The sequence below is a fragment of the Emys orbicularis genome, chromosome 4 (genome assembly GCF_028017835.1).
Source record: "Emys orbicularis isolate rEmyOrb1 chromosome 4, rEmyOrb1.hap1, whole genome shotgun sequence".
Lineage (NCBI taxonomy): Eukaryota > Metazoa > Chordata > Testudines > Emydidae > Emys > Emys orbicularis.
The window spans coordinates 78,203,434-78,335,693 of NC_088686.1; the positions used below are offsets into that span (position 1 = coordinate 78,203,434).

A 132,260-nucleotide genomic window follows, 5' to 3' on the forward strand; every position below is an offset into this window, starting at 1 on the left:
GGTCCCTTCCGGCCCTACATTTCTATGGGCTTGTCTCCACGTATCGTGAATCGACATTGTGGCGACCGATCCACCGGGGGTCAATTTAGCAGGTCTAGTGAAGACTGCTAAATCGACCACCGATCGCTCTCCCATCAACTATGATACTCCATCAGAATGAGAAGCGTAAGGTAAGTCAATGGGAGCGTTTCTCCTATCAACCCAGCGCGGTGTAGACACCGCAATAAGTTGACCTAAGGTTCGTTGACTCCAGCTATGTTATTCAAGTAGCTGGAGTTGCGTAATTTAGGTCAATTTAACCCCATAGTGTAGACCTGCCCTATGATTTTGCAGGGGCTCTTTCTGAAAGTTTTACCCTAAAAGCAAATTTTCTGGTTTAAGAGCCTGTAATGGGATGGATTCCCCACACTAGCCCTTCAAGAGCTGTATTAGGCCAGGTGGGCCCAATCAGCTAATTAGGCTGCAAGCAGGGGAGCTTTAGGCTGGGGGAAGCTAATTAAAGACAGGCTCAGCTGTGCAGGAACAGGCAGAGTCTGTATAAAGCCAGGTAGCCAGCTACAGAGGGATGGTTACTGCTGCTGGGAAAGGCTGTAAGGAAGTAGGCTGCAGTCATTCCCTGAGTATAGGGCATTGGAGGCTGACAAACCTTGAGCCGGGGGCAGCCAGATATGTAGGAAGAAGCCCAGGGAAACAGCAACAAATAGTTGGATTGTAGGGGGACTGTGGCTGCTGTTATAGGGTCCCTGGGCTTGAACCCAGTGGAGAAGACAGGCCTGGGTTCCTCTACCAGCCACTGGGGCGTGGCAATGGTGTTGGAGGTGCCAGACAGACAGAAGTCTGGAAATTCTGTGAATTCCCTGGAAAAGGACTTTAGTGACCTAGCTGGAGGGCCAAGCCACAGAGAGGAAGCTGTAGACCTGGGAATGAGCAGGGCAGCAGAGTGAGACAAGATGGGAGAAGACAACACTAGAGAAAGAGAGCAAGCTGGGAGAGCTAATCCCCAGGATGGCCAGCAGGAGGTGCCACTGCGGTGAGTGGACTCCTTGACAGAGCCAATATTGCAAAATGTTCCAAAGTCCATATGCATATTCAGATTTTACTCTAAAAGTATTGTCAAGGGAAAATGTGTGGTATCAATAGACAAAAGATGAAAGACTCTAATAAGCATTTGCTATAGGGTAATGCAATCATGCTACATGCACCTTACTCATTTCAAGCACAATGGGAGTATATGTGATCAAACAAAAGCAAGTAGCTGCAATTCTCATCAATGTCAGTATGATCAAAGGATTTGTCAAGCATTAGGACACGTACCCATAATAGAGGGCTCCATTCTAAGGCCTGGTGTAAGGTCAATATTGACAAATGCGGTGCTGTCCATCAGTCAAGACAGTAATTTGTTTATTATGGAAAAATAAACACAGCTTTTTCTGATGATGTATCCGGTCTACATAAATCAAAGATTTATACCTATCAATATTTCCCCCCCCACCCCACCCCCCCCAACATGCTATCATTTTGGACAGAAAAAAGGTCCAAGCAAAATGTCAGACACTAGGAAAATTTGTCATGTGGCCCTTTTGAAAACTGTGATACTAAACGTCAAATGATACTTTTCTTCCACAAACTGCTATAGAGAAATCAAGCTGTGCATAAACTATAATAACCATTTTAAAATGATAACCCAAGAGACAGAATTTCTTACAAGTTTTTCACCCGTTTAAAAGGAGATATTGGGGTAACCTTGCCTGTAATGGTGCTACTGCCCTACCATCAAATTGGTGTGACATATTAAAGCTAGGGTTTTCCTGGTTTTCAGAGGTTTAAATATAGGTACATTCAACATTCTGGAAAGGTACAAAATATTGCTGATCAACCTTAACTCGGCACTAACAAAGTTTACAGCAGCAAATTAAAATCTGGGGCCTTATTCTGTGTTGCATGGGGTGAAAGTCAAAGTAGAAGTTAGTTCTATATATATGTAAATGTCCTTAACAATCTTATTAATGACACATTTAGTTATAATAATGGAAAGAATATTTAAAAAGTGGTTAAATGTTTGTGTGTGTGGGGGTGCATTATTTTCCATCTTCCTTTAGTTTGGACAGACAAACCAGACAGGACAATTTCACTTTCTGGACTTAATTCAAATTGAGATTAAGGGCATTTTATTCAATCTATTTCAACCTAGAGTGAAGCTAAATTGGTGCAGTTTACACTTTCTTCTGGCATCCTGAACTCTTCTATCACATAACTGACTCTCCCTCTATGTCGGTATAACTACACTGCTCAGGGGTGTGAAAAATCCACACCTCTGAGGGACATAGTTTATACCAATCTCACCCCACTCCACCCCAGTGTAGACTGCACTATGTCAATGGAAGAGCTTCTCCCACTGACCTAGCTACTGCCTCTCAGAGAAGGGATTAACTAGGCTGATTGGAGATGTGAAGACGCATCCCTGAGAGACATAGCTAAACGGATGTAAGTTTGTAGTATAGACCAGCCCTAAGACTGACTGATCTAGACTTCTTTAGAACCACCCCGACTCACCATTTGTAGCTGGCATGCCCCTTTGCACATTGTAGTAGAGAGTGAGAGAGAGCTTGGAGCACTGGGCCTGGTGTATGACCTGAAGCCTGCATCACAGTCAGCAAAACCAGGCCATGCTATGAGCAAATCAGGCCCTGTCATGGGGCAAATGCTTGTTTACAAGTTCACTGTCTGGTACATGAACTTGGCAAAGATACTGCTAGCATTGCTCATACACAGGCACACCTAAGTACTAGGTACTGGATATTCATGTGAACACATTCCTGGGAACACACCAATCTCGAGTAAGACAAGGATGGGAGGACAGAATAATATTGAATGGGGAAGTTTTGTTCAAACCAGCAGGTACAAGGTGTAGGGTTGGTAACTAACCACATCAGAAGGGTAATACAAACAAGTTGCATATCAATGTATAAAAGAGAAATCATAGGAGGGGTATCTCTGTCTGGCCTAGTAGGCAGTGGAAAGTCCTTCTGCTGACTGAGCTGCTCCATTGTAACAGGCATACATGTGTTAATGTACCTGTAACGATTGAGCCAGGGCACTAGGACCGTGTTTGGTTAATAATAAACCTGGATGAGCATGAGTCTATGCTCTTTCTGAGTAGTACTATCAAGGTGTGCCAAGCCAGCTACCTACGCAGAGCTGGGACAGCACTCGAAGAGACACACACTTTATATGTAAAATGAGTCCGTTTTTTGGCGTGTATCTCAGAGGATCATCTCCCTGATCTCCCCCACCACTCCCAAACCTCAAGCAGACCCTGTGCATGATGAGGGGATTAATGTGAACAAAAAATCAGTGAATTACATTTGGGAGGGGATAACAGAAAACACTTTCACAAGCCCACCCAGAATTCTGTGGCCAATTGTACTTGTTAATTTCTGCCTTTTCTGAGGCTGGGGCTGAGCTGTCCTGGTGGCTGCCATGCCATAAGGGCATCCCTATTGCCATGGCAGCTGCTTCAATCAGAACTTTTTTATTTCCCCCATCATGCTTTTAGAACTTTATGAGGGATGCACCATATAGTCACCTTCTCCTACCCCCCCCCTGAGATTTTCCAACAGGGCCCAAGGAGGAGAGAAGAAAGGCTCCTTCAGTACCTGCTGCCGCCTACTATGCCCATATCCTCAAAGAACTTTAGGCATCTAACTTTGATTTTAAAATCAATGGGAGTTAGGTGCCTAAATACTTTTGGGGATCTAGGCACTAGTGTCTGCCTTCCCACTCTGCCCCAGCATGGAGTTTGAAGGGCCAGTACTGAGATGCAACCTGGAGCACTGTTGCACCACCACCACTAAAGCTCTCTGTGCCCGCTAGGAGAAGTCTCCTCTCACATCGGCCAGGGCAAACTCTCTCTCGTCCATTTTGCTCGTACCTTCTCTAGAATTCCCCCCACAGTCTCAGTTTCTCCTTTTCTTTGTGTCCTAAACCTTTGTGTAGCATTGCTGGCCACAGATATATAGCTGACATGTTCCGTCCCAGAAATAGCTGCATCTCAGGGGTATGTGAAGTGTATTCTCTATGATGGCACCGATGTTTTATATTGCATCCATTGCTATACTATCTGAGCACCTTATGGAATAGAAGAATTCAAACAAGTATAGTGTCTAAATTACTCTAGGAATCTTCGTGTGCATCTCCAGCATTGGCACACCGGCAAAGGCACTAAAGAAGCAGAAGGTATCACTATTATCATTTGCTAGCTGCTTCTTATGCAGTGGCATGTAATGCAGCACGTAGCATTTAAAAAGAAAGGCACTTTATGTCTTTATGGGGAGGTGTATTTTGCTCATAGCTGATTTGTAGATGGAGAAAGAGAAGCGGGTTACGTGCAAACTAGTTCCTGGCTATTGTTGTCCTCCTTGAGCAAGGATAATTGGGCACATGGCTGACTGCTGATGCCCTGGAAACATAAAGCAAAGTAGGTATCCAGAAATAGTATCATGGCAAAATTCATACGGATACAATGAAGTGAAACAATAAACGTCTTCTCAGGGTCTTCTTTGCCCTGACATAGGATTGAACCTTGAACCACTAAATTGGGTGAGTTGGTCCAGGGCTAAAGGTGAAGCTAGACCACTTGAGGCCCACATGGTTTGAGAAATTAACTAATTAGGACCTTTCAGCTGTGACGTCAAAGGGAGTTCCTGGTTCCACAGCTGGTTTGACACTGGCAAGGTTTTTGGAGGCTCAGGAGGTCTGAAAGGTCAGCCATTCCCTGAAAGCTGGTCTGTTCTGCTCCCTGTCTTCTTCCCCCCTCTCAGGCAAGCAGCAACTAAAACAAACCACAAAAATAGTTTATTTATCTTTTTTCTTTTCCAGTGCATTGCTAGGAAGAGACACTTCCAGTCTGTGTAATTATCAATTATGAGAGAGGAAGTTCAAAAATAATCAAAACACCGGAGCACCCTCAGTTCCCCAAACCCTGTCTCTGCTCCTATATTCAATGAATGTGGTCATTAACTGGCTGCATGTGACCACCAAAGGAAATTGAACTGGAGTCTGTTTTAATCTTGGACCTGGCTGGTGACTTTATGGCAATGGGCCAGGATTCAGTTAACCGTGATAACGAGCGATCTCCCCAGTACCAGTGTGCCAGTGCTGAAGATGCACAGTTGCAGAGCACAGGCTGAGCATTCTTCGGTTTGAAGGAATGAATATGGAGGGTGGAAAGCTCCCACATCCAGGTAAGTGCCAGAGGGTACTTTCCAATCCTATTTGTGCTCTCAGCCCTAGACAAGATGGAGGCCTCCTTGGCACTACTACCATCCATCCATCCCTGCTGGGCAGATCCAGACCCCTGCATGATAAAGGCTCTTCCATGCTGCTCCCGTGTCTCCGTTAGAGTAAAAAAAATATTTAATGGTCAAAATCAAAACAAAATGGTTCACTTGACGCCAACCAATTTTTTCCCCTATTTTCAATCCATGAAAATATTCAAGATTTTGACTTTTCATCTTGATTCAAGATGGGAACGTTTTTTGATACCTCAACAGTTTTTCCATTGTGCAAAAATGTTTTTCCACGCAGCTCTACTCGTGTCCGCTATGTTGAAGAATTTGCCAAAGCCTCACTTTGCTTAGCCAATAAATGGGTTGGTAAAGGGATGGCGAAAGGAAGGAATGTGGCAAGCCCCAGCTGGAGCCAGCTGCAAATTGGAAAGACTGTACAAGTTACTCTTTCTGCCTTTGACTGGATCTGGGGACCGTCTCCATCTTACAAGGAGGGAACACTAGCTACAGGAGGCCTTTTACTTAGGAAGTTTGAACAAGCTCTCTGAACCCAAAATGTTGCCATTGTTTTCTTTAAACATGGCTTCCACTCTCCTGTTTCCTCATGCATCTCCAGGATTTTATCTATTCTCCATAAGTCTGTTTTTCCCCCTTTGCAGCACTATTTAGAGGAGAATTTTGAGTAACTGTTTCTTTTTGTCCTCTGCAGAGAAGGGCTGCTTTGTTCTTTCTCTGTCTTAACAGGCACAGGGATCTCTGGGTAGCAGGCAGCCTGCTCTCCATGACTAACAGGGTTTGGATGGAATAACAAGCCATCTCAAATGACTTTTTCCTCAGTGGAAATGGCTGGGTCTGTAATCCTGGAGTGCTCAAACACGGTAGTGCTCACTGAAGCAGAATTTCATTCAGGGTGACTGCTCAGTAAAGCAGAATTTAATTAAGGGCACCAGTTTCTCTCTGAGATTCAGCGGGCCAAGAGCAGAGCTGTCTACATGATCTTGTCTTGTTGCCTGGGGACTATTCATGTTCTGGGGAAAATTCTTCTATTGCCACCAGTGACCATTAATTTTGGGATTAAAAATAAAATAACCCCCACAATTCTCTTGCTTCTCCCAGAACACCCCCGCAATTCAGAAGGCATCTTCATTTAGCTATCAAATAACCACATTGGGAGAAATCCTGGTCATTGACTTCAATGGAGCCAGGATTTCACCCTTTATTTCTAGTCATTTTAATTTTTCTTCTCAAGAATGTTTTCCTGGAGTTCATTCCTTCTGTTTTCTCCTGCTTGTTAACAAGTACCTCCCAGTGTTGGGGTGGGACGCCTCCAAGCAAAAATGTGGTACAAGAGCCTTTCATCTTTTGGTTTTCAGCTCAAATGGAGATAGTGACTGAAAGACATTGCTATTGGTGATTCAACACCCTATATGAAATGAGTTGGCGGGCCTCAGTTTAGTTTTTATTGGATAGGTCTCCACATCATAGAAATCAACATCATAACTGGCAGCTGACTGGCAGCCTCAGCTCACAACGTTTGAAGAGGCCAGTGAGAATTAAGCCCTCATAGAAGTGATGTCCATCCAGAATCCAGGCTGAGACACATTGGGGGAATCTTATAGGGTTGTACTTGCTCTGTTGATGGGATTTTGGTTTCCAGGGCCATCAGTCGGGCACCTTTGCCCAATCCTTAATTAAAGAACCAACCAACCAAAAATGCATAACTCAAACTCTGCAAGATAAGGACTTAAAAGTTCTGGAAAAGTAAAAACATAGAAAAATAGAGGAAAACTGAAGTTGAAGGAAACATTTACTTGAAAGGGATTTTTAAGGTTAAGTAGCAAAAGTAGTCAGCAGAACCAAGTGTTACTGAGTCTTTCGAAGCCTGTATCCCCATTATAATTGGTCTTTGCTCTGTTTGGTAACCATCACCAAAGGCAGTACAAAGAAACTCTTGAAAGATACTGGATCTTGTTATATGGCAACACACAGAACTACCAAAATCTTCATAACTATTCACTTGACATGTTATCTTCCAAAGTATGTTGTTTTTTCCCAAAAATCTACACAAATTTAAAAGTTTTGTTTTTCTTTGTTTTAATTTCTCAAGGTCAACCAGGTTTTCTTCTGTTGCCTTTCAAAACATACAATCACATTTTTTGCCCAAGCTCTTAAATACAAACATTTGCCAGCTCCCCCCTGCCCCAAGCAAAATCTCTGGGAGCTGATGACATAGAGAGAGAGAAAAAAAATCAGCTTTGGGGTATATAAATCCTATAAGACCTTGTGATAAATTCCTGGAATAACAGGGCTGTGTGCATCTGAGCAGCTGAGTGAGAGACTTTTTTGTGTCAATTTTTTATTTTTCAGAACGCCCTTTTCTTATATCCCCATAGAACCTCTGACTGACACTACCTGCATGATATAGCCAGCTCACCTGGGGAGGACCTCATCTGTGAGAGCAGCTGAATATTAAATCCAGAACAGTGGCAGTATCCATGTACCATGGCAGGATCCAGGTTAAATCTGTACTTTCAATGAAGGCCTCATTTCCCCCCTTATCTGACCTCTACCATGTTGTTCTGACTCTCAGCGTAGTAGACTGACACAGCTTCACTTAGAACTCTGCTAGGGCTTGATTGTGCAAGGATCTGACCGTCTTCAGATGAGAGCAGGGACCATCTTGCAAGATTTGGCCCATAATATTTCAGCTAATGAACTCAGCTAATGCAGCTCCTGATCAGCCAGCAGCGGTCACTGTTTACGTACTACCCTGTGCAGTACTCTACTGCCTGGTGAACTTCAGAGTTAGATATTAGGGCTTGATCTACACTGCCACTTACGTTGGTATAAATTTACATCGCTCGGGGGGGTGGGGGTGAATAAGCCACCCCCAGAGCGATGTAAGTTACACCGACCTAAGTGTCGGTGTGGACAGCACTAGGTCAGTGGGAGAGCTTCTCCTGCTGACATAGCTACCACCTCTCGTGGAGGTAGATTTATTATGCTGACAAGAGAGCTCTCTCTCATCGACATAGAGTATCTTCACCAGATGCATTAATGCAGCTGCGCCGCTGTAGTGCTTCTAGTGTAGACTAGCCTCTACTCAGAAGCATGAACAGTGATTCAGGGAAGAGGGTGAGAGATGGAGGGAGGATCTGAGTGTCATCTCTGCCTTGTTGCTTACAGACTTATTAAAAAACACCAAGAACAGAAGTCTCCCCTAGGGACATTTGGGTGCAAAATGACACATTTTGAAAGTAAATTCCCAACAGCTTTGCATAGCCATATCAAGGAGTTTGAGAGAATGTGGAATAATAAGCTCCTTCTCAGGGAAAGAAAACTTTATTAAAAAGAGGATCTGGAAAGCTGCATGTGATATATGAGAAAGTGTGTAATAATGATATGCTATAACTTTCAATTCTCAGGGGTTTTCTGGTCCTCCTTGAAGACTAGTTGGCTCTGCAGAGGAGCATCTCTTCCGCATAGCTAAAGGAGCACTCAAGGAAGGCAAAGCCGTTGCATAGAAGTTAAATGAATTATTTGCATCAGTCTTCACTGCAGAGGATTTGAGGGAGATTCACACACCGAAGCCAGTCTGTCTGGGTGACAAATCTGAGGAACTGTCCCAGATTAAGGTGTCAATAGAGGAAGTTTTGGAACAAACTGATAAATTAAATAGTAACAAGTCACCAGGACCAGATGGTATTCACCCAAGAGTTTTGAAGGAACTCAAATATGAATTTGCAGAACTACTAATTGTGGTATGTAGCCTACCACTTATACCAGCCTCTGAACCAGATGACTGGAGGATAGCTGATGTAACGCTGATTTTTTTTAAAGGATCCAGAGTCAATTGAGGCAATTACAGGCTAGTAAACCTAACTTCAGTACCAAGTAAACTGGTTGAAACTATAGTAAAGAACAGAATTATCAGACACATAGATGAACACAATATGTTGGGAAAGAGTCAACACAGCTTTTGTAAAGGGAAATCATGCTCATCAATCTATTAGAATTCTTTGAGGGGATCAACAGACATGAACAAGGGTGATCCAATGGATATATTGTACTTGGACTTTCAGAAAACCTTTGACAAGGTCTCTCACCAAAGGCTCTTAAGCAAAGTAGGCAGTCATGGGATAAGAGGGAAGGTCCTTTCATGGATCAGTAACTGGCTAAAAGACAGGAAACAAAGGGTAGGAAAAAATGGTCAATTTTCACAGTGTAGAGAGGCAAATAGTGGTATGCCCCAAGAATCTGTACTAGGACCAGTACTGTTCAACATATTCACAAATGATCTGGAAAAAGGGGTAAACAGTGAGGTGGCAAAGTTTGCAAATGATACAAAATTATTCAAGATAGTTAAGTCCAAAGCAGAGTGCAAAGAATTACAAAGGGATCTCACAAAACTGGGTTAGTGAGTAAGAAAATGGTTGATGAAATTCAGTGTTGATAAATTCAAAGTAATGCACATAACATAATCCCAACTATACTTACAAAATGATGGGATCTAAATTGACTGTTACCACACAAGAAAGAGATCTTGGAGTCATTGTGGATAGTTCTCTAAAAACATCAGCTTAATGTGCAACAGCAGTCAAAAAATTTTACAGAATGTTAGGAAACATTAGGAAAGGGATAAGAAAATAAGACAGAATATTGCATAATGCCACTATATAAACCCATGGTACACCCACACCTTGAATACTGTGTGCAGTTCTGGTCGCCCCTTCTCAAAAAATATATAGTGGAATTGGAAAAAGTACAGAGAAATTGAAAAATTATTAGGGGTGAGGAACAGTTTCCATGTGAGAAGAGATTAAAAAGATTGGGACTGTTCAGTTTGGAAAGAAGATGTCTAAGGGAGATATGATAGAGGTCTATAAAATCATGAATGGTGTGTAGAAAGTGAATAAGAAAGTGTTATTTACCCCTTCACTAACACAAGAACCAGGGGTCACCCAATGAAATTAATAGGCAGCATGTTTAAAACAAACATAAGGAAGTACTTCTGGTTGCCAGGGGCATATTGTGAAGGCCAAAAGTATAACTGGGTCCAAAAAAAATTAGATAAATTCATGGAGGATTGATCCATCGATGGCTATTAGCTAAGATTGTCATGGATGCAACCCCATGCTCTGGGTGTCCCTAAATCTGTGACTGCCAGAAGCTGGGCCTGGCCAACAAGGGAATGGATCACATGATAAATTGCCCTGTTCTGTTCACTCCCTCTGAAGCATTTGGCACTAGCCACTATCAGAAGACATGATACTGAGCTAGATGGACCATTGGTCTGAACCAGTATGGCCGCTCTTATGTTCTTATCTGATCTGGATCTTTCAGCAGTCAGTTTGCAGAGGGCAAGCTTAGAGTAAGGTAGGTTGAGTTGTGACTCTCTGTTTTAGGGAGCAACCTGTTTTGTGTCTCTCTGGTTTGGGGTTCTTGTGTGTTGTTCTTAATTCTAAGAAATAAAGTAGAGTTCCACTGCAACTTTCCAACAAGAGTATTTTGTTTTTATCCAAGTACTCTGTGTGTTTGCTATGAACACAACACTGCATTCAGCCTTTCTTGGGTGTGTGAATTGGGTGGAAGAAGGGTCTTTGAGGAACTGAGAATAAGGAAGAAAAAGATGTGATTCCAAAGAATGTCGTCCCTCTTTTAAAAAAACAGCAACAGCATCTTTTGTAATGAGACCAGGATCTTTCTGGAGGTATAGCATTAACATCCCTTGTATCAACAGACTTCTGAGGTGGCTTTTCTCCACTCAAGAGCCGACCATACTCCCAATTTACAAATAATCTGTACAGATACTGCTTGTTTATCCACACTCGCAGAGATCTTGCTTCCCGACATCTTGTAATAACCAATGTTAGTGACAGTCTCCAGTTCATTGGCCCAAACCCTGCAGTGGTTAGGTTTGCTAAAAGAGATACTGTTGATTAGTATTAGGCCCAAACTGCATATGTAACTAAGGTGGAGGAGGATCTTAATTAAATTAAAAACAATGTTTCTTTTTTTCCGTGAATCCCCACCACAGCTTCACTAGGGCAGCATATGAGAACTGGAAAGATGCTTGCTAGGAAAAAGAAGCCTCATTCTCACCACACTTACACCAGTGAAACTCCATTGACCTTGGTGGAGTTATACCCAGTTCACACAAGTGTGAACAAATTCAGAAGCCATCCCTGGATGTGAAACTGATCAAGCCAAGTACTATATAGTGCAAAAAGTAAAGAAAAATACCAATGATGGGCAGCAAATTTTATTTTGAAAATCTCTGCAGTTCTTTCATTCTATCATGTTATAAGTAGCAAAGATAAGGAACTTACTGCTGCTTTTTTTTTTTTTTTTATAAAGAATATGGTCCAGATTCTCTTACAGTTGGTGTAAATCCAGTGTAACTCCATGGAAGTCAGTAGAGTTATTTTCTGTTTATATGGATGTACATGGGGTCAGAATTTCTCTCTATAAATTTTACATATGTAGCATCCCTTACAGCCCACCACCCCAAGTTAGGTTAGCTTAGATCTGTGACAGTTTATATGGCATAGTTGAAGAGAGAGATATATACACACTCCAGGCTGATCACGTGTCACACCTGGTAATCAATTCCTGGCCAAAAAATCTAATAAAAATGGAGGACGTAGTGAAAGGCAAGGGCTTCACTCAGAGCAGCGTTGCTCTGACAGGATTCAAGTCTGAAGATCATGTCACAGTTTACCCCAGGCAGCATAACCCCATTTGTTTTCCTGCATGCTGTACTACCATTACCTGGAATGTCCCGTCTGGAACGCTCTTCATCAAAAAACAGAAAAGGGGCACAGTGTATTTCCCAGCTCCAAAGCCTAATCACGCCTGAGTTCCTCCTACCGAGAAGGAATGAAGACTGGAGAGAAGAGAACTGGTCTGTGTCTCCTTTTCATTCCCCTCCCCATTCCTCCCTCCCCCCTCCCCCCAAGCAATCAAGCTGAAGCAAGGTAGCAGGGTGCAGAGAGTGATTTGAGTCAAACCCTTTTATATCAATTTCAGTTTCTGCTGGGCATTCTTCTGACAGATTTCAAAAGGCTGTGTTGCTAATGAAAAACACACAAGCTCTTGAAATTAAGTTAACTCCTTTTATAAAAAAGAAAAAAAGGAAAGGAAAAATCCTTTTTTGGCTCCATTGTTGCATATTAGAACCATATTGTACATCGCGCCACTTTCTGCCTTATGAGCAGAAATACAGTAGTTAGTGCAAACTAGAAGAGCCAAGGTTTCCCCCTCATCCCTTTTCTATTTTGGGAAGCAGGAGTAAAATAATTCAGACAGGCCCTGTGTAGACAAACCTATCCTGGTTCTGTTCCACTCCTTGTTGTTTTCACTAATTCCCCTTAATTATTTTTTTTTTACCATGCACTATAATTGCTTTGAATTAATAGGCCAAATGCTTCTGAATGCTGGGCTTTTCGACCCAGATCCAGTTTAGGCTAGGAGCTGGAGTTTAGGTTCACGGTGGAACCAGAGCTAAGGTTTGGGTTTGGCACTGAAGTCTCATGAGATCAGCTGCTCATGCAAGATTTCTGCAACGGTGGCCATTTATTGGGGTGAAATTTCCACTATCTAGAGTGGTGTCCACACTTTGGATCCTCTTACAGTTTTGACTGCAAACTGGAACCAAAGGAACATGGGTGAGTTTGAGTCAGACAATTTAAAAGTTCAATGGAGTTGGATTTTATTTATTTAGATTTACCTTTTGCGGGGATTTAAGGTTCTCATTCCATTCCATCTCTAATTTTCATATAAAGAATGTCACTCTCATGCTGGATTTCCCCTGGAATTTATTACTGATTACAGGGACCATCGTTTTAAAACCTCTCTCCTTTTCTGATGGAGGAGGATGCATTTTATTAATTAGTGGAAAGTTCTTGGGGAGGTTTAACAAATGCTACCAGCTTAGACTGTGAATTCTTCAGGGTAAGGCTCATGTCTTCCTATGTGTTTGTACAGCACCTTACACAGAAAGGCCTCAGTCCTGACTGGTGCCTCTGGGTGCTACCTCAAGAGCAATGCAAAATAATAAGAAATGCAGGTTGGAATAAAATGAGTTTACTGGATCCAAACCTAAAAGGAACCATTTCTGAAGTCCAGCAAGGTCCAGCTAATTTGTGTTAGTTTTTGTGTGTCTCTGGGCTTCCTAGTTCTTGCTGGAAGCAGAATTGCTGCAAAAATGCTATACGAAAGGCCATTTGTCTGGAATTACCAGCCTATCCAGAAATGGAAGGAGCAAGTCTGTCACCAGAGAAGAGGCTGTTTTTGTGGCATTTCCAATCGGATTTCTAAACCAAAGGGGTTTCAAAAGCTGTACAGCTCTTGGAAGGTCTTGTGAACTGAAGCTCCAAACCAGGGAAGACTGTCCATCCATTTGTAGCTGACAATGATTTGTGCCACTATTGTATCTCCTGGTGAGTTTGATGAAGGCACTTGGAACCAGATTCTGAGCTCAGTAACACTGATATGAATGAACAGTAGTTCCACATAATTCATTGGATTTGCTCTGGGTGTACATTAGCGAAAGTGAGATCAGAATCTGGTACTCAGTGTGTCAGTTACATTCAGTTTGCACACTTGTCAAAGTTTAAATTGGTAGAGCTTATACTACCTTACCACTTCTGTTTCCTAAGCAACTCTCACACTACGTGTAACCTATCCTATCATTTATGATACAGCTTAATGAGACACAGAGACTTTCCTGAGAGTTTCACCTACGTCCCTGAGTTTCTGCAGGCTGCATGTGTCTGAATTTGTCCTCCTCTTTCTAGGATTCTGAAGACTTGAGGTGCTTCACTGTCAGATGCTGTTAAAAAAGTATGCAAAGTACAACAACTTAGAGATCTCTATTGCTGAGGTTTTTTGGAGCTGAACCATAATGTCAATGAGGCTGAAACTTGGAATTATCCCCTTACTGTATGGGAGTTGTTACATCCATTTACTTTTCTTATAAGCAACATCACCAACTGCAGAGCCAAGAAACACAGGGAAACCAAATTTATAAAAGGGCTTGAAAGGTAAACCAAGCTGGAGGAATTCTCCTCAGAAGCAGCTTCAAACTTTGGCACAGACCCAGAGCTCTGAACCATGCAGGGTTTGAGAAGAATTGTTTTCAATGGACAAGATGTCTTAAAAACAAATAAAAGAGAGAGAACTTGTCACCTTAAGGAAGGAAATCTTTTAACAGGCGTGTTGTGTCTCTTCCCCACTATCCTCAGGCAGCTGGAAGATGCACCAGGGTGACCTCAGTGGTAAACAACGTCCAACATGTTTCTTCCCACTTTAGATAATGAGCTGTTTTCAGCAAAGGTTGGCCCACTCAGCGAGACTCGTGGTAAGTTCAGACCCACAAGGCTTCCTCCTTGGCAATGTGCTTTCAAAAGTTTCCAGGACAATGACATCATGAGAAAAGTGCCCATGTGGTGTTGCCAGGCCTTGTTTTTGAGAGATGTGTGCTGTTTCCCTCTGCTCTGCTTCCGGAAGGTGAGTTGGACACATTGGGCTAGATTTTCAAAAGAGCTCAGCTTTCAACAGCTTAAAGTAGGGCCCCGGTATATGTGACCAGATTTCAAAAGTGCTCAGCACTCAGCAACACTCATTGTTCTCAAATTATGCAGATCTTTTGACAGTCTGATGACTTATTTAGGTGCTTCAGCTGTTGGTTGCCGAACTTATTAGGAAATCTGACCCTTGGTCACTGAGTCTTACCCACTCCAGGCTGAGTCTACGCTAGAGAGCTTACAGCAGCACAGTTGTACCGATGCAGCTGCGCCGCTGTAAGAGCTCTTGTGTAGCCGCTCTATGCCAGTGGGAGAGAGCTCTCCTGTCAGCATAATTAAACCATCCCCAACGAGCGGCGATAGCTATGTCGATGGGAGACGCTCTCCTAGCAATATAGCACGGTGCACACTACCACTTATGCTGGCAAAACTTATGTCACTTGGGGGAGGGGGTGTTTTTTTCACACTCCTGAGCAATGTAAGTTTTGCAGACATAAGTGGTAGTGTAGACATGGCCCTAGTGTTACTCAGATGAGTCTCTAGTTGGGTTTTATTAGAGCTGAAAGACCATCCCAGAATGCATATTTTCAGACCAAATTCAGATTTGTCAAAAGCTGATGCAATTGCAATGGAAATATGTGAAATAAATAAATGCACTGGTCCAAATGCTTGCCCCTCTGCTCTGTGGACACAGAGCTCAGACACAGCTCCAGGGCCTGGCTAAGAGCGTAGAACAAAGGGCAGAGAACAAATCTATGGCCACACATCCCTCAGGTTCCAGGACTGCAAATCAGTTTTCAGGTATGGAGATCACTAACGACACTAGAGACACTTCAAGCTACTGTCTGAAGCTGAGCTAGCTCCACTGCTGAGCAGCCACTGTGACCTCTGGCCACAAGAATCAGCAGCTAAATAGCACAAGAAGTAATGTAGTTTAGTGGGCTAAGGACAGCGCGGGGAGATAGATATTCCTGCATTATAATCCTGGCTCAGACACTGACTCCCTCTGTAGCCTTGATCAAATCATTTCACTTTTCGGCCTTAATTTCTCCATCTGAGAAATTGAGCTAATAATGTTTACTCACCTCAAAAAGGGGTAAGGATGGCAATTAATGAAGATTTATAAAGCATTGTGTAAGTGCTAAAATGCACCAGAGTATGCACAACGCCCAGCAGTGGCTGGAAGCCCAGTGAACAATTGCCCCTTTCTTATTGGGCAATTGCATCCTTGCAAAAAGAAAATGAAAAAGTTGCCAGTTATGCATAGACCCACCCCAGGATGCTGGACTCTATTTCTCCTGCAGTAACAGATTGGAGGAGCCTGGAGATCCACTAACACAAATACTCTAGCTCTACACAATGAAGTGGATGCAAATTACAATGCCGGGCCAGTACCAAGAAGTCTTAGGATAGATGAGAATCAGACCTTAATATTTTGCTTTTCTATTGCACTGCTCTTTCTATTGATCCCAGGATCTCCAAATCCATGTCAAACATTATCTAATCTTTATGACACCCCCAGAAGATAAATAAATGTTGCTATCCCCATTTTACAGATGAGTACTCTGAGGCTCAGAGAGGAGAAGGTACCCAGACTCGCAGCCTAGATAGTAAGATCTTCAGGACAGGCTGCACCTTTATTCTATGTGTAAAAATGCCATGCACAACAATAGGCTCAAGATCTCTGTGTGTGCTTGGCGATTTAATTTTGAAAATGAACCATACCATTCAAAGTTTAACTCATCTTAAGGCTTCGGGTTGTGCTGGGTTAAATCAGCCCCACTTCCCCAAAAAGGTTCATGAAGCTTAGGGAGCCTTTTGGTGAACCTTGGCTGAAATTGAGTTTGAAAGAAAACATCAAAGCAAGTGTATTTGACTTTGTTTCTGATTTTGTAACTAACGTTTTAGTGATTTTCATGGTCAGCAAAGATGCTCTTGAGTCAAAATGGTGGCTCCAAATACCCTGGTACTTGGGGATGGTTCTGATCCAGATTTGAATTCTGGGGCTCAGGCTCACATCTAGTTTCAAGGAAACAGAAAGATGAGATGTCACATCTGCTTCCCCTGACAAAGTGCTACATTCTGAATAACTCTCTTCAGGTCATTTTGAAAGATTCTCCCTTGTTTAGCCATGGCAAAGGAATAGTGTGGCTGGATCACTTTTAAGTGACTCCTTTATCTTTCACAATTTTTTTTCTAACGTCTTTTTCCCTTCGGATAACTCTGCTTATTGAAAGTCAAAGCTTCTACCATGTTGTATTAGTTATCAGCAAAATTCAACATAGTTAAACTATGCCGGAAGCTTCTTTTCTGCCCCCTTCTCCTCTGTGAGGAGTGAACAAAGGTTTGGAACCACAAAGTGGGGAATGACCTGTGCAGCTAACTGCAAAGCCACAGTTCTGCTTTTTTCCTGTGGATGCATGAGAAGATTTGTCAAAGTCTTGCAAGAAAGATGGAGAGGAAGGCAGGCAAAAGCCTTAAAAAAAGGAAAGCAGAAAGGAAGATGTGTGGAAAATTTCTGTCCAAACCCCTCAACGTCACTGGAATAAAAAGACAAAGAGGAAAAACAATTTAGACATAAGGGGGCACTGTCCTTAAGTAAACTATTTCCTCTGGGATTAATTGCTGTCATTCAAAGGCATTTATCTCATTCTGAGATGTCAACGGCCCCTGGGGGCTGGGGGCCCACCATATAGTGACTGGATGTGTTCCCATGGCGTTTGGGGGAAATGATGTTACAGTTTGTGGATTCTGCTTGAGGATGGGGTAAGCAGGAGAAGGGAGACAGATATCTCATAAGAGAGAAAAATAATCCCCTGTGTCAGGAGTCCTTTCTGCTGAACACAGAAGCATTGATCGTTGTCTGGCTTTCTAAGCTATTGGGTTAGGAGGGGCTGAGGGCTTGTGGGAGCAGCTGGTGGTTAAGTGGCAGAACAAACATGTCGATTCATAGTTCATGCTACGGTGTGTTAACCAGCTCTAAGTAGCTTGAGGACTGCCTGAAACATAGCTCAGGGCTGTCTGTTTTGTAACAGTTCATCTTTCATGGCCAATTGACTCCTATGAAACAGAACATTTGTGGCACAACAGAAATAAAGAGGTGAGTGATTCATCCGTTTCCAAGGTTTGAAAGATTGGCTTGAGGAGCTGGGTAGGTTTGAAATGAAAAGATAAAACTTGAAAAGATTTGAAGTTGGGTTTAGATTGACACCGTAGGCCACGTTCCAGGGCAAAAGAAACTGGATTCACAAACAATACACCAGTGCTTTCCTTGTCCTTTGCTTTCCTAGTTCCCACAATAGGAGGGAAATAATAACACTCACCATGCAAACAGTGCCTTCTCCACGAGGATCTCAAAGCACATCACAAACAGTACTTTAGCCTTCACAACACCCCTGAAAAGCAGATAATATCATTGTCTCCATTTGACATATGCAGAAACTGATGCACAGATAGGTCAAGTGACTTGACCAAGGTCGTACAGAAAGAAATTCACCTCAATATAGAAAGTAATCACTCACCAAATACACTGCTTAATTTTCAATTAACCCCTCAAAAAAGCTTAGGTGCAACTTACATGGTGCATAAGCCTTGTGTGCTGGCCCACAGCATGGAGTGAATTTCAGCCATAGTGATTAATGTGGGAAATGCCCTGGTTCCCAGTTGTGACAAAGTGGGACTGTTCTTAATGTTTCCTCTGAATACTGTAGGCGTACCTCAGTTTCCCCTATGCATTTCTTAAGTCTCTAGGTGGTGGGATAAGGGGGTGTAATTGTTGCAGAGCAAAGGGCCGGTGTACATAAATGGCTGACACTCTGACTCCTGGCAACTGATGGCCTGGGCCCTTCCCCCCTGCAAGGTGATAGCTAAAGGTGTTGGAGAACAAAGGAATCATGTGACCTCCTGGCCCGGGAAAGGGACAAAGCCCAGAGGAGGAGGGGCTGGAGAGTGAGTCAGTCTGGAGCTGGCTGGGGACGTGGAGTGAAGTGCAGACGTGGTTGTCTGGCGCACTGCCCCCCAAAATGGACCCGACTGAAGGGTCCTGTTCTCTGTACCTATAAGCTCTGTTTTAGACCGTGTTCCTGTCATCTAATAAACCTCTGTTTTACTGGCTGGCTAAGAGTCATGTCTGACTGCGAAGTTGGGGTGCAGGACCCTCTGGCTTCCCCAGGACCCCGCCTGGGCGGACTCACTGTGGGAAGCGCATGGAGGGGCAGAGGATGCTGAATGCTCCAAGGTCAGACCCAGGAAGGTGGAAGCCGTGTGAGCTTCTTGTCCTGAAGACAGTCTGCTCACAGAGAGGAGACTTCACCAGAGTCCTGACTGGCTTCGTAGGGAGCAGTTCCAGAGCATCGCCCGGGGACTCCGTGACACCAGTCCACTGCTCTAACCACAAGCAAGTGCTGCTTCTCCTAGCATAGTGCAACTATGTTTATTCTAAAAGCAAAGTGGCAACAAAGCATCAATGAACACATTGAAAACTGTGTTCTTCTACTTCTGTACCCGCTCCTCAAACCAGAGTTACACAGCTTCGCTTTGCCCCTGCAGATCCCCCTCATCTGACTGCTCCTTCCCCATCACACACCTGCCTCTTCTGAACAGCTGATGTTCTGTGATCCAGGGCATATTGTTTCACGAAAGAAAGGCCATACTGGGTTGAACCAATGGTCCATCGAGCCCAGTATCTTGTCTTCTGACAGTGGCCAGTACCAAATGCGTCAGAGGGAATGAACAGAACAGGGCAATTACGGAGTGATCCATCCCCTGTCATCCAGTCCCAGCATTTGGCAGTCAGAGGCTTAGGGACACCCAGAGCATAGGGTTGTGTCCCTGACCATCTTGGCTAATAACCATTGATGGACCTCTCCTAGGAGCTACTAGGGGGCGGAAGAGCTGTCACAGAGAAGGTATGACAGAACTGGTCAGAACTAGGGAACCCTGATGGATAGCAGGCTCATGTGGAGGTCCCTAGGTAAAGGAGGAGAACAGGCTTACCCAGGGGCAGGTCAAAACCAAGAGCAGGATGGTGATCCTGGAGGAGTTTGGCAGAGGTAGGGCTCCCAGGTGGAGGGACCTGAGGAGTGGAATGATGTAGGGAGCCCACTTACAGGTGCCCTGGTCTCAGAGTGTGGTGAAAGAGCTGTAAAAAGTGTGGTGAGTGGCCAGTGGTGTGGAGAACTTGGAATAGGGATGCAGGAATTCCAAAATGGTGTTTATTCACTCACAAGTAGATGGACTGGAGAATGGGCCCTGGAATAAGGACAAGAGAACTGCTGACTTTTACTTTAGTGTCCAGGAATGTTCTCATTTTAGAACTGTATAAACAAATAATGCCTAGAGGCAGGCCTTAAATTGGACTTGGAGAAAGACATCATTCCTTTTCTGGGTAGTTGTGATGGTTACTGGTTGGGTCTGTAGGCAAATGGATGGGCAACTCAGTTGGCCCTAGGGACAGCAAAGGGGTAACTGAGGTAGGACTTATCCTATCCCACTGTGGTTGGATGCTTGAGGGTGCCCTGGTGGGATGGGCGCTGTGATATAATGTAATGAAGCTTCTCAAAAATCCACTATAATTGGAAGTGTCAGATAACCTAAATATAGGGGTTGCTACCAGCTCCCCCTTTCTTAATAACAATAAACTGTGGTAAGGCTGTTGGGTTAGATTTGATCTCTGGAGAAAATTATCCTAACTCTTTTTCCCTCACAATTTTGCTATAAAAATGCTTCAGTTAGCTTCTGCTGAAGCTATTGTGTGTGACCACACAGCGGTAGGCGACCCTCTCAGCCAACAGCAGGGAGGGTTCCAGAAGCAACAAGCCTCTTGGGTAAATGCAAATAGAAAACATTCCTCTGTTTTAATATATTTCCTTTTACCTCGAAAACTGTTGTCCCTGCAAATGCACAAAGTGTTTGTTTCATTTAATTTTGTGTCATTTTTCTTACATTCCCCCTCCCATCCCAGAGTCTTGTTTGTTACAATGTAGCTGAAGTCAGCAGATGACAGACTGTATAGGGAAGATACCACACGAAGGCCCACATAGAGCTCATTGCATGATCAGGAGCTAAAAGTGGGGAGGAAGGGGAGGGGAAAATAAATGTCTCAAATACTAGGGTCTTGTGCTACAGCTAAAATGGCAGCAGTTAGGCTACTGAAGCTGCCCTAGTAGAGGTTATCCTGTCTATACCATTTATCAGTCAGAAAACAATTACAAAATATCGACTAAACAGATCAGGAGGTAATAGTTTCAAAACCTCTTTTGGCCAAGTAGCATTCTGCCAGCCAATTGAAATGCTGGACAATTCAACTGTATAATAAATATATTTCCAAGGTATATAGGCCAGAGGAGAGTGAGGGGAGGATGGGCTTACAACAGGAGATTTTGCTGTAGATCAGGAGTGAGGGGAATTGACAGGGCTGTATGGGAAGAGCCCAGGACTGAGGTGCATTGGCAGAGCTCTGTGGGTGGGGAGCCCAAAACTGAAATATCTGGAGTTGCTGCGAGCCAGAAGTCTGGACTGAGGAACACTGGCAGAGCTATGGGTGGGAGGTTGTGTGTGGTCTAAGTTTACTTATTATAAAGAAGATGGCTTCTATTTGAACAAACATCTTTGCCCAGATCCTCAGTGGTATTTAGGATCCTCACTTCCAGTGAAATCAATGGAAGTGAGAAACCTAAATACCTTTTGAGGATGTGGGCCTTTGTAATTACCAGTGATGAAGAAGCAGATAAGAAGAAAGTGCATGGGAAACATATTTGGAGATAGGAAGGTGTTTGAGAACAAAATATTAAAATGCGGCTGTGCTGTGGTCCTTTGTGCCAAAGACTGACTTCTTGATATAGTGACAGGGAAATGGAAAGGAATTTGATTGGTAGAACCAATTAGACACGGACTAAGAAATAACACCAAAGGGTGGGGAGAGGGCCTTAGAGGCTTTCTTGAGCCAATTGAACCTTCCTTTGAAGACTTCAGCTTATGCACATGTTCTCCAGCCAACAGGCAAAGAAATAAGTTCTTCAATCCAGTGCAAGGGACTTCATAAAATGCAGGTTAAGAGAGGCCTTATGACTGGAAATGTACCAGTATTGAACTTCAAATAGTCTGGAGATGTTCTGTTCTAAAGGAGAGCAAATCAGTTCTAATCTAGGACTATTACTGTCAACCTATTTTAACCCGTCCATGAGAACAAGTATGAATTCTTTTCCCCTTGTGTTGGAGGTCAAGAATGTTCCCATCTGGCCCCCTAAATGCTCACAGTGAGAAATGCAGCATGAAAGAGGAGCACAGATGTTTGGTTTTTCTAATTCAGGTAACATTTTTCTAAGATTCCATTTTATTTAGCAGTCCTGGAGAATAGAACCCTCAGTTTACCCCCAATGGAGTAGACAGAGCATGGGCAGTGGCAGTGCAAGCATCCTCATGCTTTCTGCTAATGTACCCCCTGGCTGACATGGAGGCACAACCTATAAGAGTGATCAGGCAGTTCAGGATTCTTTCGGTCTTTAGTTTCTCTTCTGAGAAGCCTATTAGTAATTAATACCAGCTATAATGGTGGGAGGTGTTGTGATTGCCTTTCTGTGGTCTGTGATGAAGACATCCATCCTCTGGGAACTGGAAAGAGCCCTACGAACTCACTTCATCTGGGTCACCAAAAAGCCATCAGGTGGTAACACATTTCAGTTACTGCTGACTTGTGCTGGATTTGAATGTGTGAGCTAGCTATGGAAAGTTCTATAGTCCACTAGCAACAGCTTGAGTTATCTAGCCCATCAAAAGAATTAGAAATTACACTGGTCTACAATTTTTGAGAAGTCTTCTGCTTCAGAGATAAAATGTGCTATTTATTATGTATTTTGATGTGCTGAATTCAAATATGACAATTAAAACAACTGATTGGCTACTGTTTCTAAGATATTTAAGTTTTTACATTTTATGTCTATGTATATTGTGTAGATAGTAGAGTTTTAATCATAAATTGTAAACCTAGGTCTTTTCATGTGTTTATGGTTGCTTTACATGATAATATTTCACCTGTCCTGTTTATGTAACACTTTAAAAATCAGCAAAAGGGTTATATAAATAAAATTTATTATGAAACAAAAGGCAAAAAACTATTATGCACATAGTTTAGTCCTATTCAGTGTCTACTCGGCGCTTCTTGGCTTGTCTCTTGTATTTATTAAATGGAGCATCTCTTGTCACTGTCCAGCAATAGTCTGCAAGCATTGATGGGCTCCATTTGCCCTGATAGCATTTCTCCATTGTTGCAATGTCCTGGTGAAATCGCTCGCCGTACTCGTCGCTCAATGCTCTGCAGTTCGGTGGAAAAAAATCTAGATGAGAGTGCAAAAAATGTATCTTTAGTGACATGTTACAACCAAGGCTTTTGTATGCCTTGAGGAGGTTTTCCACCAAGAACCTGTAGTTGTCTGCCTTGTTGTTTCCGAGAAAATTTATTGCCACTAACTGGAAGGCTTTCCATGCCGTCTTTTCCTTGCCACGCAGTGCATGGTCAAATGCATCATCTCAAAGAAGTTCATGAATCTGAGGACCAACAAAGACACCTTCCTTTATCTTAGCTTCACTTAACCTTGGAAATTTTCCACGGAGGTACTTGAAAGCTGCTTGTGTTTTGTCAATGGCCTTGACAAAGTTCTTCATCAGACCCAGCTTGATGTGTAAGGGTGGTAACAAAATCTTCCTTGATTCAACAAGTGGTGGATGCTGAACACTTTTCCTCCCAGGCTCCAATGACTGTCGGAGTGGCCAATCTTTCTTGATGTAGTGGGAATCTCTTGCACGACTATCCCATTTGCAGAGAAAACAGCAGTACTTTGTGTATCCAGTCTGCAGACCAAGCAAGAGAGCAACAACCTTCAAATCGCCACAAAGCTGCCACTGATGTTGGTCATAGTTTATGCACCTCAAAAGTTGTTTCATGTTGTCATAGGTTTCCTTCATATGGACTGCATGACCAACTGGAATTGATGGCAAAACATTGCCATTATGCAGTAAAACAGCTTTAAGACTCGTCTTCGATGAATCAATGAACAGTCTCCACTCATCTGGATCGTGAACGATGTTGAGGGCTGCCATCAGTCTACATTAAGTAAAGCAGGAAGTGCCAACATCCTCATGGGTGGTGATTTCAAAGATATATAACTTCATTTCATTTGGATTTTTCATAGCCCACATAAAAACAATACCTATTGCTTTTCCTCAGTAGGTCTGAGGTCAGTATCCGTCTCATTATCGCCAGTTTGCGGAGGTGCACACACGGGAAGTGGCTTGCCCAAGCTTAACCAGCGTGCTACTGGCAAAGCTGGAAATAGACCCAGATGTCCTGAGTCCAGTCCAGTGCTCTGTCTGCTAGGCCACATTGGCGAAGGTAATTAATATCATTTGAATATATCCCTACACAGCCATGTTTTTAATAACAGTTTAAATTACTAATATAATTAACAATTTAATTACTACAAGTTACGATTTTGTCTAAACAACACAGTAAAAGAAGCAGAGGCAAAAAGGCATCCTTTAAAAAATGGAAGTTAAATCCTATTGAGGAAAATAGAAAGGAGCATAAACTCTGGCAAGTGAAGTGTAAAAATATAATTAGGAAGGCCAAAAAAGAATTGGAAGAACAGCTAGCCAAAAACTCAAAAAGTAACAGCAAACATTTTTTTAAGTACATCAGAAGCAGGAAGCCTGCTAAATAACCAGTGAGGCCACTGGACGATTGAGATGCTAAAGGAGCACTCAAGTAAGATGAGGCCATTGCGGAGAAACGAAATGAATTTTTTGCATCAGTCTTCATGGTTGAGGATGTGAGGGAGATTCCCACACCTGAGCCATTCTTTTTAGGTGACAAATCTGAGGAGCTGTCCCAGATTGAGGTGACATTAGAGGAGGTTTTAGAACAAATTGATAAGTTTAACAGCAATAAGTCACCAGGACCAGATGGTATTCATCCAAGAGTTCTGAAGGAACTCAAATGTGAAATTGCAGAACTACTAACTGTGGTATGGAACCTATCACTGAAATCAGCTTCTGTACCAGATGACTGGCAGATAGCTAATGTGACATCAGTTTTTTAAAAAGGCTCTAGAGGCAATCCTGGCAATTACAGGCCTGTAAACCTAACTTCAGTACCGGGCAAACTGGTTGAAACTATGGGAAAGACCAGAATTGTCAGACACATAGATGAACATGATTTGTTGGGGAAGAGTCAACATGTTTTTTGTAAAGGGAAATCGTGCCTCACCAATCTACTAGAATTCTTTGAGGGGGTCAACAAGCATGGGGACAAGGGTGATACAGTGGATATAGTGTACTTAGATTTTCAGAAAGCATTTGACAAAGTCGCTCACCAAAGGCTCTTAAGCAAAGTAAGCTGTCATGGGATAAGCAGGAAGGTCCCTTCATGGATCAGTAACTGGTTAAAAGATAGGAATCAAAGGGTAGGATTAAATTATCAGTTTTCAGAATGGAGAGAAGGAAACAATTTGTCCACCAGGGGGTCTGTAGTGGGACTAGTGCTGTTCAACATATCATTCATAAGTGATCTGGAACATGGGGTAAACAGTGAGGTGGCAAAATTTACAGATGATACAAAGCTACTCAAAATAGTCCCAGGCAGACTGCGAAGAGCTACAAAAGGATCTCACAAAACTGGGTGACTGGGCAACAAAATGGCAGATGAAATTCAATGTTGATAAATGCAAGGTAATGCACATTGGAAAACATAATCCCAACTATATATGTAAAATGATGGGGTCTAAATTAGCTGTTACCACTCAAGAAAGACATCTTGGAGTCATTGTGGATAGTTCTCTGAAAACATCCACTCAATGTGCAGCAGCAGTCAAAAAAGCTAACAGAATGTAGGGAATCATTAGGAAAGGGATAGATAATAAGACAGAAAATATATTGCCTCTATATAAATCCATGGTACACCCACATCTTGAATACTGTGTGCAGATCAAGTTGCCCCATCTCAAAGAAGATATATTGGGATTGGAAAAGGTGCAGAAAAGGGCAACAAAAATGATTAGGGGTATGGAACAGCTTCCATATGAGGAAAGATTAATAAGAGTGGAACTCTTCAGCTTGGAAAAGAGACAACTAAGGGGGAACATGATAGAGGTCTATGAAATTATGACTGGTGTGGAGAAAGTAAATAAGGAAGTGTTATTTACTCCTCATAACACAAGAACTCGGGTCACCAAATGAAATTAATAGGCACAGTCAACCTGCAGAACTCCTGGCCAGGGGATGTTGTGAAGGCCAAGACTATAACAGGGTTCAAAAAAGAACTAGATAACTTCATGGAGGATAGGTCCATCAATGGCTATTAGCCAGGATAGCAGGAATGCAAAGCCATGCTCTGAAGTGTCCCTAACCTCCGTTGCCAGAAGCTGGGAATGGGCAACAGGGAATGGATCACTTGATGGATCACTTGATGATCACTTGATGACCTAGTATGACTTGCTTCTAAGATACATATAAGAACAATCAATGAGCTCTCATCCTAGGAGATACTTGACATCAGCTGTTTGGGGTTTTCGAAGTCATGATTTTTGCCACACTGTGTTCATTGAAAAATGCTCATAAACTGAGGGACAAAAGTGAGAAGCCCCACCATGAGGAGGCATGATTCACACCTGCATTGCAGTTAAATCTTCCTCTCCTGATACTCTGACCACACCTCTCCCAGCTTTATGTTCTTCAGGGGCTGCCATTCATCTACATTACATCTCATCTTCACTTTCAAATCTCTGTGTAATACTCCTCTATCTGTAGATCTGCTCTCTCCTCTTCGGATTACTCATGCTGCCTGGTCTGTCCCTAAGCCACACATCTCAATGCCCCACTTTCCCCTGCATGTCTCTTGCCATGCCATCTTTTACATCTGGAACTTGGACTTGTGCTCCACTTGATCACCCTCTCTGTTTTTAAATCCCTCCTAAAACTCTATCAGTGTTAATCAAATTTACATAGCACTGTGGGTAATGATATTGCTGTGACATGCATGCATTTAAGGTTAGACCATCCATTGAGTTTCTGAACTGCACGTGGGATTTAGAAAGTCAACACCTTTGGGCCCAGGCTTGACTTTTCTATGTTTCATAAAAGTAGTGCACAATCCTCAGTAAATAAAAGTAACAAATATTTGCTCATGCACACTGCACCTACAGCATAGCTGAGCCTGTCCTGAAAGGGCAGATGAAAAGGCTGGTGAGAGAAGAAATCCTTCTTATTGGTGATGGGTTCACCACAATCCTAGAAGTGCTGCTAGGACTACTCCATCAATACCACCAGGAAAGGACACAACAGGAGATAAGAAGACACATTTTTCCAAACAAAGTCAAATGATCTGCTTTTTCCTAGTTGCTGAGCACTGTAACTCTCACAAATGAGAGCAAAATACTTCCCAAACAGTCCCCATGAATATAAGAACATAAGAACGGCCATACTGGGTCAGACCAAAGCTCCATCTAGCCCAGTATCCTGTCTTCCGACAGTGGCCAATGCCAGGTGCCCCAGAGGGAATGATCAGAACAGGTAATCATCAAGGGATTCATCCCCTGTCGGCCCTTCCCAGCTTCTGGCAAACGGAGACTAGGGACACCATCCCTGCCCATCCTGGCTAATAGCTATTGATAGACCTATCCTCCATGAACTTATCTAGTTCATTTTTTAATCCTGTTATAGTCTTGGCCTTCACAATATCCTCTGGCAAAAAGTTCCACAGGTTGACCATGTGTCAAAGCAACAGAAAGAACTGCCCTTGATCTGTAGCAGTACTCTAATGTAAAAGATACTAGAGTGGGGTCTCCAGGGGAAAATGCACCGATTTCAGGCAGATTCCGGTGAAAAGAAAAATTTCACAGGAGACTGGAAGAAGCTAGAGGCCTTCCCAGCAGGTGTGAAAGTGTTGGTAGTCATGAGAGAGGGATGGCTCTGCCAGGGCTCCATTGGGGGTGTAACCAGGAGTGTAGGTTTGATCAGGTTAAGAATGACAACTGAGTTCTATATCATAAGGATCACAACCTTTTCAGGCCACTGTATCAGCTTAGCAGCCTAATAACTCGGCCCCAATTCAGCAGTCTAACCCTGTGGTGAACAGCTGGCTAGAGCAACATCTCTGAATAGGAAGTGTAGGGCTCTGACCAATGCAGTTTGAGGCCCCAGTTCTGGAAAGCATTTAAGCACATGATCAGTTTGTTCACCACAGAAGGATCCCCCTGGCACTGAGCTGATCCTCACACGGCTGGATGCACTGGCTCTACAGCCAGAATCCACTAGCAAGCCAACATAAAGAGGGCACGCGGCAAAGCACAATCTGGCCCTATTGCCCACTTCTGCCAGATCATGTACAGGGGCAAGGGAAATATTTAGAGCTGTAATATTGTGGACTTGTCAGATTTTACAAATGAAAAAATGTTCACTATTTTCATCTTTGCTTGGGAAACTATCCCTGTTTTCTTCATAGTGTGGGACTTCAGTTTAAGCTACATGCAGCAATTTCACCTGGTAGAAAGAGGGGTCCCTGCCCTACTTTGCCCAGGTGGGCCATGGTCATACAGGGTGCTGAGCAGCCCTCAACTCCCATTAGTGATTCTATGGCTGAGGTTATGATACCAGGTTCTCATTTAGATACTAGGGGCCAAGAGGTAATCTAGTGCCTCTTCCACCTTCCAGTCTCTGATGTATAAATTATGCTAATTTAGATTAATTCAGACTCAGTTACACCCAGTGTGGGCCTGATTCAGAGGTGATGAGTACAGGGGTGCATATTACATATTAGTATCACTTACATAAGAATATATTGTACCCTAGTATTTTAGTAGATCTCTATTGATGTCAAAGAGCACCGTTTTATGACTATTTATCATAATGAGGTTAGATAGCAGCAGTGTGCAGAACAAAGAGGAATATGGGCCTGATACTAGGGATGCAAATGGTTAGGAGGGAGAGATGAGACATAGTTTTCATTCATCAGCATGAGCTCCAAATCAAATTCTGGCAAGACATCAAGAAGAGAGATGCCCACATGGCAGACTCCTGGATCTGACCAGGGCAGGAAGAGTGGAAAGATGATGTGACTCAGTACAGTACAAGGACACACTGAGTGCTGCCTTTCCCAGACCTGAAGAAGAGCCCTGTGTAAGCTCAAGAGCTTGTCTCTTTCACCAACAGAAACTGGTCCAATAAAAGATATTAACTCACCCACTTTGTCTCTCTAATATTGTGGGAGCAGCATGGATACAGCAACACTGCAATCGATACATTACAACGGGCCATAATCTGATCTCATGCCTGTGTGAATCCAGAGTATCTCTACTGAAATCCATTTACACCCATAGAACTGAGACCAGAATCTGGCCCTCTAATCTCAGAAAGGCCCCTTCAATGTCACAGATGGTCTAAAATGCATATGTCTAGCTTGACATTCCTCAGAGCCTTTTATGCCAGGAGATCCTCCTCCATTAATTCATAGGGGCACTAGACAATCACGACTTGTGCTACAACTTTGCAGTCAAGGCCACTATTAGAAATGCATAGACAGTGCTAATGAGCCAGCTTGTTTGTGTCAGTTTCATTCATGTCTCCCTGCGAGGATTCAGGTGAGAAAGGAAGAAGGAGGAAAAGTGAAGAAAGGACTAAAGGATTGTACCCAGGACCTGTTGGAATAAATCAGCCCATTTCTCTCCAATGGATTGCATCATGATGTACCTGCCTCTGTCTGACATGGTGCTTTCTTGAGCCCAAGTCAAAGGATCCCACCCCCACCCCATGTCAAGGAGCATGTTATAAAGGAAGTGTTTATTTTAAGGGGTTTCATTAACATTGAGTCAGGATGAAGTGCCAGGAGACTCGTACAGGCTCAGCAGAGGCCTCTGACTGGAGCAAAAAAGCCCTTGTGCTCTCACATCATTGGTCTGAACAGCTATCAGGCTGAAATCTAAAGCTAGCCGCCTGCCTGAGGGGCGGGGGGGGGGGGAGGGGGGAGATAAGGCTAAAATAAACAAGCCCCATGTTCAGTTTTCCTGATCCTAGATGGGAATGGCTTGCAATTATACAGCAAAACTTTGAACTGATCCTGACCATGGTGACAGCTCTCCTCCTTTGCTAGGGCTAGTACTATGTGAGTAATTCCGAGTCCTACATTTGGAAAGACTCAGGCTGCTCTGTTTGCTTTTATGCCCTGATTCAGGAAAACAGTTAAGCACATGCTAAAATCTATCCTTATTTAGGACAGCACTTAAGCATATGCTTAACTTTAAGCACATGCTCATCACATCACTATCTCCTCCTCATTTATGCCAGCCTCTTCCCTTTGATTCTCCTGGAAGCATGGCCACACCACCCACCCTCTGCATAGAACACTCTCCCCTGCCTCTGCTTTGCCAAGCCACCCCCTCCACCTCCTTCACATCCTTCTGTAGGACTAACATTGTGATGCCGAAGAGAAGTGAGGAAATAATAATAACTTATTTACATTAGAAATTACACTAAAACCCTCAGCTGAGCTACTAAGATGATCTCATGCCTGTTGGGACTTGTATGGCTATATCTCTCATCCGTCCTCACCCTAAACCCTCCCTACTGTCTGTTAACTCCACTCACTATGGCCTCTACAATTGGATAGTAAACTCTCTAGGGCTGGATCTGTGTTTTTGTTTGTTCTGTCAAGTGCCCAGCACATGCTCGGGTGCTCTAAAAGTAATAATAATAATAACAAAAGATCTACTATGTGCTCTCCAGTGCAATGCTTTAATGAATGCTAATATCCATTTGCATCATGCCTCATATCACAAAGGATTTTGCAAACTTACACTGATATACAAACTCTACACAAAGGTCACTTTGCCTCCCCATCACTGCAATACAGGAATGATCATGCAGGAATGATTCACAGAGAGAAATCGCTAAGAATTTCAACTTGCAGAGTTTCCTATTCATTCCTCCATAGGGAGGCAGGGTTTGCCCCATGCACTCCCAATGGGAATTCCATGCCTTAATTCGCCAATCCCCCAAGAGCTTCTTTGGATCTCTCTGGATCTTCAGGAGGCAAAGGCATCCACACCCACACCCTGCACTTGGCCTCAGCCTCACAGATCTCCCCCAGCTCCTGAGTAGCACAGTTCATCCAAAAGGAGTGTTCCTAGAGACCTTCCTAGCTATCTGACGGTTTTCTATAGCCCATCACTGTCGTATCTATGTCCTTACCATGGCTTCCCCCAGAAATTCCTATGGCATGGAGGAGGAAACACCATAAGTCAATACTGACTTCCCCTGGAGTCCCTCATGGGGTCAGGGAGGAGAATACACAAAGTTCCAGCTGGCTTCCCTTCCCCATGCACAACCATCCCTCCAGCTCTCCAGGCTTGGAACCCTTCCAAGGATGCAGAGGGGAGTTGAGGACTCTAAAACCTTCTCCATGATAAAGAAGCCTATTTCCCAGCCCTCAATGTATAAGCTCTTGGGAAAGGATGGTAAATTCCCACCGGCCTCTGTTTTTTAAACTTCTGCTGCTTTCTTTCCCCTGCCACAACTTAGCGTTTCTCATTGAGTCAAATGAAAACTTCCCATAGGCAAAATCTCCTGTCATCTTCTCCAAGGTCTTTGACATTAGTTTATACACCTAGAGACAACCCCATTTGGACACATTCTTGCAGGTTATTGTGTCCTCCTGCCTTCTTTTGATGGAATTGAAATTTTAACTTTCACTTAGGTGCAATAATAACTCACCATTAACCCCTGCAGTCAAGCAAACTCATGTGCCTTTTCTTTTTCTACTGTAGACACAATTCATAATGATGCACTTAATTCATGGTAAATGTCCATAGAATTCTTCTGGGCAACCAAATGACAACCACATTAGCACCAGATGAACTCAGCATGTTTATTGTTATTACAATAAATACCAAAGTGAATTAAGAATGACTGATCAGCCACTTATTGTGACTTGACCCATTTTTTTTTTTTTTTTGTGAGGCCTGGGGGAATGCCAGAGGAAAAGAAATAAAAATCTGCTTTGCTCTTTTAAAACAATTTCTTTAAAAAATTGATTAACCTCATGATGTCCCTTGAATGTTAAAGAAACAAAGACATTAGCTATTTTCACTATCATTGTATTAACCCAAAGGGACAGCTATGGAAATAACTTGGAAGTGTCACAGGGCAATCAATCAGTTCCTTATGGTTAAGAACTCTTTAAACTATAGTACCAAAGATATTAATAAAACTAATAGGGCATTTAAAATCGTGCTGAAAGATAGGATCACATTTAGTCAGGAGAAAGTCAAGAATAAAGTGCTATGCCCAAAGTTCCTTATGCCTTGCCCGGAGCAAAAGGTTAGGAGATTCAAATGTCTGAATTTTCCTTGGTGTGGAATGCCCCTGCTGTCCCTGGAAAAAAGCAGGAACTCTTATTGAAAAGATTATCTTCCCTATCAATAATCCCCCTCTAAGATTTTTTTATTAGCAAACCCCATGGCAAAACCTGACATATTTACAGCTTGTAGTAAACTTTATGTATCTGAAACAATATTAATAATAGAGAGCCAGTGACCACAGCAAATCATTCAAGCTTTCAAAAAGTGAAAGCTTAGCTGTATTGAAAAAAGAGAACCCTGACAAGTTTGAAATCCTTCCCAAACACCCCCTCTGAAAAGAGAACTTTACCAAGATGAAAAAAGTGTGTTGGAGGATTGGAAACATAAGAATACATATCTTTTTTTAAAAAAACCAAGCCTGATATCACAGGCTGAGGCTGAGCTGAGACAGAAACCTGATCTTTTACATGGAATGGGTAACATTTGGGTCTGTTTTATGTGAATTGCTCCAAGCTGTTTTGGTTAGAAATGTATAGATTTTAAGGTAAGGCATACCATATAGGCAGTGCAAGTCATACCCACTTTTGGAACAAGTTTCCCCATTACTTTTCAGCTGAAAAAGGTAGGGTCCGAACTTTTCTTTCCTTGCTGGGAAACTTCATTTCTTTTAACACGGAGATGAATCAGGCAAAGGGACACTTGCATTTCCAGTGCCTGATTGCACTTTTCATCACTCTGTTAGTTCGCTGTCTTTCTTCCTCTCCCCTCTTTTGAACTATCTAATTTTAGTCACAACCCTGCAAGAATTCTTGGTTGTGGTTATTTCTTCCTTTTAAAAAAAAAATGCTTCTTTTTTTTCCCCCCCGGTAATTCTTCAAACCCTTGTGTGGTGGGAAGAAAATGTGCAACATAAAAAGCTCAGAATAATATTTTGGAAGAGATAAAATGTAAATACTCCAATTATTTTTATTTGCTTTTCACTCTAAGCAATTCAATGGTCCAGTATCATTTATTTGTAATTAAATATCATCCATATTTATTCAATCATTTCCTGGTTTCTTAACTGAGAAATGGAATATCTTAATGCCCATCCAGTTTTAAAAAATTGATTTTTATTATATTTGGGTTCATTGTTTGTGTCTATATTTATATTGCTTGGAAAAGGAAATAGTCATGGTTATAAAAATTTAAATAATATTTTGAAACTAGAAATACCAAATATACAGTAATAATGTAAATAGGAATTATAACAGCTTTCTTCAAAGGTTTTTTGTTTGTTTGTTTTTAATAAGAGGCAGTTTCTGGGATATCACTACAAAAAGCAATAACTAGTTTAATGTTGTTTTTATTATTATATCATGGTAGTTCCATGGTATTCTTAAACTGAACATTCAAAAATAGTCAAGACAAACATTTCCATTTATTGTTGAATAATTAAAAATTTGTCCCATTCAGCATTACCTCTGAAAACTGTAGCGGCAAAAATTCTAAGAATCCAATCAATATTTTAAGCATTTAACTCAGGATTACTTAGTTTATTTCTCTTAGTAATTATGTAGGTGGGTTTTTTAATATTTAATTAAAATAAAATGTCTTAAAGCATAAAATTCTAACTAGCATTCAGATTATTCGTGTTCAGTGTAGAATCAATCATGGCTTTATTATATGCAAACAATAATACTGTGAAATTTCTTTGCTGCACACTAATTTTTGTTTTAGGTCTGTCTATTTTATTTGATATGAGTACATATTTGAATTTGTATACAGATAGAGAGAGAAAAATATACATACACATATGTATGTATGCCTAGACACACGATGTGGCTTGATTCTAAAGTGAGAACAAGGAAAATATTCAAGAACATGTTATATAAATCTCACCTTTTAAAACCATAGGGTTTTACAATTAACATTTGTGAGCTTTGCACATAAAGACGTCCCAAAGATTGTGCCTTCAGATTTTTATCTGTATCAGCCATTGTTTTATCTCCCAATATGAGAACAAATCACTTTTGTTTTTTGTTTTATTTTATTTCACCAGTTCTCTCCTTCAGTATTTTCAGCAAGTCATTTCTACTGCTCTGCAGTGTTCGGGTTTTTTGCTTACTTGCTTGTTTGAGGGGGAGGGGCAGGGAATTGTTTGCTTTTTTGTTTTTGTTTTGTTCTGTTGTTTGTTTGTATTTTCCTCCTTATCTGGATGATATTTAATCCTGCTATCTGCAGAAAAATCTTTAGATTGCTGAAAAGAGGGGGGAAATAATTCCCATCTTTAAAATAAAAATCATATAGACAACAAAGGTTTGGTGTCTAAAACCTAGTCAAAATTTTAAATATCTAGAGATTTGAGAAAAAAATCAGCTACTTTCTTCTTACTTGGCTTTCTCTTAAATATCACATTTATTTTTATTACTTATTATTATTATTATTATGCTCTGATACCTCTCCATAATTAGGTTGCATTGATTGTTCCCTAACATTGCATACTAATTAGCTAAACCTCAAAAAAGAAATTTTTCTTTCAAAGTTTTCACTTTAATAATTGTGCCAGATTTGGAAATGAAGATGTTTACACTTTAGAATCTACAATACTTAAATTTTAAAATTTAAATAGCCTTCTTTAAAGCAAGCATCATTATTCTTAAGGATATTAAGATTTAGAATACTTTTGAATATTTGACAATTTTTAAAAACCGCATCCTTACAGACTTAATATATATAAAATATTATGGGAGTAATGTGTATACATGCATACATACTTACACACAGACCCCTACCCTAAAGACAGGTTATAAACTGCACAATGTTGACAGCTAGCAAGAAAATTATATGTAGGGAAAGCACTTTACATCCTAGCCTAGGGACAGAGGTATTCTTAATAATAAGCAAGAAAAACATTTTAAAATGTTTTCTTTAAATTAAGAATCAAACAGAATTGTTTTAATGAATATTTCGAGTTGGAGAGTAACTTACAAGCTTCAGTTTGTTCCTACTATAACAAAATTTCCTTTGTGGCTTCCCATGTAAGATCAAAAGGAGTCAATTAACTTTTGTATAAGGTAAACAAACTTGAAATATCCTTTTGAATTATCTGGGCTGTGGAGTCAGGGCTTTTCTGTGTTGTGTCTCTTGTTTTTATATTACAGACATTTTCCACAGTGCTGGGGAAGGGACACTAGTGTGCCTGTCTGGTGTGGGATGCTGGGGGTCATTGCTGTTTTACAGCAAACTAAATATTTAAATCCAAATGCTGTAATCCTGCCAAACTGAGAGCATTTGGAAGATTAATAGAATATTGTTCTGATAATATGAATTCATTCTCCAAAATCCTCTTTAAGTGGAGCCTTAATCACAAAGAAACATACTGCAGGGACTGTAGGAAATCTGGATGTTCAGATAGAACAGAAAGAGATGAGATAAGGGTACTGAGTTTATTTTCAGTAAACCCCAGGTATGAGTATTCTCTTTGCTGAAAGGGATGGGGTAGAGAGGCCTTTATATACCTTTTCTAGCCAGCCAGAACTGGCTGAAAGAAGAGACTGAGCTCGAATCCTTCTGAGCATCCAGGGAAAGCTACCACTGGCAAGGCATCTTGCTTCCCAATGGGTTTTATTATTATTATTTATATTACAGAAGCGCTTTGAGGTCCCAAGAGCCTTATTGTGCTAGATGCTGTAGACATGCAGTAGTAAGAGACCATTCCTGTCCCCAAAAGAGCCTGCAACAGGCAAGACAAAGGAGGGATGGGAGAAGGGAAGTACTGCTATACGCTTTTGCGGATGGGGAATTGAGGAATGGGGAGATCAAGAGACTTGCCCATGGTCACCCAGGAAATCTGTGGCAAAGCATAAAACTGAACCCAGCTCTCCTGAGTCCCACAACAGTGCTTTAAACCCAAGGCTATCCTTCCTCACTTAACACTTCAGCTGGGTCTTACAGGATAATATAGTCTGAAACTGTTTCTTAAAGGTGACCTGGAAAGGATTTTTTCAAACAGGTATTTAAAATGTTTTGGGGGCCTGGAAACTCTCTGTCTGTCTCTCCCAGTACTTCTCTGGCTCACATCACCATAGTACCTGAGGCAAATGAGGCTCCATCAGCTTGGAGAAGTGGGGCCTTTATTAATGTTTCCACACCTCTGGCCCGTAAGTTACGGACTGAAAAAACAGCTTAGACACTTCAGTGGTGGGTACTAGAGAAAACCCTAAACCAGGTAGAAAACTCCCAGGATGTATGGCTGAGACATCCAAGTAGTCCTTCAGCAAAATCATTGATTGCAAGACTTGGCATTCCTGGTATTTCTAACAGTGGGCAGAGAAGGAAGGGAAAACAGAAGAAAACCTTTGAACAAAAAACGTCTCAAGCGTTCTTCATACATCATAATACAGAAGCAAATTAAAGGGGGGGGCACAAAACCAGTCCCTCCTCCTCTTTGCTGGTTACTATGAACCTTGCTCTCTTTCACCTCTGTCTGAATATTTACTCCAAAATGTCTTTTGCCATGTTATACATGAAACCGTTGCATTGCATCCCTAATTAGAACAATACAGATCCTAAGGAAGCTTGTTACGGTGAAAAACCTAATGCAGCTTTGCTATGTTATCAAACATATCTACTGGGCCAGGCATAACCATTCGCTTGCCTAGGATGATGATGGGGAGAAAAATGGAATGCCATATGCCATTTGCCCAGGCAGGGTAACATAATGCAAGTTTGTTTGATGGTGATTACAATCTTGCAGTGTGGTTTCTTGTGTAATTGGACCTGGGTTTGAGTCTTACCTTCTTTATCCTTAACAGATGTAAAGTTACTGTGGTTTGAGGTCATTGGCTGTATTGGTAGATATGAATTGTAGAAAGCAATCATCCCAAAGGGAAAAGGAATGGGGTTTTTTGGAGCTTAACAGTTATGTTTAAGCTTATGTTTACCCATTTTAGCTTTGAAAGTGCCACTGAGATTAATTCTCCCTTAGGTACAGCAGAAAGCTGTTAATTTTTCTTTTTTAATCAAACCCTAGCCAGTGCTTTCTGTTTCTTTAACTGCAAATTGAAATTAAATTGTCCATTAGTGAGAAAAGCAGCAGCCCTTCCCAGTTTGCTAGCTCAAGCTAACAGGAGAGTTTTTCGGAGTTGCCCTCTCCCTTTACTCTTGGTTTAGTAGTAGTATTCAGGTAGTGTGTGTCCACAATGTGCTGGAGAAAGACACAATCCCTGCCTTAAATAGCTTCCAATCTAAGTAAATGTGATAACTTCTTGAGTGAAGTTCTGGGGGGTACCTCTCCCCTGCTGTTGCCAGTTTTCTTTACTTGTACTGCTAGTCTAGAACAAAGAGACCAATCCTACAAACCCTTTACTAATACCAAGTAACCTACGCTCATATCATTTGTCTCAATGACTTATGGGACTGCTCATGCATGTGTAAGAACTACTCCCATCCAAATCAGGAGCCTAGATGTTATGGTGCTGGAAGCATTTAAAATGTTTAAACAGAGCGCCAGTTGCTAGCGTATAGCACCCAGTCCTTCAGTATATTGAGTCTCCTGAACTCCCCAGTGACTTGAGTGGAAGTTGAGGGCATTCAGTACCTCCCATGAGGCGCTCAGCTGCATGTTTCAAGGTCAGATTTAGGAGTGAGTTCATTTTTATTCACAATAGCTTTCTTAGTTTTCATCTGATGGGCACTAAAGAAATACCTTAGACTGGTAGATTGTCTGATAGATTCCAGGATGAGGATTTGAGCCACAAATTTCAATCCTGTATTCATTTTAATATAAGGATCTCAAAGCACTTCATAAAAACTATATTGATCACTGAAATGCAGCCATCTCTGGGGTGGAGAGCAGTAGTTAGGGGGGCAACATGTTGTACAATAGTGGGAGAAGGGAAGATTTGGTCAACGACATTGTGCAAGCTCCTGCTCTTACAAAAAATGTCCCCTGGGATCTCCAGTGTCTGCACAGAACAGGGAGGACCTCACTTGTTAAAGTCCCATCAGAAAACGAAATAATGCTCCATTACTGTGTGAAACCTTGTAGTGATCCCATCCCTGTCTCCCCTTCCCACCAACCCTGTTGTCCTGGAAACCATGAAGCCCTGCAGGTTTGGCCTTGCTGTGTGTTAGTGGGCCCTTATTGTCATTAATATCTTATGCTAGAGCTTGCTGAACAAATGCAGTCTGGGATGTGGTCTTCTAGGGCATCTTGTTGGGTTTTTAAAAAGCCCTTTGCTGGGCCTGCAAAATATCTATCTTTGTGATGTGAGTACAGAAAGAGCTGGCAACTAAATGCTAAGGTGGTAAATCTGCAAATGAGGTTAGTGATACCTATTGCTTTCCCCACAAAAGTTGCATTTCCTGAAGAAAGTCTCCCTAAAATTCCCTTGGCAATTCCTTGAAGCTCCTGCATCTCCAAGATTAGGACATTTGAACCTGGAGTCCATGCTTATATCGAGGAAGGAAAAGGAACAAATGACTAGTATTGCTAAATAAATAATTATTATACCAGTCATTCAAATGAATGCCTAGCACTGAGAGTCTGAGTCTCCTCTCACATTCATTTTTACACCAGTGTCATTTCACTGGCTGTAGTAAAGTTATTCCTGATTTACACTAGGTGTAAGTGAGATAATCATGAGGCCCAACATGATTTGTGTAGGTTTAATCCATCAGGTTAATAAAAACCCAGGTATTTCAAGGTTTCTGTTGGGCAAACCAGCCCGTAAGCCCTTCTTTGAGGATTTGAGGGTGCAGATAGAATGGGATGATGGTTGTATATATATGACTGGGTTTTTATTTTAACCCTCAAGTGGGTTTAACTGCTAGAGTTTTTTTGGGGGGTTGTTTTTTTGGGGGGTCTGTTCCAAGGGGGACCTAATGGTTTCTTGGGGTCTTTAGAATAAACTTTTCTGATCACGTCACCAGTGACAGAAATTAAGACACCCTGTCCCCTCCCTCCCCACCTCTTCATGCCAGGTCCCTTTGGTGGGGGAAATGAGTTAGTAATATTCACAGATCTCAGTCATTAGCCTTTCCTGCATGATTTCTGAAATGCACCAAGTGAAAGAGGTGTGGGGAGAAATAAAGAAAACCCGCTTTATTGTGCTGATGCTCATAAATTCACCGCGGGGTGATTTACAGCAGCGGAGCGGAGCACCTAACTCAAGTCAATGCAAGAGGTTAATATGAAAGGTTAAGGAACTCGGATCTGGCTGATTTATGGTCGGTCTGTCGGCTTTTATCCTGACCACAGCTCTGCAACTGTAGCTTGGGACTCTACAAAGCACAAGAGAGGGTGATGGTGTTTGAAAAAAAAAAAAGGTGAATATAGACATTATCCCTGCCTATAAAATAAAGGCCCCAAAGTGTTTAAATGACCAGGAAGCTTTAGTATCACCACATGCTACTGCAGGGGGAAGGCCACTCCTCTCTGGCCTTTGTTTGGTTTAGGACAACTGACTATTCCCCATAATCTTTTGTACACTGCATTGCAGTTTAAGCCAGCTGCTGTATAGCCATGCCTCGGCCAGTGTGAGTGTATTGCTAGTCATCTCAATAGTTAATTATTTATTTGCACCAAGGGCCTTAGGCAAACCCTAGTGATGTCCAAGACAGCCTTTGTCAGTGATCTTTGGATTAAGCTCCAAACCACCGTGGCATCCTATGTCATCAAAAACAAATGCTGTTAAGAAGCTGTTGCAAAATATCCAGTCTGCTGCATCAGAGTCCTGCAGAATCCAGAGACTAGTAAATATCCTTTTCCTTCTCAGATTGGCTGCCTTGACGTAAGATAATCAGGTTATTATTTGCTCGGTATTGCCTGGTTGACAGAATATGATAAGCTAAAAACTCAGGATCTGGCTTAAGCACTTGCCTTGTGGATTGACTTCGTTTCCACAGGCCTCTTACCAGCCTTTCAGTTAAGGGGTATACTCCCTTTCCAAGCTCTGGGAAGGATGTATGTGGCCGTTGCTAAGTAGTGCCCTGTGGTATACTAAGGAGATAAAGTAATAGGAAGAGAAAATGAGCAGGGTAGAAACAGAGGGCTGGATTTGTGGAGTTACTCTAGATTTACACCACTGTAACTGAGAGCAGAATCTGGCTTAGTGTGATTGCCACTGTGTGTTTGCAGGGGGCTGGGCAGGAGGCCTAGAAACACATCTCTACACTAATATTCCTCAGCAATCATCCAAACCCACAAGCAATACCCTGGCCTATAAATCTTTTACTAGATTACAGAGGGTTGGCTTTACCTTCCCCACAACCCTTCCATTCGGTTCTCAACATTTGGCCATACACCGCTAGGGAACTAAGATTTATTTAAGACCGCGCCTGTAACCATAAGTGTTGATTTCCCATTAAAGAGAGACAGAGATTGAGAAATTAGGAGATTGTTTGATGGTTCTTGTCTTCTTCTTTTCCCAGCAATGCTGTAGTAATTCAATTGCCATGAGGAGAGCATGGTGTTCTCCAGAATGATTTATTGAACCCATGTCAGTATTAGTCTTTGCCCATACAATTCAAAAACACCGTTCACATGACTTCCATTAGAGAGCTGCTTTCGCAACCGCTCCATTCCAATATGGCTTAGAAAGGATGTTCATTTACCAACTGGGCAGCAGCACAGAGGAGACAGTGTAACTGTCTGTTTACAAATGCTTTTCCCTTTACTTGCCAAGAATACACTCTGGTTCAAAAATAGCCTTTGGGTTTATATGGGTTGGTTAAACAAATCATAAAGCTTTTAACCCAATTTGAAACCCAAGTCTCCTGGGGATTTCTGATCAGAGAGCTTTGGGAAAGGCATTGTTTGTTTCTTAGCCATATAACTTTTATTTTTAGTCAATTACTGTAGAATTAGTCAGGAGGAATTTTAATATCTGTATATTTAACTGCTAGCAGCTGCTGCTGCTTCTAGAGAAGAGGGAATATTAGGCTTATGATCAATATGAAAGAGACAATGAAATTAGTGAAAGTGAGAGATCCATTTTTTCCTGCCCTTGTCCCCAGCTCCTCTGCAGTCCATTAGGCAGGGAGCTTGGGAGACTGGAAGGCTAGGTGGAAGAGATGAGGTTTGCATTTAGCTCTGAATGTGCGGAGGTTAATGATCATTCTTATTTTATCTAACAGAAAGTTGTGTAGTCTTGGTCCAGCTCTGTTGAAAGTTCTGTCTCCCACAGACACAGATCTCTCTCTTTTGGTCAGCAGCTTCATAGAATGAGTGAAATGTAGCTGTCATGGGAAGTCATTGTTATAGAGAGAGTGTGTGTGTCTTGGAGAACTATCACCTGTCCCTGAAAGGGCTTTGGAAATCAAAACAGAGACCTTGAACTAGCCTCTTTGTTCAATAGGGAGTCAGTGCAGAGAGCAGAACACTGGGGTGATGTGTTCGCAGTGACCTGAGCTGTCAAAGCGGTAGACTGATGTGTTTTATACTACTTGGAGCTTTTTCAGTGAGAGTGGCTTCATTCGTAGATATGAGCTGCTATAAACCAGCCTGGGAGTCACAAATGTGTGGATCACTGTGGCCAGATCTGTGTCTGAAAGGATGAGGTGTGATCTTCCAGTCTCAGATGAAAGTGAGCATTTTTTGCTGCCACAGCAATTTAGGAACTGAAAATAAGAGAGAATTTAAGAGGACCCTTTCTTTGGACCACTTGAACAATCTCAGGGCAGAACTTATTGATGGAGGCATATGTAGCTATGATATATTGAGTTATATCATGTCCTTTGAGAGACTTAAAGCAAACTGCATCACCTGTAGGGTTCTCCTCACTTACTTCTGGAATGCAGAAGCCATGATAACAGCACCAGCAATGCTACCCAACCGTTTAGAGCTCATCAGTGAGGAATAAAGTATCAATATAATGTACAGAAGCATTTAGATAGACAGAATGTAAATACCCATGTCAGATACCTGAGTTCTGTTCCCAGCTCTCTCAGGAACCTGCTGTGTGACCTTGGGCAGGACACTTCCCCTCCCTGTGCAAGCGTTTTTCATTTTATAGAATGGGAATAACTGTATTTGCATTCCTTTGGAAAGTGGTTTGACATCTGCAGCCGAAAAGTGCTAGATAAGAGCTAAGTATCATCATCACACTGGATTCCCTGATTCTTGCAAAAAGTGCCCTGGGATCTTTAAGGACTTTTACATCTGATCTAAAAGACAGCACCTCCAGCAGCACAGCACCCTGTCAAAATGGAGCTCAGTATCAATCATAAGAAAGACTGTCACTGAATCATCCACTCCCCTTCCTGCAGTGCATGGATGTCTCCCATGGTATCTCCCATGCCCAAGCAGTAACTCAGCCTCACAGCTTGTAGCCCAGGGGGATAGGGCTAGAAGCAAAATAGGTTTCACTAGAAGGTTTCGTTGGGTTTTTGAACCTTGGATGTAATTTCACTTCAACCCCAGCCAGCACGGTAATCAAGTTCTTGTGAATGTGGTATCTGTGAGTCTCTGCCTGGTTGTGTGGTTCAGTGAGCTCTTGCTTGCTGTTTATCCAAAAGCAAAACAAATGTATGGATTCAGGGAGACTGCAGCATTTAAAATAAATCTCTTCCCATCTCCTCAAAAACTTTTTAAAAGTCTCATTTCACATGTTTACATTGTTTAAATGATATCACACACACACACCCTCCCCCAGTGAACCTCATCCTCAGGAGCTGCCTGGACTGTGAGGTGGATGGGTGCAGATGGAACTGAAGTACACCACTCCAGCTGTCCAGAATGACATGTTATTCCCATTCTCCATGTAACAATAATATTAACACAGTAAAAAAAAGTGCTAATACCAAATGAAATGCTGAGCATCTTGGAACTGTATTAGTCCACTGGGTCAACTTAAGGGTCTTAGAGAATATGTTTCCTTCGTGCTGCTCAATACCTTGAGGAGGAACTTCCTCTCTTCTCCCAAGATTTTGTAGTTTCTCATAAAATAAAAAAAAGCAGATGAAGGCCTCCCTTGAGGAGGAAGATGGGAATAAATATAACAGGTAAGTGTTAGGATCCTGTGTCTTGAACTCTGTCTGCAACAGGGGTGTCAAACTCCTGACCCATGAGCTGGATCCAGCCTGGTGGTTGTATTGATTAGAATAGGTCAAATGTTCCAAATAACATGAATTGAAAAAAATGATTGTGCAAATGCTCCTGCTATTCACTGCAGAACACGTTTGATAAATAGTATTTTCCCAGCTCTAATACTTATGAGTCCTGCTTAACAGATTCAGGGTTTGCAGCATTTAAGCTTCTATTTTTAAAAATATAGTAAATAATTTAAAAAGAGGGACCAGATCCTTAGCTAGTGCAAATCCGTCTCATTTCACTAATTTTCTAGCCCTCCTGGTTGTGAAGATTGCAAATGTGACCGTGGCCCAGAACTGTCTTCGACAGCCTCAAAAACAGCTACAAGAGAGCTATGAACTATTCTCATTCATCTCAATGGGGTGTTCACTAAAGGGAGCCTGACAATGATAGCAGAGGGGGTATATTTTCAAATTATGTAGGCATGCAACAGCCTGCACATAAAGTTACCTAATTTTGATGCACAATTACTCATGTGTGAATGGGGTAAATGCACATGCAAATGGCCAAATTAACCAAAGGCAGGAATCAGAAAGCATTTACTAGCCTTATAGCAGGAATACCCTACTGACACACCCACAGCACCTCCCCTTCTCCATGGCAATGTACCTGGCATCACATCTTGACACTTTGTTCCACACTGCCAAAGAGGGGGTCATTCTACCATAGTGTGGGTTTGACTAGTGTCTACTTGGCAATCAAAACTCTCTTTGTGGTTTGGATGCATTAAGACTAGTGCCTGTTTCCCAGGGTCCTGACATATGCTACTCAGGTGGCACTGAGACAGCACAAAGTTCTCCCCAGTGGTAACAAGATGTGCTCCTGATATCTGGTTTGTTCCACTAAAGTACTTTCACCTATGGTGCAATTTGTAAATATGTCAGAGGAGCTGAGCTCAACAACTCCTTTAGATATCAATAGGTGCTCACAGAGCCCAGCACTGCTGAAAATCAGGACCACAATCCATAATTTACCAGGTCCCACTGGACTAAGGAACCAAACATTGTCATGTCATACCGTGTAACATGGATTGAATCTACAGTGCCTCCATATATATCAGAGACTTAAGTATCTTTAACCTCACAATTCAGGATGTTGATGACTAACTCGGAGCTGGCCTTACCATAGGTGAGATCGTCTCCAAAAATGAATCCCCAAGCCACTTGAACTGAATTGGATGATGACTCTTCGGTCCCTTAGCCCCAGGGTGGGAAATCGTTCCTCCCCGTCTGATCTCATTGCCAGATAGTGAGCAGATCAGATGATGAGTTGCCCCATGTCCTTTGGTCTCAGTGCCAGAGAGGAAGATACCACAGTAATTAATGTTCAGATACCATAGCAATCCACACAGTATAAAAACCTATAGATGAGATAGGATTGACCTGGTCCCTAAATTACTGAGTCTTCATGGGGCCAGTGAACAGCTGCAAATGGGGGAACGGGGGGGGGGAGGTAAATGTTTGTAGTTATGAGATGTCATGGAGAAAAAATATTTTCTGCTTATGTTGTATCCATTTGGGGTCTGGAATGATTTGGGGGATTATAAGATTATTTTTCTCTAAAAGGAGGAAGCAATCTGAAAAATCCAGGTCTCAGTTGAGCTGGGTAGAACAAAGACAGGGACATGTACGCCCTTGTGTGATCCTCCTTATATTACTGTCCATACTGCCCTTTAGTTAAGACAGGGTGAAATTCACCACTGTGCAGATCACAAGCACAAGGCCTATGCAGCACTTAAATCCCACTTAACCCTAACCCCATAAGCTTTTTCTGGTTTCTGCATAGTGCTGATTTCATCCACAGTGAGTGTAAAGTGACCCAAGATCTACCACGTGTACAGTTTACACATTAGCTATAAGGCCCATTATTAGCATGGGGCCCATCATTTGTCAGTCATCAGCCTGATTCTGTGTTCTGTTACAGTTCTCATCAGCCACAGGTCAATTTTTGCCTCCCTTGAATCAGGTAGAGTACAAGGATTTCTGCTCCTGGGTAAGTGATCAGAAGCTAATTCCCACCTGGGTAAATATTCAATGGGATTTTTATTACTCCTACTTGGGTCAATAATCGTTGCTTGGAGCTTGCGTACTAGTTAAGCATTGTTATGGCTCATTTGTGTGAGTCATTGGTGGGTTTGTCTGGTTGATTTTCCTGTTTAATGGTGAATGTGAGTTAGTGCTGGCGAAAGGGAGCAATTGATGGCTTAATATATGCAGGTCAAGCTTTATGCTGCTCCTCCAAGAACCTCAGAAGTGACCTGCAGCACGCACTACTATTCCATCACCTGGTCCTATGTAACTCTACCAATATCCCTCTATCCTAACCTCCAGCCCTCTGCTATTCCAGCCCTGTGCCTCCAAACAGTTCTGCCAATGCACTTCACTCATGACCTGCAGCACCCATATTGTTCCAGCTCTGAGCCTTTTCTGAGCACAGCCACCAACTGTGCCAGATTGGTTGGGATGTTCAGATATGGTGAAATAGTGGAATAGAATGGGAAGCTGCTCAACTCATTCCACTTGTGACTTAAGTCAAGATTTGAACCCAGGCCTCAATAAGTCACTGCATAAGGGTCCGTGACTTTAATAGGAGTTTTGCCCGAAAGTTTCTCTAATCAGCTGCTCCAACTGATAAGCTCTCTTGTTTGCCTCCCTTCTTTTTCTAAGTGTTTGTTTCCCAGTTTGCACTGACGTTTATTGAAAACATCAGGCTAATAGCAACAGGGGGGGAAGTCGATTTTGCCTCTTTTCCCTTTTCTTTCTGGAATGCAGCCATCAAAATAAACATTAAATACAAAATGCTGGGGTTTGAGTTATTACTTGTGAGGGTGCTGGGAGTGAAATTTATGGCAGCATTACTGTGTTTTGCTAGAAATCTCTTAATGCACCAAAGTGGGGAGGTGTGTGTGTTTTTTATTAAAATGTTACACTCTATAAATCTGAGCAGCAGGGAGGACACAGGTGGCCCTGGGACTCAGCTGATTGGACTGTCATTTCTAACTGTCTTCCCACTCCATCCAACCACCAAATAAATGCAACCCATAGTCCATCTCAATCCCAAACTGGAATCATTCTGGAGTGACTGATGTTAGCTTCAGTATTGTTGTTGTTGTGTTGTTTTGTTTTAATTCCCTGCATTTTGTTCTCCTGACCTTTAACGCCCCCCCAAAGATAACACTTTAAAATCAATCATTCCTTTGTCTTGTTAGTTTTGTTGCATTACTGAGTGTTTGAATTCTCTGTGTCTCTTCCTTGTGTTACTCCAGGTTTGTCCTATAGCTATTGACAGGGTTCCATTTCTGGGTGACTGAGGTTTTACAATCTGAGGATGACTATTGAGCATATTTGTTCTCGATTACAAGGGGAAATTACTCAGTCCACAATTTTCAAACCCGAATGCCTAAAGTTAGGGACCTAAATATCAGTGGACTGATTTTCAGAGGAGCTGAGCTCCTGCAACTTTAATTGACTTCCTAGGATTTGTGGGTGCTCAGTGTTTTTGAAAATCAGCCACTTTTATTTAGATGCCTAAATATGGATTTAGCAACCTAGCTGTAGGCACCCAGGTTTGGAACTCTGGGACACAGTTAATAGATTGTATGTATTGATTTGTAAATCACGTGTGATGGGAGATTTAGTGATTAGAGCCCGGGACAGAGAATCAGGAGAGAATCAGAGAATCAGCTGTGTGCTCTTGGAAAAGTCACTTCACCTGTGTGCCTCAGTTTCCCAATCTGAAAAAAGGAGATAATCATGCTTTCCTGGTTGTAGGCTTAATGCGTTAATAAGCCCGATCCTCTTCTGGTGTGTAAATGGGTAGCTTCTCTGGCTTATAATGCTAGAGGATCTGCCCTAGGGTCTGCACAATTCTTTAAGATCAACAATTTGAAAGGGTTTTTTTAAAACAAAAAATCTGATCATTTCTGCATAGTTTTATGCTCTGTGAATCTGGGTTTTTTAAAAAAAAATGCAGTTCTCATTGTAAGATATAATTAATCTTCAGGGGTTTGTGGGCACTTGTAAATAAAAAGAAGGAAAATGTTTTTGGAGGAAAAATTGAATGAGGAAAAGAAAAGAAAATATAATTGAAGTGACCCCAGGACCAGAGCAAGAAGATTCACAGAGGGATATTAAACACCTGCTAGACTCACATCTTCTTGGAGGTCTTATCACAACGGCAGGGAAACGCTTGTAATGGTAACAGGTTCGACCCTTTCGAATTATATCGCAGTTTAATCAAAATACGACCTCCGATTATGTCTATATCATGTGGTCTGTTTATGGCAAAGGGAAACTGTTAATATTTATTCTCCTATGCAGGGGCTGAACCTAGCAACAGATGTGATACCGTTAAGGTTTCCATTCTCCTGTAATAAACTGAGAATTTGGGGCAACCGTCGATATTATCTAATAACTGGAAGGGTGGGTGGATGCTGCCCGACTATACCATTGTCTGATTTAAACAGTGAAAATGAGCCAAGCAAATTATTTTAAAGTGAGTCACTATTAAATGAATAAGAAGCTCAGAGGAGAAGGATGTTATAAATGCAGCGGCGGGGATGGGTTTGATTCCTCTCCTAAATTCAAGCAACTAAAATGTCTTGTCTCATCCTCTCGTGTTGCTTCCTCCTTCATTTGCCTTCTTTACTCTCTGGGGCATTTCGTTGTACTTTTGCAAGAGAGGTTTGGGTTTGTTTGCTTGTGTAACCCAAAAGACTGTTTCTTCTCCTTTTCATGTCAGCCTGACAGCGATCCTATGCGAGAGAGGATTTGCTTTGCGGGGAAAAAGGGATGTCTGCTACTGGCCAGAGCAGAGATCACTGTTCCACCGCAATGGAAATCAGGGCATGTGCTCCAGATTAGCTCCGATCGTTTGGCTAGTTAAAGTGTCTTTTGGCGTGGCATATTTATTTTAACTGTGCAATTATGAATGTAATTTCCCTTTACATAAATGGGAAGGAGTTTGATCTCCTGTACTTGTGAGCCGCATGCGAGAGATTCTGTACATCTGAATATTAGTAATACATATTCTAGTGAATAATATAATAACCGCACTGTAAATCATTTTACTATCCATAATCGTGCGCATTCTGTTGTTGTTCTTACAATTAGTAATAAATACACAATTGAATTAGGATGTAGTGACCACATTGTACACTACTGTATTGTTCATAGCCCTGTGCTATTTATTACTCTTTTTTTGTTTCAAATGATCATGGGATTTAGGCCCCATCAGAAATAAGTGACAACAAGAACAACAAACGAAAAAGAACTGCAGTGTGATACAAAATTCCGTTATCTTTCTTTATTATATTGGCACAATCGGCTTTAAAAGCCAGTCAGCGCCCGGGGAAGTTCATATAAACTGCACAGATCTCCTTTAAAAGGCGAACGCAAAGGGTTTAGTCATTTTCAAATGTGAGATTAGCCTCGTACGGGGAATAAGGGATTCAGTGGCTGGAGAATATTGCGGTGTCGCTAAATCCTGGGGTTTTCTTTCACTGAACACACCATCATTACAAATGTCCCCGCTTCTCCGCCGCTTCCTCCCGTCAGTTCTCTGCAGTAGGCACCAGCTGCTCCCCAGTGAAGGGAAAGTGAGAGGCTGCAAGCCAGGGGGTGCTTTCGTTAGGAGCTGGGTTACGGGGTGAGCGGGCATGCGAGTGTGGGAGAAAACCCTGTGCCGTGCGGGACTGTTCAAACCTGTGGGGATGTAGTGCCGCGCTCGAGGCGTGCATTGTCGTCCCCCCCCCTCCCCCAATGCTGGCTGTTAGCTGCAGAAATATTAGCCCTCGAGAGCAATCAAATACTGATACGCCCTTAAAATCCCAGCCCTGCCTCTCCCATGCAACCCTTTACACACATCCCTCCACTCTGCAGCTGTCTTCTTCCCCTGTAGTCCTTCATGGCCCCCTTCTCGCTCTCTCTCTCTCATGGTCACAACGTCTCTCTTTCTTCCCGCCGCCCGCCCCCATCTCTTTCTTCCCCTTCACCGTCTCCGCCCCCCGTGCGTCGGCGGCCGCATTGGCTCTAGCTTGTCCCGTGCTTGTAAAGGTCATGGTGATCCGCTCAAGCTGCGCATTGACAGGTGCACGAAATGCCAGTAGATGCCCCCTCCCTCCCCTGCCCTCTTTGTATTGTGTCCCCGGGTAGAGGGCAAAGAGGAAATTCCCAGGGTTGGGACGCATCCCACGAGGGCGGTAAATGCCACAACTGCTGGAGGAGCTGATGCCAAGAGGCCGCAGCCGGAGCGCTTCCCACTGACCTCCAGGAAGGTCACGGGCACCCTGGAGAGAAGTCCTGGCTGGGGCTGAAATACCCCATTCAGAGCGATCAGCCCTGGCACCCGCTGACCCCTCTCCTTGCCTGCACCATAAGGAAGCACGGAGCGACCTCCCCTTCTACTGCCCTCTCTAACGGGAAACTCCCCTCCGCCTTGTAGACTGTAGGTCCAGAATTCACTTGAAGGAAAATTAATTTCGATCCCACAGATGAAGGGCTTGATTAAAACCCATTGAAGTCAATAGAAAGACTGCATTTGACTTCTATGGGCTTTGGACCAGGCTGAATTACTCAACACAAACTGTTCCCCAGTGTGTCACACAAAAAAATTGTCCTGGTTTCTGATTCGAATACAACAGTGGGAAAGCGTCTCGGCTCGCCCAGTCTCCTTTATATGGCTGGTGCTTGTACACCAGGAAGGTTTTTAAAAGCAATCTAGAGCTAGCAAGAAGGACTATAAGAAAAATAGCCACAGCAGAGCACTGGCTAAGCATCACTCTCTGGCTTTGGCCAAGGCAGCCTGTAGAGAAGTGAAGTGATCCTTAGCTTTGGACAAATGCCTCGCTTATTGGTGTCTCTTTCTGTGTTAATTGTTGTTCTTAAGCTAAAGAGTAAAATGTACTACAACGGCAACACTGGTCTGTAGAATAAACTAAATAGTATATTCAGTAATTTGCTTTCTCAAAAGTGACTTAGTCTTTGGGTCCCCCATTAGTGACAATTAACAGGGGGCTGATTTTCAGAAAGTGATGAGCACCTACCCTCTGAAATCCAGACACCTTGAAATGTCTCAAGTTGGGCATAGACAAAACCGGAAGCATCCAAAGTCACCAGTCACTTTTGGAAATAGCAGGCCACTGAATCCAAGCTGGTAATGTAAATGTGGGATGGGATCCTGGCCCTATTGAAATCAATGGAAGTTTTGGCAGTGTTTTTTTTTTCCAGTGGGACTAGGATTCTGCTCCATAGACACAATCCATTTTCTAAATCCATAGACACCATTTTTTGTCATCGACCTTTCCCCATTTTAGGGGATTACTTTTTTATTCGGCTCCCTGGCATGTTGCTGTGTGGTTCACTGTAAAGAATGAGCAGGGAAAGCCAAGCAGAAGCAATAATAAGGATATGGGGTTGTTGTGGAAAAAAAGGTATAAACTAAAGTCTCACTCACTCATCCTAAGCAAGCCCTTCTGGAAGGAAATATCTATAAGAATGTAAAAAATTAATGTGTAAAAATATTGTCAAACCCGACAGCTGTCCCTGCATAAAGTCATTCCTGAAGAGGCCATAACATCATTCGGAACTGCTTCCAGGCCTCCTCCTTGAATTTTTAATCAGCTTTATTTTCTTATTATATGGCCTTTACTAAAATGTCCACTGACTTCAACGGGACTCTGGTCTCTGTAGGCTCCGGATGAAGATGGAAGTTTAGTTTTAAAACCCTGCGGCAGATCGGACTAGCTTGTAATAGCCAGAGGAAAGAAGCTCCTACAGGCACAGCTGAAGGATGGCTCAACCATGAATTCGTGAGCAATCCAAACCATCCAGGAGTCAGACGAAATCGAGTGGCCAGCTCTGCTTTAGGAGCTGATCACCCAATGCTAAAAAGATTATTTCCTGGTTCTTTGAAATGACGAAGGGATTGAGACAGTGAAGTAATGGGAAGGGAGACATAAGAAGGAAGGGCAGAGGGAATAAGTTCAAGGCTTTAACTTGATTTGGTCTGTGGTGCTCCCTTCTGTTTCCCCACACTGCTTTGCTCCCCAGCTCAGTGTGTCAGGTCTCAGAGACTCTCCCCAGCTCCGTCCTCTGGCTGCAGCATTGCAGAAGCTCCCTGGCCTTTCTCATTTCTTCTTGTGCCCAGGCTCTACAGAACATAAGGAGATGCCCCCAACCTGCCTGTTTGCCAGGTCTTTTGTTTTTGTTGTTGCCATTCTGAGTTCTGCAAATGACCTGCTATTTCAAGATCTGGAATCTAATTCTGAAAACTGAAGACTTAGTTGCCTCTGAAGTTTTAATTGACATGCACTTTTGCAGCATTTCTTCATTTAATTTAATTGAGGAGGGTTATTTATGTGGTCATTTACTATACAACATATGTAATGGGTGTATATTCGCATATATACGTGTGTAGACTTGAATCTCATCTATTCAGCCTTTCAATTGTCCCTTATTTTTCTAAGTCGTTGGATGATATGGAGTCTTATACAAAATTTAATATTTTTCAGTTCTATATTTTTCTTGTGTTGAGGGAATAGTAACTGAAAGGACTTCTTGAGGCCTCTTCTTCTGGACACCAGCATCGCAGTTAATCACAAATAAAATGCAAGTTTCCGGAGGGATTCCCTCCTGCCCAGGAATCCTTGGATAAAGTCAATCTCAGTATTTTTCCTCACACAGCAAATCTTGGAAGATTTGAAAATGAAATATCACATTGTTACTATATCTCAAAATGAGAAGGTTCAGGTCCATGTAACATTCCAAATATTTATATAGATTTGCAATACATTGTTAAAGGAGACTAAACCAGTGTGCATCACTCAGTTTGACCCATGGGATTGGAATCAGGACTCCTAGGTTTGTTTGTTTGTTCTGGATCTGTCACTAAAATAGTGGCAACAAATCCTTCCTTGAAACTTCTACCCCCAATCTGTCCTTTGATACTTTCATCATTCATGGTTAAGGCCGCGGGTAAAAGAGTAGGGGGAAGTATATTCACTTGTTTCCCTGATAATTCTCAAATCGATTCAAATATTAATTCCGGATTTAAGAGCAAGATCCAATCTGTTCTATTACATACATTCTTGTTGTTATATATACCTGCGTCTAAACAAGTAACAAGTGGAATGAATATACACAGCTTCATATCACATGCCTGAAGACTCTACGGCTATTTTGCAGCTGGGTTTTGTTTGGCACAAACTAATGATTCAAAAAGAAGGATCTCATCACCCCGCCGCAAATCAATGAGATTGATACAGAATTCATAAAAGTTACAGTGGGCTCTTGGACAGAGAAGAAGATGGGACCACATGGCTTGTCATGGCCAGTCCCAATCGACAGTAAAATCTGAGGGGAGTGACACAGACACCGTGAAATCTGTAAAGCCTTTGCCTCCTGCAACAGAAAATAGCTGTGGGGAAAAATTAAAAGACAGAATTAGGGGATCCTTTATGTACAGTTTTTAGAATTCTCCCTGCTAACGGTGCTTGCAAATGAGACTGAAGGGTCCCACAATAGTTTCTCTTCCGAAGCCCATTGACATTTTTATTTTATTTTATTTTATTTTGCACGAAATTATTTTGTCGTTTGTTCCTGATTTTTCTCATAACATCGGTGTAGAATGCAATCTTTAAAGCAGTGCGTCTGAAGCCGGGACTCTCTTCTCCACAAGCTTTCTAGAGACTGCCCAGCCACTGAACAGGTGTTGAGTTTATCTGGAAATATTTGACCAGCATGAGCAAACTGTGTCCAAAGCAAAAAGAGAGACCCACAATGAAACAATGGACACAAGAAATTCTCTTCTGGGATCAAACTACTGATGGAAGCTGCGCTTTGATCAGACAAAAGAAAATCGGTGTGCAAAGCAAACACGAAATAGCGTCAGTTCTCCCAAGAAGCCAGAGCATGTGGGAAAAGAGGGAGACCTCAGTGCAAAATCCCAGCAATTCTTCAACAAGCCAACCTCTCTGCTCCACACTGGCCGCTCTCCGAAGTTTCTGTTTGATTGAATTGGCGCTAAAAGGAAGCCTCAGAATAACAGAAACGTGTGGAGCAGATGCGGGTACAACAGCTACCGATTTTTAACTCGTTTGTATCAGGACGAAAAGAAGGGGAGTGATTATTAGTGCGGCATTTCACCAAGGGTGAGATTTCCCCGCTGAGAAAAGAAAGTCTCTGAACCCCGCAGGGACAGCCCTTGAATTCTGAGGGTGGGGAAGTGGAGAGTGAGGGTGGGGTACAGCGGCGCTATATCCAGAGTGTGTGTGTGCGGGCGGGGGGGACCGCTCCGATTTTCTGATTTTTCTCTGAGTCCTAACGTGAAAGATTAAAAACAACTATTCTATAACCTGTGCTTAAGTGGAAGCCCATGCTCTGTGGGAATTTGGCAAGCAGTTCAGAATGTTCCCTCTAAATTAGATATAATCGATGGACAATTAAGAAGTCAGAATAGCAAGAGCGGAGCTGGACATATCACTGTATCCACATGGGACTTTGCAGGCGCGTGATGACTTGATGCAAGAAAAAAATGAGCCAAATTCAGCCTTGGTGCCAACTATTTGGGTTGATGTTGAATAATACCGGGAAAGGATTTGGCCAATATTGAACCAGGAGCCTGATCCAAAGTCAATTGAAGATTCCTACTGACTTCAGTAAGGGGGTTGGATCAGGTCCCATTTCCTCAGAGTGGCCTTTCATCACCCAAGAAATGTGCTTTCAAAAAAAAAAAAAAAAAAAAAAAAAGATCTCCGAGGAAGGCAATGAAAGCAGCTTCTCCCACCAGTACCCAGCATGGACTGTGTTAGTTTAGTTTAGTGGGAGACAAAAATAAAAGGTAAAAAACATAACACACGGAAGGGCCAAGAGCGCTGTTGCTATGCAAACTAAGCCGGGAGCTCCTGAAATAAAGATGCAACAGTAATTCCGCTGCAAAAAGTTTTGGAGATTAGCACAAAATGTATCCCACCACCTCCCGCATCACCAGCAATAGCGTTAGAAATAAGTTCGCTCAGATCAGGTACAAAAAGGCGCTCGCAGTTTGGTAGTCTGGGGCAAAGCCTATGAGAAAACAAACTCGTGATAGTTTCCAAGAGCAGGTCTCTGCCAAAAAACGGAGGGGAAGAAGATGTGAAAAACTACCCCTCCCCCACGCTTTGAAAGGAGCCCACTCGCGGAATGGGGGTATTTAGTCACAACTTGGAAACATCGCCTCCTCTCACAGAATAATAGGAGAAAGACAGCCAAGGGATTGCAGGAGAGTGCTGGAGTCGTCCCACAGCCTTCCAAGCTATTCCCCTGCACAGCTCAGGACTGGAGCCAGTCACAATAAAAAGGGTCCTTTAGCAAAGCGGGGGTACAAAAAGTGAAGCAACCAGAGCCTGAAAAAAAAATGATGATGGTTTTGGATGGGAAAGAGTGGCGGATTTAGCCTTACAATGAATATTTTAACCAGGAATCCCATTCCCCTTGATTCCGCTCCTCTAAGGTTTTTAAAAGAGAAATTGAATCCAGCCACTTGTTCAAAGCTGTATTGGTGAGCAGTTTGCCCAGAGAAATATGTTCTCTGTCTGACAGATTAAATCATTAAGAATAATTAATCCGAGAGATTAATACAAATGCCCAGTAGGTCATCAATCATATATGTGTTATCTACACAGAATTCTAGCATATTCTTTCATATATATATGCTAGAATTCTGTGTAGATAACATCATATAAGTGTGTATGAATAATATACTATGTCTCTGTATATACACGTATGCATATGTTTACAGATTAATTGCTGACCACTGTATTTTTCATTAGATACCACACGAGCCTGGGTTTTCCATTAGACCGAAATAGACGTTTATTTTGGAGCCTGAACTGCCTGAATAATCCTCTATCAAAAAACGACATCGCTACCATTTAAATGCACTCGTCTGTTTCTATTCCAACAAAGACTATCTGCTTGAAATTAAAACTTTGCAAGGATGCCACGCGCTATTTATTTCCCCAGCGAGAGGCTGCGGTGCAGCTGTGATAGTGTGGAGCTGATTTCCCAAAGTAGCCCGGACTCTGGTGGTTTGGGAAACACGATTGATTTCGCAAATAGGTCTGGTGCTTTCAGAACTGTCTCGGTCAAACTCAACTGTTCATAGGCACGTGGAGTTTCAATATATCTAATCTTTATTCAGCAAGGACTTATTTTCAAAACAACATTAAACTGATGTGATCATGATGTGAACTGAAAAGCTATCCAGGATTTTTTATATGTATTTATTATAAAAGCAGACTGGGGCTGATCAGAGAAAGGTGAGCTTTGGTTTTCGCATCGATTTTATACTGATCAACAGACAGTGGGGTCGCTTCAGTCCGATAATGGCCTGTTCAACAGTTTCCTGCAAATATTAAATGCATTTGATAACATATTCATGATTCTGGCTTTCTAGGACTGCAGGAAAGTCGAAAAAGATTTTACTTTTTTCTTCCTTTTAAATATAGGAACGAAAATCTGTTCCCATTCAGTAAACCTGATAGTCTGGGGAAATCAGCTGTGTGCTTATATTAATTTGGAGCAGAGACGGTGTATAATTATAGACTCGGTGTTTGCTTTTATTTGTTTACACAGCTTCGTTTACAACCAAAAATAATCATCGTTCGGATTTGTGAAGGGACTTTGGACAACAACAAAATAACATAGATATGAAAAGCAATTCTCCAATTATTTTTAATCGCTAGATTTCAATGAATTTTCCAAACACCCTTTAACTCGGTAACGGTTCCTGCGTTAACCTCTCACTTCCAGTGACACAAATTGGTCATTAGAGAGAGAGTTTTATAGCAAACCTTTCCACAGTGCTGCAGATTATCCTTGATTGGAAGCTAATTAAATTTTCGTTACAATTTAATGCAACTAGGGGCTGGGTTAGCGAATGGTGAATAGATCCACTGGACAGAACCTTTGTTTCAACCATCGAGAGATGCCGTTTTGATCATTACCGGTGTATATTTATTGTTGTAGTTCAGGATCTTCGGAATCTCATTCCTTTTTAATGGTAGCTTTGTTGAAGAGAAATCCAAACGCCAAGTACCATACCACACATTTTTATTCCAAGAGTTTTGAAATACCCTAGCATTTCTTGATTAGAGTGGTTGAGGCTGAGTGCTGATTCTTTGCCAATAGAATTGCCCTCGAAACCACTGGCTAGAAACCCCTTTATTCAACACTCACAAATAGGTATTCTCCTTCATTTCTGTGTCTAAAAGTTCAATGAACTCGAGCTACTGGCTATAAAACTGGAGCCAGACCTGGAAAAGACGCGGTTATCTTCGAGGCGAGATACTCACCCTGCAGAAAGAGACCCAGAGGAGAATCCCAGGCTCTCATGGCTGAGTTTTCTCTGAGGATTTCCCACTGGCCGTCCAGAAGTGGGTGGTGGTGGTTGTGTTGTGTTTTTTTTTTTTTTGTTTTTTTTTTTTAGAAAGACGTGAATGTATCGAGTTGATTTGGTTTTTATTAAGTCATAAGAGAGAGGGGGAGGGAGGAGGAACGAAAAAATGAGGAAAGAATTAAGCAGGTAATAAAGAGAATAGAGAAGGGAAATCCGCTGAAAGCTTTCTTGGACCAGAAACTTGAGCAAGCCCAGCGCTGCTGCTCTGCTCCGAGGGAGACTCGAAAATGTTTTGAAATCTAATAAATGAATCCATCTTTGGCTATTTAACGAGGACCTCACTAGAAACCCCGGTGTGTCGTTGGGATAAAGGGCAGCCCGCCCCCCTTGCTGCATCATAATGTATTTATTACTAATGTGCGATATAGAGTTTTGTCAGACGACGATATTTACAATGCTGGTTATTAGTGTAAAATCTCCCTGCCTACTGTAACAATCCACTTGCAAGCGTCTAAACCGCTTCACTCCCCAATCCCCTCCCCTCAGGACGGTTATTCCTTTGCAATCAGGGTTATTATTCCCTAGGCCCGTTCTGTTAAATTCCAGTTTTGCAAATTTGCTTTTCCGACTATGTAACTAAATCTAAAAACGTGAGTCTGTTCCCCCCCTAGTCCGAAGTAGGGGGTGGAGAAGGGAAAGGGGGGGAGAAGAACACATCTGCAAAAGCCCCGAGTGTATATTTACAGACAAACGTCAATTCTCGTCTCCCCTCCCCCCCGCGCACCACCCGTTGCACGGACCTTGGGCCCACTGACTTCCTTAGGGGCAGGAGCCGGGCCTTCTGTCTTTAGCGATATTTGGGCTCATCTCCCTCGCGGCGTTAGGCAGAAATGATCGTCCGGCTACAGGCGGCGAGGAAAGGGTTAAGGGCCTTTTTGACTGAAGAGCTGTGGATGCAGTTTGCGTAATATCTTTATTACTGAAAACTTCAAGGTAAGAGCGCGATAGAAACCAGATGTGAGGGATGGAAGAAAGGCAGGATTAAAAAAAATAAGTGTAAGGGGCAGCAGGAGTTAACTGGGGAAGCAGGAGTGGAGTCCGGTTCAGCTGATGGGACCGGGGCTGATACTGGTTTGCTTTTAAGCCCCTTTGGGGTTGCAATTGACCTTTCAGTCCAGAAAAGGCTTCTTCCAGTCCCAGTCCCTCTACAAGTTCCAGTCTCACCGCCTCGGAAGCAGGTTATCTAGTAAAACACTGCTCTGCTACCAGAGGGATTTTAATAAAAAATCACGAGCAACAAAGAATTGTTTACATCTGATAGAGAAAAAATGTGAAAATTTTCCCTGGGTTGTAATAATAATAATTAATTAATAATACCTCTAGAAGCAAGGACGAACTTGCCCTGGGTATGGGGTGGCTGTCTTCAGCCCTTAACAAGGGGCAGAAAAATACCCCACAGCAACACTGAAAAGGTCTAAAAAAGTCATTGCCAGTCCTGGAGATGCCAGAGGGAGCGGGGCTGCTGCCAAGGGGTTAATTGGGGGGAAGGGTGAGGGTCTTAAAGGGATATGGCTGGGGGGGAGAATCCATATTGCTTTTAATAAAGGACCTAATGGGGAGGGAGGGGGTTACAAAGTCTAAGGTCCCTGCAGCTGCGTTGCAAAGTCAATAGTGAAGAGGGCCAGAACGAATCGAGTGTGTCATACCCATTAAATTGTTCCCTGCTCTTCCGCCCTGCACAGATCCCTATATTCATCCCCTAATTGCATTAATGTCATGTGTTTGATTTTCTATTTTTTAATCATAAAAAAGTTTTTTTATGCAAAAGATCTGATCCCCCCACACACACACACACGCTGCTCCCCTCCTTCCTTGGCCCCCTCCCCTCCACTGTCATCATCTACATATTAATTGTGGGAGAGGTCTCGGTTTTTGTATGTGTGTGGGGGGGAAAGTGTTGAGAAGAGTCTCTTTGGACTTTAGATAGCTTGGAGGGTGAGACAGAGAGTGAGTGTGAGCGAGAGAGGGAGGAAAGGGGGGGCAGATCCCTTTCGCTCTGCAAGATCTTGAGAAGGCTTTGGAGATCTGGTAAGCTTTCAGGAACATCTGAATCCTCTTAGAGTTCCCTGGCCCAGCTGTGAGTGTGCATGTGAGACACAGAGCGAGAGAGGGAGAGGGAGAGAGGCAGGCTCCTGGTGCCCCTCCAAGCGCATTAAGGACACTCGGGCCTTTTAATTTTAGGAATGAATGCTGATACTTGTGTTTCTTATTGTGATCCGGCTGCCATGGATTCCTACTACAACGCAGCCTCCCAGAGCACAGAGGGCTCCTCGCCTTTTAGGGCATTTCAAGCAAGTGACAAGTTCAGCCCTACTTTCCTGGCCAGCAAAGGACAAGGCTTTGGTGACAGCAGCAGTAAGTGCCGGAGCCGCTATAGCCAGCAGGAATGCCAGTCCCTGGATGGCAGCGGCCAGGCTCCCAGCTCTGCTGGGGCACAAGGCTCCTTTAACAAATACCAGCAGCAGCAGCAGCAGCATCTCTACATGCAACGAGGCCCCTGCAAAACTCCCCCGGAGAGCAACCTCAAGCTGCAGGAGACCAGCAGCCACAACGGAACCCTGCAGGTCTCCTGCTACGGTGAGTCCCGTGCACACGGCTCTGGTAGGGGCATGTTTGCTGCTGAAAGTGGCTGGGGCGGGGGGAAGGGAGATGAGAAGAGGGGCGCGCAGATAAACTGAAGTGCCAGGAAAGGGGAGAAACGAGCGCGCCTTTGGTGGACAGGGGCCACATGCTTGGGACCCGCTTCTCCTTCAGTGTGTGCTCTGTCCCTATTCTGACTAAAGCCCTGCTGGAGATAAGGGGGATCCGTGCCGGGATCGGGCCTGTATCTGTCGGAGAGAGGTAAATAGATTCGGTGTGGTACCGGTGTCTTTCCAGCATGCACTTTGAGCAGTAACCCAACGCGGGCCGTTCCCCTGATACTGTGCACCCTTTGCCGGCTTCGGGATCCCGTCTTCCAGTGCAGAAGAGACCATATAACGGGAGAGGATGGAAGAAAACAACCACATCCCCTCCCCTACAGATCATAGAATCTACCCATCTACCCTACCCATTTTCCTGAGGTTGCTCTGAAATTGTCCCAGTAATGTCTGGGGGGGGGGGGGGGGGATGCGCGTTTTGAAACAAAGCAACAACATGCCCTTGGGAGAAACAATGGGTTTTATTCTGTTTTTTTATTTCGCATAGAAATGACTTAAGTCATGTACAGACTCGCATCCCTCGATTGTAATTTTATTGTTGTTGCTATTATTATTATAAAGCCAATGCGTCTTTGTGTTTCCAAGCACAGCCGTGTTCCAAAAAACCCCTGTATTTTCTATGACAGCAGCTTATTTCCTTTCGGCCCGCTGCAATGAAGTATTATAATTTCTCTAGATCTGATTGCACACCTAGAGATTGCTGTTCTGCCACTACAAATTAAAGAAAATCCGTAATTGTGTTCTTAAAAAAAGCCAACAAGTTTTAGTTAATCCCTACTCAAAATATTCCCCAATGTGGCCTTCTGTTTAAATGTGAATGCTGAGAGAAATCTGCTGTCCCCATTACTGGGTTATCTTTAGTATTCGCCTTTCCTCCGCGTGCCACTCTGTTGATTTCTGCCCTGCGTTTGAATCATCAAAGGTAACACACTGGCATCCTCTTCATTTCATTAATGGCAATTAAGACATCTCCTCGCATTGGCGCTAAACTGAATAGAATTAAACCGGATTTATTCTCATTATCTTTCAGGGGATGTACTTAAAATGACAGACTAACGTTTGTTTAGGCGTTTCCGTTATACTTGGAGGTTAAAAAAAATCCTCTTCTTCTGGTTAAGGGAAAGTGAAAATAAAAATCTATCTATCTCACTATCTATCTTCCCTGTTTCTACAGAAATGCTAGTTAATTAACTCCTACAGTCTGAAGTCACTGCAGTCTGAATTTACTGCTCTTTCAAAACCAGGTCTCAGTGAAAGTTCATTTTTTCCCACTGTTCCATCAATCAAAAGTTACCCAAAGCACCCCTAGACCGGGAACAATCTAGAGGAATAAAGAGAAAGCAAAACACTAGCGATGCCAGTCAAAGTGAGCAATGGAGAAGTATTACAAAGGGGAGATCAGAAGTGCAAGGGAAAGTTAAGTCTTCTGCAGCTCCTGCTTTTCCACAGTGCAGCAGCGGTGTGCTGGGGTTACTTCCTATCCGTCCTTCTTTAGTTCCATTTTCTTTGAACCCTGGTTTGGATTATGTCTGAGCTTCTCCAATTGCTTTTATTTTATTGTTTACTTTCTCTCCATGCACCTCCCTTCCCCCTTTCCAGACTTGAAACAAGTCAAAGGCACCTTCCTTCCCCCCACCCCCACCCCCTAAGCATCTCCTGAAGGCTTGGAGTGTTTGCTGACTATAGGAAAAGCTGGAAGGGACGGGGCCCGGGGTTACATTAACAAGCCATCCATCACTCGTGCTGCAAGGAGCCAGCCTGGGCAGCCCCTCTCAAAGGGGTGCAGCGGAGAAAGATGCTTTGAAATATGTGTACGCCAATCTTCAGCTGTACTGTACCCAGCCCCGTTAACTTCATTTATTTCCCCGAATGACAGCTGATTCCAGAGACATAGATCGAACCAGAGGCTCCTAAAGTCCAATGAGGAAAGGGGAAAGGTCTCCCTTGTCCCAGCAACTTGAAAGCTCCTCGCCTTCTGCAAAGGAGTCCCCCACCTTTGGTGAAGTGCAGGGAAAATCTGTGCGCTGTGCACCCGCAAATGGCGCAGGCACCGCGCGCAGTACAGGGAGAAAGGCTGCTAGGCAAGGGAATTGTGATCCACAGGCTGCTACCCCCATCTATAATGAAAAAGGCAGACAGCGCAACATGTAATAGCTGTAAAAAAAAAAAAGAAAAGAAAAGAAAACAGCCCCTTATAATGCTCCGAAGAAGCCCCACTCCCCACCTGCCAAGGGTCCGGGCTTTTGCGAGCTCCAGTCCCTAACTTTCCCACAGACACCATTCTGGATGGGAGGAATGTGGGACCTTCCTTCCCAGAAACGACTCTGCGCAGAAGAAACCAGAGCGATTTAGATTCATTTCCCCGAGAACTGAAATTAAACTACCAGCGCCCAAGACTTCACACCCAAACATTTTTCTTCGGGGGCCTTTGATGACACAGAAAATACAGATATCAGAGTCTTGAAAGAGAAGAATTCCCCCAGAAATGCTGCAGGGAAATGGGCAGTGGAGTTGCATGGATTTTGTTTGCTATGGGGCTTGTAGCACGAGTTCTCTCCCCCTCCAACCCCATAACGCCAGGTCTGGAAACTCATCGTGGCTGAATTGTCAGAAAGAAACAGTGCCGGGCAAATCCCTTGTGTCCATGTGGAATGGGGACTATGTCTATTCTTCTTTACACTGGTCAGTGGAGCTACTCCAAACCTACAGCGGTGTAACTGAGATCAGCGTCTGGCCCTGGGTCACTTCATGGGCAGAAAGAAAGATTTAGTGCATAAGGGGGGTTGCAAGAGTCTGAAAAAGAAATACAGATACAGCCTCCCACATTCGATGTGCTGTTTCCAAATTCCCCACACCCCAACGCTTTGAAATTTCATTGCGCCGTTCTGTAACTCCACGCACCACTAATGGAATCCCAGGAGGGAATGCGCGGTGTCAGAGACCGATACAGTGAGTTACAGCGCGTATGAATTTTAATGCGCACGATGCAGAGCACTCCGAGTTACCTGATACAGAGTTGTAATAACCACATGCTCACCTGGAACATTATATGTCATTACCCTGAACCTTTCAGCCACTTATTTCCCAATACACCTCCCTGCGAATTTCAAGATGATAAATCAGAAGGCGCTGGGGCAGGAGAGGGGGAGGGAGGGAAGCGTCTCTCTTTATACTCCCCAAACATGTGCCATCGATATGTTTTAAATAACGACTTTCATTATATTGGACTCCACTAAATAATTCGCTGGGCCTTTAACATAGATTGTAAACTTTTTGGGACAGAGAGGATCTTTCTGCGTGTGTTCTGGGGCAATAGACGGGGATGGCGCTGCATAAGTCATTACTAATTAATTAGTGAATAAATAGTATTTGAGGCCATTCCTCAGAGGTGCCTGATTTCTCTGAAAACTCTCTGCTAACTGGATTTGTTTTTTTTAGGTTGAAAAATCCAGGGCAACATCTTAACATCTGATGACACATTACAAGGCTGTATAGAACCAAATGAATGTATCACCCACATTAATGCCACCGGGATTCTGTATTCCTATCGATTGCATATTTAGGCGTTTGTTTGTTTGTTTTGTTTTATTTATTATTAAGCAGAATTCCCAATTCACTAGTGGTACCATAGAACCCCTAACAGTTTTAAAAGTCTGGTGTGATGTGGCTTAGAATACATGGCAATGTAATAAAAGCCACACGGATCTGTGAGGAGAATTAATAATAATAATGGCTAAGGATTAAAATAGTTTCTGGTTAATAGTAAGTGTCCACTGTAAGATTTGGACGGATTGCTGCATAGAGGGAAGAGAGGCATGCAGACAGATGGAATTTCTTCTTTTCTAAAATTAAATGAAAATTTCAGAGCCGTGTGAGTTTATGTGGTTCTGTATCTGGAATGTAAAAGGGGGTTAACCCCTCCTTTGCGGGTTACACCATCCCAGAGATAGAATTCCTGCTTCACAAGCAGCGAAGAGGAGGGGGTGGGAGAGAAGCGAAAATCAGCTGGGCCTCCTGCTCAGGAGCCGGGGCCAGGGCGAGCTTCCCAGAGAGCGCGCGCTGTGTTGTTTTAAATAATTCTCCCACCACTATATTGAGTTGACACTCGCACGCATGCCGCTGTACCCTGGGATGATTTGTATACATTGGAAATTAGCATAATTGCAATAATGAATAATCGCTCTCGTGTATTTCTGGTTAACCAGGGCTTGCAGTTTTGCCAAACCCCAGTTAGGGTTGTCTTTTACTAATCTCGGGCTTTGGGAGTCCAGTCACTCTAGGCTGAGTTTAGATCCCTGTTAATACGGGCATATATCTTCGGCGGGTAGAAATATACAAATGAGCATAGCAGGCGACTGCCAATCCCCTCCTTTGGGGCAGCTGTTTCTGTGTTAGCTAGTTAGGTGGCTAACCTAATCCCAAACCGTGACACTATCTATGCTGCCTGGCCCTGACTCGCCCCTCCAGGGCATCAGTATTGGACTGCCGTTGCCCCATTGGCCTCCCTGGAGTTATTCCTAATTTACCCTGGTCTGAAGGGAGACGCGGACACTGGCGCCAGTGAGGGGTCACGTTCGGATGAGGATGAAAAACACTTGTGGAAAGAGACTTATGCCAAAGGGGGGAAAGGTGCTGATTCTTGCGGGACCCAGAATCTACGGGAACCATAGGGGGGACCCCTTCTCAAGCATCGTAACAACCACCATCCTGGATCCGTCAGTGTTGATCGTGCAGTGCCGAGGCTCTGGGCGCCGCTGCCACAGAAGGATCCGTGTGCCGGGAGCTGGGCCAGAGCGGCTCAGAACTGTGTGGGCCATAGATGCTGGAGCTAGGGGCTGCTGAACCCCCTGGCTAGAAGTGGTTTCCGCTGTATGCAGGGTTTACAGTTTGGTTCAATGGCTCTCAACAGCCCCACTCTACAAATTGTTCCAGCCCCCCTGGTGTGGGCTGCATCCGATCCCAGGTCTGGCTGAGGGCTTCAATTTAGAGATGGGGCTGCGAGAAGCCTTCATTTGGGCTGTCAACTCGCTGTAATAAGGCACTCCGGCTCACTAAATCGCCCGCTTCATGTTGGCCCCACGCAGCTTTTCTTCGCTGGGCTGGGCGTGACCAACAAGTGTGGAGAGTTGAAGGTTTGGCGCTAATGGCCTCTGCAAACCAAGAAAAATGCAGTTTTATTTGCTTGTTATTTTTCTCTCCGTTTACTGCCCTGCTGAGTGATCCGGACTGTATCTCACTGGTAAGCTGGAGGGAGATCAGTTTAGGAGTGCCGAGCAAGTCCCTCTGGCAGTGCCTACGCGAGTTTGTTGCACTGCTTTATTCCCTCTATAAAATTCCCAGCTGAGCCTTTTCCTTGGCCCCTTTATCTCGTGGCGCTGTCCTTTCTAACCTCTCCACTTTGCCCCTGCTAAGGACCCTCGCTCAGCCGATCCTTTTGGGCTTCCGCTGTCGCGTAGTGTATCCCGAATCTGAACAATAAGGTCCGATCCTTCTCCCAGCCCCCAGATTCCCAATGAAGCCATGGAGTTTTGGATGCGCAAAGAATGCACATAGGAGGGGACCCGATCCGGAGCGCAGTAGTCTTCCTTCCCCCAGGCCTTGTCTTCACTAGAAAACTAGGGCGAGATAAAAACCTGATTCTACCCCCGCTGGATGGCAGGACTTGTACTAGTAAGGGAGGGCCACTGGTGCGAATCTTGCCGACAGGATCGGCCCATACCTCCTCCTCTTTCTGAGTAGCTGTTTCCCTTTGTTAATTTCAACCGGCTTAGCCCTGTTGATTTCCGTTGGGTTTGGCCAGCTTCTGATGACTTCTAAAAATGCTGTCCCCCGCCACTCTCCTCCACCTGCATCCAAAACACACCAAGCCCCGTAACTCGGCCCTCTGCGTTTTTCTGATCACCAGCATCTAAAGAATTGGAATAAAAGCGACTGTGAGACTCTGTGCTGGTGTCCCACTTTAGACACCGTTAGGTCCTTGGCTGGAATGTAATGTACAAACCTAGAGCTACGAAACAAACAGCAAAGATCCCCTGATGGAGAGGGGTTTTAGGGATATATGTTTTTTAATAAACAAGTTGTTTCGAAGCTATAAAAAGCTTGTGGCTGCCCTACGCTACTATTCAGACTATCTACTGGATAGTAGCTATAAATATAGCATAAGGGGAGTTATAGTCAAGTGTAATAACGAAGCGACAACAGAAATGCTTCCAATTCATTTATGGCGCATTTCGATTGTGGGGTCACCGAGGCGAATGAAAGGTTTTAGTTTGCTTAGTGATGCTCACGAGTCTTTCCATTTTGCATTGCGGGCACAACATCTTCACTATTCCGATCTGCAATTTTCGCAAAAGCAAAGGAAATGGTCGAATCACTTATAACGTTTAATTTCCAAATTGTATTTGTTTTCGCTGAAATCAAAGGAGAGTGATTTGGACCGGGCATGCACCAAGACAGGTCGTGGAAACAGATTTCGGAGTCTAGAGTCAAAGAACTTCGGTCTGATGTTTGTACAATAGACTTGGTATATTACTAATAGAATTTGCATGCTGTACGCACACTGAAGGCGTCTCTATCTCCTGAATGCAGCAACATTGCTTTCCTTTTTTCACTGAAGTCAAACTACCAGTTATGGATTATCCCCTAAACTGGAACCAGGAAAAAAACACAAGTTATATCTTGGTTTAGAGGTGGGGGAAAAAACATCAAGTGGTTTATGTATTAAAGTAAACTGAATTGCCATTTCTTTTACGTAGGGGTGATGTAAATTACATTTCCTGGGAAAAATACTGCTGTCTTGAAATACAGTTTTTTTTGGGGGGGGGGAACCCTTTAGGGGAATGAAAGAGAAATATGCATTAGGATGTTTGCTCAGCGGGTTAGATGAATGCAAACTGTTTTTCCTGGCATAGGAGAATCTTTAAGTACAAGGTTATGCAAATAATAACGATCTATTTTATTTCTGTGCAAATATCAAATGCAATCTATAACGCTTTATCAATAAGAGTAGAAAGGAATTGCCACAGGAATTAAAGGATCTCTCCACACTGTTATATTTCTGATATATTTCTAATGCACTTTCTTTATTTTTATTTTTACATGTTTGCAATATAGCGTATAAGAATTTTCAAGCGTTTTAAAATGTACGAATACGAGAAATAACCTTGTTCCAGAATGAGCCATTAGCTGACATTAAAGACTTAAAACATATTTGGGGCCTGCTCCAAAGCCCACTGAAGTCAATGGAAAGGCTCCCATTGACTTTAAGGGACTTTGGATCAGGCTCATAGTTCCCTGTCTTGAAGGTATTCACTGAGAAGCGCTAATCGGTTGTGATCTGGGCAGCCAATCTCCTCTTCTCTGCGCGCTCCAAGCTCGTAGAGGTGACATGTTATAGTGGAATTCTCCTGCCATTTGCTCTCTACGTGTGAAGCAGTTTTATTGAGGGAAATATCAGCTCTTCCACATCTGCCTGCGTCAATATGTGGAGGAGAGGAGATGGGTTAGGGGTCTGTGGGTCACACTTAAAGGGGAAGGGGTCGTCACAGTTTCGAAGTGGACATTTTAATGTAGGGGTGGAAATATAAGGACCCCACTAGAGAATATACCCAAGGCGTGTCCTGCGTATTGCGTGTGGCTGGAGGCGCCGCCACAGTGCTTGCTAAGGAGAGGAGGTGGGGGAGAAGGCTCCTGTTGGTGTATCTCAAGATGTCTAATGATTTCCCGTCAATAAGGCTGCCTTTCTTTTCGGGTTCTCTCTGCCCGGCAGATCCCCCGGTGCCAGGAAGTTGAGGAAAGGGCATTCTGAGAAGCTTTCCCTTCTCTCTGCAATGCCCCTTCCCCTCCTTTGCGTTCAGAGGGGCTGGGAGGCTGCTGGCAGCATCTTTGCTGCGTGCGGCCACCAAGAGACATTTTTGTTTATTTGTTGCTTGCTATCCCCATCCAGGTGCGGGAGAGTCCCCTACGCTGAATTCCCTGAAGTCTCCATTCGCAAAGTGTTCAAATGCCCCCCCTCTTTGTGTGTGTGTGTGTGTGAGAGAGAGAGAGAGAGAGAGAGAGAGCTTCTGGTGCCTTAAAGCGACTCCAGGGCGGGTCCCAATTCAGTGAAAGTAAAAGATCCTCCGGATTCAGCAAGGTACAAGGGAGATGCGGGTTGCTCTGAGCGATCTGGAGGCGAGGGACCGAAGCAACACGCTGGGCCTGGGGGGTAGAGAGAATGGGGCATGACTAAGTACTGGGTGTTCTTGCCTCTCCCCTGGGGGACCTGTGGTCACCCTTCGCTGGGGAATGTATCATTTATACTTCCCTATCCCTGAACATAAACTCCCTCCCCTCCTCCTCTTTCACCCCACTCCCTTCTCTTCATGAAGCATTTTAGACAGCAGTGGGACTACGAGTCGGTTAGACTCACTGCTACCTGGGAAGGGGGATGGACAGGGATCAGAGTTGAGAGAGTTTGAAGAGGGGCCAGTGGGGAGAAAGCAGTGCAGCCCCCTCCGTAGTTAATATCCCCCCTGCTTCAGGTGATTCTGACCGCCTGTTGCGTCGGCCAAAGGCAGCCGGAGATGCAGAGAGAAGTTTGTTTCAGACCCAATTTTTCTTCCTTTAATCTGCATCCCGCCCCAAGCAATAAAAGATTGAAAGTCGTAGAGGGGAACACACAAAGGGAGGGACCCACTACGGCTGTGTCACCAGGGCAGCGTCTGGCACTGTCTGAAGAGGGGATTACACACACATATCCTGCCTCCATCTCCCCTCATCTAAAGCCCCTTCCTGCACCGCCGTACTGCCCTGAAGCCAGATGTGATGGATAGGGATCAGAGGGGAGCCCAGGTTCCAGATGTGACTGATAGGGATCAGAGCCGAAGTGGATCTCAGGAGGGAGTCAGACTTTCTCTAGGCCGGGGCTGAATGGGGCCGGTTTTACAGGTCCTGAACTTGCTTTGAACTGGGCTCTGCTCCTGACAAAAGTCCTCACATCCAGATAAAGGGGTTGAGAGAGACTCCGGGTATCTACAGACTCTCTTCAGTGGTAAAGAGCAAGGGGAGATGGGTGGGTTGGAGGAGTAAATATGTTTTGGAGATACATAACTGGAGTGACAAAGACTACATCAGAGAGCTAGCTGAAGGAAGGAAAGGCGAGAAGAAAAGCAAGGGGGGATGCGGGAAAAGCAAGCCTAGCACGGAGAAAACGGACAGAAAGAAACCCGGCATGAAACACAAGCAACGCCTGAAGAGGGGGGGAAATGAGACGCCCCCCCCCCCGAAAAGCCAGGAAGGGAATAGGAGCGACGGGCCCGAAGAACAGGAAGGAAGAAGAGAAAGAGGCGAACACTGAAATGAGACAACCCCAGAGGAAGGGAAACAGGCTGGGGAAAGGAGGTAGAAATCAAGGGAGCGCAGCAGGCAGATGTTCAGCGCGAGCGAGCAGCCGGCCCGTGGGCTCGCCTCTGAGCGTAGCTGGCTCCTTTGAGAAGCGGCCTCTTCCCATGTTTTATAACGCCGGCTTCCTGTGCCAGGTTCGCGTCTTAGGGCTCCCCGAGGTGCAGCTGACGCTGCTTTGGCAATTGCCTTCTCTTTTTTACAATAGGGCCACCAGATCTGCCATTCAAAGGCTCCAGCAGCACCCTCCCAGGGAGGGGAGGGAGCGTGCGCCAAGAAGTTTGGCTAAACTTAGGTTTAAGCGGACACTGGAGGTAGCGGAGTCTCCCTGCGCACACAAACCTGTAGGATTTCCTCAGTGAGCTAATCGAGCAGCGGAGGAGTCGAAGGTATGGCTCGTGCGTGTTCCTGGGTCTTCGCAAGATGATTTATTTGAGTCTGTTTCCAACCCGTTTTGCTTCTCTTGGCTTGGCCGGTAGATCTGGCTTGAGAGTTTTATAGGATTCCTGAACCAAGCAGTTTATAACACTGATGTGTCAACCTCCACTTTATTTGTATCTTTCTTTTCTAGGCAGGAAGGTTTCCTTTCTCACTAGGGCTGTTTATTTTCAAGTTGTCCTGTGCTGATTGGCATGAACTCTGCTTTATCCACCTCTTTCTGCAAAGGTTTTACCAGCAGCAGAAGGAGGAGGAAAACAGAGTCTTAAACGTTTATTAGTCTGAATTGTTTTGAAAGCAACACGCTGCAAAACAGATGAAGAAGCTGATGGGGAGAGAGACTTGGAGATGCTTAACAAATGTGTCTTTTACTATGGGTTTGATGTAGGAGTCCCATTAACAATATATATTGATGCCAGATAGCACAAATGAGCTCTCTGTGTGTGTTATCTGGGCTGCAGGCTGTTTATTTTGTACTCCTTTTGGAGTGTACGTTCACTGTGGTTGCATGACTAACTGGCGGGAATGATTCACTGGCTGCTTTATGGCTGACTGCTCAAAACAAGTTGTGAATCAAAAGAGATTTTTTGGCTTTGGTTTCTAACCTCCCAAGTTAATGCACTCAGAGTTTAAGGGGAGCTAATGTGCAGACTTCAGTCCCTCAGATCTAAAAGATTTATTCCCTTTCCAAGTCCCGCATGCAAAGCCTTGATGAGTTTCCCTTGTAAGAGGGAGGAGGTGTCTTGGTGGCTCTCAGCCAACGTCTAGTGCTTAAGGAGATCTCCAGCCACATCCCTAGCCACTTAGTTGTCCAAGTGTCTGGCTCTATTGTCAATTACATATTGAAATCTTTAAAGCCATTTATTATTTTGTCAATAACATTGCACTTCTATAGTGGCTTTCATCCATTGAGCTCTAAGTGCATTGCAAAAATGGGAAAGTATTATTATCCCCATTTTACAATTGTAGAAATTGAGGCACAGAGAAGGAAAGTGATTTGCCCAGGGCTGAACTGTGAGTTGGTGGCAGAATCAGGGATAGAAACTAGGTCTCTTGATTAGCAGACCCTTATTCAAAGTATTAAATTGTAGCTGATTGGATGTTTTCGTGTGCCCTGACCTGTCTATATCTTAAACCAGTTAACTTTGCAAAAGACATTAATGGCCTAAATTTTCAAAAGTGAGTAGTAAATATGGATGACTCCGTTTTTGGGTGTCCAACTTGAGACACCTGAAAGGGCCCAGACTTTCAGAAAATGCTGAACATCAGGTCTCTAAGATGTCCCATGTTGGGCATTCAAAAAATGAATGCACCCAAAATCACAAGTCATTTTTGAAAATGTAAGGCCAATATCTTTGTAGAGAAGTATTTTCAAAAAGGAAAGAACATTAGTTCAAAATTAGGAACAACCTGAGGCGTTCCCCAGCAAGACTAGTACCTTTGCAATTTAAGAATATTTACATAAAGATGAACAGAAATATTTCATATAAATAAGGAGAATGTTATGGTGATTTATACCAGTCACTGGCTTTTCAGGTGCTCCAGACTTTTAAATGGCAGTATACATATTGAAGGAAGAAAACTATCTATCTTTAAACAAATGATGTTTAGCTATACTTGAATATTATATTTTCTTCAAAAATATTGTTTATTGCACTTCACAATTTTTGCCTCTGCTGTAGTGAATGGAGATCCATATTTCAACTGTTAATTAAGAAGAGATGCTATAATAGGAATGGTTCTAATGCCCTTGATCTTTCTAAGATCTTCTTTCCATCATAGAGAGATTTGGGGAAGGAGAGGAGAACTATGAGGTGGAAAGGGAGTGGAGGGAGAGAGATGCAAAGAAAGAGAGAAATGGAGAGAGCTGGGAACAGAGTGGTGAGAAGGGGCAAGCAGAACTTTCTGTGATGTGGGCAGAGGGGCTTCATTGGGGTCTGAATGCAGAGGGCTGGGTATTGTTTTGGTGCAGCTGTGGAGCTGTGTGGACAGATGCAGCCAGAAACACCTCAAAAGCAAACAGAAAAGGCAATGAGGAAGACAACAAGAGCCAGAGAAGCATCTGCAGTGTGACCCTGAGAGAAAAGCTGAGAGAGTTTTTTGGGTAGAGTGCTGGCTAGAAAAAGAGGCTTGGAATATTGACCAAGGAAACTGTCTTCTGTTTGACTCCCATTTAGTTCAGGGAAACAGGATTTTATATGTACTTCTTTGTAAATAAACAGGATTGAGTCAAAAAACCACCTAGTTCTATCATCAATTGCTCTTCCCCACAATCCACAAGACCCCAAATATTGGCTAACTGCTCATGTCAAAAGGGTTAAGCTGGTGTTAAGGCTGGGATCCAGTTTCCAAGGAGAAAAATTGTGAGCCAGTTATTCCTAATGTCCTGAGATGGCACACATGATGAGTGTGCTCACAGAAATCATAGATGGACAAAAGGAAGTAAAACAAAACCGGAAGGAATTAAATCAAGATCTAAATCTAAAGCTGGAAGCTTCACAAAAGGAAATAAAGTCATATCTGGAGGTTTCCCAGGAAGGGAATGAAAATTGACCTGCAAGCAGAGATGAAATCATTCTTGGGGTAGCAACTACACAATGTCTAGGGACAATGGGAGGCCCAGGTGCAATATTCCCAGTCTGGAATGGCAAGATGGATCAATGAGGTGACCAGTTACCTGACTTCCATGTCCCAGAAGGTTTTCCATTAAATAGGGAAGACTAGGTCTGCTTTGGCCAAATTGGAACTTGCAAACATTGATGAGCTGCAGCAAGGACATAGGGAACTGAAAAATCACCTTCAGAAGGAAATCAAAGGGTCATAGACCACAATGGAAGGCAGCCACCTGGATGAGGAATTGGGCCAGCCAGAGGATTTGGATAAGGTAGGACATTTACAACACTTCTCTCTCCCATTTGTAGCCCAGAGGGGATAGGTCAGATTGTCCCAGCTCAAGTAGTGCAAAACCCCACTGTCTTTGAAGGGAAAACTCCCTGGGAGGCTTATTTGGCTCAGTTTAATGCCATAAATCAAATAAATGGCTGTGAAGATGAACAAAAAGTGAGGTTTCTAGCGGCCAGCTAGCGTGATCCAGCTCCGACGGTGCTGAAGAACTTAGCCCCAGAAAAGACACTGAGTTATCCAGACCTGGTACAAGCCCTTGATATTTGATTTGGAGACAGTGGTCAATCTGAGCTGGCCAGGGCACAGCTAAGAGCTAGAAGGAGAGGGAAGAAGACCACATCTGAAATAGCAGCGGGCCTAAGGAGACTTGTGTTCCTGGCATATCCACTTACCAGTGAGGACAGGCTTTCCAGGATAAATTTGCAATGGACCAGTTTATAGATGCTCAGTGGGACCTGGATTTGCAGATCGACCAAAGGAGGCCAAAGACACTCTGAAAGCCTTCGGAATTTGTCACAGAACTTGAATCTTTTCTTGCAGCTGTTCACCAAAGGAAGAAACAGCTGCTAGTGAGGAAGATAGAAGCTGACTGCCATGAGCCCTGTAAGTACAGCTCTGTGTCTAGTATGTATGATGGAAAAGGGTATTCTAATCTGGTTTTTTACATTTTTGAATTATTAGAAAAATGATTCATTTGGTTTGTAAAACAAGGGAAATTGACAATAATGAAAAAATGAAGGGAAGCAGTTCAGCTAAATGCTGGTAGTGTGAAAAAACTGGCCACATAAAGGATTGTTATAAATATAAAGCAGGCCAGGACAGAGCATCACAAATGTCTAGTGAAACCCCTCTCCCAGCTCAGGAAATGGGGAGGCACCCAAACTGAGTGGACAAAGCTTGGAGATACAAGGATTAGCCCCATAGTTTTGGTTTAGATCTGGGCTGTTACACAACAACAATGGGAGTTTGCCTATTGAATGTGTGATAGGATCCGTGAATTGAATAGTAATAGTGGACACTGGCTCAAACATAATAGTTATTAGACCAGTCACAGAGGATAGGGAATAGGGGATCCAAAACTTAGCCACGTAATTAGTCTCAAATGGAGACAGTGACTGGAGCAAAGACATTGGTCCAAAACCGGGCAAAATTGTATTTTGAACCTCTGGAATTCAGGCAAGAAGTCTGGATAGCCAAGACAGTGGATGAGCTAATGTTGGTTTGGGTTTCATTATGGCTAATAACGGTGTAATAAATGCCAGAAAAGACGTCCTACTAATTAAGTCTGTGGAAATTCCCTTTAAAGATGCAGCCCAGGTGAAGCACATGGCTTATAGACAATTGGTTTTCAGTAAACAAGTTGTCCTGCCTCCAGGGGCAGAAACGATAACATCAGCTACATAAACCTGCTTTGAGATCCAGGATCTCAGGAGGGGAATCTAGGTTATATCTGCTAAAGTTCTTGTGGATCTGAATCAGAAACAGATTCCTGATCATTTGCTGAATGTTTCTGATAAGCAGCAAATAGTTTAAAAACAAAAAAAGGGAACCACTATTGCAAAATGTAAACTAGTGGATCTAATACATGCAAAAGAAAACTACAAGAGGAAGGGGGTAAGGTGAGCTCCCAGAGTTTCTACTGGACTTGTTCCAGTGCAGTGTTTGTATATTTAAATGAGGAGCAGTTGAACAGTCTAAAAGAGTTCTGGTTGGGATCAGGAGTTGTTCTATCTGAACTAACAAAGATGAAGGTTGCACTGCACTGGTCCAGCACCCGATTGATGTTGGGGAAAACTAACCCATTAAACAGCCACCTCACCATTTACCAGTAGCAAAGAGGGAAGTGGCTTTACAGGCCATTGTGGAAACAAATCTGTAAAACATAATTAAGCCTTCAACCAGCCCTTGGCTTAACCCATAGTTCTGGTTAAGAAGAAAAGATGGCAGCATCAGATTCGACATGTACTATAGAAAACGAAATGAAGTCACGTATCCATTACCATGAATAGATGGTATGCTGGATGCTGTATCAGGTTCAATCTGGCTTTCCATACTGGATCTTAGAAGTGGGTATTGGCAAGTGGAAGAAGATCCAAAGGACAGAGAAAAGAATGCTTTCACAGCAGGGCAAGGCCTGTGGCAATTTAAAGGGATGGCTTTTGGCCTGTGTATCAGACACATTTGAGAGGCTAATGGAAAGGGCATGGAATGACACACCACTCTAAGCGTATTTGCTATACTGATATGATATCCTGGTGCATGCTAATACCTGATGAACATGAACTGATACATTTACAAATGGTCTGCCATAAGCTTAAGGCTCCCAAGATGAAACTCAAATGTGAGCTGTGTCAAAAAGAGGTAACTTATCAACTTGGGCACACAGTCAATGAGGGGAGAATTTCCAGTGCCAAAAAGAAAATCAAGGCTGTACAGAATTGGCTTGGCCCCCAGACACTGGCAGACATACGCAGTTGTGTAGGTTTCTATTCCTGTTATGGAAGGTTTATTTGTGGCTTTGCAAATACTACAAAACCACTGCAAGTTGAATCAGAAAGGCGAACCATTTCAGTGGTCAGCAGTGTGCGATTTAGCATTTTCAGAGTTGAAAAGGCTTTTGTGTCTGCTCCTGTCTTAGCCTACCCATGTTTCAAAACCCCGTTCATATTGGACACAGGTGTTAGTGCTTACGGTTTGGGGGCAGTATTGACCCAAGAGCACAAGGGACTTGAGAGGGTGGTGGTTTATTGCAGCAATAGTCTAAATTCTCCAGAGAAATTTTTTCCCCATCAGAAAAGAACTCCTGGCACTGGTTAAATTTATAGAATATTTTCACTACTATTTGTATGGCAGAAAGTTTGTGGTCAGGACAGACCATGCATCCCTGCAACAGCTCTTTAGTTTCAGGAATCCTGAGAGGCTACTTGCCAAGTGGTTGGAAAAACTGCAGCTCTGTGATTTCCATAGTCACAGTCAGGTCTGGGCACCAGCATGGAAATGCTGATGACTTGTCCAGATGGCCTTACTAGGAGGCTCATTACAAACACTGCCCGAAGTAGAAGAGCACGGCGTTGGCTGCCCAAAGGAATGAGTGTGCTCCGGAACTGATGGCTGTCACCTCTCTTCCCATAATTTGCAGAAGTGCAAATGTTCCTGGTTCAGCCACTGAAACAAAGGATGTGAGTTTGCAGGAATGGACTCCAGAGCAGCTAAAAGCTTCCCAAAGAGAAGATCCTAATATCAGGATAGTGTGTGATTGAAAATCATTTGGCAAATGCAGTCACTTTGGAATATAGTATCCCCTCAGAATACCACAATACAAGCTTTCTGCTCCGAGTGGGAAAACTTGGAATTTAAAGATGAAATATTGTATAGGAGATGGGAAAACCCTGGAGATGATAAATACTGTTGAGAGGTATCTCCTTGTTGTACCATATTGGAAAAAGGAGGTTTTGAGGTTATGTCATGATTTGAAAACTGCTGGGCATTTTAGGGTTGCAAAACCTTTGCCAACTAAGGAAGAATTTCTACCGGATGAAATGCAGGCAGGATGTAGAAAATTGGCACAGGAAATGTGATGCATGCCTTGCAAAGAATGGTCCCCTTAAGACAGGGAGAGTCTCTAGGCAGCAGTATCTCATGGGGACACCGAGGGAGTGCATTACTGTTGATGTACTTGGGCCTCTGCCTGAGAGAGTCTGGCAATCCATATTAGTTTGTAGCCATGGACTATTTTACAAAATGGCCTGAAGCTTATCTAATAAGGAATCAAGAGGCTGTGACAGTAGGAGGGGTCCTAGTGAATGAATTCTTCACCAGATTTGGGGTCCCAGGTGAGTTACACACAGATCCAGGGAGAAACTTTGAATTCAAAGTGTTTCAGAGAGTCTAGGGATCCACAAAACTTGCAACACCCCAGCATACCTGCGATCTGATTGGATGGAGCAAAGGTTCAATAGGACTCTGGGACTACCTTTGTAGAACAGCATCAAAGGGAATGGAACCAGCATATCCCATTCCTTTTGATGGCTTATAGAACAGCAGTCAATGAGAGTACAAAATGTACCCCAGCACTCTTCATGTTTGGGCATGAGCTCAGGATCCCAGCAAACTTTTTGTATGGAGTTCCTGAGGTGGAACAAAGATTTGAACCATGTGGACTATGTAGAAACCCTACAATCCGGAACTGAAAAAGCCCACACCTTAGCTGGAAAAAATTTGATAGCCTCTGAAAAAATGAAAAAAAACCCTCTATGATGGAAGGTCATATAAGGAAAGAAGGGATTTGGTTTGGTTTCACAGCCCGAGGTGAAAGAAGGGTAGCAGCCCTAAGCTAGATAAACCTTGAGAGAGACCCTCTACAGTACTGACCTAAATAAATGACATTATTTATAGGATAAAGTTGAGTCCCAGGCCTAAACCCAACATTATTCATAAGGACCATCTGAGGAGGTACCAGGGGGACAGAATTTCAGTGTGACTACCCCTCCAAAACTGAGACTGTAGCTGTGGAAGCTGAGGCTGGGAGAGTCGTGACAGTAATGAGTTCCCCATTAGAACAGAATAGGCAGTTTCTGTCTGTCAGCCAGCATTACAACAGACAATTTTTGATGAGCTCTACTTGGGTGGTAGAAAGGAAATTGGGCAGGGAGAGAAGAACTTCAAGGAGACTTGGACTAGAGTAAAATCAGTTTGGATTGGTGATGTGAACGTGTTCAGACAGAAAAACATTATGTAATTATATGAACTATGAAACATGGCCCTTCACTGTCAAGATAGAAAAGAAGCTGGACACCATTCAGATGAAACATCTCTGAACAACTGAAAACATCAAATGGTATAAACTGAAGTTGAACAAAGAGATCCATTTGCTGTTCTCTCAGTCACCCAAAGCTCTTTTAAGGTGGTTTGATCATCTGGGCTAAATCCCTACCAATTTCCCTGTGAGAATCATCTTTGAGTTCAACCTAATGAAAGCAGGATGGAAACGGCCAACCAGAAGACCTAAAACATGATGGCTGGATGGCGTCAACAGATATCTGTCCTTCACAGGCATCCTACCTCATAATGCACCAGATTTGGCTCAGGACAGAATATCATGGAGGCACATAATGTGTTGGCTGACCTCTGCACTGTCCAAGAAACAGCATGAGAACTAACCAATTAAATGAATAGCTAAGCTTGGATCATTCGTAACTGGTAAATAATTTTTTTCTTTCTGTTTGGGAGGGGTCATAAAGGGCATCACCGTTTTGGACTCACTGGGCACAATGGGTCAGTTAAGATAGGGCATGGTTATGCTGGGAGTTAGGTGAAATCTCATTGAAGCTGGTGGGTGTGACAGCTGCCCATCGTTCAGGATCAATGTAAGAAGAGTTAAACTCATTCTGGAGTAAAATAGCTTAGACAATACACAGGCCATATGCAAGGTGGGTCAGGAGCTGGGCTATGAGAGTGGAGGGGTTTTGCTGGGGACTGAATGCAAATGCAGAGGGTTGGGTATTGTTTTGGTGGAGCTGTGTGTGTATGAATGGATGCAGTCAGAAACATCTCAGAAGCAGATAGAGAAGGCAACAAGGAAGCCCAGGACAGACAGAGAAGCACCTGTAGTGTGACCCTAAGAGAGAGCTTTTTGGGTAAAGTGCTGGCTGGAAAAAGAGGTTTGGAATACGGAGCAAAAAATGGCCTTCTGTTGTTTGATTCCTACTGTGCTCAGGAAAACAGAACATTATGCTCATTCCTTGTAAACAAAGAGGGTTGTATCAACTAAATACCTGACTCCGTCATCAACTTCTCCTGCAAGACCCTGAATACTGTCTAACCATTCAGGTGAACAAGGGTAACAGCTGCATCCTTCCTCTATCTTGTCATTCAGTATAATTTTTTCTTGTATCAAAACAAATCCCAGCAAACAGGTCATTCAGCCTCAACCCCCGTAAATCAATCTCTTTGCGTAAACTAGGAAATCCATAGGAAGGGGAATTTTGGGCCCCAAGGCTTGTATAGTGTACATTACTATGGTCCTATAAAAAGCACGTGTGTGTGTATACATATCAGTTTGGTGCTTGTGAAAAGTACTGACCTATTTAACAGCCCGACAAAATGAAGTCTTTTATCCACAGAACAGGTCAAGCAAAGACTATAAAATATCCCCTGCCTATGTGCTTCAGACCTGACGTAACGGTTAGAGGGGAGTTTAAACTCTGCGTCCCATTCAGTGTTCGGGTCTGTGCAGGGAAGGAGACAATTAGTGGCAGTTGTGCTGGTGTTTTTGTGATGTAAATGGTTGTCCACTAGAAACTAACCAAAGATCCACCAAATGCACTTCACGTTGGCTGCTGAACAGTCATCAGTTGATACACCTCTACCCCGATATAACACTGTCCTCGGGAGCCAAAAAATCTTACCGCATTATAGGTGAAACCGCGTTATATTGAACTTGCTTTGATCTGCCGGAGCGCGCAGCCCCACCCCTCCGGAGCGCTGCTTTACCGCGTTATATCCGAATTCATGTTATATCGGGTCGCGTTATATCGGGGTAGAGGTGTAGTAACTTTGGTCACCAGACCCTCTCTGGATTCACACAAGCAGACTAGAGATGAAAGACACCATGGCCCAGATCCTCAAAGGTCCATTGTCTTCACTGGAAGTTAGGAGCCTAAATACCTATGAGGCTCTGGGCCCATTCCCATCCCCTTGAAGCTTGCTATCTGCCTGCATTATTTTCTAATACTTTGAACATTTCTCTTGTCCTTCATTGGAGGCTATCAAAGTGAACAGTTACTATTTAATCCTATTATCTGTCTCACTTCTTATTGTAGCATCTGAGCCCCACAACTTCCCTGCACCTAATGAGGAAGGCAAGTATTATCATCCCCATTTTACAGAGGGGAAACTGAGGCCCAGAGTCACTTAGCAAAGAATCTAGCCCTTCAAACTCCCATTCTCCTGTTGGAAACGTTAGACCATCCTCCTAGAATGTCACAGAGACCTAGGTTTCCACATGCAGGATTTTCCCATTGCTGTCACTTAACTGTTTAGCTCAGACCATGTGCTTTGCAAAGACACAAAGATGATGCTTCCTCCATTCCAGCTTTACCCGTTGCACCTGGGGCAGTGCTTCCACAGTGTCCCCCTGGACTGAAGCTGTAGTTCTGAAGTCCCAGCTTTCTGAAATATACAGGCTCAGTGGGAGATGGCCTAACTGTTTCCACTGAAGGAGTTGTTCAGTCAGGAAAATCATTATTCACTTCTGACTAGATCTATTCTCCTGAGATGCCTGTGGTGGCACAAACAAAATGGGCTGCCTCAAAAAAACTTGATGAGGAAAATCTCTTACACTTTTCTGCCTTTTTAGGGAGCCTGCATAATTCTGACCCAAATGCAAAGTGAGCTAGAAAACTGAGGAGACAGTGAAGCAGGAATCCTATTTGAAAAAAAACAAAACAAAACCCCAGACACAACAACTTTCCTTTCAATCATTCCACTGATCCTGGAGTCTGGGACAGTTTGGGAGTCAGAGTCTCTGGCAATACTAAGCAAATTTCTTCCCTCCCTTGTATTCCCTGTGGTGAATTCCATGATTCTCCAGGCACTGGAACCTGAATTGTTTATCCGTTCTTCTTCCTTAATTTCATTCTTTCCAGGCCCCTGCAGATAGGCCCATCACTAAAGAACTGAGTGGAAGGAAATTGGCGGGGGCTGGGAGAGCTTGGTTACTTGTTTCAGAATTTCATATCTGACAGAAGTACCTTTTGGATATATGTCTTTAACAAATGTTGGTGCAATTTAATTTTTTATGACCACTGATTTTTACCCTTCCCACGCAGACACTATTTACATATACCTGCTCTGACTCACATGTTCCATTAAATTCTCCCGGCTATTTTTCCCTCACTTGCACTCTGACTAGAAGAGGCATAATTTAAGAACTATAATCCTGGTCATGAAATCTGCTCCATATGGACAGACACTTTTGCCCACGCAAAGCTTTACTGAATTCAATAGAACTCTGTGCATGCAAACAAAGTTCTTCCCACATAGATCAGATTGTAAGATCCAGGGACTAAATTCACTATCCAGGACTAGAGCTGAGTGAATTTATCCTTTTTTCTGTTTGTGAATTGTCTATGAGAAACTTATGATTTTTGCAGATTTGTTGATCTCAGATTATTTGCTGAGCAGTTTTTGTGAGTAATCCTTGGGCCAGGGCCGTCCCTGGGGGGGTGCAGAGCCCAGAGCGGAAGTGACGAATCCGTCACTTCTGGGACTGACCCATCACTTCTGGGACCATTGGTCCGGCCCTCAGGGCCCCCCAAAGCGTGGGGCCCAGAGCGGTCGCCCCGGTTTGCTGTACTCAAGGGACGGCTCTGCCTTGGGCTGTAGAGTGTATATGAGGCATTTATTTGATATTTGAAATCTGATCTGTGTAGGTTAGCTTCAATTAGATGCATTAGCCTGTTTCTTGTTCCCTGACTGAAGAAGCATAACTGGGCAATGAGACTGGGACTGAGATGAGAAGCCTGAGGTATGGAGACTGGGACTGGCTAAGTGAGGAGAGTGAGATGAGGTGTCAGGGGTGAGGAAGAGATAGGACCAGGACAGGGACAGTTTGGAGGGAATGGGGCAGAAAGGCCCATGCTTGGGGGAAACAGGCAGAAGAATCTGTTCCCACTAGAACAGGGGTTCCCAAACTTGGTCCGCGGCTTGTTCAGGGTAAGCCCCTGACGGGCCACGAGACACTTTGATTACCTGAGCATCTGCAGGTACGGTTGCTCGCAGCTCCCAGTGGTCACGGTTCGCCGTTCCTGGCCAATGGGAGCTGCGGGAAGTGGTGGCCCGGCCCGCGCCACTTCCCAAGTTTTGGAACCCTTGCACTAGAGCACGCTTTCCTCCAGAGCCTGAAATGGCACCCAAGATTCCTGAGTGTCAGCATTCTTCTGCTGTCAGCAAATATCTGTGAAGCCCCAAGCAAAGTCTGCCATCCCCCTCTAGTGCTGGTCCACATAGAGGATGACAACTTACTACTGCTATCAGCTACTCTGTTAGCTCAAGTGGCAGAAGTCTGTGTGGTTGATCTAACATTTCCAACCCTGCTGATGACCTAGGTGGGTGTGAATATGATGCCACATGATGGAATATTTGGGGCGGGGGGTTCCATTTGCTTTTTTAAAATTTAGGTGTTTATGTGTAATTTCCTATGTTAAAAGAATTTTATTAAGGTTGCAAAGACGAGAACTCGAAAGTTAGGAAATTGTCTGCGGAACCTTCATTCAGCATGTGCATGTGCATTATGATCCAGTTTTTAATTGCATGATCACATACTATTTTTTTCCACTGTATATTTACTGTATAAAAATCTTGACCCAGATCCAGTTCCCATTAAAGTCAATGACCATACTCCCATTGAAGTCACTAGTGCAGAATCAAGCCTTTAGGAAGTTAGAATAGTAAGGGATGAAATACTGAAAAACCTGACAGAAACAGATGATTGTGACAACAAAGCCAAAACAGAGATGTAGAAAAAACAAAGAGAAAAATTCTGTTGGACTCATGTAATCTTAGTTTTATTGTTTGTTTGTGACAATTAAAATTATTGCAGGAACTATTGACATTTTAAGTGAAACAAAATTCACCATTTCATGTGCTGCAGTGGAAAGAACTAGTGAATGATTTCAGATGAGCAATTTATCCATTGAATAATTCATCATCTCCTTTACAGTTCCACAAACAGAGTGCAATTGTCTCAATGTTTTGGTAGCTCAAAATTATCCAATGGCGTTTTTAAATTAATTTCATTTTCTCTGTGCCTCACTATATACAATTAAAACAGATCAACCCTGAGCCAGGTTGGTTAGTTGTGATGGGATTTGGCTAAGCGATAGATTTAGAATCTTCTTTATGAATTTAGCTCCCTTTCTAGCTAAGAAGTCGTTTGCAAACTGATCCCAGTTTCTGTGAATGGCTTTGTTATTTGTAAGCATTTGCCATATCATTTCTGTGGATCATGTTCAGCCTTTGGATTGTTTGTGAACAATGTGTGTTGACTCTTGGGCAATTGTGGTGTGTCATTGGTTGCCCAAATCATGTGGTAGTGTTTCCACTCCCTGATTGGATAGCAAGAGCCTGTTAAAGGGGAGAATAATGAGCTTTGCATGTATGTGTTCAAATGAATAAAACAGCTGTGTTAAAACTGGTGAAACCTTCAGTATTTTCAAACATCTTCATAAGCTCATGGTGGTTGTGTCAGTAGATGGAGGCCTTCTGTCATCCAAGTTCAAGACCCAGCTTGGTCCCAAATTCTCTGGGCTGCTGGGATGAGTTCCGACCTTTGGGGGTGAACACCTCCTCTTTGCCCATTGAGGAGCCGCTGTGGTGACAGAGAGTTGCATCTAACCTTCTTCAGTCAAAAGGACAATCCAACTTTGGGGACTCACATAGAGTCATAGAGATTAAGGCCAGAAGGGGCCACTCGATCACCTCCCCCACTGAAAAAATAAGAGGTGTGAGATTGTAGCAGCCGTTTAGAGCTGTGATTGATTGAACACTGTTAGGTGCTTTACCAGTCAGATCAGAAGCAAGAGCAGCACTAATGAGTCCCCCATATTGGCAGCTGCTGTTCATACTGAATGCCAATGTAATAACTCATGGAGGAAAGACAGAGGGGGAAGGGGTCTGTGGAGGGAGCCAACAGAGGCCAAGAGTTTATTAAACTTCAATTTAGCTGCAGTTGAAATATGCTCCTCTAACTCAGGGCAGCAGAGGTTAATGGAGTCCTGTTTGTAGATGTTTTATGGCGCTCTTCTGGGATACATATAAAAGACTGGGGCATTTTGAGTAATTTAAATAAATATTTGTTTAGACTGTGTAAGGGGCACCGGGAGTTTCCAGGCAGGTCAGACTCAGACCATTTCTTTCTTTCTTTCTTTCTTTCTCATTGAGGGGACATCTATTCAGTGATTTACATTAAGAAGAACATATCACATTGACATCAGTTCAGTAAGATGTTATGTTCTAGGTCAGGGGTCGGCAACGTTCGGCACGCGGCTCGCCAGGGTAAGCACCCTAGCGGGCCGGGCCAGTTTATTTACCTGCTGACGTGGCAGGTTTGGCCAATCGCGGCCCCCACTCGCCGCGGTTTGCCGTCCCGGGCCAATGGGGGCGGCGGGAGGCGGCGCAGGCCGAGGGATGTGCTGGCCGCGGCTTCCCGCCGCCCCCATTGGCCCGGGACGGTGAACCGCGGCCAGTGGGGGCCGTGATCGGCCGAACCTGCCGCGTCAGCAGGTAAATAAACTGGCCCAGCCCGCTAGGGTGCTTACCCTGGCGAGCCGCATGCCGAACATTGCCGACCCCTGTTCTAGGTACAGGAATATATTTCATGAGGAGTTCAAGACCACACTAAGGCCTGGTCTGTGCTACAAACTTGTGTTGGTACAACTACCAGTCCCCTAAGCAATGCAGTTATACCGAACTAACTCCTAGCATAGACAGCAGTGTAGGGCTTCTCCAATCAACATAGCTACTGCCTCTCAGGGAGGTGGGGTATCTACACCGACAGGAGAAGCCCTCCCATCGGCATAGGTAGCGTCTTCACTAAGCACTACAGCGGCACATCTGCAAAGGTTGCAGCTGCAGCACTGTTAGTGTAGACAAGCCCTAAGATAAAAGCTTCCTTTGTCACACAGACCTCTGTGTCTGTGTATGTCACATTTAATGCAGCAGGGTACCAGTGGACTGAAGGGGTTGACAACATCCTCTAGACAATAGATGCCTCAATACCATATAATATTCTTTTGGGCCAGAGAATCCTGTCTTGTTGATGTTGGTTTCTTTTTCAACCCCTACCCCATTGCGTCCATGAACCTTTGCAGGATTTGGCTCCCAGAATCCAAATTTCTCTCCAGTATATTTACAAATGTTTTATGCCTGTAGGGACATTAGTAATTCCCAGTCCTGTAATGGGCAGTCAGAATGGACGTAAGTTTTAGCCTTATTTCTAAGAGCAGGCCTGTTTGGTAAAGGAACTAGGTGGGAAGAGAAAATAATTTTTTTGCATCTGAACATTTTTTTATTTTTTTTTACTGATCACTTGTTTAAAACTGGCAAAACAGTTTGGGTAAAGTACCTGGCCCAAACATCAGCCCAAAATTCAAAAGTAAGCTGTTTTGTGCTTCAAAGTCCAGCCAACTTTTTTTTTCTTTTTTTTTTCTTTTTTTTTTTCTTTCATTTTCAGATGACTCTCGATTTCCAATTTCCAGCTGATAACGAAAGTGCCAAATTCCCCAAAGAAGTGCTGTTCTTGGCTAGAAATGGATCTGAACTAGTACCCCAGATCATGATTGGAGAGGGGATATTGCCTCCTCAAACTGCAAGACGCAGGCAGGTGTGGAATTTGCACACACACCCCCCCCCCCACGCATGACCTTATTGACCTGACTGGAGCTGCCCCCACCAAAAATAGAAGTCAAACTACATCTGTGCCCCAGATCCAAACACCTCTAGACCCTTGGGTTTGTTTGAGATCTGGATCCAAGTGATTCTGAGTCTCCAAATCATCTCTATTGTGTTGTTTCTGGGAAGCACCAGAAACCTCATGGAAACCTAGCTTGGGAGATTGTTAGATCAGTTTTGCAGCCCCAAGATGCTCACCAGGGCGGTGATCCAGCAAAGCACTTAAACACATGCATAACTTTAAACACGAGTAATCACACTGAAATCAACAGAGCTACGCACCTGCTTAAGTGCTTTGCTGGGTCCGGGCCATAGGTTAGGTAAGTTTCATATAAGCATCCACCATATTGGATGCCCCTTTGGATTGTATCTCCAAGCCTTCTGAAGTTTGCTTGTCACTAGTTTGAAACAGGATCCCGTAATGCTAAGGTGGCTGAGCTCTTGCTCCGCTCATGACAAAATAACTCTAAGCTGCTTCCTCCCTCCATTCAGTCCACTTGTTATCTTACCTTGAGCTCTTGTATGAGAGGCACAAAGCAGGTGTCTTGAGTCACCTCTGGGAGGCAGCTGAGCTTCAATGATGTATTTTTGATGTGACTGTTTAATCTGTTCCTTTTGCAAAGGAGACTGACAGACAGGTGGAGACAGACAGACAAATCACATAACCCCTGTCCATCTTGGCACTTTTTCAGTGTGATGAGCTGAATCATGCTATTACTATAAGGTGGGTGCACAACTGGTTGAAAGACCATACTCAAAGAGTAGTTATCAATGGTTCACTGTCAAATTAGAAAGGTTTATCTATAGAGCCCTGCACAGATACAAATTTATATCCACGGATATAAATTGGTATCCGCAGAACCGCAGAGCTCTCCCGGGAACCACAGCGGCAAAAGGAGCAGAACGTGGGGCCGCCTGGCCAGGAGTCAGCACCCAATGCCGGTAGCTCCTCCGGCGCAGCTGTACCGCCCATAGCCCCACCCACTGGGGCGGGCACCAGGCTCACTGGCAGCTGTCCCTGGTCGCGCTCTTGTGTTCAAGCAGCGCACGCGCCCCCAGACAAGAGATGCAGACAGCTGCGTGTAAGGGCTGAGGGCAGGGCTGGGGGTAGGGCTGCAGGCAGTACAGCCGCGCTGGAGGAGCTTCCGGCACGGGGCACTGGATCCTGGGAGCAGTGGCCCCACATTCTGCTCCTTTTGCTGCTGTAGTTCCCAGGAGAGCCCTGCGGTTCTGCGGATATCAATTTATATCCACAGATATAAATTTGTATCTGCGCAGGGCTCTATTTATCTAGTGGGGTTCTCCAGTGGTTAGTCCTGGGTCCAGCAGTAGTCAATATTTTCATTAATGACTTGGATAATGGAGTGGCAAGTATACTTATAAAATTTAAAGACAACACCAAGCTGGAAGGGGTTGCAAGCACTTTGGAGGACAGGATTAGTATACAAAATGCCCTTGTCAAATTGGAGAATTAGTCTGAAATCAACAGGATGAAATTCAATAAAGACACATGCAAAATACTTCACATAAGAAGGAAATATCAAATGCACAGCTACAAAATGGGGAATAACTGGCTAGGTGGTGGTACTGCTGAAAAGGATCTGGAGGTTATAGTAGATCACAAATTGAATATGAGTCATCAAGGAGATGTAGTTGCAAAAAAAGCTAATATTATTGTGGGGTATATTAATAGGAATGTCATATGAAAGACATGGGAGATAATTGTCCTGCTCTACTCAGAACTGGTGAGGCCTCAGATGAAGTACTGTGTCCAGTTCTGGGAATATGGGGACAAATTGGAGAGAGTGCAGAGAACAGCCACAAAAATTATAAAAGGTTTAGAAAAGCTAACCTATGAGGAAAGATTAAAAACACTGAGCATGTTTAGCGATGAGAAAAGAAGACTCAGGTGGGACCTGATAACAGTCTTCAAATATGTTAAGGACTGTTGTAAAGAGGACGGTGATCAGTTGTTCTCCATGATCACTGAAAGTAGGACAAGAAGTAATGGGCTTAATCTGCAGCAAGGGAGATTTAGGTTACATATTCGGAAAACACTCTAACTATAAGGGTAGTTAGGCTCAGGACTAGGCTCCCAAGGGAGGTTGTGGAATCCCTATCATTGCAGGTTTTAAGAACACGTTGGACAAACACCTGTCAGGAATGGTTTAGGTTTACTTGGTCCTGCCTCAGCGCAGAGGGCTGGACTAGATGACCTCTCAAGGTCCCTTGCAGCCCTACATTTCTACGATTCTGTGATCAAAGTATGCAGTACAGAGCTGAAACCATACCACTGCCAGGCTCTGGAGCTACATTCAAATTCCTCTAGTGGAGTAAGCTTTGAAGTGGGGTTTTCCTTTTGTAACAAGTTGGCTGATTTCTATGTGGGGCCTGGAGTTGCCTCACTCTGCCAGTGGTTAGATTGAATATTGGGTGAAACCCATCTGAGTAATTTGGATGATTACACTGATAACTTTCACCTCCATTTGACCCTGATAGTCCAGATTCTCAGGTTACTCAGTGTCTAGCCAAGCCTGGGCCTTTAAAGGGTAAATAGCTGAGGCTCATTGCAGAGAAGATGGAGGCAATGCCAATTTGCTGGGGAAACGTCTGAAGGAGATGACCAATTGGGTATCTGCCCCCCTCAATAAAGGGGGATGCCCACCTTTTGTTACTAAGATGCTCAATCCAAGGAACTTTTAGGCCCCTGGCTGCTTAGCAGTAGTGGCATTGGCCAGGACTGTTATTTTTAACACCTGCTTCTGATTGGGAGACTGAAACATTTTCTTTCAGATCCAGAACTCATCTAGGTGACCCAGACCTTCCTCATCATGAAGGCTATCAAATCCCAAATCTAAAGGAAGCCGCAAGTTTGTTTAAGGTGCCCTGGAAATACTCTTTTGCCTCATTCTGCACCATACAGGCTCCCACTGAAAATACACTGCAAGGAAATTGGGGGGGGGGTTAGCACCTTTCTTGTTAAAAGCAATGAGTTATGCCTGGTCTACACTTAAAAATTAGATGAACCAAGCTACATCGCTCAGGGCTGTGGAAAAAGTTTGCACCCTGAGTGGCATAATAAGGTCAACCTAGCCCCCAGGGTAGATGCAGATAGGTCAATGGAAGAATTCTTCCATTGAGCTACCTACTGCTCTTACCTACAGCAATGGAAAAAACCCTTGTGTTGCTGTAGGAAGCATTTACACTACAGCAGCACAAGAGTGTAAACATGCCCTCAGATACCAACAGTTCAATGTCAGTGCAGGAAAAGGCAGAGACTTTATACACTTGGAATAGCTCACACACATGTTTATGGAGACAGGGAAGTGAGCCCAGAAGCTAGGTTAGGATTTACTCCCCAGCTCTTTCAGGGCACATATACGCTAGGGGGAAAAAGTGGTGTGTAAAAATGCAGTAGCTAACCCACTTTAACTAACGTGACTTTATACAGGACTTTACTTCTAACCCAGACAGGGCAAATCATGTTTAAAAACTCATTAGCTGATCTTGGTCAACCCGAGGGAGGAATCCTGCTTAAGTGGGACTTCAGTAATGCATAGGCCGTGGGCTGACCTTGTACACACCAGTGAATTTCACTTTTAATGATCATGTTAATTTCATTTAAAGTGCCACCTAGTAGCTGATCTTGATTAAGGCTGCAGGAGGTTTCTAACATATTGTATAACTCATCTGTGGCCAATGAAGAATTTCACATGTTACAATGCTGAAAACCATGGCCTCTCAGAAATTCACAGAGCCAGCAAAGAGAGAACTAAGATCTTTCTACTTCAAATGGACAAGCTCTTAACTCAAGGAGAATACTGCTTCATTTGTCAACAGTATAGCACCTAGGACATACAGTTGAGGAACTTTATGCTTGTCCAGCAGAGGGCAGTGGCAAGCACACGTGCACACACACCAGTTTATTACAATATTTTGCATTCTGAAAGTTGTGAAGTGAGCAGTGGCATAAGTTGCATGTTAAAGCAGCTGTAAAAGCTTTACTGTCCACCTCTGTCTTTCCTTCTAGTTCAGCTAAGTGCTACAGTAAGAAGAACTCAGGGCATTAACCATGCCCTGTTTGAATTCCAGCCAGAGCCTTGGTTCAGGGCCTTCAGAATACATTATCTTATACAAAAGTGGGTTTAGTTAGTGTCCTGTAACTAGCATGAGAGAGAAATAGACAATACCAGCTGCATTTAAACAGATAATGTGCTCCCCAAGTAGCCACAGGGTGTATGAATTCAACTAATCAGTAAACAAGGCAACATGTGCCTCTAAAGCAGATGTTTTATGGGATAAAAGAGACATGGTTTTAAGAAACCCAACAAAAACAACAATAACCATAGAGAATAAAATTACTCATGCATAAAAACACACACAGGCTCTGTTGCTGGAACTGACATGATGTGGGCTTGTTAGATGCGCTGAAGTTAAGGTTTACAAATCAGATCATTTATTCTAAAAACCCACATCGGGATTATCAAAACAAAACATAGCCAGCCAGTCACTAGGAGTCGTGTGCAGCCTGATATAAGCGGGGGATGACTCTCATGCAAGTCTCTGGGCCAACCACACTGGGGACAGAACTGGCGTTGTAGGTTACACATCGGGTGTCAGATCACCAGAAAGCCAATGGAACAACTTACAATGTGTAGCTTGCAGCACCCTTTACATCACTTCTGTGCTAGGCTCTCAAAGCCAGGGCTTTGGAGCGGAGCCCGGAGCTGGAGCACGGGCCAGTAGGTTTTATGCCCGTAGCTGGAGTGGAGTCAGAGCACAGCAATTCAAAAATTTGATTGCTCCAAATCCCTGCAGCCCAGGCTCTTTTCAAGCCAGTGTGTTGGGAAGGGTGTCTGTGACTACCCAATACATCATTCTCTGCTCCAGGGCTGACGTACTGTTCTCCTCGCAGTCTGCTCAGCTTAGAAAAACAAGTCTTTCTTGAAGAGACAGGGCTTAGCTACTGTTACGATGAGTGCATTAGATAGAAAGAAATTGGCCCTCTTACCTTCCCCCCCAGGAGGAGGCGTGTTCTGGGCAGACCGCTGCATCTGTAGCCATTTCATGCTCTAACATAAAAGTGGCCAGCACCAACCAGGAACTTCATAGTTGTCTTTATGCTGCAAATTTGACCCATTTGGAACATCACGGCAGCAGAGGAACGGGAACTCAGATCCTACTGCTCCAAAAACACAGCTTCCACCATTTGAGTTAAAGAATCTCCATTACCAGCTAGCAGGACAGGGCCTATGACACAGACTTGGGCCGTTGTGGTTCCATTCAGCAGAGGGCAGTGATACATGCCCACATACTAGCTAGTTCCATGCAATATTCTCCTCTAGACAAGTGCAAAGCAGTGTGTATCTTACCATGAGCAGGGCAGCTACCCAGAATTCTGAGGCAAGTCAGCAGCTTTCTTCAGTTTCTGCAAAAGCAGCCAGACTTTTTCTTTGGTGTGGGTAAACAAAGGATCCCAAAACCAAACAGTCATGCAGGACTCCACCCCGTCATAGAATCATAGAAGATCAGGGTTGGAAGGGACCTCAGGAGGTCATCTAGTCCAACCCCCTGCTCAAAGCAGGACCAATTCCCAACTAAATCATCCCAGCCAGGGCTTTGTCAAGCCGGGCCTTAAAAACCTCCAAGGAAGGAGATTCCACCACCTCCCTAGGTAACGCATTCCAGTGCTTCACCACCCTCCTAGTGAAATAGTGTTTCCTAATATCCAACCTAGACCTCCCCCACTGCAACTTGAGACCATTGCTCCTTGTTCTGTCATCTGCCACCACTGAGAACAGCTGAGCTCCATCCTCTTTGGAACCCCCCTTCAGGTAGTCACACACACACACCTGCATAACGATGGTGGCAGACACCAAAAGATGTGACCCAGGAATTTGTATTCATCCTTATCCAGAGCTAAGGCAGCCTAATGCAGAGATGACCTATGGAGGGCACAGCATAAACATGCTCCAAATGGGCACAGCAGCTGAAGTGGGCTTTCAGTCAGCAGAGTCTGCAGCGTCCAAAGGGAGGCATCTAGCGGCTCATTTTATTTAGACTTTTAGCCCCTGGAGAAGAAACACACTGGGGAATTGGAAATGAGCTGCATTTTATATGTGGCCTAAGGAAAAAATAAGTAGATCCCTTAGTCAGCACTTGGGGCCTGATTCACCATGGCCTGGCGCCTTGTGCAAAGTGGGTATAAAATGTTCCCACATCAGAATGATGGTGTTCACACCCACTTTGCAGTAGGATAAGGACCGCACAAGGTGCGGGGCAATGGAGAATCAGGGCCTTTGAATCTCCTTCTAATTCCAGTCACTTAGCAAGGTAACCGGTGCAGGAGTGTGGTTAGACTCTGTACTCTGCTGCAGATCATGGGCTGGCCCAGGCTATCGGTGGGTTAGGAGCCTCTCGATTGCATCAGGGCTTCTGCTGAGATAGTGCTGGGAACACAGAGCTCCAGTGTTGTGGGGATTGGCTCCCAGACTGTCAGGCCCTTCGCCCAGCGCTCCTGCTCTATCTGAGGAGTAGCCCTGGTAATGGGCTCCTGCCTTTAACCCTTAGCTGCTACACTTGACTGTTAAACTCCTCAAAAGAGCTGATCTCCGATAGGAACATCAACGCTTCAGGTAGCAACACGGCTGCTGTGAGAAGGGAGGAGAACTGGAAGTGCTTTTTGCCCCACGTTATCTGGTATTTTCTCCAGCACTGAAGAGGTTAATTGATCTGCCAAAGCGAGCATGGACTGTAGGCAACTTCCTCTATTAACTGTCTGAAAATGAGTGCAGGAAACTACGAAGAGGCCTGGTGCTTCCTTCACAGGGTGCAAAGCAGGAGCAACACCTTTGCAACAAGAGGAGTTACCCCAAAGTGAGAGCAGAACTAAGCCCTGTATTATGTTTATGGATCCAGCTTACATTCCTTGTGCTAACCACTTGTGATCATTAAGGATCCCTGGGTACTTTTCATGTTAGTGAGCCAGCCATGCAATAACAGCCACGAGAGTCAGTGCCAGATGCTTATGGTGTTGAGGCCAAATTCCAGTTGTGTTAATTACATTCTGCCTATTGTGCCTAAATTCCACCTACAATTTCAACTGATCAGTGTAATCTTTGCTTCTTCTAGAAAGTCGAACAGCTGCTACATCCCACCCCAGAGATGGCTGCATTTTTAGGGGGGAGCAAGTGTTCCCTATCTGTTTGGGATCCCTCAGGAGGAAAGGCTTTATGAAACACCCAGTAATCATTAATAAAGTGATAAAAGCCAAGACATTCAGATCTTAGGGTTGTGTCTCCCTCTGTGCTTGGGCAGCACCAGGGTCTTTGCTTACTGAATGTGAATAACTGTTGGTTTGGGGCTTTTGTGAAACTAAATCCAGAAGCTCCATTTTATCTTTTAAACCAATACTTGGTTTGGTTTTTAAATGACAGCCATGTGTCAACTTTTCAACTGAAGTAGACAAGAGACATAAATAAAGGGCTGTAACAGACAACTTGGGGGGGGAAATATAATCGCTTCAGCATGTGTAAGTTAGGGCAAGATCACAAAGACTGGATATATTTACTACAGATGGCCAAGTCTATGGAGTGGATTGGTAATGTAAATCTTCCTCACCAGCTAATCTGCTCCCATGTCCATATCTGGGGGAAAGTTTAGCAGTGATGTTAACACAGGGGTTCAAAAATGGCATGAAGAGCCCAGATTAGGTTAAAGAATCTCCCAAAAATCTGGGCCTGAGAAATTAAGACCAAAATAAACTTAATTGCTCAAAGAACTAAGGGCTACATCATGACCTGATTTTCCATGCCGGAGAGAAAGGGGTATAGCACTTCTCCATCAGCAGCTAGTCCAGCAGGCTTGGGCAGTTCTGGGTCCATTCAGTGGAGGACCGTGGTACATACACACATGCTAGCCAGTTCCATACAATATTCTGCTCTATAGAAGTGGAAAGCTGTGTGTATCTTACCATGAGCAGGGCACTTGCCCAGAATTCTTCTCACCCTAAACCTTCAAAGGTTTTTGGGGCCAAACTCTCATTGATTTCACGGGGAGTTAAGAGCCTAAATTCCTCTGAGGAGCTGAGCGCTCCTTACTCCCCTGCACAGGTTACCCACCTCACAAGTGGCCGTGCAGGGCAGGACATAGCCTTCTCAGAGCAGCTGTGATCTATCCCATGCAGGGAGAGGGCAGGATAGGGTGCCCCTTGTTCAGTGCTCACGGCAAAGCCACGATTTAGACTTAAGGCAGCCCTTTAACACTAGACTGGTCACCACTCGCCAGGAGGAATGGGCTAGATAGGGCGAACAGGGCTTTTCTTTCACTAATAGCTATGGTTCAATGATGGAGCTGGAATATCATGATGTATAAAGATACATGGTAAAGTCATAACATCAACCTGGTAACAACTACATAGACACTATCTACATTAGCAGTGGCAGGTTCCTGCAGGCCTCTTTGGTTCACTAGTGATTACTAGGGGATCTGCAGTACTAAAAGACAGTGATAACCATAGATTTTCAGTGTAAGTGCATCTCCCTGATCATGTAATTGTCTTGCAGTTAGTATCTATATGAGGCCTGACACTGCAGTGGGCTCCATGCAGACACAAGGCTTTAGCCACATGCAACAATTTGCAGGATCAGGGCCTTAAATATAATGTGTGTGGAAATTAGAGGCAGGGCCAAATTTCATGTCAAAACATTTGTCATTTCAACTTGGGCCTAGTGGTGTTGTCTTTGTTCAAAATCGTCACATATCGCTCCAGTGTGAACATTTAACGGCAAACGTTGAACTCAGTCTGAATGAAAGGACAGAATTCCAGGAAGGCGTGGCCCTATTACCCTCCACAAATACAGTGATGTAGGTTCGAGCTGCTAATCCACGCAGCCTTAGTGATTGCATGATAAAAGTCTGTTACTCTGCTACAGGGACAATACCGGTAGGATTCACCTTAAAGGGATTCAATAACAGGGTCCAACGGGGTGGATAAAACAGGTGTCTCAGTGTAAACGGGCTACAATGCTTGATTACGATCGTTTGGGTTCACACTGAAAAACTGATTGGCCAGATCTGAGGTCAGGAAAAAATGTTCCCTCTGAGTTTATTGGTAAGGACCTTCCTGGGGGGTTGCCTTCCTGGACATCATCTGCTAAAATCTGGTGGGTGGGTTCCAAATGCTTAGTCCCCTGCAATAGGAGCAATATCTTCCTCAGAGTAGCTGACGTCAGCTGTCCTCAGAGTTATCCAGTGTGAGGAATGATACATTTTGTCAACAATGATCCTTCCTTTCACCAGACTTGGTGGGTGGAGGGGGGGTGAGGAACAGAATCTGGATATGGGAGAACCTCCCCAGTCTTGGATCTCCTGCATAGCAATGGAACAATAATGCTGTTCAGGAGCTCGGCGCCAAACTATACTAGTTTGCCATTGCACACTGACAAATTGTATCCGGTGGCTTGGGGATTCTGACAGCAGGTCACATGGTGTCCTCTGACTTAAAAGACTGCCAGCAGAGGCACCAGTACAGCTCAGGAGCTGAATAGGTCTCCCTGTGCTGCTGTTCAGGGCAGCTAAGGGGTTCTGGGAAACAGAGGGAAGGCACGGAACTGTATATCTGGGTTTTTAGAGCCTAAAGGGTGTAATGAGAATAAGTGATGCTTACATTGCTTCCTGGTCAAGGAAATCTTCATGATGATGTAGCTCAGAGTGACTAGAAAAAAGCCTTCATCCAAAACCCTCAAACTTTAGATCTAAACTTTGAGGTTATCTCTGCTTACAAGAAGTCAGAACTTATCTGTCCCTAGGCAGATGTAGGTAATTTACTTCATGTCGGTATTTAACAGAACTATTTTGAGGTTATTAGACAGGGGTGACCCTTTTCCTTGGGAGAGGCAAGTCTCCTCTCTTGGCAACCCTCTCTAGGCTAGAGAAACACCACCCCCTCCATACAGGTCTGACATATTCTCTGCATTCCACTCCTTGCCATTCCCACTTCCAACTGACAGTGGGTCATAAATGGGGTTTCTTCTGCTCCTGCCCCAGTCTCAGCTGGGTCAACACTGGGATGGAACTGGCACTTCAGAGATAGCCTGTTTCTGCCAATGGCCGAAGAGCGCAGAAGGCAAATGCCGCCACATCCATTCCTGGGGTACCTCTGTTGATATCAATGGCTGTCACACCAGGTCAGAATTTGTCCCATGGAGATCAGTGGCAGCCATTTTTATGTTTGTTCTTTAGGGCTGACCATAACTGAACCCTCCTGGCTTTGCTTCTCTCCACCATTCCTGGCATACTCCTGAACGGGGGCCATAAGAACCAAGTCACTCTAAAAAGAAATGTATAATGCTACTATGGGGCTCATTTGTGCCATTAAGACACAGCCTCAGGTTGGGGATTCCTCCTTGACACTCGGAGGCAGTGCATCTGCTACAACATACTCCCCCCTGCATGGCTAGCTAGCTCCACTGGCCTATGCATAGTGGGCACTGGCACAGGCCAGCTATGCCGCCACCCCACCCCTGTCCCTTTAAGAGTGTCTCGATCTCCAGAGGCCACAATAGGAGCTGCTCTTGTGCCATGCTGCTGTGTAGGGAAGAGAGCCCTTCCCTTCCCTTTCAGAGCAGCAGGGCACAGTCTGGCCTATTGTGCCTTTCACCTGAGGATCTCATAGAGCACTTTGCAAATACGTTTAAACTGTGCCAGCCTGCCTGGCGGTAGTTACGTATGTAAGAGTCCATTTTACAGCCTAGGAAATTATGGCTCAACTTGGCCTGGGTTGTGCGCTGACAGAGCTGGGAACAGAACCCAGGAGTCTTGACTCGCACCCGCAGCCCCCGAGTGTAACCACTAGAATGGCTCTCATCTAATCATGTGATCTGCAGTTCCCCCAGTCAGATTTGTTTTATCCCGCCCTAGAGCTGAAAGGCACATAGAAGGTCTGACTGAGTATCACATTCTGATTATTTATTTAAAGTACATTTTAATTCCTTCTCATTCTTAGCACGGATCATCATCTCTATTGGACTGTGGAATTGTCTCCCTACAGCACACAGTGGGTCCCCCACCACCTGGGACATTTACAATTAGACTGCATAAATCTCTGGAGAAAATACCATAGGAACAATCTTGCATTGACACCCAAAAAGAATGAACTAGCTTTTTCTCCCTCTAATTTCTGAGAGTCACATATTTGGGTGTATTTCAAAGAAGTAGGACACTAGGACCCAGGACTCCTGAGTTCTAGTCTTAGCTCTGCCCATCACACCCTGCATGACCATGGGCAAGGAACATCCCTGCTCGGTGCCTCAGTTTCCCCTTCTGTAAAATGAGGCAATTGACACAGTATCCCCCGTTGTAAAATGTGTTGAGATCTTCACATGAAAAGCACCTAATAAGGGCAAAATATTCAGTATACATTATTTTAAAGATGCCCCTTGTCCCTCTAGCCAGTCCAAGTAAAGGCAGGGAAGAGTGACAAAAGAAGGGTGGGAGGAAGAGAAGGTTCTTGTTACAAATTCAACCATCACTAAGTCCTTGCTGCTGCAAGTTCTGCCTGTCACCTGGCACCATCTTGCAGGTAGCCAGTTCAAGAGTCTCTACAGGCAGGGTGAGAGCCGGGTGGCTCAGCTCTGCTCTGCTGTTCAGGCATGAAAACAATCACTCTTGTCTAAAAAGAATCCTCTGAGAAATATCCCATAAAATAAAGGCAACCAATAAAGGGCTGGAGGGTGGGGACTTGAAAGGAAAGGAAAGGAGGCTAAGGGGGGTTGGAACTGATGTCAGGAAGCCAGGGCGACCCCTGCCAGAGACAGATCCAGTATATATTGTCCTTGGGGTTGCATAACAGTGTTGTTTGTAAATCGAGGGCTAAATCTCTCCACTGAAAGCCCTGGGTCCAACTCCCAGCTGCGGCTTATGTAATGCAATCAATGAAGTTAGATCAGACCCAGTGCTCTCCCATGTTGGTGGGTGGGGTTTTTTCCCCTTCCCTCCTGTAGTCATTATTAGGGTCTGCAGGCCACCCGCCCTGTGCTTAGTGAACAGGGAAAGAAGCCATAGGGGGTGAAGGTGGGGGGGAGGCTTGGCAGATGGTAGCTGACCACTTCTCCGAGCCATTGTTCTCAGGCTGCTCCACTGCCAGCTCCGCAGAGGGAATTCGCATGGCTCTGGGTTTAACTAGCAGAGCCCTTCCAATGCTGATGCTTCTCCCTTCCTTGCTCCCCTGGCCCTCCCTAATGCCGCAAAAGCACTTGCATGTCCCTGTCACACATGCTTCTTTCTCCTTGAAGACTAACTGCTGGAGATTCAGGCTGCTGACTTTGAGTCCAATGTACTTTTTTTTTTTTTTTGGCACAAATGCCTGGACAGCTACGTGTTGCACCTGCATATATGCACCATCCCATGCCCCACACACTGAAAGTGCCCCTCCCACCTCCTCTATGGCATAGCTGCAAAGTAATAACCACAGCAGAAGTCAGTGCTCCAACCCCGCTGAGAATGGCATAGCCACTGGCCTCTCCATCTGCGCTGTCAAGACACCCTGTCATTACCAAATGAGCCAGATTCACCCCTGCATCTGCAGGAGCAGCTGCTCCTTGGAGGACTTTGGCAGTACCATTGCCACCATCACCAGGCAATTGCATTCAGAGAGGTCTGCTTCAAAATCCAGCTAGGATGCCATGTGAGCTCTGTTAGCAGAGGGCACTTAGGGGAGGTGTTCAATTATTTTGGCTGCCCCCCCCCCCATGCACTCTAGGGGTAGCATCAGCTGGTTCCAGATCTCCAGCTGGAGAAGGGGGGGATTTGGGCAGTGAATGCAGTGTGCCTTCATTCCTGGTGGATGTTCTGTGCCAATATAGAACGCCTTGTGCTGCTGGAACCTAAGGATTAAATCCCGGCCAGTGGCTTATTCATGGCAGCAGAGTCTTTGCAGGAGACAAAGTACAGGACCAAATTCTCCTCTCAGTGAATGCAATGCAACTCCATCAACGTCAACAAAATTATCTCAGTGTCATGAAGAGGAGAATTTGGCATATATACAGCACCATCCACCCTAAGATCTCAAAGCACTTTATAAACACAAACAGTCATATTCTATAGTCATTAATCAACAGTTTTGCTCCATTAAGATGACCTAAATTGTTTAATCCCCCATAATTATGATGCAGAGGAAACTCTTGTTACCCCCTGTCATGGAGAGGTGTGCCTGTGCAGGGTAATTTGGGGGAGAAGCTATTTCCTTAGATTGCATCATCTCTCTCATGTCATTTTTTCCCTCTGAGGTGCTTCTCCTCCTAGCAACACAGTTTACTGCAAACAGGGAGGGCCAAACCTCAAACTGTTTGGAGCAAACCTGGGTTCAGAACAGATGCTTCCCCAATTATCTGAGGCATTTAAGACTCTAAGACAAGGCAGAAGATCTCATGGGGAAGACTTCCCTGCAAAATGTCCTTTCCTTAGACTTCTACTTCTTAGATCAGCTGGAACCTGATAGTACTGGATCAACCAAAATAAGTGGAAGGGGGGAGAATGAACTGTTTCTTGGAACCCCCCAAAAGACAAGGCTTAGATCTACTAAATATCTATAGCATGTCCTGCCCCTATTTCCTACTCCTGTCCTGCCACTTCTAAAATTCTGCTTGTGCATCTTTTCTTGCCTTCAAATATGTGCTTGTGACAAAACCCCATGTGCAATGAATGGGCTATAAGGGAGGTTGTAACCAGACACAAGTGTTTGAAAAATGCAAGGGGGGTGGTTAAGGTGGTACTGGTACAAGGCGGGGCTGAGTTAAGAGTAGTGGGTTGACAACTTGGCTGAATATCATGGACAATGTCCTAATGGTGAAAGCCATTAGGGCATTAGAATTGTCGCCCAAGGACTAACATATGGAATTCAAAATTAAGCTTGAAAAGTTTGCCGATTCTGCCCCCTCTTCTTTCATAGAATCATAGAAGAGTAAGGTTGGAAGAGACCTCAGGAGGTTATCTAGTCCAACCCCTGCTCAAAGCAGGACCAACACCAACTAAATCATCCCAGCCAGGGCTTTGTCAAGCCGGGCCTTAAAAACCTCTAAGGATGGAGATTCCACCACCTCCCTAGGTAACCCATTCCAGTGCTTCACCACCCTCCTAGTGAAATAGTGTTTCCAAATATCCAACCTAGACCTCCCCCACTGCAACTTGAGACCATTGCTCCTTGTTCTGTCATTTGCCACCACTGAGAACAGCCGAGCTCCATCCTCTTTGGAACACCCCTTCAGGTAGTTAAAGGCTGCTATCAAATCCCCCCTCACGTTTCTCTTCTGCAGACTAAACAAGCCCAGTTCCCTCAGCCTCTCCTCGTAAGTCATGTGCCCCAGCCCCCCGATCATTTTTGTTGCCCTCTGCTGGAATCTCTCCAATTTGTCCACATCCTTTCTGTAGTGGGGGGCCCAAAACTGGATGCAATACTCCAGATGTGGCCTCACCAGTGCCGAATAGAGGGGAATAATCACTTCCCTTGATCTGCTGGCAATGCTCCTACTAATACAGCCCAATATGCCGTTAGCCTTCTTGGCAACAAGGGCACACTGCTGACTCATATCCAGCTTCTCATCCACTGTAATCCCCAGGTCCTTTTCTGCAGAACTGCTGCTTAGCCAGTCGGTTCCCAGCCTGTAGCGGTTCAGTTCAGCTTTCCCCTTTATTCTGGTATAGTCACTGATAAGCAGAGTTAGCAGTGAAGTAATGTGGCTGAAGAGCTGTGATTCTTAACCACATCATGCTCCACTGTACTCTATCTTTGCAAAATGTGCTTCGGGAAACCCTTACATGTCACAGGCTTGCAAAATCCTGAATAGTACAGGTTAGGGCAGCCCACAGTGTGACCAACAGAGTTCTACAATGTGCGCACACACCCTGTATTCAACACAAGGGGTCATCCCAGATCCCAGAATGCAATGCTCCACCTTGACTTGAGTAGCCAGGCCACTTGGAGCACTGTATGCTGGGAACTATAGTCGCCTGGAGATGTCCTTCCCTACTGAAGATAGGAGTAGCAAAATCTGCTCCATTCTATGCAGATTAGGCCTGGCCTTTGGGCTCCTGGCACAATTCTGAGCCAAGTTTGGTCATCTCTGGTATAGGACCCTGCTAGGGCAGCCCATATTAACCACTCCTATAGACGGGACTGGGGGAGGAGGCTGGTACACACCAGGCTGGCACTGCTCAGACACTAGTGCAACAGCACAACTGGTACGGCAGGACGGCGTGAGCAAGTTGATAGCCACATGCATACCCAGTCACCTGGAGTCCTGACAACTCTGAACCTATCTTAAATAGGGCTTAAAACCAAGCGGTTCCTGAGCTGGAGCTGAGTTCTGCTCAAAGAGGTGACATGGCAACACAAATCAGCTGTGGCTAAATGAACCAATAAGACATGGCAAGGTGTAAATTAGTGTGTATGAATTCACACCTAGTGTGTCGAGAGAGGGCCGTCAGCACAGACAGGCTGAATTTACACCCCACCCTTCCTACCCTCGCAGTGGGGTCTGGTTGCTGTGGAATGAAATGTTAGGTTGGAGAAATATATACATGTGTGTGTATATATGTATGTGTATATGTGTGTGTGTGTGTGTGTGTGTATAATGACTCTATTGATGAGAGCAATAAGAGATTTATTATTATTCTCTCTTACATGCATATGATTTATTATTTTACAGAGCCCCTCAAGTGTGTCTGGCATGTTATGGTCAATTATAATATGAGAGATACCTGCCCTATATTGTACATGCTGTAGGGTATTTAATTAATCACCTAGCAATTAAATAGCACATCTTGTGTTCACAGTTCTTTACAACTATTCACTGATTAATCCTCAGACATTTAAACAGATGTGTACTGTAGTGTTCCCATTTTACAGATGGGGACTGTGAGTCATGGAGAGAGGTTAAATGAGTTGTCCAAGGTTCCAGAGGCAGTTGCTAGTGGAACTGGGATTAGCAAGTGGGACTTCCTAATTCCCATTATTTAACCATGGTGCCTTCCATGTCACAGGATCCCAAAGCCATTAACTGTATAGAGATCACCTCACCCACCACTGAAAGTCAGCCACCTCTCGTGTGGAACACGATAGCTGTTTAACAGCTGACAGGGACATCACATGACAGTTGGGGAGAGAAAGTAAGGGAACAATTCATCTCCAGTTAAAAGATTGTCAATAAGATCCTTCCTTTTATCATTGCATTTAAAGAAATAAAACATAATTTTTATTTTCTGTACATAACTCTAGGTATGTTTTTAAAGAAACCTCAAAGAGGTTCTAGCCTTCAGGATAGGGGTTGAGACAGAAATTAACACACAGTATCAATAACATTATTACCCTCTTTCTTCACTCTACTATTTTGATATGTCACTTGGTTAATTATTAATTGCTGGGGACAGTCTGATGGGAAGCAGCGATTGGATTCCCTTCGTTTCTCTGAGGCTGTAAACTGACTAGGTAATACTCGAATTGGGTGTTTTTTTTCTGTGGTTCTATTATCTTATCACTTTCTTCAGTGATTGCTATCGTTTTGTTCTTCCTCCTCTCTTCCAAAACTTATTGAAGCCCTAACAAAACACAATGGGCCTGATTCCCCTCTTATTTTCACTGGTGTAAATCAGAGTAGTTCTCTTGATGCCTGTGAAGCTATGTGGGTGTACATGACAGGGGAACAGGACCTATTGAGCATAATATGTAGCTACCATTTGCAGTTGTTTTTCTAGCAACCTGTATTCAACAGGAGAAGAAGCATGGTCCAGAAGTTAGGCTGCTGACCTGGGATGTCCAGTTTCAGTCCCTTGCTCTGTTATTGACTTCCTACATGGCCTTGCTCAAATCTCTCTGCCTTCCTATGTTTCAGTTCTCCCTGTATAGAGTGGAACATGGGTGCTGTGAGGGTGAATACACCAAAGATTGTGAGGTGCTCAGATAACATGGTAATGGCCATATATGCATCATAGAGAGATTTAGTTCAGATGACCTATTCCCATAGAAGGGAGCAGATTGCACTCATCTGAACCGGAAATGATAGCCATTCCATACGCTGTTACCCCTTTTGGTACGCAGGAGTCTATGATGGACACACAGGTCTATGGAGGGTGATATTGCTTTGATCAGCCTTCACTGGCATAATAAACATCATCTGAACTTTAAAGAAAATACAATTAGAGTCAAGTTTGACCCCCACAGACCAGATACTGAGACCCGCCAAATCCTGGGAAAGTTCCATCCTGAAGCTGAGGTCTAGTGATAGTCAGTCCTCTGGAAATCAGCAAAGGCAAGGAGGCTTGGGTTGGTTTGGTGCTCAATCTGTGTAAATCTCAACAGTTTCTCTTTGTAGACAGCCGCAGGAACCTGCCTCTGCTTCCACTCTATGGTGGGGGCTCCTCCAGGCCTCCCATGTTTGGCTTTGAGTTTCACATTGAAACAGGCTTCCAAAACTCCAACCAGAACTGGGTGGGAGAGGCCCAATTTGGTTCCATTCTTTCCAGGGACATTCTGAGCGGGTGGAATCCTTACCCCTCCTCCTCCCTATGGACTCATGGGATGCTTCGGTCTGCTTCTGCCCCCTGGTGGCATCAGTCTCACTTTCTGCCGTGGGTTTCATCTGGGGCATTATTACCAGAGTTGCAAAATTCCAACTGAATATAAATTAAAGTGTTGTTTATCTTCCCTTATGCCATAAAAAGAGTCCCCCTCTCTCTGCCCCTCTTCCCATTCATCTCCCAGCCCTCTCATGTTCTAGCTCTAATCCAACCCCCACAGCTCTGTCTCTCTCCTCCGATCCCTCTCCTTTCTCAGGGCCCCATTCTCCCATTGGCCTCTGTTCCTTCCCTCACCCCATCTCTAACATTCCCTCCTTCCTCATCACCCATCTGACCCTTGCTCTCTCTGTTGGAGTTTTTTCTTTTCCCTACTGGAGTGACTCCTGTTCAGACTGATTCATTTGTCCTGGGCTTTACATTCTTTTCTTTCTCTCTCTCCCTCCATCCCTGTTTCCCGCTCTCTCCATACAAACAGGGAAAGAGAGCTCCTTGGGAGAGGCTGAGTTACAGCCAAGCTCTGACCCTGTGGGAATGGACGGCAGCTACCTCAGTGTGAAGGAGGCCGGGGTGAAGGTGCCCCAAGACAGGGCCAGCACTGACCTCCCCAGCCCCATGGACAAGGCCGACTCGGAGAGCAACAAGGGCAAGAAGAGGCGGAACCGCACCACCTTCACCAGCTACCAGCTGGAGGAGCTGGAGAAAGTCTTCCAGAAGACCCACTACCCAGACGTCTATGCCAGGGAGCAACTAGCCATGAGGACTGATCTCACTGAGGCCCGAGTACAGGTAATGGGGAAAGCTTTGGGGTGGATGGGGGCAGTGGGGTCTTCAGTGTGTGAACCAAGAACCTTCCAGGCAGCAAGATAATGAGTTTTAAAATTCACTGAGGCTTGTTAGATCTGGAATATGGCTCTGTATTACAATGTTACATCTTAGCTGAGGTTGCCTAGAACCTCACCCCTAATTCCACTTAAACTTACAGCCTACAGGGCTGTACCCAAAGTCCATGCCACAGACTCATGCTCTTCTCTTAGGCCATGGGAAGGAATAGACAAAGATGCAGGGGACCTTATTCCTGCCTGATGTTAGTGCAGACTTCTTTGCTTTGGATTAGTATCCTCTGACGTTCACAGAGGAGAATGCTGTTCCTTGAGCTAATGGAACATTTTGGCAAGCAACAAGGCAGCAGGTAGTCTCAGCGATAGTTACTCCAACAAAGCTCTCATGTAAATTATTTTGCTCCAAAAGAATCAGATGGGGACACCGGCTCACTAGCCAGGGTGGCGCCAACCTTTCTCATGCTACATCCCATTGCCAGCAAGGTGGGGGAGGCAGAGGTCATCATGACCTGCCATGCCAGGGAGTCAAAACAGAGAATGCAGAGACACAATTTAAATGGGTTTTGCTGCCTGGTTGGCCGAGCAGGCTCAGGGACAATGCAGGAAGCCTATTGTTTTGGGGCAAAAAGGTATGGCTGCCACCTCCAAAAGAACAGGAGAGTCCAACAACAGCCCCGGGTTGCAAAGCTGCCAGGTCTCACACAATTGTAAGCTGAGGCTTCATCAGTGCTTGCATAGAAGAGATCCCAGGAAGTGGCTATTTCTTGGGGACACATCGCAAATGCTGATGGTTTCTCCTGGAAGTCAGGGTACAATCTCAGGTTTACTGATCACACACGGCACAGACTGACTTCTTTTGCTTAGGAATGGCAATGCTATGTCAGTGGTAGTGGGATGGGGGAATCTCCTTCTCATGCTCATCCCAGAGAGTTTGGTTTATGCATTTTAGCTTCTCCAGGAGCACTCAAGGGGGTGTAGAGGAGAGGATTTGGTACCTGATCTTCCATGGCCTTGCATGTTTCATTATTGTTCACACCTGTGCAAAGTGAGTGATAGTATTGTACACTTTGCCCTAGTAGTGGCAATGACAACACAGAGTACAAGGCTGCAGTGAGTCTGGCGCTGTGCGTGTTTGAGTGAATGAATATTCCCCTCTAGAGTCTGGCCCATAGACATGTTAGGGGGCCTGCCATTGCTGTTAACTAATGGAGCACTACCTCACCTCTACAGTGACAGAAGCTTGTATTTTGGAGCCAAAGGACCGGAGTTCTAGGCCTGGCTCATGTGTGAGAGACTTAGCTAATATTTGTGTCTGTTGTCTGCAGACCTGGGTTTTGTTACAATGGAGTGACCAGATTGTTAATCATACGCGCCAAAGCCGTCCAGCTTTGCCCTGCTGCTGCCCCTCCACTTAAGATCTGTGCTAGAAAAAGGTGGCCTACAGAACTGAGGGTGATAGAAAATGTCCTGAGAATGGGCAGGGATCTGTGGAGATGGAGCATGTGGCCAAAGTCACTAGATTCCTTTACCTAAGGAAGCTCAAGCTGCAAGAAGCAAGAGAAAACCTAGTGTTAGAACACACAGTGAGTTACCTAAGTCCCCACCACAGTATTTTTTTCACCTGCCAAATGGTGGCAACATACTTGAATGGATTTCACCTGCCAGGTGAGCCCCCTTTCCTGGTGGCTACCAATCACCATAGCTCCATTGACTTGATGAAAGTTTGTTGCCTGAGGCTCTAACCTGTAGTATGTGAATGCGTGGCTGGCCCATAACCAAACCTGAGACTCCAACAGGGAGCTTTATGGTCCCTAAAGAGCAGATATTGTAATAGGTGAACCAAAAGCCAGACCTTTCTCCTCCCTAGCCTGGCGGGGAGGAGATGAGGTGGTCTGTGCTGTGAATTGCCTCAGTAAGAGCCTGGCCTGGTCCTGGAACTGCCTTCCCTCTGGCCAAGCTGGTCTCCCTCCAGAACTAAACAGTCCCCAAAGCACTAGGTTGTAGCAGTGACAGAGCCCAGACAGACAAGTGATTGCTCTGGTTCTTTCCAAACCTCTCCCCAGCTCACACTTTGCTAGTGAAATACCCGATTGGGAGCCAGGCACCTGGAGAAGAACTCACCCCAGCAGCAGGCCCGGCACAGTGGGCTCTGTCTGCGGAGCTCTGGAGTGGAGTGTCTTTGGAAATCATTCCACAGCTTGGCCTCTTTCCAGATGCTAAAGAGGCCACTTTTCTGCCTGCTTCGGATTCTAATCTCCACAGCTGGTGGCTACAGGCAATAAAGCTGAGTTTCCCCTGAGGTGCAGCGTGCTGTTCCTTTTCTCACTCCCTGCCTGCAGATGCCCCTGAACCTTATTTAAAGGAGCCAGCTAGCTGAGATATCGCATGGCCCAAACTGCAGTGGCCTTAGCAGTTGACAATCCCAGTGTGCTCCAAGGTTGCTGCAGTGACAAAGGCACCTTTATAAAAGTGAGCACTCAACAAACTATTCCTGCCCTTACATGCTACATGTAAACAAAGGCAGGAAGGCATGCAACCTCTAGCGCAGCTTTGTTTATGTACAGCCTAGCTTTTTATTTTCTCCTTTCAATTATTCTGGGCCATGGAGGTCCTCAGTGGAGTCAGAAGGAAGTTACAGAACTATAGAACCATGCAAGCTAAAGTCTCTGGGCCCTCTTGGAAATACCCATAGGGAGTAAATGCTTGGTAACAAACTTTTAAACAGGGGCAGCAGGGGAAGGAAAGGCCAGGGCTAGGATGGGGATGATGGGTCAGGCACAAAAGGTTGCTCCCCCTAAGTGGGCTGCTGGCCATGTCTATGCATTTCCTCCTGTCCTGTCCCCCCCATAAGTGGGTGGTGAGCCCCCCTGAGCAGCACTGCAGCTTGGCATGTATCCATCACAAATAACTACCACTGAAACCAGCACAGTGTGAGAGGCTGAGACAAATCTGTAGGACTTAGTGGATCAATGCAACTAGGTTACCAACTCTCCCTCCAAGCCCAGGACCCCTGCCTTGCTTCCTCCCTCAGGTCGGCCGCTCCTGGAGTCCCACCTAATTTTGTTTATATGGATCTGGTCTGGTTCTTTGGTGTGAGAGCTGCAGAAGGCTATGTGACCAGGGGCAGGATTCCGAGGGGGCCCTTTGAGGTTTGATTGATCCCACTGCATGACCTTCCACCACACCCCATAAAATACAGACACACACACAGCTCCTTCCTTGTGCACATGTGCTCACATCTTCAGTCGAACGCCCGTGCCTATGCATAAATGCACACACAGACATCATTGCACCCCCCATCCGTCTGATGCATGCACACACACACCATTGCGAAGTCTTCATCCCATGCATATATGTGCATGCACACACACAGAGGTACACACTTGTGTACACACACGTACCATTGCGCCTCCCCTTCCCCAGGCATACCCACACAATTGCTTATACACAGCCCCTCCCAACCCCCATGCAGTGCACCCCAGCTCAATACCAACGCATGAGCATACCTCTCACTGGCAGACAGTAGCTGTGATTCTGGTTTGCCACCTCCCCATGGGGTCAGCGCCAGGGAATGTCACCCCACTGCCCCTCCCCAGGGCAGACCTCCTGATTGCCGGGTTGTTAATGAAAATCTTTTCAGTGTTGACCCTGTGATGCGGCAGGGGCTTGAAAGTAAGGGGGAAATGTCAAACTCCGCTGTAGCAAAATCACTGCCTTGGTAAAAAAAAGAAAAGCAAAACAAGAAGTAATATATCTTGATCCCTTTTCCCCCATAAAACCCTGGGAGGCTGGTGGAAGGAGCGGAAAGACTGAGCTAAGCCTGCAGGAAATTAAACATGAAATGAAAACAAGCTCAAGTTATTCAGTTCTCTCATCCCAGGCTCCAATTTCCCATTCCAGGCCACTGATAAAATGGTGTCCAGTTTCAGCGCTTAAAGATGAATTCTGGCTCTGTTCTTGCAGGCTGGAAAGTGAAGGGCTTGTGGCCCTCACCAAGGGAAGGGGAGACAGCCTGGCCTTGAAAAGGGAGGAGCTGAGACAGACAGACACTGACAGACTGTGAGCCTGAGCGTGAGAGAGAAAAGGGCAGCAAGAGAGGAAGAGAAAGACACAGAGACCGTGAGAAAGAGATAGACAAGAGGCAGAGACCATGAGAGAGAGAGAGCTTGTGAGGGATTGCAACACAGAAACAGCTGGAGCTGGACAGTGACAGAGGCAGAGAAATGCAGCCACAGACAGGGAGACAGAAACCCAAAGAGCTTCCACTAGAGCTGGGCCCAGCCCCAGCCTCAGCCCCAAGCCCTACTCCCTGAACTTTGAAGCGTGTGGGGATTGGCTCTGAAATCCAGATCTCATTTCTGCAGAATGAGCCCTTCTTTCCTTTAACTATACTGAGTCCTCCCTCCCCCATCACTTCTGTTTGCATCAGAAGCATAGGGGGATGTAAGCATGGGAGTGGGGCATTCAGAATACCCAGCTGAGCACTATGAGGGGGGGGGACATTTGCCCGCTGTGTGAGAACAGGCAGCGCCAGCTGAAAGGGGGGGCAGCAGAGGGGAGGAAAGGAGGAAGTTACTGACCTCTTTGTTACAAACTATTCCCTGCCTCTCCTACCCCCAAACATGTATCCATGTATATGGATTGATGTACCACTATAAGGCTAGATGTATATGGAGCCATAGAACATTTTCTAGTCTATAGATTTTACAAGACTGATTTGTTCCTGTGCTATATCAGGGCTTGTCAACACGCAGCCTGCAGGTGAAGAACATGCTACACTACACTGCTGCCCACCCTGACCATTAGCATGGAGCTGCAGACCTCAGTACGCAATGCTGCCTCCTGATCCTAATGGATAGGCCACATTGCATGCTGGGACCTGTAGTCTCCTCTCTATTAAAGGTACCCTGCTAAGAAAAGAAAATTGGGTTTGTACCATTTTCTGTTTCTTTAGAATTCACTGAGAAGGCCTGGAAAGATTTGTTTTCTTTCCTTGCTTAGAGCATTATATTATATGTCTTATCTGCCCTGTTTTTCCTGGAAGACTCTGTGGAAGACTGGAGGCCTAACAGTTTTATGAGAACAAAGATACAAAGCAACTAAAACATGGCAGAGCAAAGGGACCGGGATTGTTTAAAGCATTTGGGTTTTGTTAACACTAGTTGAAGCTGAATGCCTGAATAAACAGCCGGAGGAAAGCTCGGTGTTAAAAATAAAACACTTCCCCCCACCCACAAAGGGCTCAGAAAACTCCCACTCCATAGGTGAGACCTTCATCCAGAGTTTTGCTGGAGGTTTCCCTGATCGCTGGTATTTTAAGACCCAAAACAAAAACAACAAAAGAGAGCCCTGTGCACTATTTTTATCCCTTTGAAGTTTTCCTGTAAAGCTGAAGGTTGCTGCAGTATGCTCAGTTTTATACACATTAGCAGCCAGACGCTGTCCTAGGCTCTGGCTGTGTAAAGGAGACCTAAAGTCAGAATATCAGGACACTTAAAGGATTTCCCTTGCCTGGGGAAGTCCCGGGTAGCATAGAGTTGCCAGAATGTGATGCACTCTATTGTCTCTCAGTGGGGATCTCAGGTGTGAGGGATGGGGGATGTGCATGTTGCATGAGACAGCTATATGTGTTTGTCATGCTCAGAGATGGGCACATGTGTGTGGCACATGTTCTCAGCAGCCTTGTGTGCAGTGCACAGCACATTCCCTAGCTGCTACCCGCCTTCTATGCACAGCATGGTCTCCCCAACGTAGGGAGTAGCAGGGTCACCACCACTGACTGCATCTGCAGATCAAAGCTCTGTGGAGCTGGCCAGCACTGGGACTGGCCTCCAGCTGGGCTGCTCGGAGGTGGGGCCAGTGCTAGCACAAAGCAGACAGATGCCTGGGGCACCAGACCTGTTCCATTGGGATATTATTCAAATGCGGCATTGTCTCTGTGTATTTTGGAGCCCCCTTTGGTTTCATTACTTCCCATAAAAATCCTATTGCTGCGGAGGATGCAGGCTATCCCTAAATGGGAAGATGTCAGCTGACAGGGCTGCAGCTAGCAGGCTACATTGCATGTGTGTGAGTGAGCTCCCTGCTGTCACACTGCTGGGTTCTAACCCATCCCCAGCCCACATGGCAAGGAAATCTGCTCATAAGCAATGGAACTGTTTCTCTCCCCCGAGCCCGCCTGTGACTTGACTGAATGGTCAGTGCTAAATGCTCCCTGAGCTGCCATGTAGCTCCTGGCAGCTCCTTTCATGCACCAGCCTGACCTGGACATTCCAGCCCCTTGTGACTGCATGCATCTGTCAGAGCCATTCAAAGCAGCTCTTGATGGATACATTTCACTGACCCACAGCTTCAGGAGGCTTTGAACGCACAGGAACTGGCTTTACAGGTGTAAATCATGAGTGACTCCATTGAAGTTGTGGTGGATAATCAGCTGAACGTGAGCTCCCAGTGCAACGCTGTGGCCAAATGGGTTAATGCAATCTTTGGCTGCATAAACAGAGGAATCTCAAATAGGAGTAGAGAGGTTATTTTACCTGTGTGACCACTGCTGGAATACTGTGTTCCGTTTTGGTGTCCACAATTCAAGAAGAATATTGATATATTGGAGAGGGTTCAGAGGAGAGCCATGAGAATGATTAAGGGATTAGAAAACCTGCCTAATGCTGATAGACTCAAGGAACTCAACCTATTTTGCTTTACAAAGAGAGGGTTAAGGGGTGACATGATCACATATCTATATGGGGAACAAATATTTGATATCGGCTGTTCAATCTTCAATCAAGCAGAGAAAGGTGTAACATGATCCAATGACTGGAAGTTAAAGCTAGACAAATTCAGACTGGATATAAGGCGTTAATTTTTAAATTTTTAACAGTGAGAGTAATGAGCCATTGGAACAATTTATCAAGGGTTGTGTTGGATTCTCCGTCACTGACAATTTGTATATCAAGAGTGACTGTTTTTCTAAAATCTCTACTCTAGGAATTATTGTGGGGAAGTTCAATGGCCTCTGTCATACAGGAGGTCAGAGCAGATGATCAAAATGGTCCCTTCTGGCCTTGGGATCTATGAAGTCAGTGCAGTTACATTGATGTGCAGTCAGCAAAAGTCAGAACAGAATCGGGGTCTGAGACTTTCCACTGCCTAGACAAGACCCAAACAACTAAATTTCAGCTAAGTACTTATTAAACCTCCATAGATAAACAGCTGTAAAATAAGGGATGTGTGATAATAATAATAACTTAGCACTTTTAAGCATGAAGCAAGTGCCCACTACATTTCATGGAGCTTAGAAAGGAAGTGTTGTTTTACAAATGAGAAAACTAAGAGAGATTAGTGAGTTACCCAAGACCCTAGAGTTACCCATTGTCAGAGCCAGGATTAAGATCTCCTGGGTCCCAGATCTATGCTCTGAACTTGGCACCAACATATAGTCTATTTATTGAAGATCTTCATTTGATCCACGTTGCTGATCAGAGGGTGATAATTCAGCTCAGCTGAAGGAGCGAGCAGGGCAGGAATAGGGAAGCAGACACAGCCCAGTAATGTTCATGTTCATTCCCAGGATCTCCAAATCAGGGAGGGTTTGGTTAGGGCTAGGCTGAGGCCATGGGCAAAAACATCAATTGGCCCAAATGAGGCTTGTTAGAGGTTGCCCAGCGCAGTGAGTCTTGTGTGGCAGGCAGTGGGGTGCAGTAAGGAAAAAGCTGGCACTACTGCTACCTGCTCAGTAGATAAGTACATGAATTGACTGAGGCTGCACTAGCTATAGGCAAACAAGGAAGCTGCTAAGGTGGCAGATTTGGCCCAGCCACCCCCCGATGGAGGAGCAGCTGAGTCAAACCTGAGTGGCACTGTGACCCCCATACACCAGGTTGCTACACCATTCCCTTAAATTTGGTCCAGCTGCCCTTCCATCATGACAGAGGGGGCAGCTGGGCCAAATTGGATTGGCATGGCGGCGGGGCACCCTGAAGTGTTGCGTAGGGTGGCAGATTGCCATGAGTGGCCTCTGTGAATTGAGACTCCAGGGCTGTTGATCTCATACGTACTTTTATACAGCACCTCTCATCTAATAGGAATGAATCCACCCAGCAAACAGGGGAGGTGGGTCAGGATTATCATCTTTATAGAGAGGTGATAGGACATGACCAAGGTCACACAGAGTCAGTAGCAGAGCTAGGACTGGAATCCAAGTTTCTTCACTCCTGGGTCAGCATCATTTCCATTGGATCTCTCTGCCCTACTGTAAAAATGATGCCAGGTTGATACATGAGACAACTATGCTTTTTCTTTCATTCAAGGAATTTTTCCAGTGGGTTTCTACGGCTCCCACAGGAATCCCTTGCACCAGAAAGTTCCAACAATGGAAAAACCCAGATCTCAGCTCTGTAAATGCAGAGGCAATTCTCTTCCCTCTTGAACTAGGAAGTGTTTCCCACTTTCCTTCATCTTGGGAGGAAGCTCAGTTCTCAAGGACTGGGATCCTCAGAGGAAGAGGGAAGTTTCCATCTATTTTTTGTGAAAACAATTTGTTGGGGGATTTACAATTTCCCCAGAGTGTCAGAAAGTGGGATCAGCAGCCATGGGACCCCTGGAATGAAACTGAACAGAAAGTGAAAATGACAGGGCTAGTGTCCTTCTCTGAGCTGATGAAAGTACTGAAAGAAACACACAGGATTATTGGTATAAAGAAAAAAAACAGATTTTAAATTCTTTCCAGTTGACTAATCTCGGGTGGTGGGGGGGGGGACTTATCAGTGATGCAGGGACATTCGTCTCAACAGCATCCTTTTTACTTTAGCAGGTAAGAAATTGCATCTAGCCAAAAATAAACAAGAGACTCTGATTCACCGAATTCTAGGGCAAGCAGTAAGTGGGGTGCCCAGTTGCCTTATATGGGAGCTCAAGTGGGTGCCTAGATAGCTAGAATTGGGATTTGGGGCCCACTTCCATTGTATTGAAATCAATGGAAGTTAGGAGCCTAAATACCTTTGAGGATTTGGGCCTTTGTGCAACTGCATGTGGGCACTTGTTAAGATGCCTACAATCGAAAATTGTCCCTTGGCCCCAGTTAGGTTTGGGACTTCTATTGCAAAGCACTCTGGGTACAGCAGAAGAGGTGTTATCTGGCAAAAGTCTCCCCCAGGTTGGTGTTCTGGGAGCTCCTACCCTCCACTCTCTCTGGAGGCACTTTGAGCTCACTCCATGCTCCCATCCTCTCTGATCTCTGCCATCTGTGCTTGTCCCCTCAGGTTTGGTTTCAGAACCGACGGGCAAAATGGAGGAAGCGAGAGCGGTTTGGTCAGATGCAGCAGGTTCGCACCCACTTCTCAACAGCCTATGAGCTGCCCCTCCTAACCCGAGCAGAGAACTACGCACAGGTGAGTGTCCCCTGCCCTGCCCCACTCCGGCCTCTCGACTGCCCTGTTCAGCCTCTTTCAGTCGCTCCCTCCCAAACCCTGAGGCTAGCCATGGTTGTGATGCACTGGGGCAATGCTGGCCTAGCTGGGAGGTGGTGGGCCGAGACCAGAGTCACTTCTAGTACACCTCTACCCCGATATAACGCCGTCCTTGGGAGCCAAAAAATCTTACTGCGTTATAGGTGAAACCGCGTTATATTGAACTTGCTTTGATCCACCGGAGTGCGCAGCCCCCCCCCCCCCCCCCCCCCGGAGCACTGCTTTACCACGTTATATCCGAATTCATGTTATATCGGGTCGTGTTATATCGGGGTAGAGGTGTATCTGGGCAACAGATGCCTGACACGACACTGACTTATAGTCCCTTGTGCTTCCCACAATAAGTCGGTCCTTCTGCCGAGACACACACTGTACTGACCTGTGAGCATCTCAGGCACAGTCTGGGGTAGCACAGTCTGGAGCTATACACTATCCTCTTTCAGACTTACCTCTGCGGTGCTGCCTACAAAACACTGGCAGCTGATGACTGCTATGCAAGTGGTGCAGTGAAACCACTATCTATTGGGCTAATTCTGCTCCTCTTGCTGTTACCTTGTTCTTCCCACTCCCCCCTTTATTTGTCTTTCCCGTCGGCTTGTCACGTCCTGTCATAAACCTAGATTGCAAGCTCTCTGGGGCAGGGACTGTCTTGGTGTTTGTACAACACCTAGCACAGTCAGTTCCTGAGCCTGGACTCTACCCCAAAGTGCTGCCGTAATGCAAATCAATACATAAATGATAATTATCATTACGCAGCTCTCCCCAGCTCTTAAGAGTGGGCAGGATGATCTGGATCTCCCATGCCCTAATATAGGGCTGTCCTTTGCAGCCTCCTCTAGGGTCGACACCAAGACCAACCCTACACCAAGCAGCACGGACAATGATTCATTGGCCACACTCCATTCATTCCAATTCTGTTCTATTCAGTTCTTAAATTATATTCTGTTCTGATCCCTGGATATTTCAGCTCCTGAAAACATTTAATTGGTTTAGAAAAGGTGGGAAAGGACCTTTATAGTCACCCTTAAACAAATTCCCCAGATGTCCCTTCTCTTTTAACACTAGTCCCTGCCTGAATCAAGTAGGAGACATTAGGCGCAGGCTTCTCATCTGTTTAAATCTCCCAGGACAAGCTTGTCCCTCTGTGATATCACCAGACATAGCCTTCTTATATATTCATGCAGGAGGAGACACCAGACACCCTGCTCAGGGGTTCTCCATTTAGCTAGATACTTGTATGTCCCCCTTCAGCACAGCTGACCACCTCGTAATTGGTAATGTATTTATCCTCGGAACACCCTGTGAGATAGGAAAATGCTATTACCCCCATTTTACCCCCATTTTACCGATAAGGAACAAAGGCACCAGGAGGCTAAGAGTAGGAGTCACAAAAGTAAACCCCAATAGGCACCTAAGCCCCTGTTTTAGTCACTTAAGTCCCCATTTTGGCTCCACTGTGGTCCACAAAATTCCCATCAAGCCCAGTAGATGCCTAAACTCACTCAGTGACTAAGTTTTCAGGGTAAATATTCCCTTGGGGCTTGTGTTTCTGCCTCTAGGCATGTGCACTGCTGCTGGCCTCTAGGTGCCCGTATGCCTATCTCCCAGCTAAGCTGTGGAGCAACTCATGAACTGGGGGAAAACAGATGTTTGGCCACCTAGGTCGCATGCCGGGCCCAATCCAGTAGGTGTGCTCAGAGGGTCCCATTCAAAGCCCAGAGTTATTCTCACACTCTGTCTCCCTCTGGCCCACTGACTGTTCCACTATGGATAAATACTTAAATAGTCATTGGGCCAGACAGAGAGAGAAAAGACAACTCTCTAGTCCAATGTTGGGACACTCATCTGGGAGGTGGGAGGAGACCCAGGCTCCAGTCCCCCTGCTCCAACCACTCTTTCATTATCTATCACCAGAATGGATTGAGGGAGCCCCCACATCAGACTATCCCATAGCTCAGTAATTAGACCATGCTCCTGAGAGGTGGGAGACCCTTGTTAAAATCCTTTCTCCCCTCTGCCTGCAAGGGAGGAACTGAACCTGGGTCTCCCACATCCCAGGGAGTGCTCTAACCACTGGGCTTGAAGGTGGGCCCCTCCGTGAGCCATTTTGTGTGGAGCACACCTAACTTGTTCCCGCAAGAAATGTCTTAGGTGCCTAAGCCACCTGACTCCAGGCAGCAGATTTCCAAGCAGAGATAGGCGTCTCCCTGCAGTTTGCCTTCCATGGGAGGGGGAGGCAGAATTAGCATCTCCCCTTGGCTAGCTTAGACAGCTCCTCAGTGCTGATATTTGTGGATTGCATTCTTAGGCACCTATCTTTCCCCATTCATTGTATGAGGGCTGAGGCACTTACATCCAGCTTTGTGGATCACAGTGTTGTTCCTGTGATTGTCGAGTTGCCATGACTCTCACCATTGTAACGGCTAAGTCCCTTTTGGATCCCACCCTGAGTGACATGCCCAAGGTCACACTGGGAGCCTGTGGCAGAGCAGAGAATCAAACCTGCATCTGCCACTGCCTAGGCCAACACACTAAACAGTGGCCTTCCTCTCCCATGTTCTCAGAAGGCTGCCAAGGGAAGGACTCAAACTCTCAGTGGTAGTTGGGTTCGGTGGCCACAGCCCGTCCCCTTGAGCCACCCAGGCTTTGTCATGCAGGAGCCAAGAAATCCTGGGGTTTGCCAGGTCAGATGTTTTAAAGCTGAGCTTTGCTCCCCTCAGCTGCTGGGATTTCCCCTCCAACCCATGGTTGGCCTTCCTGGAGAGCACGGCATGCAGGCTTTCCTGCAGCAAGGCCAAGAGCGCTTGGCCTTTCCCCCTGGTTGGCTTCCCCTTTGGATTGGAAGGAATAAGAGGCCCTTATTAAACAGCTGAGAGACACCAAAGGATCTTTCAAGCAAAGGACGCACTAGACTGCACTTTGTAACACTCTCTCTTCTGCCTTTGTACTTTCATCGCCTCCCTCACTCCTCACCACCTCCTCTCCCAGCCTAAAAAAATGTACTTTGCAGGAGGTAAAAGGTCAGTAGTGGAACAGAAGCCAGTGGTGCTGCCGGGCTGGGGAATGCTGGGCTCTTCACACTCTCACTCCATCTGGATCTTCTCTTGTTGCATTCTTTCATCTCATCCCTCCCTCCCCAACACACCTATTCCCCAAGGAAGGGCCTCCCGCTGCCAAACCCTGCTCTTCTTCTGCAGTATCATTTTGTTTTATTATTAAGATTCAGGATCCCAGATGGCCGGACACTTGAATCTGACTTTGCTATCTGGGGAGTGGGGGGCACGTGCAGGGGTTTCCTTTTTTCTCTCTAACCAACCGGCATATGCTAAGCAAAAATTAAGCAAGCAAATGGTCTGCCCCAGAGACTGCAAACAGAACACACCAGTGTCTCTCCGACAAGCATACTGGAGTGTTGCAAACACTTTATTACCTATTTGTATTACAGCAGCACCTAGAGGCCCTAACCAAGGTCAGGGCCCAATTGAGTCAGGAACCGTATACTCCCAAATGATGGGAACAGCCATGGGTACTAGGGTGGCTCCGCAGTATGCCAACATCATCATGGCCCACTTTGAGGAAGAATTTCTGGACAAATGCACTGTGAAATCAATGATATATCTGAGATACATCAATAATATTGTCATCCTCTGGACAGACCTAAACTCCCTCATAGATTTCCACGACAACTTCAGCAACAACCACCCATCTATTCAATTCTCTCTCGAACACTCCCGCACCAGCATCAACTTCCTGGACACCACAATCAGCTTCAGCAATGGAACCCTACTGATAACTATATACAAGAAACCCACAGATCACCATCCTTACCTTCACAGATCCAGTAACCACCCCCAAGGCCCCAAGATATCTGTTATCTACAAACAGGCCCTCAGATACCACAGAATATGCTTCAAGGAGAAAGTCCAGGATACCTACCTTAAAATAAGGACACTCCACCAGAGAAGTAGATTGCATCATGGAATGGGCCACCCAAATACCCCAAGAGAACCTGCTTCCATATAGAAAAAAAACCCTTCTGACTGCACACCCCTCATTGTCACCTATCACCCCACACTGGAACCCCTGCAGGGCATCATTAAACAATTACAACCTATACTTGATGGGAACCACATTCTGAAAGAAATCTTTCCTGAACCCACACTTCTGGCCTTCAAACAATCCCGCAGCTTCTCCAAACTCATCATCAGAAGCAAGGTCTCCACAGCCCAGGACCCACCAACTCAAAGTGGCACCAGACCCTGCTATAACAATAGATGCAAAACTTGCAGACATATCTCCACTGCTATGATGATCAACACTCCCCCACAACACACCTATCAAGATTCATTAGTCCTACTTATTCCTATCATAACACGTGGTGTACCTCATCCAATGCACTAAATGCCACAATAACAACTACATCGGCAAAATCAGAGAATCACTATGCTCTCGAATGAACTTACACAGAAAAATGATCAAGGACGAAAACAACGTAACACCTACGGGTGCACACTTGTCACAAAGTGATCACTCCATATCTGACCTCTCAACCGTTGTCCTCAAAGGAAACTTGCACATTACCTTCAAAAGACGAGCCTGGGAGCCTACATTTTCATAACTTTGCTAGACACTAAAAATCGTGGTCTTAATAAATTTATGGCTTATTACAACAATCTGTCCAGTGACCACAGGGGTGTTAACGAGCCACTTTGACTTAGAATATGGTTAACTACTAATGCTAAACAATCTGTCCCTCCTTGTATTTAGCTGTGACACTCTGTGTACCTTTCCCAGACCTGAAGAAGGGCTTGGTATAGCTCAAAAGTTTGTCTCTTTCACCAACAGAAGTGGGCCCAATAAAAGATATTACCTCCCCCACCTTATCTCTGTAATATCCGGGGTCTAATACGGCTACAACAGCATTGCAAGAAACTGAATAGACACACAGCAAGAGACAATCTCTGACCTGAAGCACTTACAGTCTAAATCAGAGGTGGGCAAACTACTGCCCGTGGGCCACATCCGGCCCACAGGACCCTCCTGCCTGGCCCCTGAGCTCCTGCCCTGGGAGACTAGCCCCTGGCCCCTCCCCCGAGGTTCCCCCTTCCCCCACAGCCTCAGCTTGCTCCGCTGCTGGCGCAGTCTGGGCGGTGGGGCTGCGAGCTCCCAGGGCAGTGCAGCTGCAGAGCCCGGCCTTACCCAGTGCTCTGTGCTGCGCGGTGGCATGGCCCGGCTCCAGCAGGGCTGCCTGTCCTGGCGCTCTGGGCAGCGCGGCGTGGAGCTGCACTCGCTTTTCCATTGGGTCTAAATGTGGCCTGCAGGCTTTGCGCAGTAATTTCTGGGCTGGATTTCTCAATTGCTAAACATAATCTGTCATACCCCCAGAAGCGATGTACCTCGTAAAGGCCTTAATTTAAAGGTGAACGTAATATCCTGGTGATGGCCTTTCTGTATCCTGCCCAGGACTGGAACAGCCAAAGAAGCCTATCTCAGAGAACCCATTGCAGGTTTCAGCTGGAGCCCAGTGCACATTGGGAAGGGACTTTGGGGATCTACTGGATGCTCTGATCCCCAGACAGTGCAAACAGCTCACCATCATGTACCTTCCCATGGAAGCTGTGTGATTTGTTTTAGAGTGCTCGCAATATGCTGGGACATAAGAATGACCTCAAACATTTTTCCCTGTATAAACCAGCGTTCTAGGTTCTGCTTTTCCTTGGCCTCAAGTAGTGACCTTGCTAACATCTAAAGCGGGTCAGGAAACTGACCTCCTTGTGCTGCTTTAGGCATTTGTGGTGTCGTTCTTTGTTACAGGGTAAATACCCTACACTCAAGCCTTGGCAGATAAGTAAAGGCACAATGATCTGCTTTCTGATGAACCTAGTGCATAGCACCTACTAGTAGCCAATTCTGAGACTGGGGTCAGTTCCACTGGGGAAATCCTCTGAAAACTATGAGCCTGCTTACAAATGCTCAGGATGTCATTGTTCTTTCCCATGACTTGCCTTACTGATTTATGTAGATATAATCTGAAGTCTACAGAGCCTTCCACTTAACCAATTCATTGGTTAATTTGACCCCCCCTGTTTAATTTGAACAAAATCTCTGGACATATGAACACAACCTCTACCCCTTCCATTTTGATCATTTCATGCCTCTGTTACAAAAAGGGAAGCTTCTCTCCCTAGCTAGGGTAAGTTAATTAGTCAATTCATAAGGAAATTTCTGTGGAAGTCAGAAGAGGGAAGAGGCCAGGGAAGATCCAGGTGGTGATAAAAGAGGAGAACAGCTACTGAGTTAGCATTATTAGCACATCCACGTGCCACGCCTGGTGTGATGTGCACACTGGGTGGGTGCATGGATGACTTGACTGAGCACTTACACGAACCAGCCTGCTAGGAATGGACTTGATGCCAATAGAGCAGATTCCTCTGCATTTCATTGCTGATCTGAGATCTTACATCACATTGCCATTTTAACTTGAAGACGTGTCCGTCAAATTTCTCAGGTGAAGGGTGGAAAGAGAGTTGACTCAGATCCCATCTCCCACCTCTCCCTGCAAACCACCTGCCTAGCTCCACAACATGATCACCTCTCATCTCCTTAGCCTGCACTTTAGACAGCTGAGAAACGTTGCTCCCTAGCACCTTCTCCCCAGCTGCCTCTGCTCCCTCACCAGCCACACCTTCAGCACAGGACTGCTTCTGGCTTCCACGGCAGGAAGTACCTGGCTTAACTTCTTGGGCTCTGCTGCTTTCCTGGGTAGGGCAGACCCAGCAACTGTGGAATCTGGGGCAAGCCTTTCCCACAGGCGAGGTCAGGAGGGAACTATCCCAGAAGCAGGCTGGGTGCTTCAGGATGATCACTCAGTGCTTCCTGTCCCCTCCTCTTCAGCAGCCTCTCCCAAAACCCAGGAACCCATCCCCATGGTGTAAAGCATTTTGGGATTAGCTGGTATCCAAAGGGTTGAACACATTTTCATTCCCTATTCACTGAGCAAAACAGCATGGCCCAACTTCATCTCAGGTGGTTTTGGGGCTAATATGGCACTCACTCATGAGTCTCCTGGCTGGAGGATGCTTTGTATGACTCCAGACACACACACCCAAGCTCTCTGGAAAACTTTCCTTGACATAGAACTGGATTTACTCCCCACACACATTTAAGAATTCTCCCCCTCTGCTTTTACACCTTTCCCTTGCTCAGTGGTTACCTACACCGAGTTTGTGGCTAACGGGCCTTCTTTCAACCCTATTACCTGGCCAGCAGGATTAACAGTCCCAAGTACTCATAACCAACCCAGGAACAGCAGCTGCCAGACCCCAGAGAGCTGCCGATGTTGCTTGTGCTCTTAGCCCTTTTATTCCTGTAGCTCACGTGTTCTTTCAAGCTAACCATTCCAATGCTCAGCAGGTGCTCAGTGTATAAGGGGCTCATGGGAGCAATTTTCTGGCTGTACCCAGTATATTATGTCAAGCTGCATTAAGTGGAGTTTAAAATGAAGGGCTGTGGGGACTGGAAATAGACATGGAGCATTTTCCCTCTAGATCTTTATTTGAATCTAGGCTAGGTTGGCACAGGTTGCATGTTGTTCTCATGCAGTGGCTGTTTGGGGCCCTTGTGAAATGGGCTGATGGTTTTCAGGCCAGTTTCTGGTGGCCAGGTGTCCACAGCACAGCTCGCATTAGCTGGCCCCCTTGCTAATGGTCTCAGCTGGGAGATTGAGGATTGACTGGGCTACAGACCCTGACTGTCCCTCTCCTCTCTACAAGGGGCCCCTGTGGGTCAGGGTTGAGGCCCATGGGCAGTCAGGGCATGGGGTGACAGAAGCCAGGACTGTTCCTCCCTGTGCTGTTCCAGTTCTTCCATCTCCAGGGCTGCCCTAGAGCTAACACTGAGCTTTCTTTTCCTCCCCCAGATCCAGAACCCATCCTGGATTGGCAACAATGGCGCCGCTTCCCCGGTCCCTGCCTGCGTGGTCCCCTGTGACACGGTGCCCTCCTGCATGTCCCCCCACGCTCACCCCCATACAGCTGGCGGCGTCTCCGAGTTCCTGAGTGTCTCCGGCCCTGGCAGCCACGTGGGACAGACTCACATGGGCAGCCTCTTCGGCACCGCTGGGATCAGCCCGGGCATCAACGGCTACGAGCTGAGCGGCGAGCCTGACCGCAAAACCTCCAGCATCGCGGCCCTGAGGATGAAGGCAAAGGAGCACAGTGCTGCCATCTCCTGGGCGACATGACAGGGCTGCAGCCAACGCCCTCAAGACACTGACAGAGCAAACAGGGACAACCAAAAAAACCCACCATCCGCTTGGACTCAAGACAGCCATTGCCTCCTTGGGGAGCCGAACGCAGCACTTTTAGCTATCCTAGGTACAGCGAACACGTATCTTACCGTAAGTGGAGTGTTTCAAACGTACACACAGGGAGCTCCCAGCTTCCTGTGCTCAAGCAGGATAAGAGGAAGTGGCGGAGTCGCTCCTATCCCAGCTAGACTTGGGTTTTCTTATAACAGGTGGCGTTTCCCTTTCACTGTCATGCTTGTGTTTTCCAATAACCAGGGCATTTTTCTCCCCGTGCCTTTTCTAACACCAGATCGGACTTTCCAATCAGCCACCCGTCATTTTCAGTTGATTTCCCCCTCCCTCCACCCATGTATTGAAGTGTCATTTCTAATCCATTTTATTCTGTCCCATATAGGCAACAGGTGCGGGGGTGATGCCTGGCACCAGCAAGGAGGCACCTCCTGGGGTGGGCGCAGGGCCATCACTCTTGGCCTCTTAGCAGGAGTCACAACTAGCGAGTTGAGTTTGCAATAGAATCTTGGCCCAAAAGAAAGAGAAATTACCCCCATTGACTCCTGCCCCGGTTCCTCTCGGTGTTGCACAAGCTTAGCTGAAGCAAGGACTTGCAGAGACGCCAAGGGAGGATGGGGAAAGGGATGGTCTGTCTTTTCCTACAGCACACCTCAAGGCTAGAGCTAAGTACCACCATTGCTGGAAAAGCTTGAAGTTACAGGCTAAGCCTATCAGCTGCACCCTACTTCACTCACCTCTATTCAGGCTCATTAAGGGAGATAGCAGCTTCCCAGTGCCCCTTCCCTGCCTCTTAGGTGCTCAGAGGGGATTAGCACCCAGTAAGCTAAGGTTCCTTCGCCCCTTCTAGGAAAAAGCTGGTGTTAGTTGGTTTGTAAGCACAGGTCCACAGCAGGGAGGGCATGGCAGGCCTTTAATCTTCCATCTTTTTAAAGAGGTGTTTATCGGGTCAGCAGTTACTGGCCTCTACCTACAGCTAGCAACTGTATAAGTGCAGCTGCTATGTGGGCCCTGCCCAGCATGGGGCTGTGTCTCCATAGCAGAAGTGAGGTTCCCTTGAATCACAGCTCAAGCGCTAGCATGTGCCCCCTGCTTGCTGGCTTTCATGTGTTGTGGAATCCTCCACGCACACGCAGCCGCTGTCCTGGGTCAGTATGTACGGAATGATCCCTTGTCATTTCACCACCATCCTCCTACTGAACAGCATGTAGTAGGGGGCAGTGGCCTCCAGTCTGCATCCTCTGAAATGCTGGTCAGCAGGGTGCACACAGGCAGAACCTCCCTGGGCTCTCTGTGTCCTTTGAGTCAATGGTACCTCTTGATTTCTCTCTGTAGTTCCTATTTGTTTCCTGTTACCCAGGGCTGCATTAACTATTCAAAGTTAAACTGTAAACCTTTGGGTGAGTTTTCCCCTGCGAGGCCAAGTTCTTCCCAACCTTTCCATTGAGTCTGCGGTGCCAGGGATAGTCTCAGAAGCTCCCATTGCACCATGGCTTAAAGCAGCACTGGAAACAGCACGGGGTAATTCTGACAGCGTATGTAACACATGCACATGCCTCAAGTGATGATGTTAAACAGCATTGGCTAGGGGCAGCTGGCTTTGGCACCTTGGCTCATGAGGAAGAGCAGCTGCATCATAGCTTCACCTCTCTCTTGTCACAAGAGCGATGGTGGACCTGGCTATCCCATGTGATGTGGAGGCTCATTTCATCCCACATGTAAATCCAGTAACTTCCGGAGCATTAAATCAGGATGAACTTGGCCTAACATGTTAGGGACAATAGGGAGTGCTATTGTAGCCATGTCAGTCCCAGGCCATTGGAGAGACAACGTGGGTGAGGTTCTTTCATTGGCCCAACTTCTGTTAGGGAGAGAGACTTGTCTTTCTCCCCAACAGAAGTTGGTTCAATGAAAGACATTACCACAACTCCTTGTCTCTGGGTGCTAGGAAGTCAGTTCTTTTGGGAGTATTAAGGGTTCTTTTCAGAGTCTTGTTTCACAATGGTTTGGAATGTCTCCAAAGAAACTACTTCCAAAATTCAGGTTTCTGGCTATGTGTATATATTATTATTATTTATGTACTGCCTAGCACGCTGCTGTGCCCTATATAAATAATACAGCTATATTAGATCTAACATTCATATGTATTTATTAGACTAAGTGAAACTAATACTTCTGTCTCTTTTTTCCTCAAAAGTCTTTGGGGTCAGTAGAATTCTAAGTGAATCTTTCCCCCACACTCAGCAAGGGAAGGGTCATGCGCGTATCCAGAAGTCCATGTGAGTCTATGTCAGCCAAGGATGAGCAGGAGTTGTGCCTCAGGGTAGAAGATTAGCTTAATGATCAGCCAGCAGTTCTCAAACTTCATTGCAACCCCCTTCTGACAACAAAAATTACTACACAAGGAGATTACTCCCCCCAGGAGAGGGGACTGAAGCCTGAGCCTGCCTGAGCCCTGCTGCCCCTGGGGGTGGGGCAAAGCCTAAGGGCTTCAGCCCTAGGTTGGGTGGGGGGCCTGTAACCTGTGCCCCGCTGCCCAGGGCTGAAGCAGTAGGGCTTGGGCTTTGGCTTCAGCCCCGGGCAGCGGGGCTCGGGCTTCAGCTTCAGAACTTGGGCCCCAGCAAATCTAATGCAGCCCTGGTGACCCCATTAAAACAGGGTCCTGACCCACTTTTGGGTCTCGCCCCACAATTTGAGAACCGCTGGATTAGGTACATGTTCCCTGCATGGGTTTTTAATTTGCTGCAACAAGGCTGCCTGCCACATCAGCCAGAGTCACAGGGGGAACTTAAGCCCTTCTTGAAAGTTTCTCCAGTTTTTGTGTATGTTTTAGAGAGATACTGTCAAAGTTTAAAAACCCCACATTTTAATCCCCTCTTCCACAAAAAAACAATACAACCCCCACCCGCCTAGTGTTAGTAAAAGCTCCTTTCCCTAATAAAAATTGAAGGATTTTTTAACCTCTAAGGTCCAGAGCATGGAATAGAATCCAAGTAGGTGGCCCCAGGGGCTTGTGCAGAACCCAGGCTCCAGTTGAAGGACTGAGGCCCAAACTGGCTTTTCCCCACTGTTGCAGCTCATTTAGTTTTCGCCGTTCGCTCTGCATCAACAACGTTGTTGGTCTGGTCATTTTCACCCTCACTCTGCCCTAGCGCAAAGCTCCTGGGTTTGGATGTCCAGTGCTGCAGGAGAAAAGAGCCAGCTTGCCTTGATTGTTGTTTTCATTTCTTCAGCCCATTGCTACTTGGTTTTACAAAAAATCTTTTAAAATGTTATTTAAGTAGAAATCTAACAGCCAAGCCCCCAGTGTGATGCTGGGGCAGATCTAGCGCCCACTCCAAACCGCCTCAGCAAGACTGAGCAGCCCTTTGTGATTTGAAAAGTACTTCTGCCACCCTCTGCCCTGTAGAGAAGGAAAGAGACAGGATCCAGGTGGGATGACCATAAAGAGGATCCCTTACTGAGTCTGTTGGCCAAAGACAGACTCCGTGGTTCACTCTGGCTCCCAGCTACTTAATGTCACCACTATGCTTTCTAAATCCAGGCGGCCTGAACTAAGCAGCTGTCGGAGGGACTGTTGACTACACTATCCTTCCCATACCAGCTGGGGCTCTGCAGAGGTTCAGTCTTGGAAAGGGAGCAGTGTTCTCCTACACGCCCTGATCTCACACAGTTTGCTAAAGAGATGCTAGATTTTGGGGAGACAACAAACCTATCCTGTAAAGTTCAGCTGGAATTTTATGTTTGTGTGTGTGTGGGGGGGGGACATGGCGGTGAAGGGAACCCAGTACAGTTCTTCTCCTCCCCTATTAGCCCAACACGTGCCTTTTCCCTCATCCCCACCACTGAAATGGACTTACATCTGGCACTGAAAACGAGGTGGTCCTGGGCTAAGTAGGGACAGTACCCAGAAAGTGTCTGCCATAGCTGACGAGTGTTGCACTCTGCAGCCTTCAGCAGTAAAACATGCTCCTTCACTTATACATCAGACACAAGCCTCCTCTCATAGGGGAACTACAAGCAGCCCCAGCTGGAGGCAGCGCCTGTGCACTACACACAGAGTACAGAGTGGGGACACACGAGGAGAGTGCTCTTAACTACATTTTTAGTGTGAGACAAATATTGCCGGGGGGGAAGGGGTGGCAGGAACTGTTAGGGGATGTTAACTCCACAGTTATAGGGGAGGCGGTTGTAGAGGAGCACAGGGTAGGACTGGGCCTGATCAAGCAGGGTACTGAGCACTCGCCACGCTATAGCCGAGACATGACATTAGCAGGGTGGTTCAGCCCCAAATTTCACTTATCTTAAAATCCTTGTGCAAAATATTCTTTAGAGTCATTACATTTATGTTGAAAACAACCAATAGTGCCCAGCTCTGCGACCTCGGCTAGCTAAATGCAGTGACTGCATGCTCTGGCATTCCAAATGAAGTGTTAGCGTGTTAGTTAAGCAATACCTGCCACTGTTTCAGACTCTCTCGCTCGCGCTCAACGGGAGCTGCCATCTGATTGGCACTTCCGCACAGGGCCCCAATTTTGATACCCCAAAGTAAGGCTGGAACAATGAGTGGCGACATTTGAAAGCATCAGAAATCACTTTCACAGCTAGGCAAGGAAGCGTCTATGAGCTACTCGGAAGCAATTTTTTTAGTTAATTTAAGAATTTGTTTTTACCCAACTGTGAAATTAACTACAAAAAAATATTTTAAAATGTAGTGCTTCCTTTGCCCAGCTGCAGAGTGCTCTGCTTTCCTAATTATCGCAATGGCACTGCTGAGTCTTTCACGCCTCCTCTCTATTGAGGGGCTGGGATGGCACTTTTAGATTCATGTTTATTCTCTTTATGACCCTGTCAATACTTCCTTTTGCTAGGGCTTTGCTCCACTCTATAAGTTGCCATTGTGATGATTTTGCTCTGGCCATGCCTTTAGAAAGGAAAACACACCAGCCATATTTCACAAGACACAAGGCACCAGCCCACAAGTGAGCTCTTTGGGCCAGGGACTGGCTTTTTGGTCTGTGTTTGCACATCTCCTCGTGTACGAGAGCCCTGGTCCATGACTGAAACGGCTAGATGCTACAGTACTAGAACTAACAATAATAATACCTGCTGAGGGAATTTTCAAAACAGCTCAACAGCTGTGTATAATGAGCACTAGAAGACTCGCCCTCTTGGGGCCTAGGCCCAATGCCCGCAATGGGGTTTTGCTGTCTCCTGTGCCCTCTGCTAGTATCTAGAGGCAGTCGATTTACAAAACTTTCCCCTGAACAGCAGCGAGTGTGGCCATACGGCTACGCCACCAAGAAGGACATAAGCAGCTGCCACCTTGCTCCACCACCATTAGAAACACAAGAGGGGGAGGACATTGGAAATGGGAATGGGCAAAATTGAGAGCAACAGCAGCATGGTTTTCAGAGCTGGTTTTACAAGCAGCAGAGTGTAGATCGCTATCCAGGTGCCTGGTAGCACAGCTTTATTGGGAGTAGAATCGCTTCTGTAACAACTTGCAAACATTTACTCATTACCCTTCGTCCCCAATCCCCTTCCCCCCCTTGCTTGGCTTGCACACTGCTGTCCTCTGCCAGTCACCAGGGAGGGCTCCCCCTGAGCCACAGACCACACTTCAAGAACCACAATGCTCTACCCTAAGCCCACTCTAGAGGGAATGGAGATGCATTTGCTCCAGCTCTGGCCCATGGAATTTGCAGGTCTCTGAAAGGGTTTGAAATTCCACTCTGCTGCTGCAGAACAAGCATCTTAAGAGACCACTGGGCTGTGTGCATAGGTGAGTGTTGAGGCAAGAGGACTTGCTTCCCTCCACGCAGCAGGTTCCAAAACTCCTCTTGGCCAAGCTCCTCACAGGCCCTTAAGCCAGTTGCTGTGCTTGTGTTGTTTCCTTTAAAACGTGCTATGAATTCAGAGACTCATCTCTCAGGCACTAGTATTGCTAGCTCCCTGGAAAGGCAGGCTAAGATGGCAAGTCAAAGGAGAATTTACTTGACCTGTTGTCCTAGAATTAGAGTCTGTAACGAGAGGGGCCCGGCCGGTCGTGTCTAGATAATAAAACACAAGAGAGAAAAGTGTGTGTGTGTGTGTATCCATGTGTAAATATGTCCATATGTTCCAAGGCATGTATGGGAGGGGTGTGCATTGTATGCAGACTGTATATGTACAGTATGTAAGGAATGAATGCCCTGCATGTATGTATATGCAATGTGTGTTGTGTGTACATACCACAGTATCTGTATGTGGTCAGTGTGTATCTGGATAGTGTGTACTGTACAGATATGTACATACAGTGCAGAGAGTGTCTGTGTGCAGAGTGTGTGTGTTTCTACGGGGTGTTTTTTTTCCCCATGTGTTCCTTTTTGACAGTGTACACCCAGACATGGCAGTATGTTGTAAAACACTCTAAAAACAAACAAAGGCGAAAAGGTAGTTTCCTGGAAAGGTCTGCAAAAATAATCAAACGGCCGTGCAGGACTGTGTTTATTTTACTGTTCTGACTGACGCAGCGAAAAGCAAACAGATTGAATCAAGGATTAAATCCAAATGGGAACTGGGGCAGAATCAGCCTGAAACTCATTCAGCTAGTTTCAACTCTGCTGATGGTACTGCAGGGCGGTGAAAGACTGACCTTGTACCTAGTAACTCTTTGCTGGTAACATGATTACCCACCCAATCCCACATAGCTAGATACATAGATAGAGCTAGGACTTTTATACTACTGATTTTGAAGGACAGTTTTCAATGTATAATAATATATCAGTTTAGGTGTGCAGTGTTTGAAAGAGAGAATGGGAGAGAAGGAGAAAGAAAGAAAGAAAACAAACCTCAATCAATATTATTGGTCTTGCTGTAAAATATTGTAACCTTGTGTAAACGCAACTTTTTTCTTTAGCTTAACAGCCTGGGGTAGAATATATTAAAAAAATAAAATTAAAAAAAAAAGTTCCGGAAAAAAATGAGTAAAAAAATCATGAAAAGATATTGCAATGTGAGGTTTGTGTCATACAATTTTACTGCCTATACAGACATGTATTACAAGTTCGTTACAGTGTAATATTAAAAAAAGAACAAACTGCTTTGCATCTTGGTTCTTTTTGAATTGTTTTGGGAGTAAGTTATTGCACTTAGAATTTTTTTTTTTTTTTTTTTTTTTTGGTGAGGTGGGAGGGATTGGAATTTCTAGGTGCCAATTTTTTTTAAAGGAGTCAAAATGAACTGAATTACTCGCAGCACTGTCTGAGGAGACCCAACTGTTGTTGTTTTTGTTTGCAATAAACTCCTTCTCTTCTCTCCTCCCAACTGGAATCTGTCTATTTTGTTCCTGACTCATGACAGATGAAATGTGATCAGAGGGGGCCTCCAAAATCTCACATTAATTGAAGTTGGCAAAAAATACTAACAGTGCCCTTTTGAACTGCTGACACAGTGCAGAATGGATTAGCCGGGGCTAGATTAACAACAGGTGGCAGCTCACAGGACTGCTGCCTCTACCCCCATACAAAGAGATTGTTAACAGCCAAAACCCAGCCGTGACAATACCCCACAGGCAAATTTAAAGCTAGTGAGTGCTTTTCGCACCTACAAAGAGTGTACTTTAAAGTGGCTGCTCGTAGGTGAACTGGAGAGCATGAGCAGAGGTAAGTGGGTGGTACTATTCCCACTAGATAGTATCAGGAACTATTTCTGCTGGGAGAGGTCAAACCCTCTAAAGCTATAAATAATACCTGGCACTTCTCCAGCTCCTTCACCTTACGGTCTCGGAAGACTTCCCAAATAGTAATGAATGAAGCTGGCTGATAATACACCCCATTTCACAGATAGGGAAACAGAGGCATGGAAAAGCGAAGTGATTTGTCCAAGGTCCCACAAGTCAGCAGCAGAAGTGGGAATAAAACCCAAGAATAAAACTCCTCAGTCTTATACTAACCAGTAGACCACACTGCATTTCAATAGGCCATTGGCTAGAATAGCTCAGATATAGTGACTCCGGGTTTCTGAGGGACAAAGGGGAAACTGTGTATTGGGAATTAGCCTCCGAGGGGGCCACTTTGTCTCATGTGTCAGGTATTCAAAACTCACCTGCCACATCCCCTTTCCCCACAGCACATGTGGTTAAGAGTCCAGTGGGAGCCTGCTGGGCCTCACTGCGCAAGGTCCCCTGCATTCTCAGCCACTGCCAAGTTTCAAAGATGGGCTTGATGGTGATCAGACAAGGTTCAGTCTCTCCCTTAGCAATGCCCTTCAATCAGCATTAGCTCTTCCCACACCAGAGGGGCTGCTAGTACCAGCTTGAGTGGATTCCCAGTTTGCAGCTTCTCAAGGGCAGGACTAGGCCAAGTCTAGAGGCCATGGAGCAGGTTTTGTCTCCTGTTGGTCCCTTTGCTCTGCTTTTTCACACACCTTCAGCTCTGAGTGAAGAAATTAATGCTCGGTGGGGAAATCTTCTGTTTCTTCCCTTGGGGGAATCACCTCCAGCTGTGGCCATTTTTTTCCTCTGAGAATCTACAGACTAATCTCGCAAACTCATCAGGTTTGCCACCAGCAGCCAGCAACAGGGATTAGCCCAAACCTCTGCATTCCCGACTAGCTCCAAACTCTGAGAACGCTTGGATCGGGATCTGAACTTTGCCCTTTGGGCCCATGCAGAGCTGAGGCGCACTCAAACTGTTGTGCTGCTGCTAAGCTGTACCCTGCATTGTGCCTGCACAGGTGCCTCTTGTTTTGCCTTCAGTGAGCTGCCAAGTGTCACATTAGCTCAGACATAGCGTAACTGTTTTCCCTCTCACAAGGCACTGTGTAACTAACAATAAGATTCTGTGTACCCCTTGTCTATTCCGCGCCATGGATTGGATCACTTGTAGGAGAAAAATTCCTCTGGCCCTCAAGCACTAGACGTCGGAGTCTCCACATGCTGGCAAAGCCTTGTTTGTTGGCGGCTTAAACCCAGTTTCAGTATTTCCTGTTTTCAGGGATCTACACAACCAGCATAAACGTTTGCTCTTCGGTTGAAGGTTGACATGGAAGGCTGGGCCCTTTGCTGAGCCGTATGAATAGGGCTGATGATACCATTTTTAAAATTAAACACACCTACAATAATGGAGCTTATATGTAGCGATATTTAACCTGGGCTTTCTCATTTTCAGAGCACTGTACAAACAGACAGCTGCACCCCATCCATAAGAACTAGGAAGTATTGTTTTACAGCTAGGGAAATTAAGATACTGAGATGTTAGGTGCTCTGCTCACCACCTGTCTGAGAAAGTGGTGGAGGCGGGCTTAGACCACAGCATCTCCCAACCACCATCCTTTGTGGCAGAGGATAGGTTACAACTGAAACTCCAAGAGGAATTTAGGGAGGCAGAATGTAATTTCCCGCATGGGAATTTGGCCAGGACACCAGGGGTAACATCAAGTGCGACCTCTGTGTGTGTGTGTGTGTGTGTTAGTGTACTAGACATCCAAATGAAAAGCAATTTCTTCTATAAACTCTACTAGTCTAAACAGCTTTGGGTTCTTTTCCTCTTTCTTTTTTAAAAGCAGGCAACTAATCTTTAATAATATGGGCCAATCACAACCTCCCCCTTGGAGAAAAAGGCAAAATACATGAAAGCTGCATCTGTTTATGGCCATATGGCGCCCATGTGTTAAGGTGTTGCATTTAATCTGAGACAAATATGAGTTTATTACTTGTAAAAGATCTTCCACTTCCCCATCTTAACTGCATAAATGTTCAGACTATTTGTAACAATGATGAGACAAAGACAGACGCTTGCACCTAGTAGTTTACTCCTTTTGCTGCTTTCTTCCTGGACTTCACTTTTCAATCCTTTTACATTTAGAACTTTTTTTCTACCCTGTATAAAGTGGCCTGGTTACACTCAGCAAGGGTAAAATTATAGGGCCAGGTCCTCAGTTGGTGTGAATCAGCACTGACTTCAATGGAGATACACTGAGGATCTGGCCCATAATTCCAGTAATATACAGTCACAAAACAATTCTCAATAGTTTAAAAAAAATGACCTAGAAAATGGAGTAAACCAGGTGTGAAATATAAGTATATTCATGAATAAAACAGCTCACAGCTATATGAAAGGTGGGTCAAAAATAAACACACACGAGGGAACAAAGGGGCCTTTGATCTGAGCGGTTCAGGTTCATTGCCAAGTGGCCACAGGTGTGCACCACATGAGCAGGTAGGAGTGAGATGCTAAGTGATGACAGTTGTGCGGGTGTCCATCATGCATGGGTCACAAGGGGCACCTGCACGCTGGTTCCATACTTTGACATTTTATTGGTCACATTGAAGCCCGTGACCGAGGGTCTGAACCCCAACAAAAATAAAGTGCAAGCGGGGGTGTGGCAGGAAGCAGATTTTTACCACCCAGCCGCATGCTCCTGGACCCCATCACTTCTCATGAAGGTGCTTATACCCCACACTCCTTGTGTCTCCATTAGAGCCAACAGAAAATTCCAATTTGCTCCTCAGTCCAATCCCTCATGAAGTGAACTAGCCATTAAGCCAAAAAATATTCTTGCTCACCAACACAAGTCTTCAGTCACGATCTGATCATGTTTACGGAAGCCTGGCTTTCACTTCTCCATCCTCCTGTTTGTTCTCTCCCTCACTTGTATCTCATCCAAGTTTCAGGCTCTGATCCTACCAAGAGATCTACTTGGTGGACCCTGGCAATCATGCTGGAGGCCCATTGACTTCAAGGGGCTCAGCGGAAGCTCAAGGATCCCCCCAACATTGATATGATTTGAGGACTGGGTTTCTGATTGTACGTTTTTGGAGCAGGGTTCTTGTCTAGCTGTTTTGAGAGTCCCCCGGCACACCTCTGGGTGCATTACAGTCATCAACAACAACAGAAGTTTGCAGATTTACACTCTCAAAAGTGTCATTCTTCACTGAAAAATAAAACAATACAACAAAATGACAAAACAAACATACAAAAATTAAAGAGACGCTGTAAGGTTCAAATACGTTTTCTGTCTTTAAGAGAAGGGTTATTTATTTACAAGTATTAAATAATTAAAAATGGGAAGAATTCTAAAGATTGACAGTTTTGCTTACTTTTTGCACTACACTCCCCTAGTGCAATTAAAACCATCTAGTCACGTTCACACTTGTGTACAGTTCTAGGCATACTTTAGCAGAATGGTGCACCATTTTGGATACCACAAACATGCAGGAGAAAATTATTCCTTCAAATTAAACTGTTTCTGTAGTTATACAAACAGCACTATGGAAATATTTCCAGCAATGTTTGGTTTTAGAAAAGCTTGTTTTTAAACCAAACCTACATTTGGGACTTGAACTGACCTTTGTCCATATAAAACCTGAACTATATTAGCCCAGAGGAGAAGAGGTGCAAAAGGAGTGGGCAGGACGTGCATCACTGCTCTATATTCCAACTAATGCACCAACCCAGCAAATGACAAAGTGGATTAGAAGATTCCAATTCAAGAAACAGCATTACTGGTCCTTCTGTACCAGTTCATAACAGAATACTGCCCATAAGT

At 44.8% G+C, this 132,260-nt stretch overlaps 1 protein-coding gene across 1 annotated transcript; it reads left to right on the forward strand.

Moving 5' to 3' along the window:
- Nucleotides 1-58,848: 58,848 nt before the first annotated feature.
- On the forward strand, nucleotides 58,849-120,653 carry ALX4 (ALX homeobox 4). The gene is made up of 4 exons (XM_065404093.1): nucleotides 58,849-59,242; nucleotides 102,584-102,894; nucleotides 112,205-112,333; nucleotides 120,330-120,653. The coding sequence occupies exons 1-4, from the start codon at nucleotides 58,849-58,851 to the stop codon at nucleotides 120,651-120,653; spliced, it is 1,158 nt and encodes a 385-aa protein (XP_065260165.1).
- Nucleotides 120,654-132,260: the final 11,607 nt, after the last annotated feature.

Coding starts and splice junctions, on each gene's coding strand:
- ALX4 (XM_065404093.1), top strand. CDS start 58,849: ATGAATGCTGATACTTGTGTTTCTTATTGTGATCCGGCTGCCATGGAT. Junction 59,243..102,583: donor CCTGCAGGTCTCCTGCTACG/GTGAGTCCCGTG, acceptor CCATACAAACAG/GGAAAGAGAGCTCCTTGGGA. Junction 102,895..112,204: donor TCACTGAGGCCCGAGTACAG/GTAATGGGGAAA, acceptor TTGTCCCCTCAG/GTTTGGTTTCAGAACCGACG.